Source organism: Sminthopsis crassicaudata, chromosome 6 (genome assembly GCF_048593235.1).
Source record: "Sminthopsis crassicaudata isolate SCR6 chromosome 6, ASM4859323v1, whole genome shotgun sequence".
NCBI classification, from domain to species: Eukaryota; Metazoa; Chordata; class Mammalia; order Dasyuromorphia; family Dasyuridae; genus Sminthopsis; species Sminthopsis crassicaudata.
In genome coordinates, this window is record NC_133622.1 from 75,325,570 (window position 1) to 75,435,569 (window position 110,000).

General features: G+C 35.4%; 1 protein-coding gene across 3 annotated transcripts; it reads left to right on the forward strand.

The window, feature by feature from the left end:
• Positions 1 to 23,424: 23,424 nt before the first annotated feature.
• On the forward strand, positions 23,425 to 105,677 carry EDNRA (endothelin receptor type A). Of its 3 annotated transcripts, none has more exons than XM_074276004.1 (8): positions 23,425 to 23,794; positions 27,497 to 27,980; positions 66,920 to 67,047; positions 83,568 to 83,766; positions 94,508 to 94,660; positions 99,597 to 99,730; positions 100,408 to 100,516; positions 102,610 to 105,677. In XM_074276004.1, exons 2-8 carry the CDS (start codon positions 27,561 to 27,563, stop codon positions 102,748 to 102,750), a joined length of 1,284 nt encoding a protein of 427 aa, XP_074132105.1. In that variant the 5' UTR covers positions 23,425 to 23,794; positions 27,497 to 27,560; the 3' UTR covers positions 102,751 to 105,677. The 3 variants fall into 3 exon arrangements, with proteins under 3 accessions (XP_074132105.1, XP_074132107.1, XP_074132106.1); XM_074276006.1 differs by lacking the exon at positions 23,425 to 23,794 and adding an exon at positions 23,963 to 24,091; XM_074276005.1 differs by lacking the exon at positions 23,425 to 23,794 and adding an exon at positions 24,373 to 24,505.
• The last annotated feature ends 4,323 nt before the right edge of the window (positions 105,678 to 110,000 follow it).

Sequence of the window (110,000 nt, forward strand, 5' to 3'; positions counted from 1 at the left end):
TGATCTTCACTGAATAGCCATTATTGGGCAAAACTACAAGCTTCAAACAGAAACAAGGATAAACATTTTATCCAAGTTTTAATGAGCATGGTTTATATGCTCTGGAAGGATAAATGTTGCTTCAAATATTAGCAGTTGTGAAGGGTGTATCCTCCTGCGATAGAGAAGATGTCACGGATATTTTCTGCATACAGATCAGATCATTTGAAAGTACCATACCAAAACAAAAACCAAGAATGCGTAAAATCCAAACTCCCCAGAAAGGATTTGGAGTTGTTTTGGTTTGGTTTGGTTTGGTTTTTTAAGTTGAATTCCCAGGAATAACCTCTCATTGTTTCATGTCTATCTGATAACATATATTGTCTATTCATTATCCCAGGAAAGAAGAAATGCATTTTCAGATCAACCAATGTTTTGAACTCTAGGATGTTACCCACTGAAAAATAGTGCAGAGTTCAGAAGATTTCCATTCTGCAACAGTACATCTACTCATTGTCCACTTCTATAAAACAACATATCCCCAATGTCTGCCACAAATCTCCTTCTATATTTTTATTGAGAGTGAAGGAGAAATGTTTCCATGACTTCAGATTAAAAAAAAAAAAAAAAAAAAAAAGTTGATTGATGGGAGAGATTTTATATTAAGGAACCCCTGTCTTCCTTGAAGGCTTAATCCTGACCCAGTCAAATGTTTAATTCTCTTCTGCCCTGTATCCTAGGGTTATTTTCCTGGCAAATTAGTTGGCCATAAAAGGAGGCTGTTTTCATGGCCTGACTTAAAAAAAAAAAATCCCTTTACAAATTCTCTTCCTGGCAAAATTTTCAGTTTGAAGACTTGAACTTTTGCAGGCTGCCAGACTGGACCTTCTTCTCTAACTTATATCTACACCGATGTTTCTTGGTTTAACATCTCCCCAGATGTCCTTATAAAAACATCACCAAATCAGATCCCTTTAGGTAAGACTTTTACTGCACATGTTTTTGTGGCTGATTGGCTATTAGGCATTACTTGGATTGGGAAGGTATTTATGCATATCACTTATAGATAATAAAGTAGAATAATAATTTTCTGGATTCAATTAATATTCATCTCCCAAGAACTCAAAACTTTGTTTATTTCTCACAACTTTCATTATGGTGGATGGTCCTGGAAAAGCTATAAGAACTCATCCAATCAAAAACATAAAAAAGTATTTACTAAGTCTTGTTACCTCCTGCTATTTTTCTATGCAACAGTTAAGGATAGGAAAAAAACCAACATGAGAAATCAATGCCTTAGGCTAAGGTTGAGTCTATTCTTTTGATCTTTCTCCCCCTCCCCCCCAGGTTCATTAAAGGGCCTGCCCAAAACCAACCATATGACTTGGGGCTAAAAAAAAAATGCCTCTTGCTAAATCTATGATTATGAGTGCATATCCTCAATACCATTTTGGGAAACTTCACCCAACAAAACCCCTCAGGAACCTGGAAAGAGATGGAATGATTGTGAGGTATACTAAGTCCCCCCATGGGTGTGCAAAATAAAGTTAGAAGCAAGAGCCAAGAGGTTCTGGGAAGCCAGCACAGTCATCAGCCTCCACTCATGTTCAAAATTCTTGCCCTTATTATTCATCTCTGTCAGCTTTAAAATCACTAACTTTAGTGATGATTCAGCATTCACCTCAGCAGACTCCCTACATGGGGATCATTTAAGTGAAAACTGTTACCAGTGACATAACGATTGAAATTTATTTGGCAGATGTCCCGCCAAAGTTCCAGGTGGCCTCCTGAGACATTTCCGCAAAAGAAACTCTTTTTTTGGCTGGGTCAAAATGAAGAGTAAAATATTGATTTAGATGAAGGTAGTGAGAAGGCAGGGGGCCAGTGCTGAAAGTCTCAAAGTCCGATCAAAAACAGAGACTGGATTAAACTTCATATGGAAAGCATTTGAGAGTCTCTGTAGTGTTCTGAGAACCCAGTAACAAGGCGGGAAATTACTTTTGTTAACAGAAATGGATTGTACAGTAGTTCAAATATTTAAAAGTTCTGAAGGGACAAAAGGACAAAAATAAGTTACCTATCTTGGGTTCTTTGCTTGATAAAAACTAAAGAACTAACACTGAAAGGAACCTCAGAGAAGTCAGTGAAATTGCAAGGGACTTTCTACTACCATCAGCTCTGACAAGCTACCAGGTTTAGAAGGTCACCAGACCTTTCTGGGTCTGCGCAGAGAAAAGAATTCAACAAATGGCCTCTAAAATCCCTTTCAACTTAGATGTGTGAACCCATAACTAGAAGACTTTGCTCCAAGAAAACTTTGCAGATGCCTACAATTGTAGGCAAAGGAAATGTGTCTGGTAGTGATCAGAGAAGGTAAGGATCTTCTTTGAAGTAGTGGAGGATATTACATAATGCTGGAGGAAACCAGATAAGTCTTAGTTTTTTGGAAGGGTGGAGTGGATTTTTTTTGGTCTTTTTTAGTATATTCATATTATAATAAAGAGAAATAAAAAGAAAAAGTACTATAGGATAATTCAAACAACAGTAGCATGAATAAGCAGATGGTAACCTTCTGTGACTAATATCAGTATATCACTAATATAATTGGTAAATGACATACAAAAACCACATCCTTAAAATTCCCGGAGAAAATGTGAACTCCTGTCTGCATTATTCTATAGACAAAAATAGAAATGAGTACTTTCTTCATGGAGGAAGATGATATTATTGATACACTATCAAAAAGACAAAACAAGACTGGTTTTCACCCTTGCACACATCCCCTGCTGCCACACCGCCCCCATTCCACAAGGATAGATCTACTCTGATTCACTCATTGTTTCTTACAACCAATGGTCCATTAGGATACATCAAGGCAGTACATAAGGAAGTGGACAGAATGCCGGACCTCAAATTCTTGTGGGTTGTATGACTATGCAGCTATGTCTCAGTATCATCATCGTTAAAGTGAGAGTTTTTGTGAGAAATGTGCTTTATAAACCTTAAAGCACAATAAATGTGAATTATCATTATTTCATGGAGTAAAACTGCCCTAGTCTAGAACATATTGAGAACGTGTGTTCACAAAATCTTTTCCTATCTCAAGCCCAGAGCTGGTTATCTGATCATCCTTCCCAATACAGGATCCAGGGCACTAATTACATAACCAAAAAAAACTGAAAGGTACCTTGAAAAGTTACCTGATCTGTCCTTCCTTCAGAGAGAGCCATAACTAGCTCATCTCAATATCATCCATGTTTCTACTTCATCTCTGTCCCTTTATGCTGGTATTTATCAAGCTTTAAAAAGGAATTCCCGCTCATTTATGGAGAAATCAATACTCTGATAAGGTGAGTCAGTTGCCTGGACTGGATCAGGTTTGAGCTTTCTCCTCCTATCACCCACCCACCATCTCTATTTGCTGAAATTCTTGGAGAAATGACTCAAATCTTCCTCCATAAAACTTCTCATGATCTCTCCCTCATCTGAATTCAGTATTTTGTGATCTTAGGCTCTTTATGTCTATCTCTTATCGGTCCTACCAGGCTAAAATTCAATTCAACCATGATTTTTCACCTTCTATGTGCAAGTCAAGATAAAAAAATGACACAGATCTGTTCTCAATAGACTATCATATATATGTTCCTCTGGGAATCTTGGAAACCCAGAGATTTAAAATGGTACATCAATTGTGGGAAACAGCTGATAGGCCAGTTTTACCGAGTGTGTAGAAAGGAGTGCTGTTTACATATATGTTTACATTTCCCTTTTCCACCTCTCTCAAGCTTCCCTGTATGTGGCCATCTGTCAAGCTCACTGGCACATGATATTACAGAGCTTTGTAACCATAAAAAGTAAGCACTGAGTAAATACTTCCAGAAATGGAAAAGGAATGGCATCTCTTCTAGGCTCAAGGAGCTTATGTGGAAAATTACAAAGGGGAAAACAAGGTTGTGGAGGAGGAGACAGGAAGATGAGCTCAATTATAGACATGATGAATTTAATTTGCACAGAAGCTAGATCCACAGCTGCCATCTGACCTTATACCATTTCCCATGTGAGATGAGTATATTTTACCTTCATCCCCCAGATGGCAAGAATTCTTGTCTTCCATTTGTCATTCATCGTTGTTGGTAGAGTTGTGAACTAATCCAACTATTCTGTAGAGCAATTTAGAACTATGTCCAAACTCTTCACACTCAGGAAGAGCAAATCAAAAAGATGTAAGTTATAAGTTAAAAGGCATTGATTCCATCTTCACATTTATAGCTCTCTTATAAATAGGTGCCAGGCACTGTACTAGTCAATGGGGATAAAAGAACAAAAATAACAGTCCTTCCCCTGGAGTTTATGCTCTACTAGGGAGTGGAGGGTTATGACACATATGCAAACAATGAAATGCAAAGTAATTGCAGGACCAAGAGAATTGGATAGATAAGATATAAGAAAGATATATTGAAAGATAAGAGATAAGGAAAGGGTTTTGCCTAGGGAATGCCATTTCTGGCTAGCCTCAAAGAAGTCTAAGGACAAGGGAAAGAAGGCACACCTTCTGGCCAAAGACCATGCTTTCACAAAAACCCAGAGATTTAATATGGCACATCAATTTTGGGAAACAGCTGATAGGATAGTTTTACTGGATGTGCAAAAAGGAGTAATTGAAAACAAATCTTATAAGGTAAGTGGAAATCAGATAGTGGAAGGTTTCAGATTTTGTCTTTTATCCTAAAGGCAACCCAGGGTGCCACTAATAATTTTTGAAAACAGGAGTGACATGACCATATCCACCCTTAAGGAACAATAGTTTGGCAACTGCATAGAGAATAGATTAGAAAAGACAAAACTGGATACAGGGAGCCCAGTGAGGAAGTTATTGGAAAATCTGATGAAGCTTGAACTATGGTTAGGTTCCACATGATTGGAGGGAGAATAAGCACCCAATACATTTCAATATCAAAGAATAATGTGGGATATAAATTTCCATTTTATGAATTTAACTTTTATTTTTATTATTTTAACATTTTATTTATTTTTATATATTTTATATAATTTTTATAAAATATATTTTATATATTAACATAATTTATTTTAACATAGTTAAAATATTTATGTCATAACTTGCTGAAATCATCTTGTATTTGGTATCTCAAAATCTCAAAATCTAAAATTCCTAGAATTTTCTCCTTCCTCATCATTGCCCACAGGCTTCCTCAACTTCCTTTAAGCCCCAGCTAAAATCCTACCTTCTACAAGAAGCATTTCTCCATCTCATTTAAAATTAGTATCTTTCCCTCTAATCTACCTCGACTTTATCTTGCATATATCTTGTTTATAGTTATTTGCAAGCTGTCATTCCTGTTAGACTAATCTTGAGAGTAAGGATATAGAATTTGGGGGGCTGAAGTTGAGGGAAATCTGTTGACTTACTTTAGCAGCCTTACTTAGAATAGTGCCTGGCATATACTAGGTACTTAATAAGATTTGAAATGCTCATTTTTATTATTACTATTATAGCTTTTTATTTACAAAACATATGGATGGATAATTTTTCAACATTGACCCTTGCAAAACTTTCTGTTCCAAATTGTCCCCTCCTTCCTCCCACCTCCCCAGATGGTAGGTAGTCCAATACATGTTAAATATGTTAAAATATATATTAAATCCAATATATGTAAACATATTTATATAGTTATCTTGCTGCCCAAGAAAAATTGAATCTAGAAAGAAAGAAAAAACATGAGAAGGAAAGCAAAAATGCAAGTTAAAAAATAACAGAAAGAGTGAAAATGCAATGTTGTAGTCTACACTTATTTCCCATAGTTCTCTCTTTGGGTGTAGATAGCTCTCTTTGTTATTGAACAAGTGGAACTGGTTTGAATCGTCTCATTGTTGAAGATAACCACATCCATAAGAATTGATCATCGTATAATCTTGTTGTTGCCATGTATAATGAACTCCTGGTTCTGCTCATTTCACTTAGCATCAGTTCATATAAGTCTCTCCAGGACTCTCTGAAATCATCCTGTTGGTCATTCCTATTCCATCGCATTCATATACCACAATTTATTCAGCTATTCTCCAATTGATGGGCATTCACTCAGTTTCCAGTTTCTTGCCACTACAAAAAGGGCTGCCACAAACATTTTTGCACATTTTCCTCCTTTAAGATTTCTTTGGGATAAATCCCAGTAGAAACACAACAGGATAAAAGAGTATGCACAGTTTGATAACTTTTTGAGCGTAGTTCCAAATTGCTCTCCAGAATGGTTGAATTTGTTCACAGTTCCAGCAACAATGCATCAGTGTCCCAGTTTTCCCACATTCCCTTCAACATTTGTTGTTATCTTTTCCTATCCTTTTAATCAATCTGAGAGGTGTATAGTGGTATCTCAGAGTTGTCTTAATTTGCATTTCTCTGATCAGTAATGATTTGGAGCACCTCTTCATATGAATAGAAATATTTTCAATTTCTTCATCTGAAAATTGTTCATATCCTTTGACCATTTATCAATTGGAGAACGGCTTGATTTCTTATAAATTTGAGTCAATTCTCTATTTTGGAAATGAGGCCTTTATTGGAATCTTTGAATGTAAAAGTATCTTCCCAGTTTATTGCTTCCCTTCTAATTTTATCTGCATTAGTTTTATTTGTACAAAAACTTTTTAATTTAATATAATCAAAATTATCTATTTTGTGAATAATAATGATCTCTAGTTCTTCTTTGGTCACAAATTCCTTCCTCCTCCACAGGTCTGAGAAGTAAATATCCTATGTTTTTCTAATTTATTTATATTCTCATTCTTTATGCCTAAGTCATGAACCCATTTTGACCTTATCTTGGTATATGGTGTTTAAGTGTGGGTCAATGCCTAGTTTCTCCCATACTAGTTTTCTATTTTCTCAGCAGTTTTCGTCAAATAGTGAATTCTTATCTCAAAAGCTGGGGTCTTGGGATTTGTCAAACACTAGATTGCTATAACTATTTTGTTATTGACTATTTTGTCCTGTGAATCTAACCTGTTCCACTGATCAACTAGTCTTTTTCTTAGCCAGTACCAAATAGTTTTGGTGACCACTGCTTTACAGTACAGTTTTAGATCTTATACAGTTAGACCACCTTCATTTGATTTTTTTTTCATTAGTTCCCTTGAAATTCTTGCTCTTTTGTTCTTCCATATGAATTTTGTCATTGTTTTTTTTTTTAGGTCAGTAAAATAGTTTCTTGGGAAGTTTAGTTAGTTTAGGTAGTGTTAGTTTGGGTAGTATTGTCATCTTTATTATATTCACTCCATCTATCCAAGAGCTCTTGATATTTTTCCATTTGTTTGGATCTGACTTTATTTATGTGGAAAGTGTTTTATAGTTTTACTCATATAGTTCCTGACTTTCCCTTGGCAGATAGATTCCCAAATATTTTATCCTATCAATAGTTATTTTAAATGGAATTTTTCTTTGTATCTCTCATTGTTGGATTTTGTTAGTGATGCATAAAAATGCTAATCGTTTATGTAGATTTATTTTGTATCCTGCAAATTTGCTAAAGTTGTGGATTATGAAATGCTCATTGTTGACTCAAAAATGTTTATTTGGAAAAATTAAGTCATAGAGGAAAGGCATATCACACAAGAAAACAAATAAGGAAAAATAATTCTTTCTGCAAGAATTATATATAAATATAAAAAGAATATTTTCAAACCAGACTCTTTATTTCAAGAGTAACTAAAAAGCATTTTGAAAAAGCTAATATAATATATATTAAGAGATAATAAACAGGGCCAATTTCTCTTCCATACATTAAAGAAAATTTTAGCAAAATATTTTACACTCACTATGTAATAGTGTTTCTGTATGTCCTTTCCCATGTATTGCTAATTATTAAATCATTTTGAACATATGTAAAACTAGTTAAACTAGAGGCCAAGGCTGCTATCTTTCAAACAATGTCCTCCTTGCCAATTCTACAGGATTTTTTCTTGGTCCTCATCCCTTGCAGCCTCTCTTCAGCATTTGAGGCTGTTGACCACCCACTTATTTTTGAAACTCTTTCTATTCAACAACATTAAGCTTTGTGAGTTCATTTTTCTGAACATTCTCTATTGATCTTTTTAAGCTCCCTTTAAACAGAACTCAACTCGGCTTCCTAATTGTGGTTTCCCTCCAAAATTCTGTTCCATACCCTCTTCTCTTTGCTCTTTAAATTCATTCCCTTGTGAATGCATTCATGTTCATAGCTTTTACTATTAAGTATACAAAGAAATTAGTGAACTTTAATCTTAATTTTAAAAAATAATTCAGTTATACAACGTATAATGATATTGGGATCAATCAATAAGCATTTATTGGGATAATGCTAAGTGTTGGAGATACAAAATGTTTATTTATAACATCCTTCTTTATGTCTTTATTTATCTTAAAATCAGATTTTAAAAATCCCTGCGCTCAAGGAATTTATAACTTAATGGGCGATAAGGGCAGAGCCAGGCAGGGAAGAAGCTAATAGAGTACATCTGCTAAGGGAAGGAAACAAATCATATGTTAATTTCCTATTTAAAGTAATATTCTTTTTTTTCACTTCCAACATTAATTTTTGAAAGATCATGAGTTCCAAATTTTTCTCTCACCTTTCCCACTCTCATCACCAAGTCAGCAAGCAATCTGATATAGGTTAAACATGTAGAATTCTTTTAAATATATTTCCATATTTGTCAAAAATCAGACCAAAAAAAAAAATTCCAGAAGAAAGAAAAGCAAACAAAAAAAGTGAAAAAACTACGCTTCAATCCAATTTAGTCTGGACGCAGATGGCATTTTCCATCCCAAGTGAATATATTGGAATTGTCTTGAATCAATGTATTGTTGAGAAAAGTCAAGTCCATCACAACTGATCATCACAAGATCTTGCTGTTACTGTGTACAATGTTCTTTTGGTTCTGCTCAATTAAGTAAATATTCTTAGAACTAGATATTAAACTCAATTGCTTCAACCAACTGAGAGTGCTGCCAGTGCCTTCTAATGTTGGCACCCTATAGTAAGATCTCAATTATCCTACCTACTTTCCTGCTTTTTTCTAAACATTTTCCTTTCTCAACCATATTTCTTATGCCCTCCCCAAAAATTTGTCATACATCTTTTATACATCACACTTTCTGCATAATAAGGAGAAGTCATCACCAATTTAAAATTTGTATAAAGATGATGTATACTACTAACCTATCTCAAATAAGGAAATATAATTCAAAATTCTTTTTCCCATTAGTTCTGTTGGAATCGAACTGATCTTCAAACAATCTTACTCATTTCTCTTATAAACAAGAGCTATGCAAAAATTTTAACTTAGATTAAAATTCAGGTTGAGGAGTGTTAGCCTAACTAGAATCATGGAACAATTAGGAAAAAGTTAATTAATCTTCTAATGGCAGGAAGGTCTTCATTAAAATGTTTAAAACCTGCTCATGATCAGACCTGCTGATGAATGTCTGAAGCCAAATTTGAACACTAGTCTTCCTGACTTCACATCTAATATATTATCTACTGTGCTACCTAATTGCCTCTCTCTTTCTTCTTGCCAACAGAATGAATATAAATACCTCAACCTGACATTTAAAACCTCTCTCTAATGTGGCTTCAACCTTCTCTTCCAGTCTTATTCCTATTGATCTACTTCACATAATCTCTGGACTAGTTGCTACTTCCATTCTACCTTTCAACCTGTCAACCCTGACTGTCTCCTCATCCCTAGGATGTACTCCTCATCCTCAGCTCTCAGCCTCTTTCAAGACTTAAAAGTACCTCCTGCCATATGAGGGAAGCCTGTTCTGATTCCCTTGTTGTAAATTTTTTTCTCCTTATATTTATTTATATCTATGCTATACCATCACATAAGCCTCTTAAGAACAGAAACACTTTTCCATTTTTTTGGTCTTTGAACCAAGCATAAGTGCCTCACACATAATAAACCCTCAACAAATACTTGTTGAATTGCATTGAAGATTTTTCTCTGCAAAATTCAGTCCAAAAGTCTCATTATTCACTGTATATCTTTTCCCCTTGTATTCATAAAACTTTGGGCTAATAAATAAATAAAAATGTAAAAAATCAGTATGTAGGACAGGAGCCATCTGGTTGACTTTTTGTTTAGGGACCATCATTATTGTTAAATGAATGAGTAAATCTTAAATAATGGGTAATATATTAAAAGAGTAAATAAAAATAACCAAACTATTTTTTGGGGAAGATAAAAATTATATTTGCAGGAATCCTGTCTTCTCTAAGTTCAGTCAAAACTTCTCATTTTACTAATTGACTTGAAGCAATTAATTCCCTAATAAAGTCTTTCTGACTACATCAGAGAGTCCATTATTATGATTTACTGGGAGGAGAAGAATGCAGACTGTCTGCATGGACTTTAAGGGATGAGCATAGCTCAAGGATTTATTGTTTTCACAACCATCAGATTTTCAAGAACATTCTAAAGGACTTTGAATTACTGTACTTTAATTCCTGCAGAATTAAGGAAAATATTATTTCCTCCCTTTCAATTAATTTCAAATCATAAACTAGAGGCTTTAAAGAATGAAGCTTCTGGGAGCATGATGAAAGAAGAGGAAAGATGCAATATTTGGCCCAGGAAGAGAGGTTTTGTTTCCAGAGCATGTTCTGTAGGTGGAGTCAAAATCATAAATATGTCAGTATTGGAAATTTATTCTAAATAGAGGCCCTAGGAAACAATAACTTTCCAGATTGTTTTGTTAACATGGTTTTCATGGAAAATACCCTTTTTGTGTGTGCCACTGGCCAAGAGATTTTCATCAATGGGATCACTTTTTTCTAAATCCAAAACATCTAATCTAAGACTCTCCCCATTTCAATCCATTCTATACTCTGCTGCCACTAATCTTTCTAAATCAACACTCTCATTCAAGACGGTCCATGCTCATATTGTCTGTGAGATAAAGTCCAAACTCCAAAGCACTAAAGTGTCTTCCTAACTGACTCAATCCTAACATAGTCAACTTCATCTTTCAGTACCATCAAATATTAACTCTTTGCCATTTATTTTTTTCTTCGTCTCCCAAATACCATCATGGTCCTTGCCAGCTGCAAATCTTTATTTCTATGCTGGTCTCCACACCTGGAATGTCTCTGTTCTTCCTTTCTTCGACCTATGCAAATATTCCAAGATATTCCGGTATTCTAACAAATATTCCAAAAGATTTTTGATCTCTTTTGTAATATGATCCCCTTTGCTAGTCTACTGAAACCAAAGGACCCCTTCTTGAAATAATGTTTTTAAATGTATTTTTCAAAATTCATATAATTACAAGAAAATCGGTTACATTAAAATATAGTTATCAAAATACTTTTTTAAAAAAAAAAGTCATTCACCCTGAATTAAGAGCCTCTGCTCTAGGAATATTTACCCAAGTCCTCTCCCCAACCAAACCAACCCATATTGACTTTTTTGAACTAGAGAATTTATAATTTCTATCATCTATTAGGAGTATTTCATTATGTTGCCTTATGTTTATAGCTTAATTCTTTTGTATGTGTATATCTTCTCTTCTCAACTAAATTATAAATTCCTGGGGATTTGTTTTATTTTCAAGCCCTAGCACAAGGAAAGGGCATAGATAGGCACTCCAAAAACATATGCTAAATGTCACTCCCCTCCTTAAAAATAGAGAAACACTTTCTAGTGTCTCTAGGTTGCAATACAGACTCGTCTAATTCTTGTTTAATAAAGCCCTTTACAATCTGGCCCCAGTTTACTTTTCTAGACTTAATTAAACATTATGTGCCTCAAGTCAAACTAGACTTTTCACGGCTCCCAGTGCCAACATTCCATTTTCTAAGTCTGTAGTTTTGCATAAGCTCTCTGTCCCCATGCTTGAATGCTCTCCACCTTCACTTCTTACTTTTAAAATCCTTAGCAATTTTCAAAGTACCACTTCCTACAAAAGACCTTGCCTGATCTGTACAACTGGGAGTGCTAGAACTCTGATTTATAGGAAATGCAAAGCATTCTATCTGTATAGATATAAGCCATTATTAAATGGCTTGTCCAAGATCAAAGCCAGGGCTCCTGACTCTAAGAGGCAGCTTTTTCCATGGCACCATTATCTGGTCAATAAAGTTAATGGTCATTTTTGCCCACCCCCAACACTGTCATCAAATTGAAGACTTGTTAATTATTAAATGATCACATGGTGTTCTAGAAGACCTAGAGCCCTGAGTTTTCCTCTTGGCACTAACATCACAAGCAAGTTACATTTGCCCTGTTTGGGCATTATTTTTTTTTCATTTGTAAACATAGAGGATTGAACTAGAAAATCTGTAAAGTCCTTAGTAGCAGTTTATTTTAGCTACTTGGTATTTATTTAACTGGAATATTCTTTACTTGAATATTTCAAGCATCTATAATTTCAAAGAGATGAATCTTTCCCCATAACATAAATCAAAACTCCTCAGTATTATACCCTGAAAACTTTGTGAGCATTTCTTCCATTGTGTAAATCACAACTAAATCATACTTCCTCATCCTGAGTTTTTTTGTCCATGACCTCCCATCAATCCTTTTAAGAAGATCCACTTGGGGCAGTTTGATGGCACAGTGGATAGAGCACTAGCCCTGAAGTCAGGAGGACCTGAGTTCAAAGTTGACCTCAGACAATTAACACTTCCTAGTTGTGTGACCCTGGGCAAGTCATTTAACCCCAATTGCCTCCGCAATAAAAGAAAAAAAAAAAAAAAAAAGATACACTTCATATTCTAGGGTCATCCTCTAGTTAGGTGTCCTTAATCTGGAATATTTGAACTTGCTTCATTAACATTTTGATAACTTGTATTTCAATATAATTGGTTTCCTTTGTAATCGTATAATTAAATTTAATGCATTTAAAAACATTGAGTTGGCTGTCGGTTTTACTATACTACCAAAGAAGAGGTTCGTGCCACAAAAGAAGTCATAGGATGTTTGGATGGGTGGAGGGGAAGGAGAAAAGAGATATTCCAGGTTTGGAAACAAAGTTTGGCGCCAGCAGAGAACATGATGGCTTTCAATTTTTAAAAAAATGAATTTGGTTGTGACAAAGAGTTAATGTTTGGTGATACTGACAGATTTTAAAAATTCTTTAAAATGGTTAAAAACCCCTACATTGAACCAATATTAAAATCCCCCAATTCTTCCACTAGCATGCTGACTCACTGGCCATTGCACTAGGACTTTATATTCAAAAGAATAACAATTAATATTGATAGTTTTAAAGTTGAATAGTTGCACCCTCTGCCCCCTTTATTGTTACTCTCATACAATCACTGACAAAGCAAGAGAGGCCTACCGACCATTTTTAATTTTCCTGCTTTTGCATATAATCAAGTTGTTTAGTTCATCAACAAATAGTCAGCCTATTTATGATGTGGCTCTCTGCAATTCTGCAGGCTTGTCCTCAGAAAGCAATCAGTGACAAGACTATTCAAAACCTTTCCAGATTGATACAAAAATAATAACAGCAACAGCATTTTAAGGTTTTGTAAAGCAATTTCATTTATTATTTCATTTGGTTTTCACAACAGCCTTATGAAATAGATGTTATTATGATGTCCATTTTACAGATGAACAAGCTGAGAGAGATTAAGTGACTTGCCCAGAGTCACATAGTTGGTATCAGAGGCAGGATTTAAACTCAGCTCTTTCTGACTCCAAGTCCAACATTCAAGTTCTCTAGAACCTATAGGAACTTATGGTCCATTGGCATTACATCCAAGAACTGACAGCCACCTCATGCCATGATGGAGCACAGAATGAGACTTTGATAAACATTGATAATCAATGTTTAGATGAATTTATATTAGTGCATATCACAATTCATCCATGCCTTCTTCTAGGGAACTTCTAACCACATGATCCCATAATTCTTCTATACCAGGTTGACTGGACTTTCTCTAGATCTCCTGACATCTTGTGAATTCCAATGGAGCTCATGAGAGCTGTCCATCAAGGTTTTCTCATTGTTGATATTTGATGAGCCCATATATTTGTCCAATCATTCATTTCTCTGATGATAACATATATCTTAACATGTATAGCATATATTGGATTGCTTGCCATCTAAGGGAAGAAGTAGGGGGAAGGAGAAAAAAAATCTGAAACACAAGGCTATGCAAAGTTCAATGTTGAAAAATTATCCATGCATATATTTTGAAAAATAAAAAGCTTTAAAAAGAAATATATATATATATATATCTTTATCAAAGAAATTTGCTGTACAATCTTTTCCCCCAGTTTTCTATTTTCCTTCTAATCATTCTTCTACATTGAGAATATTCTACATCTTCCAAATTGAGAAATTCATGCAGAAACTTAATTTAGTGTAATCAAAATTATCTATTTTGTATCTTGTAATACTCTCATTTGCTGATAAATTATTCTTTTATTCATATATCTGATCAAATTTTTCATTAATTTCCATTAATTTTCCTTTAATTTGCTCATATCATCCTTTATATCTAAATCATGTACCCATTTTGACTTTATCTTTATATACAGTGTAAGATATTGGTCTACACATAGAACAAACTAGCAAATGACTTCTAGCTTGTTAACTACTGGCAAACTACTTTCTAGTTTTCCCAAAATTTGCCAAGTAGTAAATGCTTGTCCCAAAAAAAGGTGCATTTTTAGATTTATCAAACACAGGATTGATATAGTCATTGAAAACTGTGTATTATGAACTGATGCTGAGTGAAATGAACAGAACCAGAAGATCGCTGTACACTTCAACAACAATGCTGTATGAAGATGTATTCTGATGGAAGTGGATATCTTCAACATAAAGAAGATCCAACTCACTTCCAGTTGATCAATGATGGACAGAAACAACTACACCCAGAGAAGGAACACTGGAAGTGAATGTAAATTGTTAGCACTACTGTCTATCTACCCAGGTTACTTATACCTTTGGAATCTAATACTTAACGTGCAACAAGAAAATTGGATTTACACACATATATTGTATCTAGGTTATACTGTAACACATGTAAAATGAATGGGATTGCCTGTCATCTAAGGGAGGGAGTAAAGGGGGGGAGGGGAAATTTTGGAAAAATGAATACAAGGGATAATGTTATTTTTAAAAAAATTACTCATGCATATATACTGTCAAAAAAAATTTATAATTATAAAATTTAAAAAAAGAAAAAAAAGAAAACTGTGTATTATAAAGCTAATCTATTCCACTGGTTCACCATTCTATTTCTTAGACATCACTAGAGTGTTTTGATGATTATCACTTTATAATACAGTTTGAAACTGGTACTGCTAAGCCACCTTCCTTCACATTTTTTCATTGACTCTCTTTATACTCTTGGGTTTTTTTCCAGATGAACTTTGTTATTATTTTTTCTAGTTCTATAAAATAATTTTGGTAGTTTGTTTTGCTCTGGATAAATTTAGGTAGAATGATCAATTTTTTATTATATTATCTCAACCTACCCATATTGAACTAATATTTTTTCAGTTGTTTAGGAATGACTTTATTGGAGTGAAAAGTGTTTTGTAATTGTGTTCATGTAGTTCCTGGGTTTGTTTTGGCACATATAATCTCAAATATTTTATGTTGTCTACAGTTATCTTAAATGGAATTTCTCTTTTTATCTCTTCTTGCTGAACTTTGTTGATAATATGTTGATCTTTTTTTTTTAATGACTTCATAAGGCAAACCAACCTACTTTCTTCTTTAATTCTAAGCCCAATTCATTTTTTATCTACTGTTTCAAATTATTATGCACACCCTTATTTGATTACATGTTATATTCCCTAATAGAATGTAAGCTCCTTATTTTTTTTGTTTCCTCTTTTTATAATGAGTACCTAGCACAGTGCTTTGCACATAGTAAGTACTTAATGAATGCTTGGGATTGTTGTCCAAGATATATAAATATATATTGATCGACAGGCTCTATCTACATATGTGACTGCTCCATCCATCCCCATTTATATATCAAAAAAATAGACATTCTTCATCCACTTGATTTTCTCCATATAGACAGTTAGGAAGAACTTGAGTAACTATGGATATGATTTAGCAGCCTTTTTAGTCAATTCTGTTGCCATCAGCATGTCATTTGCAAATAAAAATAAATAGAGGATCCTACTATTTATATCTACTTTAGAATAATAAAAACTGGCAAATCCCTTGAAGACCAGTGTTTTAAAGACATTTTAACAGGGTTCAAAAGGAATTCGGTCTTCAGAATTCTCTGCCACCAGACAGAGCATCACTATAACACTGACAAACAGCTTGAGTATATAATACCTTTTTTTTTTTATCTCCAGGACTCATTTCTTATAAATGAACCTTCAAATCCTGTCCTCTAAACCTTCAAAAGATAATTGTGGTTTTCTGTTTTTTCTCTAAGTGCTCCATTTAAATCATAGTATTCCTAATAAGTATTGTAATGCTTGAACACGTGAGTTTAGAGTTCAAGGAACTACTTGGTAGAAGTTAACCAGTTATAAGATGTACCTGTCATTTATTTTTTTAAAAACTTGCATTAAATTTCACTTTAATCCAAAGAAGCTAAGGTTTCTTTACCACAAGAAACTTGCCCAAAGTCACACAGCAACTAAATGGAAGAGCTTAGATTCAAGTGGGCATTTTCTGAATCTAGGTCTATTGCTCTTTTCAAAACCAAAAAGCTAAGTCTTAAGTGACATAGTCTTTACTGATTATTTTTTTAGTGTAGGTCAATAATAATAACACTATGTTTGTCGAAATACATACAATTGTTAATTCAGTAGCACTGTAGTTATCTGGCCACCAACCCTTGTCAAATAATCAGAAGTTAGTAAGAAAATTAAATGGAAGCCATATGGGAGCCAGCACAATTCAGGCCTGTAAATTTTGTATTCCTCTTCATGTTTTGTTTTGTTTTTATTTCCTTATCTGTGAATAGCTACTATCCCTCTACTTCTCAGTAGAATATAGGTTACTTGAGGGCTGATACTGTTCAGTATTTGTCTTTGTAATCCCAGGAGTCCAGTGTCTTCCTTGCACACAGGAGGCATTTAAATTGAATTGAATACAAAAAAAAAAAAAAATTCAAAGGTCTGACTCCCAGAAGAAGAAGAAGAAAAGCTTCAGAAGTCACTTAGAACAATTTCATAAAATGCATTTACATATGTTAATAACAGACATAAATCAGAGTAAGAAGGAATGAGGTAAGTATAAAAAGATCTTTGTTATCTTGGGGGAGGGACAGGTGTTGGTTTAATGAAGCTTTGTGCTGAGCTATCTACCTGTCATTTCAACTTCTACAGCAGAAGTGAGAAATAAGCCTTGATGGGATTCCCCCAACTCCTGGGCTTTTTGTCAAGTATAACCTTCAGGCACTTGGAATGAGGCAACTCTATTCTCTGAAGAATAAAAACAATGCTAGTATTTCTGTGTGCTGATTCAAGTTGGTTCAAGTATACTTCAGTGAGGGCAATAATAATAATAATAATGGCTCCCATTTATATCATACTCCTTGTATAAAATCTTTCCCCATGATGATTCCAATATAAGTCATGTAAATATTATCAAATCCATTTTGCAATAAGGAAAATGATGTTCAGTTGATTAAATGATTTACCTGTGATTAAACTGAGGGATTCAATCTGAGTTCTCTGGCTTCCTATCCATTATTCAATGTATGATTGCCTACTTCCTGATCTCTAACCCTAAAGGACAGTTTTCCATCACTGTGTCCCAAAAATTAACATCTTTGACCTTTCCTAGCAGTTACTACCTACTTTTCCACCTAAGTGGGTTGTCTCCTCCCACAGGGATCCCCTTGGTGGTGTCTTTTTTTCTTTCAAAGCTGCCCTTGATGTTAATTTTTATCCTGATTTCACCTCCATAAAAACGTTCCAGTGGTTCCAGACAGTGTGATTAATCTTGAACAAATGTACAAAGTCCATAAACTTTGCTTTAGCAACTTCCCTCCATACTTTACCAAATGTCTCCCTTACCTACCATTGCCCCTCTCTCTTTCCATCAATTTAAATTCATTTATCTGGAAATACCAAATTCCCATAGAATTTAAGTTTTTTAAAGGCTCATACCATTCAGCCTTTATACCCAAATAAAACCTCTTCATTGAACAAGGTGGGTACTTAAACTGAATCAAAAAAAAAAAAAAAAAAAAAAAAAAAAAAAAAGTCACATTCAAAGGCCTTGTTTAATTAAGGATCTTTTCATTTTTAACAATTTCTTCTCCAAAACTCTCCATTTTGACATTTCAGGCAGGCCTAATCTCCCACAAAGTTCCTGGTTTCTTAAAAATGCCTCTCCTATCTCCAATTCTGAGCCTTTCTTCCACTTCTTAGTGACCCTTTTCTATTTCACAAGTTTTAATAATGCTATTTATTACCTTTATTAACATATTTGTATTTAGATATAACTTTATTAACAAATTGGCGAAATTGATCAATTAATTGGTGGATAAAACAAGTCAGGCCATTGGAAAGGATTGGAATCAAATAACTACCAATACTGTGTGACTTGAGTAAGACCTAAAAATTTGGGCTATCCAAATGTGAAATGACTTACCTTGAGAGACGGTAGATTCCCCATCTTTGGAGTCTTTAAGTAGAGACTGGACAATCATTTGTCAAGATGTTATAGATGGGGAATCTTTTTGTATATGGGTTGGACTAGATGTTCACTGAGGTCCTTACCAATTCTCAAATTTTGTCAAGTCACTTCGTAGCTTTAAGCTTCAGTTTCCTCATCTGTAAAACTGAGTGGATTACACTAGAAAACTGTTAAATTGATTTCATTTTGCACTGCCTTTTTTCCTTCTTTCTTCTCTCTCCCCTGTTTCTAATTCTCTTATTCCCCCATCCCCACTTATTTTTCAGGGAAAATAAAAAAAACAGGAAAATCTGTAGGGTTTTTTCTATCCCATTCTGTCTCTTCCCCCTATATTCCTTTCTCTTCCTTTGCCTATCCTTGCTCTCCCTCCATCTCTTCTTTCTTTTCTGTCCTGTTCTTCTCTCATTTCTTTTCTCTTCCTTTTTAAAATCCCCTTCTCTTTTGAGTTTGCTATACCACTCAATAGAGTTTAAGTTTCTGTTCTTATTTAAAGCAGATGGCTTTTTATATTTCTTTTTTTTAAAGCTAACATCTGAAATGTTGTTTTACTTTAATGTGATCCTCATTTGCCTTTTTGCCTTTCCTCAAGTGCATGGCCATTAATCCAAAAAGTTACACCAGATCTGTTCTAAAGCTTTGTACCTTCTCTGATTGTATTTCCAACATGTTACAAAATATCAAAGTACCAAAGAAACAGGACTGAATTTGGAGCCAGAAGCAAGGATGTTACTACCTAAACTGCTTACTTTCTACATAATTTTTCTTCAGGGAGAAGGGATTTTTTTTTGGTGTAGGTTAAATAAACACCATAAAAAGTATCAGCGATAAATTTGACTTTGGTGGGGTAGTTTTGATTTAAGACACCAAGAAGGATCTGTGCCCAGAGAAACTCCCTCTCCACCAGCTGGCTGATACCTGAAATTATCAAATTCTATTCCTAGCACTCAAGGTACTTTTATTACAATCTTTTTCCCCCAAGAAAACCTCGTGAAAACTCCTAAATAACCCAATGCAAGAGACAGAAATAACTGAATGACTAAACAACCAATGATGTTAAAGGTTCAGTCTCCATCTCCTAGTCCCTTTTCTGAATCAGTACCGATTATTATTCTGAATACAAACTTTGATTGGGACTGAGAGTTATAACAAGTCAACAATCACTTATTAAGTGCCTACTATATAAGAGAAGCTGTGCTAAGCACTGGGGACACCAAGAAAGATAAAATACACTCCCTGCTGTCAAGGAATTCATAATCTAATGGTGGGGATAACATATAAACAACTATATGTAAAGAAAATACAGACAGGAAAAATTAGAGATTATCACAGGGGAAAGACTTTAGTATTAAGGAGGATTAGGAAATGATTCATGTAGAAAGTAGAATTTTAGTTGGGAGTTGAAGAGTAAAAAGAAAGAAGCATGTATGGGAGCAGGGAGAGAATCTCTTTAGAAAAGAACTCATAGCCCTGGGGTAGTTGGTGGATGTGGAGAACTGGAGAACTGGAGAGAGAAACACACACACAAAGAAAGACACAGACACAGAGAGACAGAGATATTCACAGACACAGAGACAGACCCAGAGATATTAGGAAAAGGAGGCTGAGACCACTAAAATAAAAGCTCACCTCCTTAAAACTTGGCTTAACGCCAAGCAGATTTTTATGAAATCTCTTTTGCTGAGAGTAATAGTTTGGTTACTAGACTAGAGATCTGTGGTTGGAAAAGGGCTGCATTTCTAAAGATAAATAATTGAGAGATTAACTGATACAATTGTACTATGGTGGAAGTGAGATTTTAAGTTTCAGGCTCCTGCTTATCTTATTTAAAGATGCCTTCTTATTTTACTATGTTGTTACATAAATGATCTGGTTAAATTCTAATAGCAAAAACAAAATCTTTCTCCATTGTCCCATTCCCAAATGTACTAGTTAATTGAGATGGTTCTGTGGACCAGATTCTGTGTATCATGCAAGTCTCAACTTTTTAATGGCTCACTACGGCCTTAGAAATCAAATTCAACTCCTTACTCTGCCTTTAGAGGCCTTCCACATTCCGTCATCAACTCAACCTTCTGGTCTCATTTCACACAATTCTTCACACTAGTCACACTCTGTGCTCCAATCCAACTGGACTACTCACCAACCACAAGCATCCCATATTGTCTTTGTTCTTATAAATGCTGACAATTGAATAAAGCAAGTACAAAATGTTATATGAGGTCTGAGGAAGAAGATGTAATTAGTAACTGCGGGAGGGGAGATTAAAGAGGGCTTAAATAAATCAAACAAGCATTTACTGAACTTCTGCTATATTCTAGACAATGTACTAAGTGCTGAGGATAAAAGTATAAAGAATGAAACCATCTCTGCTCCACAAGGAGCTTACCTTCTAATGAGGGAGATAACAAATACATATAAGAATATTTAGACTAAATACAAATTATACAAGGTAATTTGAAAGGGAGGATACTAGTACTTGAAGCTTGAGCTGAATCTTAAAGGAAGAGAAGGATTTTATTGGCAGAAGTATAAAAGGAGCATATTATAGACATAGGAAATTGCCATTACCAAGATTTGGTTATGGGAGATGGGCTGGGATGTGAGAGGAGCAGAGAAAAGGCCAGTTAGCCTGAATAGCAAAGTGCTAGAAGGAGCTCAATGTTCATTGAGGTTGGAAAGATAGATTGGAAGCAGGGAAGAGTTTATATTTTATCCAAGAGGCTATTGGAAAGAAGTGGCATTTGAACTAAGCCTTGAAGAAGGGTTGGATTTTAACTGGTAGGAATGAAGTGTGTTTTGGCTCCCATGGTTATGATTCCCAGGGTAAGAGCAGGAAGACTGAACCTTTTTCTACAGTTGCCATTGTGCTAGTAGCAGTAATAATAATAATAATAATAATAATAAATATCCTTAATACAGTGGTACTTAAAGTTTACAAAGCACTCTGCATATTTTAAATGATTTGATCCTCATGATCATGTGTGGTAGTTAGTAACACTCTCATTTTACAAATAGGAAAACTGAGGGAACGTTTTAAGTATTTCGCCCAGGGTCATACAGTAAGTGTCTGAAGATTCCCATTCAGTCCCTTCTAAGCTCTGTCCACTGTACAGCATAGCTACTCTCAGTAATACTAAGAGTGTCATTCTAGAACTCTCTCCAACACAAGGAAATCCAAAAGTCATAACAGATAACATAACCTTTCTCTTTCCTTAAAGTGGAGAGTGATGCAATAGAGAGATAAGGGAGGGGAGACATTCATATTGCTCACTCTGCAATTAAAAGGAGTGGACAGCAGAGGAACCTGGTACATGGGAGTTACTATCCTGGGTCACAGGATTTAGGAAAGATTTAGGAAATAACATTTAGGAAAAAAACCTCACACCTCATTTTGTCCAACTCCCTTGATGTAAAGATGAGGAAAGGAGACCTAGATCAGGTTGAATGATGTATCCAAAGTCCTGTAGGTGATTTAAAAAAAAAAAAAAAAAGTACAAAAAACCCAAGTGACAAAAATGCTTTGTCACTCTCTCTATTTTCATTCCTTTAAATACAAAGGATCAGCGGTAGAAACAATTTATCTAGCCATCTTCTCCTGCAATCAAAAGTAATCGCTCATTTTGTAGATAGGCCACTAAGTGACACCTGGAGTCAGAAAACTCCTCTTCCTGAGTACAGATCTGATCCCTAACTAACTTGCTTTGTGACTTTGAGCAAGTGACTTAACCCTGTTTGTCTTAATTCCACATATGTTAAATGAGATAGAGTAGGAAACCATTCTAGTATCTCTGCCAAGAAACCCGAAAGAGGGCCGCAAAGAGTTAGAAGCAAGTGAACAATTTTGTAGAATAACAGTCATATCCACTTTCAATCTGTCTGTAAAAGCAGACTTCCCCATTCCATAACCTCTCTCGGCTCTCCCTTCCCCTCACATCCTTCTGACCACTTTAGCTGCTAAAAGGAGCTTGAGATAAAGGCAGCTTAGCTATGGACTACAGGACGCCTTGAAGGTTTCTTCACAAAATGGTCGTGGATTCGCTCTCACAAAATATCCCTAGGAACAATTTTATGATGAGATTAGGGGAACATGGAGCCACAGAGTGAGTAACAAAGCGACCAGATGCTTTGGATTTGTGGCAGCCTTGACAATTCTAGTGAGCTAACTGGTTCGTGGTTGATAGGCTACGTCGAGGAAGGGCCAAACACCACTTGCTGTGGACATCGTTTCTCAGGTTCGTCCCTCTGTGGAATGAGGTTCCAAGGGTTGTGTCTTTGAAGGACATTGTTGAGCAATACCTCATCGAATGTTGGAACTTGAAGAAACTTTAGAGATCAACCAGGCCAGGCCTGTCGCTTTGTAATTGAGGAAAACAGGACCCAGAGAGGTCATTTGCTGGAGGTCATTCAGGCACTAACTGGCAGAACTGGGACTCGAAAGAAACCAGATCTCCGATGGCTAATCCAGCGATCTCTCCCTTGTCTAACCGCAGCTCCCATTCTAGGGCTCTTGGGGTCATGAGATTTAGATTTGGAAGGGCCGTCTAATCCAGCCCCCCCACTTTACAGATGAGGAAACTGAGGGCGGGAGGAAGAGAGAGGTTTGTCCGAGACCACCCGGGAAGTCCGTAGCTGAACCGAAAACTCCCACCCGGTCTTGACTCCACTTCATTCCGAGGCACCACTTCGGAGAGGAAATGGTTAAAAGAAGTCGGAGCTCTCCGGTGCCTGGGAGGCACATGCTGGTGTTTAATAGAGGCAGCCTCCTTGGGGCTGGTCTTGTTTTTATGGCGTGGAGGTGGAGGAGGGAAGTCTTTGGGGGGAGTGGGGGGGAGGGAGGAGGGAGTTACTTTGGAGTTTTCATTTTCTCCCAGGATTTCGCTCCCACACACACTTCTGCTTTCTCTCGGTGACCAGCCGAGGAGGAGAATCTCAATCCCGCTCGGCCAAATTGAGACGGGAGAATTGGGAAGACCTCCCCCCAAGAGCCAGCGGAGGAAGTTTGCAGAAGCGGCGGCTGGAAGGGCTCGAGCCCGCGGCCGCTGCTGCCAGCCCCGGAGCCCGCTCCTGGAAGGACCTCCCCGCTCGCCTTGCCGCCGTGCGCGGGGGAATCTCATGCCTGAAACGGGGACTCGGGCAGCTGCTAGTGCCGGGAGAATCAGCCCGGCGCCGACCTCCCGGGTATTTGAAACGCTTCCTTTTCGGGGACTCAGACCTAGGAGGGGAGGGGGAGGTAGAGAGACTCTGGGAGAGCCAGCCTGATGGAGGTGGAGGAGGACAGAGATAAGGGTGGGGGCGGGGTGGGGGTCCACCGAGCGTCCACTTTGAAGGCCACTTAGCGGGATAGAAGTCTCCAGTTGGAGGCTGCCCCAGATACCTGCAGAGTGCGAGCAGTCCTGTTGGAGAGCAGAGGGATGAACTCGGGGCAAACGTAGCCCGGCTGCTATTGATTCTGAGGGATATTGCTGTCAGCTGGAGGTGATATTGATCCAAAACTACTGCGGGGAGGGGGAGAAGGGGCTTCCACTCTTAGTGAGCGTTTGGAAAGCCGGGGCTCGCTCGCTTTGTCTTTTCCCGGGAACTTTTTCTCGCCCCCTTTACTTCGAGGTTCCCAGCAAGCAGCACGATTCCCTTTCCTGCTCGAACTCTGAACAGATCTCGTGGAATCTTCTTTCCCCCTCCCCCCATTTTCTCCCGTGGGGAAGATTGAGAGGAAAGGTAGGAGGTGCTTGGGCCAACCGAGGCAAAAGAGAGTGTTTTACAAACTCCAGGGCTGAGCATCTGGGAATATCCTCGCCTGGAAACTCACTGGTCTGGCTCTCGTCAGGCGCGTCTCTGGCTAAAGTCTCAGGCGTTTTGTTCTTACGTCCACTGCAGAATTGAATGTAAGAGGTACGTGGGCTTTACACAGAGATGCAGCCTTTTCCCCAAAGACCTAGCTTTTCTGGGCCCCAGATAACTTTCTCTCAGGGTGACTGAAGAAGTAAGCACATGCCCTGCTCATCCACTGGACTTGCTCAGACATTAACGCATGGCAATGACCAATTCACTTTTCTTCCTAATATTCCTTCCCAGTTTCCTTCCAGAGAAAACCCTGATATCCAATTAGTTTGTGTTCTCAAGTTGTTTGTTGTTTTTTATGAAATTGAGTAAATATTTCTTTTTTTAATTCTTTCCTCCTCAGCCATCCTCCTTCCACTTGGAGGTATCAAACAAAACCAATCAGCTTCATTTTAATTTCCCACGAGAAATCTTGCTTGGAGTTGTTGAGTTTTTTTATAATAAAGGGGAGAATTTTTTTTAATTTAAATTTAAAATTTAAAAAGAAAATTTTAATTTAATAAATAAATTTAATTAATTTAAGGAGGGATTTTCAAATTGCTAATTAGAGGAGGTCGTTATTTCTGAGAAACAAAGGTGTTGCTTTGATAATTGAAGTTTGATAGCATGAAGATTCTGTTTGACCCAGTGAAAAGAGCTCTGGATTTGGGTTCCAGTTTTAGTTCTATCACCTGACACTTATTTCTCTGAGTCTCAGATTTTTTTTTTAATATGGGAGTTGAATTAGATTATTTTTAAATTCCCTTTCACCCTTAAATCTCTGATCCTATGTTTGGGCACACAGCTAAACTTAGTGTCCCCAGTCTGGAAGAGAGAGAGGTAAGAGGTATTCTGTTTAGGCCCCCGAGTGTAAAACTTCAGCAATGCATAGAAGCTATAAAAATAGGCTTAGGCTTGATTGTAAGGAAGAAGTTACTGGGTTCACCTTCATCCTCAAGAACTTCAGTGGGAGATTGAATGACCATTTGTTCAGGGTGTTCATGATCAGATGGCCTCTGACCCCCTCCCCTTCCACTTTGAGATCCCATTATTTTGCGTGGAAAATTCTGTGCTTATTCTGTTAATGTTTCTGTCCTCGACTATCAATAGAAGCCTAAGGTTTTCCTAACAGAGGCAAGAAGAATTTTGGTAATTGCTTTAGTGCTACATTCCTGGAGAATGTAAATCCCTTAAGGGCAAACTTTTTTTTTTTTTTTTTGTCTTTGCAGTCCCAAGGGCCATTACATGGACATTTAACAAATCTTTGCTGAACTGATTTATAATCCTGTACCCTCTTCCATGTACAAAATAAGCCATAGACCCAAACTCAATGCATCAATCGATAAATACTTATTTAGCACCAACTATATACCAGGTGCTATGTAAAGAACATAACAGCTTACATTATAATAAGTAAGGCAAATATGTGTTTTATATATATATATAATATAGTGAATAAATATATGCATAATAGTTAAATTCAAGGTAGTTTGGGAGGGAAAGAGTTGAGGACATCAAGAAAAAGTTCATGAACATGATGGAGTTTGAAAGGCGAAGGTGAAGGCAAGGAAAGAGTCCATTAATAGTGGAAAGGCATGGAGATGGGATTCGTCAGGTATGAGAATAGAGAGAAGGCCAGTTTGGCTCCTTAAAAGAGCATAGGTTTTTAAAAGCTCTAAAAAGCTAATCAGAAGAGTTTACAGTTTATCCTAGAGACAACAGGAAGTCACTTGAATTGATTGAGTAGATTTTTTGAAGCAAGTATGGATTGATTTCATGAAAGCCAAACCACTCTATTACCTTGACTTAGCTACATGTGTTTATGGGTGAGTTGGCAGAGAAATAGTGATTAGAATGGACAGTATATGATTGTAAATTTGAAGAGGAGAGAAAGGGAGGGTGATATGGGAAGTTGGACTGATTCCAAGATGAGAACCTGTAAACCCTGGCCTCTTTAGCACCCCACCATAATCAGCCAAAGTTAATTGTTGCAAAATGATGATTTTCGAAACCTCTGGAGTAATTCTGATGAAAAAACATGATAGTGTCAGGCTCTCTTAGAAGGCAGTCATGGTCAATCAATCCACTTCTGGGAAACTGCATCTCTTTTTAGAAACTTAGAACAAAAGGTTCAATTGCAGTGGCCAAATCAAGCAAGAAGCTTTAGCTGAGCAAAGTCTGTCTTTCCTGTCCCCTTCTCTTTGAGATGAAGTGCTGGGTTACTTTATACTTGAATCTTACATTGCTTAGCATCTCAGAATCATTTGTTTCTCATAGACTCCACTAGGGGAAACTCTTACGTATTTTACATGGTAAGAGACAGAAACTATGATGGGCATCCACCTGGCACCCAACTCTTGGGTCTTATCACTTATTAAGGATACATGAATAAGAACTCATAAACACAATTGGGTAAAGGAATGAAATCATTCCCCAGGAGCTCTTTCAGATCAAAATCAGATTCAACTAATTATGAGAGACGGATATGAGAAAATCTATAGTCCCTTCCCCGTATTCTAGTAGGGAAAACACAATATAAACACAGATAGGCAATATGGGGTAATGGAAAGAGCATTTAATTCAAAATCAAAAGATCTGGATTCTAATCCATTTGCAACTTGTGTGACCTTGGGCAGATTGTTTAACTGTAAAGTAAACACTTCTATAGATTTTTATAGTGAGAATAACAATAATAACAACAACTATTTACAGAACATTTTAAGATTTGTAAAGTGCTTTACATCTTTTATTTGACCCTTGTAATAATTCCGTAAGACAGGTTTTAATATTATCTTCATTTTACCACTGAGAAAACTGATGCTGAAAAAAGGTTAAATAACTTGAAGTGAGTCCTGTAGCTAGTCTTTTTGACTCCAGAAGGCTGGCACTCTAGCTACTATACTAAGTAGGGGTCTTTCTAGAGCATTTTTCTTCAAGTATTTTGTCAAATGTTTAGGGTAATTTGATAGTAAAATGCCTTACTTAATTACAAAAGATTCTCTCAAGCTTTGTTATTGGGGGGTTTGACTTTACAGCCAAGTGTCTTTTTCTTTCTTCATCCAGGTGAAAGAAGTAACTGCACAAGACTAGGATTGTGAGAGATAGAACTGTTCTGTTTGATTTCAAGATGGAGATCTTTTATCTTAAGGCCTCTTTTTGGCTCCTGTTGGCTGGATGTGTGGTCAGTGACAATCCTGAAAGTTATCACACAAATCTGAGTGACCCTGTGGATGACTTGACCACATTTCGTGGGACAGAGCCCAGCCTCCCTTTCACTACCCACCGCCCAACATCCTTGGTCCTGCCAAGCAATGGCTCAATGCGTAACTATTGCCCTCAGCAGACTAAAATCACTTCAGCTTTCAAGTACATCAACACAGTGATATCTTGTGCTATTTTCATCGTTGGAATGGTGGGGAATGCGACTCTGCTCAGGATCATTTACCAGAACAAATGCATGAGAAATGGCCCTAATGCACTGATAGCCAGCTTGGCCCTGGGAGACTTAATCTATATTGTCATTGATATCCCTATCAATGTTTTTAAGGTAAGTAGCAGCATAGATTGAACTGTAATTTATTTATCTGTGATTCCAAAGTCATGATCTTCTAGGACCTCCATTATCTCTTGCCTATTCCTTTCTGCTTATATTAACGACTAGCCTCTAATGTTTTATGATGGGAAAAGTTTTATTTTGAAAGAGAAAAAAAAAAGTATCCTGTTTCTCTCCTAATTGGTGGTAACTGATGTTTTTGGAAAGTATTTTTGCAACCACAGTCTTTCATAAAATTAACTGAAATCTTAATTTGATTGTTGGGTATATATTTCACAAAAAGAAGTTTCAAAAGACTTAATCAATTTTCATGAAAGAGACACACATTTTTTTCTCTTCAGTTGTCTGAATAATTCAAGGGAAGAATCAGGTTTATTGCAATTATTGCACTGCTGTGGCTGAGTTGACCTGATTGCACAGTATTAGTAGACTAAGCAAAGGACTTGTTTTATTTATCTCCAAAAATATAAATCAATTTAATACCTTTAAAGCTGCAGTCATTTGAAAAAGGCAAAAGGTTGTACATTTAAATTTATTAAACTTCACAGAGGCAGCTTGGAATATGGAGGGAATGTTTAGGTTGAATTCAAAAATATTTGGATTCAGATTTTGCCTCTGACTCATTGACTACATGACCCTAAGAAAGTCATTGAACCTCAAACATAAGACAGATAAGTCATGGACAGTTTGTGATTTTGTTGGAATGAATTCCTACACTGAAAAATTCACAGATCCTTTTGTAGTTAACAGTATAAAGGATTAGAAACAGCTTATCCTCTTACCAGTGTAGACACTATTAGTACTGACACAAGCCAGAAAAGATGTGTTCCTTTATTCAGCCTAAACATGCTAGGAGAAGAAAAACTGTAATTTTAATTCATTTCAATCACAGATTGAAAATCTAAGATAATTTTTCTCTCAATGATCATATAAAAATTCAAATTAACTTTTAAATTCTTTTATAGATTAATTAGGACCATACATGTATAGGGCTTGAATTTTGTGAGTCATATGAGTTTTTACATCATTTTTTTTTCTTTTTACAAGCATTAATTATCACTCCTTTTCACTACCTCATCCCACCTCTATAGAATACTAAGAATTCCCACATTGACCTTCACCAAAAGTGCATGTCTCATTCTGGATCTTCAGTCCATTACCTCTCTGGTTGGCAATAGATGGAGTGGTTCATTTTTCCAACCTGGCTTTGTGGCTAATCATCACATTACTCAGACCAAAGTACCACTTCTCTGTCCTAAACAAAATTGAAAGCCCTACTATTGTCATAGGATCGTAGACTTAGATTTGGAAAGGGGTCTCAAAAGTTGTCTGGTTCAATGCCCTGTTCAGAGGTTTGCCTTGGATAACATAGTTACCAGTTGTCTATGGAGAGATTTGAACTCAGGTCTTTTCATCTAAAGTCTAATGCTCCATCCTCTACATCATTGCTACTTAAGGCCAAACAGATAATAAGAAACAGAACCAAGTTTTGAACCTATGTCTCTGGCTTTGTCCTTTGTATTTATATTTTTCTTCATTTCACTGTGGATAGGAACAAAATAATATGTAGGGTTGCATAATTTAGACCCTCCATAAAACTACTAAATGGCAAGTCTTATCTGTTAAATTTGTGGTCAATTTTATTTGGTTATCAGTGAATATGCTGCTATCGTAAAGAAATTCCTGCTGTAATTATGGGAGACAATGTAAAGAAGTAAATCACGAAATCAGAAAGATCTGGGCCTAGGTTTTACCTCTGGCACTAGCTGTGTGGCCAGACCTTTAAATATTTTGATCCAATTCCTAAAACTAGAAGTTAAAATGAATTGCTAATCTGTGTGAGTGAAACAAGTTTCTACACTGAGAATTCTTTAATCCAATGAAATCATCGGTCTGGGCCAAAAACATGATTGACATAATGAAAATAATGATCAACATCTACATTTGTTATTTTGCATTTTACAGATATTACAGGAAAAGTCTTCCAAATAACTGAAAAACAGTTCACATTAAACAAGGCAAAGTTAGACAATATCAAATACTTTACATGTTTGTTTGTTATTGGGTTTTTTCCCACCCTGGGGACAAACTCATGTGTTTCCTATTGGAACTTAAAATGGGAATTCCAACAAGAATTCTGATTTTTTTTAAATGGAAAATGTGGAATTAATTTAAAATGTTTGTATACATTACAAAAAATTTAAGTCTTACTTCTTTCTGAATTTTCTACCAAATAACTTAAATTTAATTCTTTTTCAGAGCAGTTGTAACCATAGTCCAGAGGGCATGTACAAACAGTATTAAAACAAATGATGCCCATGTCCATATTTTAGTGACACATTTTAAGAAATTAAAATCACATGGATGTAAAAAGTAATTGTACTTTGGAATCTAAACCAGCTATGTCAATTACTGGTATTTGTATGTGTGTATTTTCCAACACATTTTGGTTTAATCATAAATTTTACAAGGTATTAAGTAAATTATGTTAGGACTATTCTATACATCTGATTTGGCTTTGTTGTTTTATCAGTCGATAACAAGCATTTATTAATGTACTTTACGCCAGGCCTTATGTTCAGTACTAGAGAGAGTCCGGATTGAGAGTTAGGGGGAAGAGAAAGATATCAGAAAAAAATTTCATGGTCTTTTTTCTACAAAGGAACACTTAATCAAATGTTATTTTGCATATTTAGTGACCCATATAACCATCAGTCATTTTATATTGCTCTCCTTGTTGAATATGAAATTTCCTTGTAATAACTTCAGTCCTATCTAGAGATTCATGTTATGTCATTCTAATGAAAAGTGGGCTAATCAATGACTTAAAACCTTCATATTTGGGATCATCTTTCCTGACTCTTAGTAGGGCTTTTTTCTCGTATTGAATTTATCATCTGGAGAAAATCCCAGAGAAGAAAACACTTACAATACTTGGAAACTTTTCTAGCCTGTGCTTCTTCTTCAGAAACCAGGCTTTGCAGTATATTTGATGGTACTTTCAAGAGCAGAAAATCACAGAATTTAACATTGGAAAGGAGACCATTGAGTCTATCCCCATCATTTTTCAGATGAGGAATTTGGGGCACAGAGAGATTAAGTGACTTACTTGACCACTATAACCTAGTTTGTAATCTACTTTTACCTGCAAAATCACCTCTCCATTTTGGCCTCTTTTCTACATTGCCAAGTTAAAGAATATCCACCAAACCTCCCACCTTATCAGCATTCCATGATAACTGTAAAAATAATGGGTGTTTCATGGCCTTAGTGAACCCTGCTCAAGGCATTTAAGCTACTGTTATCTCACATAGATTTATAAATCAACTCATGGGTCACGGTCAGAAGGAGCATAGGAAAGATCAGTTTTCAAACACAGGCAGAAAGTCTCAAAGCTTTAAGCATACATGTGGTAAGTGTTTGTCTACTCAGCCTAATTTTTGTCCCCTTCAGATGTATTTTTTCATAAATAAACAGCATCCCAAAGCTCCATTAAATGGAGTTTGTCAGTGAATCAGCATGAGTGGCCAGGGTCAGGCTCTTGCTGCTTTTTTCTCTTTGTTCAAGAACCTTCAGTGGCTATTTCCTACTGCCTCAGATCTAAATGATTTGTGCTGACCTTCAGAGCCCTCGTGGTCAGGTTCTGCTTTGCCTGTCCAGAGCAATCTACCACTGACTTTTCACATGTGTCCTTAGATTCAGCAAGGCTAGGGGCAGCTAGGTGGCTCAGTGGATAGAGCACTAGCCTTGAATTCAGAAGGACCCGAGTTTGAATCTGGTCTCAGACACTTAACACTTCCTAGCTGTGTGACCCTGGGCAAGTCACTTAACCCCAGCCTCAAAAAAAAAAAAAAAAAAAAAAAAAAAGATTCAGCAAGGCTAGTCTCATTCTCATACACTGTGATCATTTTTGCCTTTATTCTCCCTCCCTGATGTGCCTTGCCCACTTACTCAAGTCTACTCATTCTTCTAGATTCAGTTCAAGTCCCAAAGTCTCTGTGAATTCATGACAATTATGCAGCTGCCATTAACCATTCCTTTCTTGGAACTCCTTCTATGCTTCTGACCTGCCACTTATTTATTAACATTTATTATCATTCTGCTTAACAATCTACCTTATTCTCTCACAACTTCTGAGGGTCAGACTATTCTCTAATGAGATTTTAAGTTCATTAAGGACAGGAATCATGTCTTCATTCCTCTTGAATTTGTTCTGCTTCCATTAAGAAGAGAAAAGAGGAAGAAGGACAGAGCAGATGGCAGGATATCCAGGGTGGATGGACACAAAGCATTCTGGGACCAGCCACATAATAGTAGGTTAGATAACTTGGCCTTCATTCATCAATCCAGAAAGCTCAGCCTTAAGGACAAGTCCTGTTCTGAGTAGTTTAACTCACCTATGAAATTTTGAGGTTGACAAAAAGATGGGAGTAGGAGGTAGATGAAATGAAAGCAGAGGTTAAGTGTCAAACAACTAGGAAGCCTTAACTTGGAGAATCCAATCCTAATCCTTTGTGTCTCAATCCTGTGTTCTGTACCCTATAGCAGGCTGCTTTCCAATTACTTCTGTTTTTCTTGTCCAGAGGCCAAATGTAGAATTTATTATCAGTGAGAATGCTGGATTTATGCTTCTCTATGTAATATGGTTTCTCTTTTCCAAATTCTTTTTAATGTAGAATGGAAGGAAAAGTATGATATAACAAGAGAATCTCAGGAAAGAACAAAGGGAAGCTGCACATTGCTTTATGTGAAGGATTTACAAGCCTTAAAGTAATAACTTAGATCTAAAACTAGAACCTCCTCATTGTTCAGATGAGAAAACTGAGACAAAGAAGGGTTAAGGGTTTTAGACAAGGTGTGTGAACAAGACAGGTTTTTTTTCTACTGTTTAATAATAACTGGCATTTATTTGATCCTCTACTGTTTTTCTTCCCAAAACCCTGTGGGTTTTTTTTTAATTATCCCTGTTTTATAGATGAGGAAACTGAGGCTCAGAATCCATGAGTTTTGAAGCCTGGTTTCTTTTTACTGCTGATCGAGAGTTCTTTCTACTATTCCATAAATTAATATTATGGGATAATAGATACAGAGCCATCCTGGAAGTCAAAAAGAGCTGGCTATGAGTACAATCCCTGACATATGTTGGTAGAGTGACTAGGCATAGGACACTTAAACCATCACTGATCTCAAGCAACTTTCTCCAGAGGTCTCTCCTATTTAACTTTTATAAAATTCTCTTTACTTTCTTAATTTCTTTTTTGTTTATTTTGTGTTTTGATTTATCTAATTCTGAGAGAGGGAGATTGAGAACCCCTAGTATTTTAGTTTTGTTGTCTATTTCTTCCTGCAATTCACTTAACTTCTCCTCTAAGAATATGGATGCTATTCTACTTGGTGCATATATGTTTAAACTTCATTTTCTATGGTGACCTTTAGCAAGGTGAAGTTTCCTTCTTTCTCTCTTTTAATTAGATCTATCTTTGCTTTTTCTTGGTCTGAAATCAGGATCACTACCCTGTCGAGCAGCTTTCTAAGATTTTAGTTACATGCCAGTTACCAATCTGCTTTGATGAATAGTTCTATATAGGGTATTCCCTTCATTGACAAGCATATAGAACCAGATTAAACATGGTATAAATCAGGCCAGCATAATGTAAGGAGAAATAAAACAAGTGAAAGATCAAAAGTCAGTCACTTAGTTTCTCAAACTTCTCTTCCTGCTTATTCATCTTGGCACCTGGTACTCTCGTGATGGCACCATGAGCAGGAGGTTTATAAAAACAGGAGCAAGAAGAATATATCAACTTCCAGGGATGACTAAAATGTCTAATTCATGCCATTCAGCCTAAATTGATTATAGATTCTCTTCATAAAGTAATTGTCCCATTTTATGTGGTAGAACTGGATAAATACAGAAATTAGTAAAAGAAATTGATCTGTTTATAAAATGTTTGTAGCCATAATGATCTATCAGAACATCTGCTTCATGGCAAAAAGAATTAAAACATTTCCATGTTTTCTCCCCCATTAGATTGTGAGGTTCTTGAGAGCAGGAACTATCTTTTTTTAGTAGAGCTCCTGGCACATAGGGGATAAGCACTTCACAAAAGCTTATTGATCAACCTACTGAATAATACCCAGAGAACCAACAAAGCCATCACTAAAATAAGGGGGTGAATTGATGACCTTTAAGGTCCTTTTTAGGTCTAAGTCAACTATCCAGAAAGAACAAATGGCTACACATCAAAGTAGAAGAAACAACCAACAAATTAATGAGATATCATTTTATTCACCCTGCAGACAAGCTCTGTGTTTCTGTATTTGTGCATTGTGACTCAAATGCAGATGATCAGAGGCCATTTATACATAAACTGTGGGTTATGTTTTACAAGTTCCATACTCAATCAAGACTTTTATATGCTAGCATTTGAGAGCAAGACACAAAAGATGAATTAAACACAGGACTGCTTCATGTTGTGAAGATTAATGAATATAAATCTGGCACAAACATGAACCAGCACACCTCTTTTGCCAAAACATATGTTTCCCATGATACTGTAAGAAAAGAACTTGTAGGCCTAATTTTTGAGGTAACTTTAAGGATTGATTAGACTCTTGGGTTGGATAATGGTCTGCAAGGTACTTTGAAGCTTTAGGCAACTTATTTATATTCTACTTGAACCATTTTGTGGCATGTAAATGGACAACCTAAAGTGGCCAGAGGAACTCAATAAACTTTCCTATACTTTGATATTCCTATTCTCCTTTCTCTCTATGACTGATTTAGAATCAGACCTGAGGTTCTATGGAGGTCGTTGTCCCTGCCCATGATCTCTATGCTTTCAATTCTGTCATTATAACATCACAAATTCAGATCAGTGGTAGGGAAGGAATCTTGAAGGCCATTGAATCTAAATCTGTCTTACTCTTACAGATGAGAAAACTGAGGCACAGACTGCATAGGGTCACACAGATAGTGTCTGAGATAAAATCTAAACTCTCTCTTGACTTCAAGCCCAAGACTCTTCTTTACTATATCATAGAAGACTTTTTTTTGTTTCTTACTCCAGAAATCCCCTTTTTACTCCTGTAACAAAGCTTATAAGACTAATTTATTTTGCATCAGTCTATAATTATTTCTTCAGTCCTTTGTTTCCTCAAAGATCCATACTACCATGTCCCAGTGTCTTTGCCATTGCCAACAGAGTTTAAGTGAGGGGATGGAAGCTATGAGTGTTTTTGTTTTTGTTTTGTTTTGTTTTTTACTGTTTTACTTTTATCTTAAATGCATCAAAAATATTTGTAAGTTGGTCAATAGGGAGGTGATGGTCCTGCTTAACCTCCTCTAATCAGAATCTGGAATATTGTGCTCAGCTGTAGGAGTAATAATTTAGGATGAGAATCAATTGAAGGAATTAAAGATGTTTAGCCCAGAGAAGAGAAGACTCAGATGGGACATGATAGCTATTTCTAAGCACTGAAGGACTGCATGTGGAACACGCCCTGGAGAGCAAAACTAGAAGAAGTAGATAAAAGCTGCAAAGAGACAAACCACAAATAGAGGTATCCAAAGAATGATGGTCTGCTTTGGGGAATAATAGATTCTTCAAGAAAACATTGGATGACCTCTTGTTGGATATTCTGCAGGAGAGTCTTGAGTGTGGATTGGATGAGATGACCTCTGAGATCCCTTTCAATTCTGAGATTATGTGATCTGTTCTCTAGGCTGATAGCTAGGGAAGGGAAGAAGCACTCTTGTCTAGAAGCAACAGGTGGTGACAAGCAAAAGGAAAACAGCAAAGTCCTTGGAGGAAAAGGAAATTAGTGACAAGGAGGTAGCCCAGCCTGGAAAGCATCTTTAAATGCTTACACTGGCAGAAAGCTATCTGAAATTATTCCCCAATAGCATTGTCTAAATTCCTAGTCAAGAAGAATTATTATTAATTAAATGTTTAAGTAATGTTTGTTGTAGTCAAGACATCGTTGTGTGGTGAAAGAGCCCAGTACTAAGAGTCAGGAGACCATGGTTTGAGAGTGACCCTGCCATTAACTAGTCATGAACTCTTGAGTGTGTTGTTTTAACTGCTTGGGGATTCATTTTCCTCCTTTATAAAATAAGAGGATCAAACTAGATAATTTCTTGTGAACCACTCTGCTCTCAGATGTCATGATTTTATTTTACAAATTTTAGGTGACTTTTATGTTAGATGAAGTGTTTTTAAGATTTGTATAGAAACTAGAAAGAGTAACAGCCTCAGAGTTAGAGGAGACCCCAGGAACCAAATGGTTTACCCCACAGGCAAATAAGAAATCTCCCCAACCACATACCTGGCAAGTAGTCATCTAGTCTTTGCTTGAAGACTTCTGGGAGCAGTATCCCCCGGTACTCAAGGTGACTTATTCAACTTTAAACAGATAAACTCAAGATAGCTTGAATTTATCAGGAAGAATCTCCTGACCTCAAGTTGACTTCTATTCAACTTCTATCCACACTCTTAATTCTACTCTCTGAGACCAGGCAGTATAAGCTTGAGAGGAAGAAAAGTATGGAAAAAAAGAGTGCTGTCTCTGCAGTCAAAGATCATGGATTCAAAACCTGCTGTGGCTCCTATCTGTGTCACCTTAGAGAAGTTCCTTGACTTCTAGACATTTGGACCAGATGACATTTAATCCCCTTGCCAGGTCTAAATGTATGATCCTAGTTTGATTTAAATATCTATTAGACTTGGAGAATAATGTTGCTCTTTTAAGTTCCAGTAGAATAGTTGTTGTCTTTGGTTCTGACCCATCGTTGGAAATATTTATGTGTTCTTCTTGTAATTGGTTAAGAACATAAAATCCAATTACAACATCCTTCCTATGGGAAAACGTGATCCATTTTACAAGGTTTTCAGGGAATTTTTAAGCAAAGAAAAGTACGAACGGCTTATGTATAGTTCTGTTGAAAAAATCCAAAGAAAATGTGGAAATTATAGGCCAGAGGGTGATGACAGATTTAGAGCTGGGAGTGGCTTTGAGATCATTTGCATCAACCCCTTCATTTTACAGTTGAGGAAACTGAGTCCCACAGGTCTCAAAGAGATAGAACAACAGAACTGGGATCTGAATGCAGGTTGTCTAATTCCACATTTAGTGGAATTCTTTCCAAAGAGCTCTTCTACCTATCCCACCAGAAAGCCAGTTATCACTTCAATAACTGGGGACTGATTCTCATATGCTGTTTGACATCTTGGGCAACTAATTATCCCTTCTCTCCTGTTAAAACTGGCCATGTCCTATATTTGTCATATTCTGAGAAGATTTTTCTTTCAGTGGTTATTGCTTGGTCATTTTGGTATCTTACACATAATACTTATTGATTTGATTTGATTGGGTACCACACAACTAATGAATTTCTTTAATAAATTCATTTAAACTTAAAAATAATAGTTAACATTTATATAGCACTTTAAGATTTGCCAGTTATTTTTAAAATTTTTGTCTTATTTGGCTCTCACAACAATTTTGAGCCTCTTTGAGGTATATATTCTATCTTCATTTTATAGAGAAGGAAATTTAAGTTTGAAGAAGGTAAGTGACCTGCCCATGGTCACAGAGCTTGTAAATAACAAAGGTGGGATTCAAATTTAATCTATTCTGACTTCAAGGGATTTTTTTCCAGTTTGCACATAGAGGCTCACTTGTGATTTGGACATACTACATATCTAAGTTTATAATACAGTGCAATAGTTTAATATGGTTCTCTCGTCCTACATCTTCAAGAAAGAGAAAGGGCTTAATGTTCTTACTTGCTCCAAAAGCGTAGCTGTAATCACAATCACAGACTAAATATTGGAAGAGTATTCTCTGAGATTAGAGGGATCAAATTGCTCCCACAGCTTAGGTTTCTGTCCATTTCGCAGTGAGATGCATTCCAGCTGGAACTTTTCCCAGTATGTATATAGGGTATTGTAAGAAGCCATCTTTCAGTTGTTTCAGGAGAAAGAGCCATTTTTTTCCCACACACTCATAATTCTAAGTTAAATTTTATAACATTTTCTTGATGCCTTTGGTTTTTATATTTTGTCATTTTCCTGATAAATTACCCTTTCCCACATAAACCTCCCTTGCAATAAGGAAAAGAGATTGTCACAGGGACTGTATCTGAGAGCACATGCCAGATCTCAGTCCTGTGATCCATGACCTCCTTATAGAGAGGAGGAAAGGGTTTCATCTTCTCTTCTTTGGAGCCAAGTTGGTCATTGCAGTTTATCTGAATTCTTATTTCTTTTTGTATTGTTTCATTGAAGTTATTGTGGGCATTGGATGTCATTTTCATGATCAGCTTTTTAAAGGTCATACAGTATCAGTTCCTGTGTTTCTCAGAGTTAAATCCTGAAAGCAAACTTTATTTGGAACTCCTCTTTGTTTTCTATTTCATCCTCCAAACTTGGAAAGTACCTTCATCTCCATAAATCTGAGGGAAGTTTATGCAAAGCAAAACCCTCTTTCCTTTGTAGTAAAATTCTGAAATGTCAAAAGTTCTTTTCCTATGGCTCAATCTGCATGGGGGCTGAATTCATTTCCTGTCTCCTCAGTTCTGCCCCTGCAAAAATGGCCCTTTCCATGATTTTACTATAATATACACATGAAAATATGGCTTAGATTTAGCTCTGAATGTAGCAGTGATTCATATGATCAGAACAAACATGCATATCACCAAAGGTTTGCCTTGTTTCCTCCACGAAGCACAGAGGAGTATGGCCTTCATTTGCAGTACTTGGACACGCGTACATTGCAAAATACATTTTCCAAACGCAACAACTGCAGACTCTTGAGTTGACAGAGTTGCAAAATGATTACCCTGCTTTTGTATATTTTTTTAAAAGTTCCTGTCTGGAAGCTTTCAGAACCCCTTCCATTCACCCATACCTCCCCATCTGACTTTTCATTTCCTGTGTCTGGGAATCTCATGCTCTTTCTCATAGTTATGTTAAGTAATTAGTCTCTTGTGAGGTTACTCTCTTAACCAGCAGCATTTGGCTAAAGGCAGAGCTGTTCCCACCTCACCACTGGCCACAGCAAATATTCATAACTAACAGTCTTTTTTTTTTTCCCCTGAACTACGAAGGCCAAGAGGTCAGGAGCCCAAGTTCCATCCGGTTCCTATTAGACAGGTGTTGAGATGAAAATTGTTTTATGTGCTTCCTTACCTTGCCACACAATTGGGCATATGAAGGAGTTTGCTTGACTCAAGAGTAGGTTCCTCCATTACTAAAAAATAATAAACATTATACATCCTTTTTATTATTATACATACATTATACATACATACATCACAGTATGCATTTTTAATGTGAAAAAAGCATGTAATTTTCAACTCACTTTTCAATCAAATAATTTTAAACTAATTTAGACTTAAACTAGTGGAGGCTTCAAAACTCTGTTTATGTCCTAATCGAAAGAGTACTAATCCATGGATCAGGGGGAACTCTCATTAAAGAATATGCTCAATTCAATTCAAAATATTTTTAAGTACTAGTTACTATTTACCAGGTTCTGTGCTACATACTGAAGAGATAATGACTTCAAAAATGATACAGTTCCAACCCTCAAGAAGTTTACATTCTTCTAGAAGAAAATAATATGCCCACAGATTAAAAATAAATCCAAAATAATTTTCAGTAAAGAACACTAACAACTAGGAATATCTTGTAGGAGGTAACATTTGACTGAGCAAGATGGATTAGACTATGTGGCTTTAGGATATTCTGTCACATGTGTGCTTTTATAACTCATTTTTATCTGAAACATTTCAGTGCTGTGTTATTCTGACTTCATGGTCTGGCACCATTGGTATTAAGCTAATATAATAAATTTGTAAATATTTAGATTCATTAGGACAATGGAAACTAAAACTGGAGAGAAAATTTAAGTGATTTCCCTCTAAAGTTTGTTAGTGGGAATAGGGTAGATCAGTAAAAAAACATTCTCAGAAACACTGTCAGAAATAAATCTGACACACTGCTGGAGATTGCAAAACTGCCTTCTGAGTATACAGCATACTCTTGGGAACAAGAATTACTGATTTATACACCACAATTTACTGGGAGTTTTTTATTGTTTTTTGTTTTGTTTGTTCTAACTTTTTTTGTTGGGAAAACTTTCCAAGTTATGCATGTATTAGTCAGAAATAATATCCAATAATAGATATGCATGTAAATATCATTGTGTCAGTTTTCAAAAAATTTCTTTAGGTTCCAATAAGCATATCCAAAGTTGCACAAAACTGACCACTTAGTCTGTGTGCTCCAATGTAAACACACAATTTGTTTTTCAGTTTAGTTCATTTTTAATAAATATAAAACTTAGTATTTTAAAAGATGGTACTGAGCCAGGCAGTGATCATCATACAGTGGCATATAACTCAGAGTTTCTTATTTCCAGGTGCTTACAATGTAATAAGTGAGATGAGCCAAGTATGCAAATACCAAATATATGACCAAATATAATATAGTTATGGTTTAGTGGAACAAACTTGCAACTCATCAGAAATTCTTGTTTTGATTCTAGAAAACAATTTGGAACGATGCCCAAAGTATTGTAAAATTATGCTACCTTCTGACCCCGCAATACCACTAGGTCTGTACCCCAAAGAGATCAAAGGAAAAGGGTGTAGAGCATGGGTGTATGTGTGTGAGTGTATCAGATCTTTTTGTGATGGCAAAGGATTAGAAACTGAGAGGATGCCCATCAATTGGAGAACTAGTTGTGGCTTATGATAGTGATGGAATACCATTGTGCTATAAGAAATGACAAGAGAGATGACTTCAAATACATATATGAACTCAAGCAAGTGAAGTAAGCAGAACCAAGAAGCAATATTATAATAATGATCAACTATGAATGACTTATCCACTTTAATCAATATAACAATGGTTGAAAATTCCAAAGACCTGATGTTGAAAAGTGCTAATCACCTTTAGAAAAAGAACTGATGTATTCTGAGTGTAAACAAATGTGGTTTTCTCATTTTCTTTATTTTTCTTGCTTTTTTGACATTAAATGGGTAAGATGGAAATATATTTTACATAAATTCACATATATAATTGATATGATATTGATAGGATAATTGATGTGATATCTCTGTAGATAGGGGACGGGCAAGAGGGAGATAGAAAATATGAAACTCAAAAAAAACTTTAAATGTTTAAAGTAAATAATAAATATTTTGTTAAAAAGGAAAAAAATCCTGAGTTTGAGTTGCAGGTCCAATACTTATTAGTTCTTTGAAAATCACTTTACCTCTCATCCCCATCTTCTGAAAAATGAGGATGAGAGTATTTGCACAGTCCACCTCAACAAATTGTTAGGAAAATGCTGTGAAAACTATAAATCTCTCTGTAAATATCAGCTATTGTTTGTACAATTAGGTTCCCTTGTTTAAGTACAATTTTTTAAAAGTTATTAGAAAATAGTTATTAGTAACCAGCTCATTTCAGGAATCTTGAAGGAGAACTATAAAACCTGAAAACCTTACTCTGCATCTCAGTGTATTATGTCTTCAGCCCTAAAAGTTAGAGCTTGGTAATTAAAGAACTGATTCAAATCCAAGTGTATATGCACACATACACATAAAATATTTTTTAAAACTTTGTTAAACAGTGAAATCACAGAATCAGCTTCATAATTATACATAGAATTTGAAGGGGCCTTAGAAATTATCTAATTCAGCTCATAACTTGCCCAGGATCACGTTAGTAATAAATGACAGGTCCAGGATTAAAATCTGGATCCTCTGGCTCCCAATCCAATACTCAAGCCTTTTTGTAGCTCATCGACGCCCCCTCCCAGGACAATGCATTGAGTATGTTATATATTTTAACTTTGGTTTGGTTTTGTGTTTTCTCAGAATTATTTTGATGAAACTTTATTTTTGTTTTCTTTTGGTGTTCAGGGTAGTATGGAAAAGTGTAAAATGTGTTAGCTTTACTAAAAGGAATTGAGTTTCCTAGCTCACATATGTCAATTCCAGCTACATGATATGATATGAGCTACTTCATATTTCTGACCCTTAGTGTCCTCAGCTGTAACATAAGGAGATTAAATATGAACTCTAAGGTCCCTTCCAAACCTAAGTCTACAACCCCATTACCTATGTTTTTCACAAATGTAAAAAACTCTCTTTACCAGGTCAGATGGGAACATCATCAGTAACTCGGAGAATTAGCTAGAGGATTAAAAAGCTAAAGGATTCACCCAAGGCCACATAGTCAGTATGTATCAGAGATTAAAATCCAAGTCTGCCCAGATCCATGGCTAGCCTAGCCTTCTTTATACTAGGCAATCCTGTTTCTCTGAAGAACTACTGGGATTATGAAATAATATTCTTTATTTTCCTTCTGTTTGCCTCTTCAAGTAATTTTAAATGATTATTTTTAATTTCAAAATTGCTGGCTTATTTTTTATTTCAAAATGGTACCAATTTTTTTTGGTAGAGGGACAATGGTAGCAGCATTTAGCTTAGTAATCCCTCCTCTGCATAGTGTAGAAAGATTAATAGTTTGTAGACTACCCTGGAACATCTGGTGAGCAGAATTTTTGTCTCCCATGTTCATTTTCATGGTAGTGAAGTCAAATGACAGAAGGATGGCCAGAAACTCTAAGAACAGCTGAAAAGAAGAGTGGGGCTCTTTGATGAACCAAATTTTTGTTCTTAGACAGCTGGTCACAAGCATCTGTATTGCCAAGGTGATGTCCCATCCATTTATTCACTTAAATGTTAACAAGTCTATGATTATAAGGCTAAAACAAAGGTCTACAAGTATTATTCTCATGTTGTCACTCAAAGATAATTTAATGATAATTTATAATAATATTATATGTAATGTGAATAACAAATATATAATATTCTCAAAACATTTTGCATATATTACTAAATCACCATACAATTTGTAGGAAACAGTCTTTGTTTAAATTTCTTTTTTTTATTATAAACTTAATAAATACTAATAAGCCTGAATGTTTTAATACAAAAAAAAAAAAGAAATTATATTTGAAACTGAAAATTTCTGCAAAGAGCAATTTTTTCTATCATACATATTGGTGATTTTTAAAAAATGCTTTTCTGCTCTCTTCTGTGTAGTTTTTGATTCACACCCTTCCCCTCCCTTTTTTCAGTATTTCTTCTTCTATTGCCCTTCCAATACCCAAAAAAGAATAAAACCTTCCCTTGAAATTTATCAGTACAGTCATACAAAATAAATTAATGCCTTAGCTGTGTCTGCATATGCATGTCTCATTTTGAACATCTATTGTCATTCACTGCCAAGAAGTAAAAAGCATGAATCAAATGCTTTCTACTGGTCTTCTGGACTGGTGTCTGGTTGGAATCATGCTTGGTTGTTGCCTTGACCATAATTGTAGTCACAATATAAATTGTTCTTCTGTTTCTGCTCACTTCATTCTGCTTCAGTTCATACAAGTTATCCAGGTGCTTCGATGGATCATAACCTAAACACAACTTGGAATCTCTCCTTTTCATCATTTCTGACAGGACAATAACATCCTATTATAATCAAACATCCCCCAATTTGTTGAGCATTCGCCTATTGAATGGTACTCCTCAGTTTCCAGTTCTTTGCTTCAACAATGTATGTTGTTATATTTTGTATCCATGAGTCTTCTCCCTCTTTCCTTGATCCCTTTTGCATATAAGCTTAATATTGGTATTGCAGTCAAAGTTTAATGATTTTTTTGGATTTAGTCCCAACTGTGTTTTTAAAAAGTTTGAACACACCACTCTCTATTAGTGAGCCTGTCCTTCCAGAGCCCTTCCAACTTACCATTGTTCAATTATGTCATCTATGTTAACTTAATGAGATGCAATTTTTTACAAGTAAAAAACAAAAGCAGAATTAAATAAAATAAAATAAATTTAAGTAGATAACTTTTTTAAAATAGTTTTTATTTACCAGATATATGCATGGGTAATTTTACAATTGATAATTGCCAAACCCTTTGTTCCAATTTTTCCCCTCCTTCCCCCCCCCCAAGATGGCAGGTTGACCAATACATGTTAAATATGTTAAAGTGTAAATTAAATACAATATATGTGAACATGTCCAAACAGTTGTTTTGCTGTACAAAAAGAATCGGACTTTGAAATAATGTACAATTAACCTGTGAAGGAAATCAAAAATGCAGGCGGACAAAAATAGAGGGATTGGGAATTCTATGTAGTGGTTCATAGTCATCTCCCAGAATTCTTTCATTGGGTGTAGCTGGTTCAGTTCATTACTGCTCTATTGGAACTGATTTGGTTCATCTCATTGTTGGAGAGGGCCACGTCCATCAGAATTGATCATCATATAGTCTTGTTGTTGAAGTATATAATGATCTCCTGGTCCTGCTCATTTCACTCAGCATCAGTTCATGTAAGTGTCTCCAGGCCTTTCTGAAATCATCTTGTTAGTCATTTCCTACAGAACAATAATGTTCCATAAGATTCATATACCACAATTTATTCAGCCATTCTCCTATTGATGGGCATCCACGTAGTTTCCCGTTTCCAGCCACTACAAAAAGAGCTGCCACAAACATTCTTGCACATATAGGTCCCTTTCCCTTCTTTAAGATCTCTTTGGGATATAAGCCCAGTGGTAACACTGTTGGATCAAAGGATATGCACAGTCTGATAACTTTTTGAGCATAATTCCAAATTGCTCTCCAGAATGGCTGGATGTATTTGCAGTTCCACCAACAATGTATCAGTGTCCCTGTTTTCCCACATCCCCTCCAATGTAGATCACTTTTTATAGATCATTTTTTAAAATCAGAAATCTTTCCCCAAACATCATCATCATGAAATTTTTTAAAAGTAAACTTCATTCTGTGTTCTAAAGTAAGAGGTCAGATAGTAGAAAGTATATTTAAACTGTTGCTCCATCAGAAGATTTGAGAGAAAGGAACAATTCTGTCCTTTGCTAAGGATCTGGTATTTCAATTCCCTCCTTAGTCATTTAATTTGAGACTATTAGATCCTGACCAAATAAAATCTTGTCATAAATTTTCTGGACAAAGAAGACATTTTATGAGTTAGGATTTTCAAATAAAAATGTTTATTTTAGAACATGTATTAGAAGAATACATAAGTTTTATCTTAGAAATGTTTTCATTCACTATTGCAACCTTGTACATTTCCCCTTAAACACAAGCACCTGAAACCTAAATCTATTTTCTAGATACTCTAGAGGGTCAGCATCTCTTCAAAAACTGCAGATGAGCCTATAAATTAAACTTCTTTTCCCTAGACCAACTAGAGAACGCATTAACTGAAAAAATGGAATAAGCATTTAAATTTTACCAAGGATGTGCCAGATACTGTGCTGAGTACTTTTTTACAAATATTACCTCATTTGAAAGCAAAAGCAATTAATTAAATAAAATAATAATGACATAGAAAAGTCCCCTCCCCTAGTCTATTTTTCCCAGGATTTTGCAGGATGCTGGTGAAGTCTCTTGTGGTTTTCTATATTAGGTGAGTGAGTTCAGAGGTGTTTCTATCTGTGATCCATTGTTTGCAAGGAACCTAGGATCTTCTAAATCCTAACATAAAGACACCTCACAATCCCCTCCCCTTCCACTTCTGCAATGATTAACAGCAGAGTAGCAGTCAAATAGCCTTCCTGGGTGCATCTGACCATTTTCTTCTCAGAGATTCCCTATTGCCTCCACATTTAAATACAAACTCTTGAATTCAGCGTATAAAACACTCCACAATGTGACTAATATGGAAAACCATAATATTATAATAATGATTCACCAAGGACTATTGGAATTGTACATTGCTATAAAGAATTCATCACTGATGCTAAAAGAATAAGTGGAACCAAGAGAACATTGCAACAAGATGCATCTGGAGGGAGGACTGTGGGGACTGGATGTGGATCGTAGTGTATTTTCATCTTTTTTGTTGTTGTTTGCTTGCTTTTTGTTTTCTTTCTCATTTTTTTCCTTTTTGATCTGATTTTTCTTGTGCAACATAGTAAATATGGGGATATGTGTAGAAGAGTCGCACATATTTTACATGCATTGGATTGCTTGCTATGTGGAAGAGGAAGTGAGGGGAGGGAAGGGAGAGAAATGTGGAACACAGAGTTTTGCAGGGGGTAAATGTTGAGAACTATCTCTGCATGTATTTTGAAGATGGAATGCTATTTTAAAAAAAAAAGAGTTCTTCATCTATTTAGCAAAACCTTCTCTAGAGCTAGTATTATAGTATGTGTGAGCCTCCTGGGTTTCTTCTTCTTCTGGGTTTCCCTGGATGCCTAAGTGAATTTCTGTTTACACCATCTCATCCGGAAGTTAACCAATCAAACAGTATTTGGTGCTATAATAGATACAAATAAGTGTAAGACAAGCTTTCTGCCCTGAGAGATTTTACAATCTAGTCAGGAATACTTAGGGTAACCAGTGCTACAAAGCAGCAAATGCCTAATGAGTTGTATGTACCATAGGGGAGGTGGTAAGAGAGTTTTCTGCCTAATCTTTCTGAGGTATTCTTGACTTAATTGGAAATACAAGATGTTTTTCTTATATATCACATTTATCAATATCTGGGGGCAACAGGATCATAAACATAGAGCTAGAAGACCCCTAGAGATCATCTAGTCCAGTTCAGGCCTTTCAATCATGTCTGACTCCCCATGACTCCATTTGCTCTGATACTTGAGTTATTATCCCATAGGAAAAAAAAAAAAAAAAAAAGATAAGAATGAAAAAAAATGGGATCGGCTGCCTTAAGGATGAGAAAATAGTGATAAAAACATGGCATCCACATGAAGACCCCAAATTTTATTCTTTGGAAAGAGATCAGCACAGTTGGAAATTAAGTTTTCCTGAAAAGGAAACTGCCATTTGTTGCAGCTGTTGCCCAAATACCAGGAGAACCATCTTATTACCATTTCACTTTACTCCCTCCCACCCCCGTATCTAACTTACAAGCACTTGAGTAACAGCTAAGTGGTTTCCCATGGCCCATACCACTCCTGCTTCTTCTGGACTTGTATCAGGCATCATGAACCATCAACAGGCTTTATGTCACCTTTCTTTATTCCTTATTTTGTTCCACCATTACTGACTTTTGCAATTCCACCGGCTTAATGTCTAATCCTACATTTAAAAACTAGCTTTGGTTTGCTATCTCTACTTTGATACATAACAATGATTCATAACCAGAAAAGAATTATGGGCACCACTGGATGGAATTCCTAAACCCAGGAAAGCAGCCTTGTTCTGTGATTCTTATTTGGGAATGGAGAAGAGTCACAAAAGACAATGTAACTAGAAGCATATATTACTTAGTGTCAATAATAATTTTCACTCTCATTTTGGTGTCAAAAAGAAGATTTTAGAGATTTTTTAAACACATTTTAGTTTATTTTCCTAAAAATAGACCAAAAAATGATGGCCTAGACCCCATTTTCTTAAAGATTTAATAGACTTCTGATGCCTAGAATGCATTTCAGATATAGATTATGTCAATCAACACAAATCACTGGAGGCTTTGCAAATGCGAACAATATAAAAATGTAGGAAAAGGCAAAGTGGATTTAAAAAGTGAGTATTCCAATTTGGCATAGAGTAAGTGGTGGGAATAACATGAATAATATTGGAAAGGTAGGCTGGAAAAAGATCCAATAAGGCTTTGAATGCCAGGCTAAAAAGAGTTTATACTTTAATCAGTAGGCTATAGAGAACCTTTAACTATTTTCTTTTTCAGCATGTACATGCAGCCAGAGCTGTGCATTAGGAAGACTACAAAACAGCAGTGATTGGAACAGTTTGGAAATGGGAGGTACTAAAGACAGGAAGGTCACTTTAAGAGTCAAAAAAAATAGTATATGTTTTTCTCTCCCTTCTCACTCCCTCTACTCCAAAGAAAAAAAAAATCAATTTGCAGATTTTTTTCTGCTAGTAGAATTCATTCTGCTGGGCTTGACTGGTATAATTGTTGGAGAACTAACTTTGGAATCATGAGTCCTTGAATTCAAGTCTTACCTTGACACGTGAAAGGTGATTGACTCTGAGCAAGTTTCACTTCTAGGAAAATATATACTAAGAAGCATTCTAAGATCTGGAAATGCAAATACAAAAACAAAGTAGTTCTTGTCCTCAAAAAATTTATATCCCAAATCTAGGAAGCAACATATATAAGGAAGTAAAAGGAAGCATTATTTTAGTTTGGAAGTTCTAGGGAAAGCAAACTTAGCAGAGTAAATTGATATTCCTTCTCTAGGAGAGGAGGAGGAGAGGAAAGAAAGGAGAAGGAAGGAATGAAGAAGGGGAAAAAGAGAGATAAAAAGAGAGTGACCGTCTTTTGACTGAGGTGATTTTCTTTGTCCTATTAAAGCCATAAGGAGTCCTTCTTCTGAACATCATTTGTAGAATGGCTTGATCTCCAGCACAGGCATTTTGAACATTAGCTTTCAAGCAGAAAATGAATTTGTATTTTGTAGGAGCCCCAGAAAACACACATTTATTATCGTTTCTTGACAGACATTAGGATCAGACATTGTGCTGTGCCCATGAAAGGTGAGAATTCAGCTGTAAAGGATCTGACTATTCCTCTGAGTTAGGCAAGCATTGAGGACTGAAAATAGAATCCAGATCTGTTTCTTTTCAAAAAAGCAGCTTTAGGTGGATGACAACTAAGTTCTTCTGTCACCTGATAGTCACTCAGAAACTGCTAGTTTCTCGGTGACCTCTCTAAAGCCACCTAGGGGATTGCCAGTGGCATTTTTTTCAAGTGTCAGAAGAGAAGCTTCTGACTTACTAATTGGTCCCTCCCTTCTCCAAGGAAAATCAAGTCCTTTTGAGCTGTATCAGTGATCCTAGAACATTTTGACTTCAGATTGCTCAGTCACATTATCATATAGAATCATAGTAAAGAAAATCGATTCATATTAACAACTTTTACTCATCTAGTACAATATTACAAATATTTACTGAGTGCCTACTTTTTTATATACTTCAGAGGTTTTTTTAATTTTTAATTTCATCATGGAACATTAGGACTGATGTTGAATGTTGATTCACTTCTTGTTACCTTTTTTGTTGTTGTAAAGACATATTCTTAAGTAGACTTTAGAAAAGACATTTTTTATCTTTTTCTTTGAGCAGACTTGTGACTTCATTGGCACAGGGAACTGCCAGTGAGTAAACTCTCTTTCTGTACAAATGGACTTCTGCTTTGTAACTTGGAGAGAGTCACTGTGTCCAATAGGAGATTTGAACTTAGATCTTCCTAACACAAAGACCAGCCCTCTCTCCATTTATTTCACATTGTGAATTTCACATTTATTTACTGTGCCTAAATTCATATGATTTAATAATCCTTTGATGGGAAACTCATTTTTCCACTGCCTTAAGGAAAATTATTACTTGACAATGCTTTTTATTTTTCAGATTAAAAAAATTATTACAAATCCCTTGTCAATGCCTTCCTTTTGTTAATGGCTTGGTTTGTATTTAAATTTCATACAATGCCCAAGATAGTTTGGAAAGTCAAATAAGAATAATAGTACTCTTCTATTGATTGGTTCCAGTAATGAAAATGTTCTTTGTAAATAATTTTCTTTGGATTAGTTTTTTGTGAGCTGACTCAGTCTGCTGCTAATACTTGACAAAGAACGGTATATGTTTAAGCTCAAGAGACTTGTTTGTTAAAATCATCCTCATTATATTCACTTTTAAAACCAACCTATGTTATTTATCAAACATTTGCAAATAACATACCTTATTTTATTTTAATGCTTTCACTTTTTTTCTTTTGGCATAGGCCTTTGATCTCTTCAACAGGGGTATCCATGTGAAACAACAGTTCTTTAGTAACTTGTCTTAGAAAATTGCCTTGGGTCACCTAGTATGTGTCTCAGGTGAAGTTGAACTTAAATCTTTCTGACAATAAGACATGTCTTCATCCACTATGCCATTCTGCTTCTCATTACTTTTTATGATTTGAAAAACATACAGTCAGTTCTCAATTATCCCCCTTAAGGCATGAGAGCATTGGTATAAATCACCAGTGATCCACTTGATTAGTTCAAGGCCTTGGCTTCATTCATTTCCTGACCATTCCAGATGACAAGAACTTCAGGCCACTGCAGAGAATGGGCTTAGGGGGAATTGTTCTGAATAAGACATTTTATACATTTCATATGCAATCCAAAAGGCGACTGAATTCACAGAAACCAAAGGACCTTCAAAGTGCCTACAATTAAACCATTAAACCTTGTGATGTCTTATGAATGTATTTTGACCAAATTGTGTTGCCTGCAAATATTTGCTCATCATCCACACTCTCCTTAGCTCCCAGAAATCTGTTTTCTATCCCCTTCATGTGATGGAAATTTCATTGAGAAGGTACCAGTGCTGTCTTACTCACTAAACCCCATGGATTTGGTTCAATCCTCATTCTCTTTATTCTAACTGGAGCATTTGGCATTATGGACCAGCCCATCCTTTCCCTTCCCTTGTCTTCCTCTCTGCTGGTTTTCTTTCTGTCTTTTAAAATTGTTTCTTATCTGTCTCAAAAAATCATTGATTAAAACTTTAAAGAACCTTAGGGCAACTAAGTGCTTGATGGATAGAGTACTGGACCTGGAGTCAAGAAGGCCGATCTTCATGAGTTCAAGTACTTACCAACTGTGTGATCCTGGACAAGTCATTTAACTCTATTTGTCTTAGTTTCCTCATCTGTAAAATGAGCAAGAGAAAGAAATAGCAAACCATTCCGGTGTATCTGCCAAGAAAACTCCAAATGGGGCACAGAGTCAAACACAACTTTAACAACTGAACAACAAAGAAACCTTAGAAATTACCCTGTCAAACCTGCTCATTTTATAGATGAGAAAATTGAGGTCTGGAGAGACTACTGAAAGCCTTTCCTCACATCCTTGTAGTTAATTTCTAATTCTCCTCAAATAATCATTTATCTAGTTGCATGTTATATTGCCCCAATAGACTATAAATTCTCTGAGGTCAGGAACTAATTTTTGTTTTGTGTTTGTATTATATTATAAATCTTTCAATTGAGTTCAACAAATAATGTATGAAGTACCTATTCATGTAAAGAAAGAAATCGCATTTAATGGCCTCCAAGGTCACCTCTAGCTGGAACATTTTTTGAATCTATCTATAGGAAGAGCAGATTTTAAAGAAAAGGTAATTATTTCAGTTTGGGGCCTGTTGGCTTTGCAGTTCCAGCAAGATATCCAATGAAAAGGTCTAGCAGATAATTAACAGTGAGTCTGGAGCTCAGGAGACCCTAAGGTTTGGGAGTCATTTGCACAGAGAGGTCATTGAAACTGAGAGAAGATAAGATAGCAGAGAGACAGAATGTAGAGAGAAAAGGCTAAATTTAGAATCTTAGGGGAATGCTTATATTTATGAAATGGATGAAGCAAAATTAGTAAGTAATGAGCAAGTTGGAGTTTGGAAAGGACACTGGATCAACAGACAGAGAAAGAATCTGGGTTCAAATTCTGGCTCTGCTACTTCTGACAAGTCTTTCGGACCTCTCCCAACCCAACAAACACTGACTGATTGACTTTAGGCTATGTGCCCAAAGAGGGATCTTTTCATGTGCTCCACTGCTATCCACCCGATGTATGAACTCATGGAAAGTCCCCAATACGTTGAATGGAGTCACTCTGGCAAATTCATGGTAGCAAATCGTTGAGAGATCCACAGGATGAGCAGACATGAATAGATTGTGCATTGCCTTATTGAAAGGAATACCCACATTGGTGAGATCATAAATACATTAGAATTTTGGAATTTAATCAGAGAGAAAGACACAGAGTTTTGATTGGATTGTTGAAGAGAACAAAATATTGAAAGGAATATAAAAAAGTCCCCTAGACCAGGACTTCTTAAACTTTTTCCACTCACAATCCCTTTTTTGCCCAAGAAATTTTTTACGTGATCATGGGTATCTAGGTATATAAATAAAATATTTAATGATAATAAATCATAATTTCGTGACCTCCCTATATTCAATAATGACATCCCAAACTATAATTTAAGAAACTAGGCCCTAGATAGATGCTGATTCCCCCTCAATCTGCAATTCTAGTCACCTTAAGTTGTTGCTAACTTCCATGTCAGTCCACATACACTGAATCCTTACTGTATATAGAGATATCTACTTAGGTATGTGCCTGAAATATAACACAAACTTCTGTTTACATCTCAATAAAGAGCTGGTATATTCATGATTTAAAATGTTATCCATCTCCAGAGAATGAACTGATGACATATGAATATGGATCAAAGCACACTATTTTCCACTTTATTTTTAATTGGGATTTTTGTCTTTGTTTTCTTTTACAACATGACTGATATGGAACTATATTTTGCATGATTTCACATGTATAACCTGTATCAAATTATTTTGAGCAGGAGAGAAATGGAGACACTCAAAATTTAAAAAAAATTAAAAGTTGTTTTTATATGCAATTGGGAAAAAATAAAATATTTTTCGAAAAATATAAAAAATAAGAAATAATTGCTGATAAAGGAGGAAAGATTGTAGAGAGGACAAGTCACACGAATTATAGTATATGGCTATAATGGAATTCGTTGTGCTGTAAAAAATGACAAATATGAAAAATTTGGAGAAGAATAGGAAAATTTGAATGAACTGACAGAAAGTGAATAATTTTCTAACACCTTCCTAACACTGTAATAGATACAAAGACAAAAAGATCCTGGCCTTCAAGAAAGTTACCCTCTAGCTAGAAAATTGAAACAGAACCCAAAGAGCTTGCCAACTAAACTAATGCCTAAAATAATGTAAATGAGTTTAAAAGGCAGCTGATTTCATATCAAATTCAATAAGCCATTTTAATCCTGGATGACATGACATAGTGGAAAGAATATGTAATGATAAATGGAATCAGAGGTAAGTTTAAATCTCTGCCAGTATAGCCTGAAGAGAGGCACAATGGGTAGGGACTGGTGTTAAGAAGACCCAAGTTCAAATTCAGCCTCAGACACTTACTAGTTGTGGACACATATATGTTTATGTGTTTTTTAATTTGGGAATTTTTCAAGATGAGAGTTTTATACTACTGAGGTTGGTATCAGAATAGAGGATATATTCCTCCAAGATATTAGAAATGGACTACAGTTTCATGGCACTAACCTGGGGTCACAATGAATTTTGTTCGTGTAGATAGACCTACTCGGGTCAGGAAAGTAGACACAAATTATAAAAATGATAAAGGAAATACTAAATGGGTAGGAAGACTATTCTTTCCAAAGCCAACAGATAACTAGCTTATCCTTATATATTTTATTTTTCGACTCTGGAGTGAAACAACATGACTGAGGACTAACATTGAGACAGGAAAATTTGGGTTCAAGTCTTATTTCTAACAGCTATTGACTGTGGGACCAGAGCAAGTCCCTTAATTTCTCAGTATCCCCTTACCCTCTGCAGCTTTCTAAAACTATGAGCTACAGACTACTGCAGCTCTGGACAGAATACCTTCCATGAGTCTGATGAAAAAGTTTTAAACTTTTGCATCACAATATTCTATCGCAAAAATAGTATTGCTGTTTATAATGGATCTTTGAACTCCTGAAACATAGGATAACTTTCACTTCCTATTTTTTCCTGTATTTATACAAATAAATAAATTTGCTTGTTATCCTCTGATTCACATAAAGTATTTGCAAAAATTGTGACTCCCGCTTCTTTAAAAATTGTAGATTTCTTATTTGTTTTTTACTCAAAACAAATGGCTGCCACTAAGGAATAAATTAAGAAAATCTCCATTTCCTAGAGTGCTGTAAGGCTCCTCACTAATCTCCCCATTTTATAGATGAGAAAATTGAGGTTCAGTAAGATTAAGCAATTTCTCATAAGGATCAGTAAATGGGATAGTAAAAAGGAGAGCCAGAATTTGAACTCATGTTCCTCTCCTGATTAAGGAATAGCCAAGGAGGGTGTTAAAGAATAAATGGTGGAGTATAAAGCTTAAGAAAACCAGAAGGATATGGAAGATCTTGAAGAGCTTTTAACAGCAAATAGGATATGGAATTTTTTTTTTACTTGGGGGAGAATGGTTTAAAAGCAATCAAGGTTAAATGATTTGCTCAAAGTCACACAGGTAGTAAGGGTCAGAGTTTGAATTTCAACCCAGATCCACTGTGCCACTTGGTTACCTGTTAAAGGGAAAGGATTATTATAATTGAATATAGAGATGATAAGAGAGCAAAATCCATTATATTCTCATTCTCCATCTCTTCTTTCCGGTTTCTCTGGCTTCCATCAACTTGCAGCTAAAATCCTTCCTTCTGCTGGAAGTCTTTTCCAACTCTTCATATTAGTACCTTCCTTCTTTTATTTATTTTCAACTCATCCTGTTTGTTATTTTGTTCATCTGTAGTTGTTTATATATTGCCTCCTCCTTAAGAATGAGCTTCTTGAGATCAGAGGCTGTCTTTTTGCCTTTTTTTTTAATCCCCAGAGCAATACTTGGCACAAAATAGGCAATTAATGAATGTTTGTCCACTGAGCATTCTCTGACTCCAAATTAAGTACTATTTCACTGTGAGCCACTGTATCCTAGGGAAAGATGAGGTGGGTCATTTCTCTAGGAGTCCACCATTCTGGTGTGTTGTCATGACTCATAGCGAATGTAATTTCTGCTACCTTGATTTTTTTTTTCATGCTTCAACTGTGGATAATTGTAGAGTTTTGTTTTCTGGTCCAATGTCTAGCCTCAAACAAATCAAGTCACCTCAGCCCTTCTTTACTACAAAATGTCCCCTTCAGCATCAATTATTTTGCTTTTCTTTCGAGGAGAAACATATGGTAGCATTTTGTTCATGCTGGAAACTATATCTCTGTGAACTGAATGGTTCACTGTTTCCATCAACATATGGAGCTAATTATGACCACATGACATACATCCAATACAGAATGGCCTCTTACAATGAAAAAAAAAAAAAAAAAGTATAAGTTAAGTCATTAAATAAGCCTTGGGCTAAATTAGAGAATTCACTGCATGCCTTTGAAAGCTGTCTCTATTGGCTTCCACTTTTCCCCTCTAAGTCAGTGCCTTCCTGATGAGACAAGTTTCTTTGGACTCAGGTATGAGTCTATTTTCATTGAGAGGACTTCTAGTTAAAATATATAAAATAAAAATCTTATCACCACAGTGATTTCTTTCTCACTGATGGAATTGGAAATTCTTCTACATTTGGGAGCTAAAGGTAGCTTTTAAATTTCGGTGAAAAGGGCCAATGGGGTTGGAATATATTTTATTATAATTGAGAGAAAAGAGCAAAAAGAAAAATAGGAGAGAAATTTGAAAATATAGAACAAAGCAAGTCAAGGTAACAACCTTCTGAAGTTAGCTGTGTTTATCCAAGTCAAAGGGGAAGGGAAATTCAGCTGTTTCTCATTTTCTGAGAGTGCTGTGAACATATCTTTCCAGAGTTCTCTACACATAATCTCTGAAGACTGAATTAATTCTGGAAATCTTGTAGGCAGTCTGGCATAGTGTTAGAGTACTGGACTGTGATTTAAGAATACCTAGGTTCCAACTGTCTCTAGACTCATTTTTATTTTTTTAACTTTTTAAATTTTATTTTTAATACATATTGCTTTATGAATCATGTTGGGAGAAAAAAATCAGAGCAAAAGAGAAAAACTATGGAAGAGAAAAAAACAGAAAAATAAAAGAAATGAACATAGCATATATTTATTTACATTCAGTCTCCTTGGTTTTTTTTTTTCTGGATGCAGATGATATTTTCTGTCCAAAGTCTATTAAGATTGCTTTGGATCACTGAACCACTGAGAAGAACCAAGTTTCTCATAGTTGATCATTACACATTCTTGCTGTTGTTGTGTACAATGTATTCCTGGTTCTGCTTGTTTTGTTCAGCATCAGTTCGTGTAAATCTTTCCAGGCTTTTCTATAATCAGCTTCATCATTTTATAGCATAATAATATTCCATTACCTTCATGTACCACAGCTCATTTATCCATTCCCCAATTAATAATGAATCCACTCTTTTTCCAATTCTTTGCCGCCACAAAAAGAGCTGCTACAAACATTTTTGCACTGTGCTTTTGTTACTACATTTATATTGCCAAACTCATGTACTTATTGCAAAGAAAGTGTCTTTTAAATTTTGAAATGCTAAAGAAATGAATTATTTTTGTATAATAATGTATTCTGTGCCTATTGAACAAGAATGCTATAAATATGGAGTCAGATCTTCTCTATTAAAATTCCATGTCATTTAAGGTACAATAATCAATATAAACAATGATTATTATTATTGCGATATTTTTCTCATAGTGTCCATGGGTTGCAAACTCATGGTCTAGTATAGTAATATTTCAAATGAATGAATTTGTTGATAATCAAAAGATCTTGAGGTCTTCCACTCTGGCCCTCTCATTTTACCATTGAGGAAACGGAGACTTTAACAGGTTAAATGAGTTTTTTTCAAGGTCACCCAGCTACCAAATGACCAAGCTGGGGTCTCAGTGAAGATCCTCTAGCTCCATATCCAGTGTACTTTTCTATCAGATGACCTCTGCCCAGCAGAGGCATATACTTTCAATTCTTGACTAGTGACAATGGGCCTCAATCTTGAAATAATTATAGAAAGATGGCAGAAGAACATTTGTTCCTAGTCACGCGATATGATTTATTTATTTCATAGTATTTGCCTTTTAGACTGGTAAGTGCCAGAGAACATATTCTCATTAAAGGCTGATCCCGGGCTATATAATCAACTCAGCCTGTGTTCTTGGAGTATTTTTTTAATTTAGTGCCAGTTGAACATTTGTGCCAATTTTATCCAGGCCTCCATCCTGGCCTGCCAAGGGAAAGAGGAAACAAAAAAATAAATAAATAAAGGGGGGGAACAATACCTTAAAAATTCTACTTTCTGATACTTGGAAACTGTTTGATCATTTTCAGCTCCAAGTACTTCTCTAATCAGAGATGTTTAGAATGTTTTAATGGCTGTTCCAAATTATGCCCATAAATTCTTCATCCTTGTCCAGTGGGTGGAGTTAAAAAGGAAGGAAGTGGGAATCCTTTGGAAAGAGTGAAAAGATAATTAGTAAAGGGGAAAAAATGTGTCGCTTTTTTTTTGTAATGTTTTGTGATGCCATGGCTATTCCAAAAACAAGGTTCAAACAAAGGGTTCAAGTTATATGGTATCTGCCATGTCACTAAGGAAGCACAAAAATACTTCTTTCTTTTAAAAAAATGGTTTTTTGATGCTTTTTTGGTTTTTACATTTCATAGAACCCTTTGGAGAGGTTATATGACAGAGAGAATAAGGCACTGGACTTGGGGTCAGGAAGAGATGGATTCAAATTCTGCCTCAGACATTTAATAGGAATATGACCCTTGTAAGGGGCTTGACTTGTTTCTGTACCTCCGGAGAGATTTGGATTTAATGGACACTGAGGTCATTCCCAGTTTTAAACTAAGAGAAAGTTAAATAAAAGAAAAGAATAACTATACGAATGTAATAGAAAGTCTCTGTGGTATAATAGAAAGAATGTTGCACTTGGAACTGAGTTCAGATCCTGTCTCAGATGCTTATTATGCCATGATCCTCTGAACCCCAATTTCTTCATAAATCAAAAGGTTTCCATGAGAGTTAGATGAGATAATTATGGAAAGCATTTTTCAAACCTTAGAGCATTATATAAATGTCAGCCATTATGAGTGTGTATGTCAAAGGTAATCAGACTTCTCTATACAAGGTAATGCTTGAATAACTCATTTGTTTACAATTCACTTGGGCAGCCAGATAGTGCAGTGGGTTCAAATCTGGTCTCAGACACTTAATGCTTTCTAGCTGTATGACTCTGGGTAAATCACTTAACTCTAATTATCTTGCCAAAAAAAAAAAGTTATTTTTTTAAAAAGTTACATTTCACCCCTAGTTTCTATCACCTTCCTTCAGTGAGGGATTAGCATATTTCATTCATCAGTTCTTCAAAACCCCGGTTAATAAGGCATTGTATGTTATGGAAATTTTGATATCCTTTTGTGATACATTTTAGATGGTGATTTCAAATTATTCATTTAATTTGTGATTGATGTTATGAATAAAAATTGTATGTCCAGAATTGACACAAATCTATATTGGCCAAAAAAAAAAAAAACAGTCAAAGTGTTTGACAGAAACTATTACAAAAGAAATTAAAATGTAAACAATTGTTTGGGAAAATGTTCAACCTGACTAATAAATTTTAAAATTCTAATCAAAGTAAACTTCCCACTCCTGAAAAATTAGCAAAAATAAATAGAAATATTCGTGGGACACTAGAGAAATTTGGATAATTCTTTTTTTTAATTTTTATTTATAAAATTTTTGACATTATATATGCATGAGTAATTTTTTTATATTATTATCCCTTGTATTCATTTTTCCAAATTATCCCCTCCCTCTCTCTACTCCCTCCCCTTGATGACAGGCAATCCCATATATTTTACATGTGTTACAGAAATTTGGATAATTCTACATTGCTAGTAGCCTGAAAATAGACAGTCTTCTAGAAAATCAGAAATCCCAATTCTGTAGTCATGAATCCTGGGTTCAAGTGCTGTTTGTTATGCCTGTTTACTTATCGATAGAAGGAGGAAGGTTTGACTAAATGGCCTCTGAGGTCCCATTCTGTGCTAAATGTATAATCCCATGCATAGCTAAAGCTTCAAAACAAGTCATACCCTTAGCCTCAGTCATTCCACTATTAGAATAATTCAGAAGAAAAGTCTATTTGTACAAAGATGTTTATAGTTGTTCTATATATAATAGTAAAAGAAACTGGAATTCATCCAGATGCTCAGTGGCTGAGGAGAGAATAAGCACATGAATGCTACAGAGACATCATTGCTGGAAAGGATGGCAAACACAAGGACTTTGCAGAAAAGCCAACTGGCCTGGGCAAAGTTATACAAATCCAAAGCAGGAGAAATTTGGAGCCATGCCTACCCAATGATCACAGCTAGGGGCAAAGTCTGTTTGTGTAATTACAAGAAACAAAGGAAGGGTATTCAGAATAGGGATTGCTTTTAGTTAGTTTTGATATAGGTTTGTTTATTATTGTAATATTTACTTAATGTGGATGGGTTTCCAAAACTTTATCTTTGCAAAACTTTATTCCAAAACTTTTCTGTGTAACTGAAGCTTCTCTTTTTAAAATGCAGATAATATTATTTAAAAATCAGCCATTTCTGATTCATTCATTCAATAATAAGGATTAGTTATGCACTTACTGTGTTCAATGTCCTGAGGAAGCTAGAAAGACCTCATGCTTTCTTAAACACAGATCACTGTATCATAAACCATCCAGCCCATTCCCCTCCTTTTACAGAGAAGAAAACATAGCTCCAGGGAATTTAAATGACTTGCTTAAGGATGTAACTTTCAGAGGCACAATTTAAACCAGGTTCTTTAAATCCAAAGCCAGTGTTCTTTCCATTGTTTTGGGGCACAGTGAACATAATGATGAAGTTCACCATTATTAACCACTTGTTATTCTGAGCTATAAAACATTAGTGATCTTATTATTGTTTTTCCGTACACTAAAATATTGGAGTAGCTAAGTGGTACAGTAGATAAGGTACCATTCCTGGAGTCAGGGAATTCAAATGGGGCCATAGCTGTATAACTATGTATAAAATCACTTTACCCTGTTTGCCTCAATTTCTTCATCTGTAAAATGAGTTGGAGAAGGAAATGGCAAACCACTCCAATATCTTTGCCAAGAAAACCCAAACAGGGCCACTAAAAGCTTTATAACTAATAGACAAAAAATAAACAAACAAAAAAACCCACTATTCCCAGACTGCTCTGATTTTTTAATACTTGTGACTATTTTTATTAGTTTTCTCCTCTCATTCCTTGTTGTCAAATGTTAGCTGCCATCTTTGTGGTACTAAATATATGAAATATCATTAAATAGTTACTATTGCTGCTCATGAGTTTGCACCTACTTCTTCTTACTCCAAATGTAGCATACTTTTCGTTGTTCTGGATACATTTTGATACCATTTTGGAGGCCATTATAAAAGTACACCATCAATTTCTAAAGCATAAAATATCCCCATAATCATGCCCAAAGTAGAATTTCTAATCAAATTTCATTTTTGGTGCTACTTTTTCAAAGAGAGTGAGAGAAAAAGAAGGAATCATCTGCCATGTGAAACAGAAGTAGACAATTCCTTCGTGATTATAGCAGATGAGGAAACTTTCATTGTTTTTTAATTTTGTGAAGATGGGAGCTAAAAATAAAGTTTTTTTATTATATTTACCAGACTTGGGGACACCAGTACAGCCACTACAGGTCATTTCCTCCTCAAGTGTCGGACAATAAGTCACAAAAATTCTTGTTTACACATTGAGTTTTATATGTTCCTCATTGCATACACATACACACACACACACACACACACGTGCTTTGGGCAATTGCTAATCCTGTTCATTTCAGTTTCCAACTGTGGCCTCCACATCATCCTTTTCCCCTTGTTCTATCCATTCTACCCCTCTAACCCCCCAAAAATTATATTCCAGCCCTCCCTTTGGAGCCAGAAATTAAAGACTGAGAGGTTAGCATTGTCAAGAGAAGCATCAAATAGAAAGAAGGCTTGTTTATTTTTGGTAATGTAATCAATTATTCCAACCAATGAGTGAGTTGGCTAATCATTCAACCAACTTAACAAACATTAGTTGGGCCATGAGAGAGAGAGAGAGAGAGAGAGAGAGAGAGAGAGAGAGAGAGAGAGAGAGAGAGAGAAGAGAAGAGAAGAGAAGAGAAGAGAAGAGAAGAGAAGAGAAGAGAAGAGAAGAGAAGAGAAGAGAAGAGAAGAGAAGAGAAGAGAAGAGAAGAGAAGAGAAGAGAAGAGAAGAGAAGAGAAGAGAAGAGAAGAGAAGAGAGAAAGAAGAGAGAGAGGAGAGGAGAGAGAGAGAGAGAGAGAGAGAGAGAGAGAGAGAGAGAGAGAGAGAGAGAGAGAGAGAGAGGAGAGAGAGACACACACAGAGAGAGACAGAGAGAGAGAGAGAGAGAGAGAGAGAGAGAGAGAGAGAGAGAAAGAAATCCCTATAACACAGTATTCATGGGAACACTGCCTCTTATTTCCATGATTAGCTTTTACTCCTCCCCAGTCCATCTGAATGAAGATCTCAGTTCACAGATATAGGACATTAGAATAAGTTTTAATAATTAGATGGACAAATGGTATGCTCATTTAGTATTAGTATATGGTGATGTGCAGATAGCAAAGAAAAACTACAGGTCAGATTTTACAGTCATAGAGTATGAAGAAACCCCAAAGATCACCTAATCAAACCCTCTTTGTGACAATTATGAAGCTATACCATTTATTGGGCCCTTTGTATGAATAGAGTTACCCTAAGTTACTTATAGGGCTTCTCTCATTTTTGTCTTTGTACCCCTAACATCTAGCATATTGCCTGGTATCTGATACCCAATAATTGTGTATTGAGTGGATAGACTAAAACCTAGGTCTCTTAATTCCTATTCAGTATTCTTTTTGCTCCAGACTCACCATTTTCCCTCATATAATACTAGGTCCTGTAATAGTATCCTTTACCTTCTGGATATCTTTCTCAGGATATTGAAAGGCTTTTTCATAAGTATCCCCATCAACCATTAGGCTGCCTACGGTGATAAATTCTTTGGATATGACAATTCTTGAAAAACACTATATAATTCCACCTAATATTTCAAAGGGAAGTCATCTTGTTGAGAAAAGAGTAATCTAAAACAAAATTTGGAGCCATATAATATCTGGAATATTTTTTTTAGTAGTTGGCACTTTGTTACAAAGCATCAATGTCTTTTTACTAGATACCACATTTCTCCATCCAAGAAAATATCTATTTCCTTTATGGCAGAGAAAATGAAAAAGAAAACTGGATTTCAAAGCTTTCCCAGTCCTAACAGAGTAAATATTAACATAAATATATGTAGATTAGTCAACAGCAATATCACAGATTTCCAGAATTCAGAAAGACCATAAAGACTATTCAATCTAGCATGTACTTCAATATGAATCTCCCCCTCATACATACACATACCCCTAACAAGTACATATTCAAACTTTGCATGGAAATACCTAATGAGGGAGAACCCTTAATTCTCAAGGCAGCCCATTCTACTTAGAAATAACTCTAATCGCAACAAACATACATTGCTCCTAGTTCTGCTGATTCTAGGCAAGCAGAAAATATCTAATCCTTTTCCATTTGATAGACCTTCAAATACTGACTTCTACTCTCCAGAATTAACAACAATAATAATAACAAAGTACTTTAAGATTTGCAAAGTACTTTGTAAATATTATTTTATCCTCACAAAAACCTTGAGATATAGATGCTATCATTACTCCCATTTTGCAAGAAAAGAAAGCTTACAGAGATTCTCACTTGCCCTGGATCACAGAATTTATAATATCTTAGGTTCAATTTAAACTCCAGGTTTTCTTGATTCCAGGTCCAGTGTTCTGTGCACTCTGGCACTCCCTACCTGCTTCATCATCCTCATTTCCTTCAATCAGTCTTGATATGGCAAAATCTCAAGATCCTTAATCATTTTGGTCTTCCTCAGGATTACCACCTGCAATTTGGCCATTAAGTAAAAGATTCTTTGGTCATGTCAACCTATAAAACAAAGAAAATAATTTAAATGGTTCTCAGGCAGATTGGTCCCTTTCAATTTTTCTAATGCTATTGACATACTAGTGATTAAACAGGCAGTTTTTGCACCATTTATAAAAAATAATTTAACTGTTGGTACCCAAAAGTATGAGGTCCTTGTCCAAAAAGAGGCAAGTTTACAATATTATGGGAAAAGTGAAATATATCGTTATTGTTATTATCAGTTCAAATGAATAGGAGGTCACAGCTTCTCCAGACTTCACTTTCCTGACTGTAAATTGAGGCAGTTAGACTAAATGACCTACAAGAACCCTTTGCAGTTCTAAATCTATGATCTGAGGAGCATTATTTTTAAAAATCATATAGTGTGATTATTATATAATGAATCATATAGTGAAATTATTAACAACTACTGATCATGTCAATTTTCTCATCTTTATAAATTATGAGAATAATCTGTACATTCTCATATTCTCATAAATTCCCATAGTCTATACATGAACTTTTTCCAACAAAGCAGAATACATCTTTGTAATAACACCACTTAATTGAAAGATGCAAAAAAGTATCATTGTTTTTTAATTATCAAAAGCATTTGATTCAATATAGAAATACAACTTCAAAAGGCATCCTTTTTGTACATATTAAGATTATACAAGATTCCTCCATTGACATAAATACAAAGATAACTTTGTTCAGTGATCTTCTGTTATTAATACCTAATCGACAAGGAGACATATGATGGCCAAAGGGGACTAACGCTGTCAAGGAGAATGCCTTGTCTAAGTTTCAAATGGAAAAGGGATCCCCTATGAAAGGCAGGATTTTTCTAGATCCCTAGTAAAATGGACATCTCACTGACTGCATGAAGAAATGCATATTTTGAGTCTCTTCAGTGAAATCTACAACTGTGCAAAACAGTTCAACATAAACTACACAGGAAAAACCAAGTGGAGGAATAATGGCTTCTTTCCAGACTAACATCTTTAGGAAAGGCCTGCAATAATGTTCACAAGCATCACATAGAATGAGAAACAATGTGTGGATAATTTAGAAATATCCACAGAGAAAGTTTGTTTCTTTATTTGTTTGATCCTTTTTTAACTGGATCTGCAATATCATTGATTGTGAGAAAGGCTTTCTTCCAATGGAGATCAGTACATGTTCTGTAACTTAAAATTAAAAACTTACCTGAGCAACTGTGAGGTAAGATGACTTGTCCAGGTTCATCCCAGCTAGGGCAGTACTTCAATACAGTGTTTTCTGACTCTAAGGACAACAAACCAACCTATTTTGCTTCTGAGTGAATGTTTTATAGAAGAAATGATTTTATTTATAATCCCAAGATATTCTTTAATATTTTTAATTATCATGTATTTTTTCTCTCCTACTTCACCCCCTACTCTGAAAAAAAGAGAGAAAAAGAAAACCTTTGTAACAAATGTACATAGTCAAATATAACAAATTCCCATATTAGATAATTTTTAAACATGTATCTCACTCTGCACATCAGTCACCTCTCGATCATCACTGTTCTTCTAGATTCAAGATAGATTATTGCATTGCCATTTAAGCCTTCCAAAAATTGTTAATTTTTATAACGTTGGTGTCATAATATACATTTTTTTTATTCTTCTGCCTCCCCAACACATTTTTAAGACATTCAAGGAAGTCTTTGAATAGAAACAAGTTTTTGTTGGGGTTTTTTTCCAAAGAAAACAGAATGTCATGCTGCAAAAATAATTTTAGAGTTTCCTTGTCTTTGAGAAGATGTGAATCACTCCTGAGTAGTGTAGTGTTTTGTAGGTGTCTCTACTTGCCCAAATCTTTGACAACCAGCCATTAGAAAGGGATTCTCCTTAGTGCACTAATTATCTGCTGTCTTTTTGGAAAGCAGGGCATTACCAGTACCCTATTTTCTAAAAAGCCCTGTGGTCATGAAGTTTTATGTGGAGTTCTTAAGTCACAAAACATACACCAGAGTTGAAGAACTAGAAATTGAATTAGATGTATACTTGTAGAAATAAAGATGAGGTCAGAGATGGACCCGAATCTATTTGGATGCCCTCTGAAGAAAAATAGGGGTCGCTCCTGTCTGCCAAGGGTCACTGGGGGATCTACAAAAAGGCTTTCTAAGGGACAGGAAATAGAAGTCCACTTTCCCTTAAGGCATGGGGGAAGTGAGAAGCAGAATACAAAAATGCCTGGATGAATCAAATCTTACTGGAGGGAATTGGGGGTGGGGAGTGTAAAATGGATGAGAAATAGCTGAATGTCATTTGTAGAGGAATAGAGACCGAGTGTCTAGGGTATTGTGGCTATAATAATAGCAAGAACTGATATGTATATAACACTTTGCAAATTTCTTTATATGTTTTCTCATCTGAAGTAGAAAAATGTATAGTATTTCCAAGAGAGGATAAGGAAAGAGAAAGGAAAGGAAAAATTAAAGAAGTTATGTAACTGCTGAAACAGAGTTTTGGGTAGAAAAAAAAGATTTTTAAAATGACTAATAAATTAGATGGTTCCCAAATACTGAAGCTCAATTTCAGCAATTTATTAAGAACCTGCTGTGTACATGGTAATATGATAAGCTTGTAAATCCAGAGACAAAAGCAGAACTGATGGTGCCCACCCCCTACCTCCAAACTTCCAGTTTTTTCAGACCCATTTTGCCCGTTTCCTTTAGATTTGATGGTTTCCCAGGCAATGGGTCTCTTAAGATCAAAGGTTCTCTATTTCACCACGCCTGCACCAGAATGACTGAAGCCTCTCCCAAGATCTCCAAGCCCCCTCTTTGTAAGTGAACTTGCCTGCTCCAAAACCAGAATTGCTAGTTATGACTGGTTCCTTTTTTCTGTATTATCTGGGGTAAAGGAAGCTTGGAGAGTCTATACTTTTTTTACTGCTAGGAAAACACTTGCACCTCAACCAGCTAGTTTTGCTGGCTATGCTCTTCCTTCTCACCCCAATCACAGGATGGGGCCAGCCCTTTCATTTGAAACAAAGGTGTTATATTAGTGGAAGAGGGATCCAGGTTTGTTGTAAGTGTCCATAACCAATGGTGATAGATAATACAGCTCAGCCTATGAAGAGACAAGAAAAATGGGTGCTGAAACAGATCCCCTGATGGCTTAGGATTGGTCCCTTCATACCCCATCCTTTAGCCACTGAAGTACCAGAAGAAAGACTGGTCCTTATTTAACTGATAGGGGATCAATACAACTCAAGTACTTCCTTTCTCCAGTAGCTGCTGAAGCCTCCTTCTGCCCATATCAGCTGTATATAAGCAGATAATCACTTCTCCAGGTTTCACTGATGGCTTTGGCAGGAACAGTGCTCCCATCCTAGAGAATTTGTTTTTCTTGACTATGCTTATATAACAAAAGTCTCTAGATGCAGATAATGCCTTTTTTCATATGTCCTTTTTACCTAATTTGGATATTTATTATAGTCAAAATAACTTATACATTTAAAATTATTCTTAAAACAGTATTGCTATTACTGTATATAGTGTTCTCTTGGTTCTGTCCATTTCATTCCTGATTATTTCATGAAAGTCTTTCCCATGTTTCTCAAAAATCACTCATTATTTCTTATATTATAGTAATATTCCATTACAATCATCCCACAACTGTTCAGTCATAAAAAATATATAATAACTTTGTTATATATTAGGAAGGAATAAGAAGTTGTACATAATAGAGTTGCATTTTTATGTGAAAAATCATCTTTTTAGTCTGTGAAAATCATCTTTTTTATTATGCTGTTACAGGAATGCTTATTTCATTCTATAAATTAATAAATAAATGTTTTAAGTGTCATATGATAAAACAGTTCCCTATTGTTTGCTTCCTTTGTTCTTTCCTTTCTTTTTTTTTCCCCTGAGGCTGGGGTTAAGTGACGTGCCCAGGGTCACACAGCTAGGAAGTGTTAAGTGTCTGAGACCAGATTTGAACTCAGGTCCTCCTGAATTCAAGGCTGGTGCTCTCTCCACTGTGCCACCTCCCTGCCCCCTTTTCCTTTCTTTTCAATGGGTGGAGGGTCATAAGAAGAAATTTTTGTTTTAAAGATTGGTCAGTGAGCACTAATTGCTTGTTAGTATTAGTCATGCTCACATACAATCCCTCTACCTCTTTGCAAAGCCCTAAAACACACATTCATGCCTCTTGGTGATCATGAAGGTTTGACTTAATCACTGTTCCTCCTTTGTTTAGCTCCTCGCTCAGCGATGGCCTTTCGAGCAGAATGAGTTTGGAGTCTTTCTCTGCAAGCTGTTCCCCTTCTTACAGAAGGCCTCAGTTGGGATCACGGTCCTCAATCTCTGCGCTCTCAGTGTGGACAGGTACTGTGTTTCCTTCCTTCATTTTGAACTTTAAGAAAAAAAATTTATTTTTTTCTCAAAGATTATTGTTTATTCTGTTGTTTCAATCGTGTTCAATAGTTTATGACCTTACTTGGAGTTTTCTTGTCAAAGATACTGGAGTAGCTTGTCATTTCCTTCCCCAGTTCATTTTGCAGATGAGGAAACTGAGACAGAGTTAAGTGACTTCTCAGGGTCACACAGGTAAGCTAGTAAGTATCTGAGGATGGATTTGAATTTAGGCCTTACTAACTCCAGGCCTAACACTCTATCCACTATGCCACTGACCTATCAGTGCTGATCAAGTGGAATAAATGATAGTTTTCGTTTTGAGAAATGGATTTCTTAAACAAGACTAAGAGAGAGAGAGACAGACAGACAGACAGACAGAGAGAAATGGACTCCTAGAATAGCCCAGACAGTAATCCAGAAGCAATTTAGTTGTTCTGGAGTGAGAGGAAATATTAATTAATTAAATATTAACATTAATTAAATATTAATTGATGAGTCATTACCTTTTATGACTGATTTCTATCCCTTCCAGATTCCAGCAGCCTCTGAATTCATTTATTTTAATCAATTATGACGATGCCTAAAGGCTTGCTAGAGCCAGCTTAAACCAGCTTAGGAAAGCTGATTATTTAATTTTCAGTGTCAGCATTTACAACTTATAAATCAGCAAATGCTATAAATCAAGACCTGATTTATTGTCTAAGTCTTTTAAAATAATGGAGAAAATTTTAAAATTAAACTTGAAAGTAGATAGTGAGTACTTTTTTTTTTCGAGATAGAGAGCCAGTTGTTAAATATTTAGCAGTACCGTGCTCTTCAGCAATCACACAATGTCCGAATAGGCATATTCCTCCCAACCTCAAAAGAAACAGAAAAATATGTCTCTAATACCTATATGTGATTTTAGTGAGAAAACATAGGAGCCAAATGAACATCCCTGGATCAGTTTCTCAGAAATATAGTAGCTGATTATTCTCAGACTTCCCAAAGTGATTCCTCAAAGATGTCTGGCAAAATCTCCTCAAATACTCCCTTCTGAATTTGATAACTTTGATGATAGTATTTTGCCTTTTGATCATACACAGTAAAAAGAGAGAACTATAATATGCAGGACAAGTATAACAAGTCCCACTTCCATCAGATTCACACAGTATTATTACAACCACTTAATCATGCTTCTCTCTAAGACTAAAATTTGCAGAAAAGTTGCTAATCTGCATTGATATGAAGTCCCTTTACTAAAGTTATATACACTAATGAAGTCATATGTTCAATTATAATAAATAAATAAATGAAACTCCTGGATGACTGCTTTGTTGCAGCAGAGGGGCTTGCATTGCTCAATGGACCTATGAGCTGTGTCATACAGTATTATCCCAGATGGACAGGTCATCGTGGAGAGTTCTGACAAAAGGTGATCCACTCGAGAAGGAAATGGCCAGGGACAGTACTAAAATGATGAAAAGATATGATACTGGAAGATGAATATGTGAGGTCAGAAGATGTTCCATAAGCTACTGACAAGGAAACAATGGACATGAATCAGGACAGAATTCAAGAGATAGTAGAGGGGCACCTAAGTGGCACAATGGATAGAGCACCAGCCCTGAAGCCAGGAGGACCTGAGTTCAAATCTGGTCTCAGACACTTAACACATCCTAGCTGTGTGACCCTGGGCAAGTCACTTAACCCCAATTGCCTCAGCAAAAAGAGAGAGAGAGAGAGAAGGAGAGAGAGAAAGAGAGAGAGACAGAGAGACAGAGAGACAGAGAGACAGAGGAGAACAGAAGGACCCAATGTGCTATGTCTTTGGGTTCCTAAAGAATGAGACACAATTGAATCACAATCACAACTGAAGGTAAAAAATAAAGAAGGCAAAGGATTATGAGACCAGAAGGAGCTGGGTATGGTACATTCTAATACTGGGTCATGTTCAGCGAAATGCCACGTCACTGCTTTTGACTTTGCTTGACTAGTGACTAGCTTGAACTTTCACATTCTAAAACTTCAGATTTCTAAATTTTTCTAATTTCTAAATTACTTTCTAGAACTGGTTTCTAAAACTTCAAAAATCTTTAAATTATACATCATACATATATTTTATTTATTGAGGTTTTATTAGAGACTGGTGTAAAACTATGGAAAGAATGCCAAATTTGGAGTGAGACCCTGCATTCAGCTCCTAGCTGATTCCTGCTGCTTATTACTATAAAACCATGGATGAGCCCACTCACCAGTATGGACCTCAGCTTCCTTATTTTAAAATCATGGATTGGACTAGGTGACCTCTGAGGCTTGTCAACACTAGATCCATGTGACAATTTATTAAACATGTGACAGGCATTATATTAGACACAAAGAATTTAATAATAATAACAAAGTTATATTTATTTATATTTTATATATTACATATTAAACATAAATATGCTTATATATTATGTTATATATTAATAAAAGCATGTATTTACTATATGCTAGGCACTTTAAAAATAGCATCTCATTTAATCCTCACAATAACTCTCAGAAGTAGGTGCTGTTATTTTTTCCCATTTTATAGATGAGGAAATTGAAGCAAAGAGAGGTTAAGTGACTTGTCTAGCTAGCAAGTATTTGAGGCTTAATTAGAACTCAGACTTTCATGACTTCAGTTTTAGCACTCTAGTAAATGATCCTCTTCAAGAACCTCAGGAAATTCTTATTATCTAAGGAGAGAAAACAAGTACCTCCTCAACAACACCTCCCCAAAAAAAACAGTAAATATAAAGAATATCTGAAATATCCAAAACACAATTTTTTGGAAGGGGAAGCACTATCAACTAGAAGAAATCAGGCTTTATACTTGAGTTGGAATTTGAATTTTAGTTTTGAAGGAAATTATGGATTCTGAGAGTTGGAAATAAAGAGAAGACATGCTCAGGAAGGCAGACCAGCCTCTGCAGTGGTCTAGAGATCAGAAATAGAAAAATCATTTTGCAAGGATCAATAAGAATCTTATTTCAAGGGTAAAATCAGATTTGGTTTGTTTCACTATAAGTTGTAAGAGCACAGATCATGACATAAATGTTTGTATTTCTCCCAGATCCTCCAATCCTCAGTGCCTAGAACAGTGCTCTGCATATAGTTGACAATTACAACTATAAATAAAATTTTAATAAATAAATTGAATAAGTAGTTGAATTCCCCTGATAGTGGACTTTTCAATATCAATGTATTTCAGATTTTTTTTGTACCAATTCCACGGTTCTCACCCTCTCCTCACACAAGTCTGCTCTATATTACCTAGAAAAGACCTAAAACTTTCTGTTTACCACACTAATAGAAATGAAAATTTTTCTGTCAGCCAGACCTCTATCAAACTATTTTTCTGCATTATAAACTTTCATTTCAAGTAACCACACATGTAACCTCATGCTTATAATAGCAGACTTTATTTTTTTAATGATTACTTGTTCTGTAGTTGCCAGACATCCAGGCAAAGTTGTTTATAATAATAATAACAATAACAGTAGACTCAAGGTCACAGAGTTAGTGTAAGAATAAATTTTTTAAACCTAGGTTTCCTGACCTTGTTTCCTGATCCAATTACGACACTGTCCTCTGTCTAATGTCTTTCTGTCTACACAACACCAAAGACAGACTCTTCTCCAAAAAAGGTCAAGCTCTCTTAAAATCTTCCCAAAGGAGATTAAAATATAATTGGGAAATGTTTAATAAAATAAAATACAATACAACATATATATGTATATATGCTAATTTGTGATTTTCTAAGTGATCTCTAGAGATCCTTCATTTCTATTTGAGTCACTGCACTTATCTAATCTTAGTGGATCTCACAAATAAGAAGTCAAAGACTCCTCTAAATTTTACTATATGCATGCCTGATAGAACAACTGAAGTAGCAAAGATGCTTATTTTGACACGTCTATTCCTAAAATGAACCAAGAAGTGCCTTAATCACAAATCCATATAAGGAGTAAATAAGTAGTGAACTGTCCATTTCAGGTGGTGAAGTGGTAGACTACCAAGCTCAGAATCAGGCCAAAATTTAAAAATCTAATCTAACTTCAAACACTTATTAGCTGTATGACCCTGATCAAATCACTTCCTCAACTGTAAAGAAGCAAATGGCAAACTGCTCCAGTATCTTTGCCAAACAACCCCCAAATGGGATCACAGAGAGTCATACACAACTGAAAAATGACTCAACAACAATAACAATGAGTTGTCAAATGAGTAATTGTATTAAATTATGTCTAAAGTCCCTACCAAGGAAGCAATGGTAGCTGAATTCCTGAAGCTGGAGTCAAAAAGACCATAATCCAAATCCTACTAGCCCATCTGACAATGGGAAAATCAACTCACCTCCATGTGCCTCAGTTTCTTCCACAATGAAATAGGGATAATAATATCTTTACTTCCTACCTCACTGTATTTTTCTAAGGCTCCAACATGGTAACACAGATGGGCTCAAATGTCTTAGTATAGCTAACTTTCAGCTAAAACTGCACTAAGACTTTTGTGATACCCTGTATGTGCAAAGTGTTTTTCAAACCTTAAAACTTCTTAGGAAATGTCAGTTATTATCATTCCAGCACAAGACATTTTCATAACTATTCACTAAAACTTCCGTCTCTTCAGGTTAAGTAGAATACATACTCACATGTTACTCATTAGAAGATGATTTCCAACTCGTAGTATACAAAGGAAAAGCAACAGAAATAATTCTGCAACAATTATCCAGAATCCATTCTATTGGGAAGCATTTTAATTTTAAACAATAAGTCAAATCATTTTCATATACTTTTTCTGGAAAACTTCCTCAATTTAGAAGATTTTTCTGAAATAATAAAGCTGTCTCCATTTTCTTCTCTGCTTTTCTAGGTTTTATTTTAACCAGTAATATAATTGCTCAGAGCAACTGGGTGGCATAGTGGATAGAATGCCACACCTGAAATCAGGAAGTCTTGAGTTTAAATCTACCCTCAGACACTTATTAGCTATGTGACCCTCGGCCCTGTTAGTTTTCTAATCTGTAAAATGAGCTGGATAAGGAAATGGCAAACCGCTTCAGTGTCTTTGTCAAGAAAATCCCAAAAATGGGGTCACAAAAAATCAGATACAATTGAAAAACAAATGACAACAATTATAATAGCTCATATTTATATAAAATTTTGAGGTTTACAAATCATTTCTCTCAAAACAACCCCAATAAAACCAGCAATGTAAGTCTTATTTATTGTCCATTTTACAGATGAAGATAATAATGCCAGTGATTTTCCCAATGACCTAGGTAAGAATCAGAGAGTCTTAAACATTAGCCTTCTGGCTTCAGGTCCATTGAGTGCTCCAATAACCTATGAATTCAGCTCTAGGACTTAAAACCTTAAGACATTGTGCTGATATTTTTACTTTAAAAGCTTTCATACTACAACAAGAATTATTATCAGTTAATTCCTAGAGATAAGATATTCCCTGCTCTGAGTCTTTATTTGGAAGAATCTGATCTAAAAATTCTACCATTTTCCTGCAGTAAATAAGACCTGGGATAAATGAGATACTTTTGAGAATCTCCTGTAAATCCTTCTGTAGTTTGTGAAACATAAAAAGCTCAAAACTTTTAGCTTTAGGAGCTAAAGCCAATTATACCCTATGAAAAAACCCTCAAGAAAGAATTTTACAGTCTAGGATATTGGTGGCTTTTGATATTTGTTTTTGCCCCAACCAGAGTTGAAGTTTATCTGTAGTGTTGAGGTGGGGGTGAGGAGAATGGGAGGAAGTGAAAATTTGCATACAAGTTCCAAAAGTGAAATTTATTATTATTCTTCTCAACATTTGAAATTCTGAGCTTTATACCTGGAAAAGAACTTGGAAGTTATATAATCAAAAGTCCTCATTTTATATATGAAAACAAAATACCCATATTTTGAATATGTAAATATACCAAAATTTTGTGCTGGATAGAATGCTGAAAAAGGAATGAAACCCAAATTTCAACAAGATTTTCAAGCTCTCTGGTTTCCCTCAAACCTCAACTCTGAGGCCATCTTTTCTGGAGGGAACCTCTCCTTTGGTAATGGAAGATGTTCTGGAGTCCTATATGTTAATATATCTGTTAAGTTTCCAAATCCCTCCTCAAATTCCTTTCTATTTACCTATGAAAATGCCATTTCCCTATAGTAGAATTTAAGCTCTTGAATTCAGAAGCTCTTTCATCTTGTCTCTGGTCTTTTAATCCTATATATTGCTTACAAATAGGAGCTTGTTGAAGGATTGATGAGAATAACTAGCAATTTTATAGCAGTTTAAAGTTTGCAAAGCACTTTATGGATATGATCTGATTTTATCCTCACATCAACCCTGGGAGATAGATGCTGTTATCTCCTCTTTACAGATGAGGAAACTGAGGGTTGGAAAATTCTAGTGACTTGCCCAGGATCACATAGCTAGTAGATCTAAGGCAGGATTTTGAATTCAGAGCTTCCTTATTTATCGGAGATGAAAGTAGCAGAATTTACATATAACAAAAAATCCTCAGCAAGAATTATTTCTTTATGTTTTGCATTATTGCATCTGCATAACCTATATTAAATTACTTTCCATCTTAAATTAGGGAGTGGGCAGGGAGGCAAATAATTTAAATTCAAACTCAAATTTTAACTCAAAATTTAAAAAAAAAAAAAGAATGTTGAAAATTATTTTTACATACAATTGGGATAAACCTTATTAATCCATCATCCATGAGTTTATTATGTACTTCATGGATTAATTATTGGTCAAACAAAATTACATACTTGATTTTAAGAAAACAATTAAAGAAAAAAACTTTGAAAAATTCAGTGTAATCTTAGGAAAATGCCTTGTCATTATCTGTCATTCCTTTCTGGCTTTATTAGTCAAAGGAATTGGTTAAATGCTAAAGAAGAATTCCTGGGAGGTAAACAGTAGACCTAACAGCTCATTGCTAACAATTCAAACACAACTTAAAACCCCAAAAGGCAGCATCACTTAATAAAGAGAATCAGGCAGATTTCACTTAATACTGCTTCTGACACATATAAACAGGTCACTTAACTTTTCAGCACCTCAAGTAACTTTCTAAGACTAAATTGCAAAGCACGTGCTAATCTACATTGGTAATGAGAATCTTCTCACTGGAAGTTCCCCAGACCAATCATAGACCTAGTCCAAAATAAAGTCTTGAAACATAAATGATGACTATGCTTCCTTTTAAACAAGGGTTAATCCAACTCTGTTCTTGACCAGAGAGTAACAGCTTCATCTAAGAAAGTTTTAAATGACTGAGATCATCCCAGAAAAGCTGACTGCTGATCCAGATTCCCATAAAATGTTGTCTAGCGAGGGAAGCTGAGACAAGATGCCGTTGCCTTAACTACTACTATTATATAATTAAGTAGCTACAAACATCACCAGTGTTCAAAGAAATGGCTTCGTTTTATGTGCCTCAAATGAAAAGGCTGATGTCAGTTGTCCTCCTAACTCATCCTTTCACACACTGCTGACCACTTCCTATGGGATTCCCAGAGATTCAGCCACATTCTAAAATCAACAGGGTTCCCTCCTGTAATTCCTGTGACTCAGTGAAGTTGTAAGAAAGATAGATTTGGTGGAGTCCAAAAAGCTGGACTGAATTCAGTTTCTTATATATAAATCGCCAGCTTTATCATCCCCCATTCTTCTAGCCTTCAACTCTATAAAAACACATCAGGTTAATTAAAAAAAAAAAAAAAAAGAACCTAGTCTTCTATTTCCCCCCTCCCCAAAACGTAAAGTCCTCAAATGATGACAAAATACTCATCTTCTATCAAATCGCTGCTCTTCCATGACTGAGAGAAGCTATTTTTCTCCTCTGACACTGGTTTCCTCACCAATAAAAGGAGTGGATTAAACCCAATCATCTCTGAAAACCCTCATGGACTCCAAATGTTATTATTTCTTCCAGAATTGAGTGAGACTAACAACCAGATTCAGGATTTTGCTCCCTACTTTGATTTTCCCAAACTCTTGTAGAGAAAATGCTTTACTGAGTTAATTTCTTAAAGATTCACTGAACATGCACCCAGGGAACCATGCCATATAAAATATGGAAAATATCTATCTTTAGAAACTTGATGATATGAGTTTTTGGACATAAAAGGAATGTAGAATATACTACATATACACATGTACATATAGTTTTGTTTTACTATACTTGTCACAAAAAAAAAAAAAAGAATGGGGCACCAGGTAGCACAGTGGATAGAGCACCCACCTCAGAATCAGGAGGACCTGAGTTCAACTTCAGCCTCAGACACTTACTAGCTGTGTCACCTTGGGTAAGTCACTTAACCCTAAATGCCTCAAAATATTTTATTAAAAGCTAAATCATGAGGCTGCATAGAACAGTGCAGAGTATTAGTTTAGAGTCAAAGGACCAAGATTAAAATCTCAGCTCCAGTGTTTATTATGTGACCCTTGTTCAGCCACTTAATCTTTATGTGTCTCGTTTTCCTCACTTCTAAAATGAGAGGGTTAGAACAAGTCCCTTCTAGCTCTAAATCTATGATTCTTTATTCTGTATTCTAAAAACATGAATTCATAGCCCTGCTTTGTTATCTACTACTACTGCTTATGTAGTGCTTTAAGGTGTACAAAGAATTTTACATGTATGTCATTTTATCCTCACTACAGGAGGTGAGTACTGATGTTATTCCCATTTTACAGATGAGAAAACTGAGGCAAAAGTTAAATCACTTGCCCAAGGTCACATAGCTAATAAGTACATGAGGTTGGGTTTGAACTTGAAGTCAAGTTTTTTCTGATTCCTGGTTCAGTGCTTTATCTACTGAGCCACTTAGTTGCCTTGGTGAAGAATGATGGTATTCTTGGCTATAAAAGGAAAGTCTGAAAGAGAGGAGATAATAAGTGACAGCATGGTTATTTTGAGTCTGAGACATCTACAAGATCATCACTCTATCCATTGCACCACCCACCTGCCTCATATTATCCTTGTGGCTTAGGACAAGTTATTCCTCGGACGCCAGTTTCCCAAGAAGTTCTGCCAAGTCCTTTCCAGCCATAAATCCTAAGAATCCTTAAGTAGCTAAAAAGCATATGTATTGTCTAATTCAGAACTCATTTGAAAAACTAGAACATTTCTGTCCTATAAAATGTGAATTAATGATTAATTAGTCATTAAGAGGTAGACAGGATTGCTATATAGACAGTTTTCACTTTATATAAATTCCACCCCTACCTCTATGTGACTTTTATGTAATGTGAATTTGTTAGCCCATATAACAAAGGCATTACACAAAATGGTACCTTTATGCAAATCATAAAATGTACTAAAATGGGGACAAATTAAATACTATATCATGATAATAAACCGAATTATGAAATGAAAAGCAAAGTTAATGATAAGATACATAATACTATACAATAAAGTTAACATAGATGTGCAAAATGTTGCCCTTTCCCTACACTCTGCATCTACTCTTTATAACTAGTGGCTGACTGTAACTTTTTTATTAAACCATCAAGAGATGTTTGGACAGGAGCTCTCTATTTTTCCTCTTATAGCAATAGCAATCAACATTTCCTCATCTTGTCTTTGAACTAGAACTTTCAATCCTTTCCAAATGAAATGTTTTGCAAATCTACATAAAAACAGAACTATCTTGTATGTGATAACAAAAATACCCAAAAAGACCCTTATTCCTAGATCTCAGTAGCCCAAGAGCATAATAAAATATTTGATGCATTATCTACTAACCAATTAATAGCCCCTGGCAGTCATACCTCCTTGAGTAGTCCAAATACATTTCTCACACCATCTCTGAGTAAGGAGATACAAGGTATCCTAGTACTTGACCTAGGGATAGAATAAAAGCTGCTACTCCAAGAGAGACTCAGACATCCTCTCTGCCTTGTCCTTGTTTAAAAGCTGGAAGATGCAGCTACAGAATTCATAAAAAGAAAGTCAACAGAGAAAGCTCAGTAACAGTGGCCCTGGTGCTCACTACTAGAGACTATCTGGAAAATAGGAAATAGAGATTTGATTTGTATATTAAAGATTTTCCTGATCTGCTATTTATTGAAGTCATAAATAGTAAATTTAAGTTAAAAAAAAGTAGTAAATGTAATTTATAAGCAGAATGATAATGTTGAAAAAACATTCAACTTGGACTAGGGAGACAGATTCAAATCTTAGCTCCAAAATATATGTCCACCTCTCTCAGCTTGAATGTCATTTGTAAAATAGGAGTGCTTTCCAAAACACCCCTCCCCTGTATTATGGTAATGATAGCTAGGGAGAGTTCCGGACCTGAAGTAAAAAAAAAAAAAAAAAACAAACCTGAGTTCACATCCTTTTCTTATTAAGGTGCGCCTCAGCTTTCTCATCTTTAAAATGGCTTGATAATAGCACCTACAAATGAGGAACAAATGAGATAAATTTGTAATACTATTAGCACAGTGCCCAGCCTATAATGAGTGTTATTATTGAGCAGCTAAGTGGTACAGATCTGGAGTTAGGAAGACCTGATTTCAAATTTGGCCTCAGGTACTTCCTGGCTTGTGACTTACTAGCTAAGTCCTTTACTCCTATTTGCCTCAGTTTCCTCATTTGTAAAATGGTTGCAGAAAGAAGTAGCAAACCACGTCATTGTCTTTGCCAAGAAAACTCCACATGGGGTCAAATATAACTTACCAACAAATTATAATTATTATATCACAAAGTTATTGTGAAGATCACACAATATACCATTTTGTAAACTTGAAACAACCTTTATAATTGCTAGCAATTGTTAATTATTGTCTTTCCTTTTTAGAATATAAGCTCCTTCCAAACAGACTATCCCACTTGCTTATAGTTTTCTCCTCAGTGCTTACCACAGCGCCCAGCAAATGTAAATACTCAATAAATCTTTTTTCATTTACTCATCCAAACTTGCATTTTCCACCTTCCAGAATTTTTCTGAGGAAAACACTTTGTAAAGCTATTATTTATCTTACAGCTGAAATAGTCTGGATTTTTTTCAGCAGCATGCTACTCCAACATACACAGATCTCATTCTCCTTTGGAAACATATATTTCTGATCTTTTTCAACAAACAGTGCAGAACTATACATGCTCTGCATGCAAGATATATCTACAATTAAAGTGATAGTGCTCTAGACCAGCACACTTATCCAGGGTTTGCACTCTCCCCTAGTTTTCCTGAGAAAGTATATCTAGAGAAGAAAATACAGCCTTCCTTGGTAAAGTAGGAGAACTCCATCTGATGGGATCCAAATAAATCAATCTGTAATATTATAGATTTTAATGTATAGCAAGTCTTACATCCCTACTGATTATACATATTGAGAGACCAGGGAATTTCATCTGTGCTTGTACCCCTCTCGGAGCCCAACAGATGTCTCTCCATTACACTCCATAAAATAGAAATTCACCCATTTGTCACTAGCAACCTTTTACAATTTGATTCCAACCAGCACCTAGCATAGTCTGACATTAGCATGAGCTTGTTTGATTTACAGTTTGATTTTCTCCTTTCATGCTTCATTTCTGCCAAATTGATCCCATCCCTATTCCCCAAACTTGCCATCCCATCTCTTGTTTGTCCCCGGTGCTTGGAAAGTTGTTTCTCTTCATCCCTGTTTGTTAAAATCCTTTAAGGTTCAACTCAACCATCAGTCCTATAGAAGGACTTTTCTGATCCCACAAGTTATTGATGCTCTTCCTATAGGACCCTTTGAAATGACTTTGTACATATTTCCATTAAACATAATCATAGGTTCAAACAAAAAAATCATTTTACATTATTTTGTAAAGTATCTCTTCTTTTTTAAAGAAGGGGATGGAAGGAGAGAAGGAGATGGGTGAACTTTTCATTACAAAAGCAATAAAAATTTCAAACCATATCAAGCATTATATGTTCTATTCTATGGAATCTTTCCTAAAAATAACTATAAAAGCAGTTTTTATTTAACCTCCATACTGGACCAAAGGATATGACATGCCAGAGATTAGATCCAGATTTTTATTCTTGGAGCTGAACCTTGAAATTTGAATATTGTAATGGAAAGATCATTAAAGCAAAAAAAAAAAAAAAGTAGTCCAATCATCATAAAGTTTATATAGTTTATGATCTTGGAAAACATGTATTCAAATTGTCCTTCTTTGTGTCTAAGTCTGTCCAGAATGATGAATTCTGAGTTCCTAGAAATCAAAGAATAGATCTATTTTAACCTCTTTACCAAGCAGAAGGAATTGAAAGAGGAAATGGCTTTTCTCAATTTATTCTCAAATAGTTGATTAAGCTGATATATAATTTACTGTGAGTATTTTATTTGGTTAGAAATGAAGGGAAAATACATTGATTCAAGAAGATCTGGATTCAAATCCTACCAAAAAATACTTTTTGTACTTAGTAGTTGTGTGACACTAAGTAAATCATTTAACCTCATTTTATTTTATTTGCAATAACAATAGTATCTAAATCAAAAGGTTATTGTGAGGTTGAAATAAGATATGTCAAGTGCTTTGCCAGTCCTAAAGCTCCATATAAATGTCAGCTATTGTTTCTATTACCATTACAAGAGTATCCACACATGTTTTTTATTTTTATTCATTTATTTATTTATTTTTGGTGAGGCAGTTGGGGTTAAGTGTCTTGCCCAGGGTCACATAGCTAATATGACCATATTTGATTCAGATTCTACCACCAGGGCCAGTGCTCTGTCCACCTACATATATTCTAAAACTCCAAATCTCACTTTTTGCAGAACAGAAAAGGGAGCAAAATGCTTCTAAACTACCACCAACTGCTACATGCTCTAATTTGCTTAAAAATCTAAAAATTTTAGACATAGATTTTTTACTCCCCTGAATTTCCTTGAAATTTTGCTATATAGGAGAAAACTTTTAACTTGGCTTTGTCTGCAGTGTCCAAAGGGCTCTCCCTTCTCACTCTATTAGAAAAGAAAAGTCAGCCTTTATATAGGAAAGGAGATCTGGAGTAGCAGACTGGAGTGCATGTCCTCATAATCTGTGTGACATTGGACAAGTGACTTCACTCTTCTTGACCTCAGTTTCCTCCTCTGTAATCAAATCAAAAGTGCCTACTAATGCCGGGCACTATGGGAAATGTTGGGGATAACAGGATAGACACAAAACCATTCCAGCCTTTGAGAAGCTTCCTTTCTATCCTAAGGAAGAACATGTAGACACATCTGTCCAGACAAAGGAATTTAGGGGATGAAGGTGGGAAATGCAGTGATCTAGATTGGAAAATGATTGAGATGGCCTTAAAGGCCCCGAGTCCCCTTAACTCTGGCTCTTAAACTATGGCGTCTGAACAGTTTATTCCATATTTAAAAAAGCTGCCTTAAATTTGTACAGAAAATCCATGCCAAAGCTTACAGTCAGAACCTTTGCCTCCTGCTTCCTGCTCACCTAGTGCTTCCTTCAGTATCTGGGATACTCTCTTCAGTATCCTCAGAATTACAAAAACAGACCAGTCCTCTGAAATCTCTACATTCTAATTTGAATTTCAGGGGACTTCCCAGCCAGAGCAGACAGCATGATCAGGAAGTCTTTTCCTGGTTCTTCTCTTTCCACCTACCTTTCCAGGTGTTCATCAGATGAAAGAACAGAACAGATTATTGACTCCTGGCCAATGGGAGGGAACACCTGCACAGTCTCAGGCAGTACTGAATATAGAACAATCAGACTGTTTTGTTTTGTTTTGTTTTTTTCATTCATTCTGACTCTCCTCTGATTAATCACAAAGACTTTACCTAAGTGAAAAGTGGGGAAGCCAATGGCCAGAAAATCAAAGAACGTCACAGGAAAGAGCCCTCAGCCTTTTGATCAGTTAATTACTCATTTCCCCCTTATACATCTATATCACTTTTATGCATTCTACCTGGTCCTGCCTCCTACTCCAACTATCTTTCTATGAACCACCTCCAGCTGCCTGCACAGTTAGTTCAAGAGAACTAGGTGACTAAGAGATAACATATAGGGCTTGGATTAAGGAAGACTAGTTCACATCCTGCCTCAGATACTTAATAGCCTGACTTTGGACAAATTACTTAATCTGTTTGTCTCAGTTTCCTCATTTGTAAAGATGTGGATAATAATAGCACTTACCTCACAAGGTTGTTGTGAGGATAAAATGAGATATGTGTAAAGCACTTTGCAAATTTTAAAGCATTATAAAATGCTAGTAGATATTATCATCCTTGTGACACACTTTAACTTGTTTCTTCCACATTTCTGCAGGAATATTTTGCACCCAAAATCTGGTTAAATTAAGAAATTCATCCACTAGATGACCTTATAATTTAGAAGCATTTTTAAGGAATGGAAATCCTTGTTGCATTTAAGATAGAGTTTAAAGAACAATCATTTGATTGGCTGTTTAGAACCCTGATTTGGAAAGGTAGCCATACCTTGATGGATTTGGGATCTGAGTTCCAGGCACTTGATTTTGCCAATCTAACCTAATATGATGTGTGGCCCTTTTTGACTGATTATTTAAAAGATCCCCAGATCTGCTCAGACAAATGAGATTCATGCATATTAACTATTTAAGGAAACCCTGATTCTGGACTTCTGCTTCTCTTACTCATTTATCCTATTTTATTTTGTAGGGTTCTTTTATTTTTCTAAATTTGATCTATAATTGTTCATAAAAATTAATATTTTAATTTGCATAATATCAGTCAGTAAGCTTAATGGGGGAGACAGACAACATGCAAACAATTATGTACAAATAAAATATAGACAGGAATATACAAAGATATACGATAGGAAGGAGGCATTAGCATTATACAGAATCAGGAAAAGTAAAGAACAAAAAAAATTAGGGTATGAAACTGTAACCTTCTATTATACTTTGGTTTTGGGGGGAAGGAAGAAATATATATTAAATTTAACTTTTCAAGTTCATTATTTAGAGTTGATAAATGGAGAAAACATTAGACCTGCAGGCAGAAGAGACTTGAGTTTGAATATGGCCTCTGATACAGTGCTTGCTAAACTTTTTTCAACTTGCTACCCCTTTTTTGCTCAAGAAATTTATATGTGACCCTGGATATATAGGTATATAAAACAGAAAAACATTTTCTGATAATATATCTTAATTTCATAACTCCCATATTCAGTTCCAAGCCCCCATATAGGGTCTCAAACCACAGTTTAAGAAGCTGGGATCTATACATTTTGGTGATTTGGTGATAGTAATACTCATAATATATAATAAGGTTATAGAAGGAACAAATATGTTTATAAAGCTCTTTGAAATCCTTAAAACACTACTGTATGTAGTTGACAGTTTTTGTACAAATGTCTTATCTCATCTACTAGTTAGTAAGCTCCTGAAGGGAAGCTTTATTTATATTTTTATCTTCTTCAGCACCTGACAGGTGGTTTGCACATAAGAAGTGTTTAATTATATTTATTGAATAAATTAATCCACCCATATAGGATCTGGTACTGAAGAACTAATTCAGACTAACCCAATTTACAAACTGATTAGTGAATCTGAATGCCAATTTATTCATTTCCAATGGGAGAGTTAGCTGATTGGGTAACCAGTATTCTATCAGTCATTTGCATTGGCCACATGCCCATGTTGGATAGGTCCACCAATTATAATACCAAATCATAGCTTGCTTGGTAAGCAAAGAAATAGATCCAAGTCTCTAAAAAAATTCTTAGATGTTTTTATTATGTTTACTTCAATTTTAGGGATGTTATTGTCATTATAAATAATACTGTCATTAGAATAAAATATCCTAAAAGTTTCTTCCCAAGTATCTTTTTATCAATTTTACCCCTTGTACAGATTCATCTTTATCTTTCCAGACTAATTTTTTTATATCATTCTCCCTCACATACTCTGTTCTTGCTATTTCCTATATGTAATATTCCACCTCCAACCTCCTTAATTTTCTACAGACTGTCCCCTATTTCTGAAAGGTTCTCCTACCTCCCTCAGTGCTCAACTGTCCTCTTCTATAGGATACCTTTCCTGACTACCCAGCTGTTAACACCCTACCAAATTATTTTTATTTACTTATCAGTATACATGTTGAATCCTACCCCAAAGAATGTAACTTCCAAAAATTTAGTTTTTGTTTTTGTCTTTGTAACCCTAATACCTATCACGTGGACATATAAGGACACACAATAAGAAACAAATTCTTGTTGAATTAAATTAAATTCAGCTTTATAGTTATTCCACCAAAAATTATGAACCACTTCCAAGAGTGGGCTGCTTTTGTAAATGTCTAATTTTAATCCTAATTTTAATCACTTTAGACTGATTTCATATATATATATATATATATATATATGTGTGTGTGTGTGTGTGTGTGTGTGTGTGTGTATACATATATACACACACATATATATGTATATATATTATTTTGAAGATTATATTATTTTAGCTAATAGTTGTTCTTTCACTTGTTTGTTTCAGGTACAGAGCAGTTGCCTCCTGGAGTAGAGTTCAGGGAATTGGGATTCCCTTGATCACTGCAATTGAAATTGTGTCCATCTGGATTCTGTCCTTCGTCTTGGCTATTCCTGAAGCCATTGGTTTCGTCATGGTGCCCTTTGAGTATAGGGGCAAAGAACACAAAACCTGCATGCTCAACCCCACAAACAGGTTCATGGAGGTACTTAATAATTTTGCATAGTCTAATTGGGAACTGTTCTGTTCTAATTAAACATTAATTGTAGAGATACTTGGGTCTGATTGCTGAAAAGTGTCTAGAGGAAGACAACCAAAATGGTGAAAGATCTCGAAGAGTCACTTAATAACTTTACACAATCTAATTGAAAACTGTTGTTTTCTAATTTATCACTGATTATGAAAGCACTTGGGTTATAGTGACAACTGAAAATTTTCTAGAGGGGGACAACCCAAATGTTGAAAGACCTTGAAGTTAAGAACATAAGAATCAGTTTGGATAAGGAAAAAAAAATAAGACCTTGAACTAGGGAAGAGAAATCTTAAAAGGGATGTGATAATCTTATAAAGGGATGTGACAACTATCTTCAAAGGACTGTTATATGGAAGGTATATTAGGCTTTTTCTGCTTGGCCCCAGAGGACAGAGCTATGAGCAATGGGTTCAAGTTGCAAAAGAATAAATCTAAAATTGATGTAAGATACAATTGGAGCTACACAAAGTTGAAGAGGCTATGTTGGGAGATGCATCATTTTCTCTTCCTTGAAAGTCTCTAAGAAAAGGCTAGATTACCACTTGTTAAATATATTGTATAGAGGGACTCTTGTTAGGTAGGCAGACTGAATGGCTAATGATATCCCTTACAACACTAAAATTCTAATATTCTAGGATGGTTGTGTGATTATAGGGTCTCTGGGTAATTCAGCTAGTACAAATCAGGAGTTATCAACTTAGTGAGAAAATGAATGAAATCGATCTTTTGGTATTTTTGTAAATAAGCAGGTTTATTTTGTGTCAGTGAATAGAGAGGAGAAAAGGCTTGGGCACAAGTCTCTCCTCTGACACATACTGTCTGAGTGACTCTATACAAGTTATTTAACTTCTTGCTCAGGGCAACTCTCTTAGTAAGTTATGGAGAAATTCCATACCTGCTTTGCTAAAGGGCATTTTTTCCACCTAGGAGTTCTATCACAAATCTAATACTTTGCCACCTTTGTAGACAAAACTCTATTAATTTTTTCACTCAGTTATAGTGATACCAAATAGTTCTATACTGTACAATTTAGGATCACCAGGCCAATTTTCTAGGTGAAGAGATTTATTGCTCATTATTTTGTAAGAGAAAGTCTAGAATATTGGTTAGAGAGTTGATTCAAATCTAGCTTCTGAAACATACTGGCTATATGATGCTGGTCAAATCATTTAACCCTTGATGCCTATGGCAGCTTTTTAAGACTATATACACTGATAAGAATTTCTTTATCCTCTATACCAATAAAGTCATGAGCCTAGAATCTACTCTCACCTCCAGCTAGGTAATGCAGTGAACACAGTACAGAACCTAAAGTCAGAAAAGATATGTAAAGTAAAATACAATTAAAATTAAAAAAAAAAAAAAGAAAATGCAGTTCCCAGGGATTACTAAACTACATTTCCTAAAAATTAAAATTTTCTCTTTCTCAACTAATTTTCATGCCAAATCTTCTTCTATCTTTAAAGGACATATGATTTCATTAGTCTGAACACTTTTTTCACCATTACAGATTATACTCTCTCCATACAAGGATTTAACAATCAGTTCCCTGGGGAGAAAATATATCACAACATGTTTTTAAGTTTAATCTGCATTACTAGCATTTTCTCCATCACTTTTTAAAGTCAAATGAATAACCAAGAAAATTAAACTCAGATTTATGGCACAAGTTGATTTTCAAGGTGTACATATTCACAATAAAAATTTAGCACTTTCTTGGCTTTCTTGAGCCAGCTCTATACCTTAAGTAGATGGCTTTCAAGAGTTTCAATGGCCAAAACAATTCATCACCTAATACCCAACATTCTGGTGACAAATAAATGAGGTACACATGGTCCCAAAAGATAAAAAGTTGGAAATTACTTCTGGTCAATGTGAGCAAATAACCTGAAAATTTTAGTTCAAAAATTCTATACGTTCAATTCAATTATTCATATAAATTATCTTCATAGTTAAATCTGTGTAGTCAACCAATCAATGATGTAAAGCTGATTTTTCCCCCCCTGAGGCTGGGGTTAAGTGACTTGCCCAGGATCATACAGCTAGGAAGTGTTAAGTGTCTGAGATCAATTTGAACTCGGGTCCTCCTGACTTCAGGGCTGGTGCTCTAACCACTGCGCCACCTAGCTGCCTCTGTAAAGTTGATCTTAAAAGAGTGGCCATGGTAATGCAAACTTTCTCTTAATTCCCTGTAGAAATCAATGAGAACTAACAAGGGAATGTGAGCATGATTTTGTGTCTAATGAATTATCTATTTATAGATTACTAGGCAGGGAAATTTGTATTCCTGATTTATTACTTTTGGGACACTTTCTATTTGAGTAATTAGAAAGCCCATCCAATTATTTGACAGTTACTTAGGTTATGACCTCTTTGTGCCTACATAAATAATTAGATGAGAACATAATAAATTCCTTGTATATATTGTATTCATAAAAGTGGTAGAGAATATTAAATTCATAGAAAACTTAGGAACAACTAATTCAATGCTTTAAAAAATAATAAATGAGTATTTGAGACCTATAGAGGTTAACTGAATTGATCAGAATCACCTAGCTAGAGAGAGGACTCTTTAGAACTCAGGATTCTAGTCCCACCTAAGTCTGATTCCAAATCCAGCAAGAAGACATTCATAGATGACATGGCAAAGTTGAGCTTATACAAATGATATTCAGTAAGTGTCATTAATGAGTTAAAAGAATTAATATCTGCAAATATTTCTCAGCATTAATCTCTGTTTAAAAATGAGTCTTTTACTCTGCTCAATGTTTTTTCTGTTATACTTGGAAGAAAACTTAAAAGCAAACTTAATAACTGTACCCTAGAGGCTTCTATACAGTAATTCTATGAAGCTATTCAGAGGAAAACTGTTCTCCAAGAAATTTGTACTTAGAGGGAAAAAATGTCTTTTTCTATCTGTCTTTCATGAAAACCAAGAAGAGGAACCTGTAACCAGTGGAGGAAAACAGATTCAACTCATGAGCAGTATTTTCAGTCTGAATTTATACTTGAAAGATTCTCTGCCTTTGTTTTGCATAATACCAATATGTCATTTTAGTTCCAAAATAGCATGGCAGAGCTCTCTCAGTAAGCTGAATGTTTCCCCAAGAAATGCTTTTGAAGGAAACAAAAAAAAAGGAATCAGTACTAATGGTCTTTTTGCCAAAAAGTTATTAAACTGGAATTGAGCTTCAGGATTGTCATAGTAACAAGAAATCAACATATAGTAATTACCTAATATGGACAGAATCACAGAATGTCAGTTGGAAAGAACCAACAGGCCATTGAGTCCAACTCAAACTTTAGTAAGGGATCCTCTCTATAGTATATGCCCAGTAGTCAACCATCCAACCTTATTTGGGAGCCTCAACAAAATCTGCTTTTTGAGGTAGCTTATCTCATTTCTTAATAGCTCTAATTGTAAGGGAAATTTTCTTTATATCAAGTTTAAATTTCCTTCTGTTGTTTCTAAGTCTGTCCCCTATGACTAGACAAAGCAAGTTGAATCTGTCTTCCATATAGCAGCCCTTTAATACTGGAAGATTTAAGTTTTGACTTCTATAGGCTAACCATCCCCATTTCCTTCAACTGATTCTCATGTGTCATGAAATTGAGAGCATTCACCAGCCTCACTTCCCTCCTCTGAGCTCTTGCCAACTTACCAATGGTCTTCCAAAAATGCCCAAAATTGAGTACTTTGATCTAGATGTGGTCTGACGAGGATTGAACATAACAAGACTAACATTTTTGAATTCTATGACTCTTAAGAGAGTCATAGATGGCATTAAGATGCCATCAAAGTTGGCATTAGTCCTCTTGGCTACCATATCACAAAGTTCAGAAAAGTCAAGGTAATTGCTCTCATGAAACTTAGAGATTAATAGGAAAAAAAAAAGAAATAAACACAGGTGCCTGGCTATCCCACTTTGGTACTTCTCTGATTGATTTCTCCACCCTGTCCAAGAAAACACATTTTTAATATAACCTCATCATCCTGCAAGATGTCATCAGCCTTGATGTTGCTTTGGTTATTGTGCAGTCATTTATGACTCTTCATGACCTCATTTAGAGTTTTCTTGGCAAAGATCCTAGAAGGGGCCTGTCATTTCCTTCTCGCCAGATCAACTTACCAATGAGAAAACTAAGGCAAATAGAGATAAGTGACTTGCCCAGGATCATACAGTGTTTGAAGCTAGATTTGAATTCATGAAGATTAGTGCTTGTGACTCCAAGAAAAGCACTCTATCGAATGCAGCAGCCTCTATTGATACTATAGCTCTATATTATCTTCTGCCTTTCCAATTAGAGCATGGGACAATAAACTCAGAATCTCCATTTTCTTTGACACTAGCTTCAAATATCTCATTTCTCACCTAGGTATACTATTTTGGAACTTCTCTGACTTCTCCATCATGCATCCCCAGTTGGGTACCTCCCCTTACTTTTCAGCTTTTTTTCATGAACTGACTTCCCCCCATTAGAATGTAAGCTCCTTGGGCAGGAAATATCTTTCTTTTTTTCATATTTGAAAAATATGAATTTTTCAAGAATTATCACAGAACCTGGCATATAATAGGTGTTCAATAAATGCTTATTAATAGATTATGATAACCATAATTTGCAGCATACATTTAAATTAACATAAGTACCTTAAAGAGAAATTCTCAGGAATGAAGTCCTACCTCTCTCAGAGGGAAGGGAAAATGTCATTGAGCAGTCACATGTTAAATGGGCTAAAAGGATGTACAAAAATGACTGTGATATTATAAAAACAAAAAGCACCAAAGAAACTTTTATTTTTAAAAATTGAGACTTCTAAGTGAATGAAAATCAACTATCAATAGATTTAGAAGAAAAAGAATGGCATCTCAGACACAGGGAAAGTATAAATAAAGGGACAGCAGCAAGATAATGTAATGTGTCTTCAGTGAAGAAGAATAGAGCCCAATTTAGCTGAAGCATAAAATGGATCATGGTGAGTAATAACAAATGTCTCAAACTCTTTGAACTCATTGTCATGTTGACACAGGAGTTTGAAATTTATTCAGGAGGTGATAGGGAGCTACTAAGGATTATAGAGCATGAAAGTATCATGATAGAATTCAACATCTTCAGCTATTATAATCAGGATTCAAATACCAAGATCCAAGATGCCATAGAAATGGGAGAACAAGTCTGTGATATGGTGGGAGAAATTACTGTCTAAGGATTGGCCATCAACCTGTGACCCTACCACAATCAAGTGGAGTCTCAAGACTGATGAAATCTTGTAGAATGATGAGGTTATCCTAAACAGTCATGAGAGTCAGATTACAATTCTCTATAATATATACATCTCTCTTTTTTCATTCTCTTTTCCCCCTTCTTCTTTCTCTAAGTTCTCCCCCCCTCTTTATACTGTATCTGGTATTATATGTTAAGTGCTGGGTGCCCTATTTTAGAAAGGACATGAATAATAAGTTGGAATGTGATCAGAGAATTTTAACCATTATGGTGAGATCATGCCATATGAGCATTAGTTGAAGGAACTGGGGATTTTTAGACTTCAGAAGATCAATGAAAAGAGCATTTTTGCTGTTTTCAAGTAAAGGCCTGGCATATTGAAGAATAAAGAGACTTTTCTCCTTTTGGCTCCAGTGGGCAAAAGTGATGAAAGTTGCTAGGTGGCAAATTTAAGTTTGATATAAGGGATATTTCCCAAATAGAACCAATGCTATTACAGAATAGGATCCCTCAAGGAATAATGGGGTCTCTGTTTTCAAAAATATAGATATTAAAATGTTTAAATAAGTTTTCATTGATGCTTTTTGCTTTTACATCATAGGCATTTCTGGATAATACTATCCTCCTCCCCACCCCAGTTCTCTCCTGTAATTGAGAAAAACAGTTCTGTAAAACCAACTGACACACCAACTGTGTCATTTAGTCCAGGAGCATTTATTAATCACCTACTGTATACCAAAAATTGTGCTAATTTCTGGGGATAAAAAGAAAAGAAAAAACATCATTCTTGTCTTCAAGGAGTTCAAATTCAATCAATAAATTAGATCCCAGCTTGCTAAACTTTGGTTTGCAACCCCATATGGAATCTTGTAATAATATAAGGATCACAACATTGTGATTTACTATTACTACACTTATATGGCCAGAGTCATATAAAAATGTCAGTCAAAAAAACAAGTTGTGAGGGGAAAAAATTTAAGAAGCCCTAGAATAGATTGTAAATTCTTGAGGGTAGAATCTATCTTTGGCCTCTTTTGTGTCTATCATACTTAGCACAATGCCTAGCATATTATAGGAACTTAAATCTTTATTGATTGATTAGTTTATTGATTGAAAAGTCTGGGTGACCATTTGAGTATGTTTTAAAAAGGATTCTTGTTTAGGGGTAGTTTGACTAGCTGGCTTCTGAGGTTCCTTCCAATTCTGAAATTCTGTGAATTTTCTTTTTTAATCTTTTTTCTCATTTCTTTCTCATACTCTTTATTTAACGTCTTCCCTACCAACAAGTTAGGCTTGATATTCCCTACCCTTAACCCACTCCCCTACTCTATTTTTTTTTACTTAACGGCGGTTTATTTTTTCTAATTACATTTAAAGATAGTTTTCGACATTCATTTTTGTAAGATTTTGAATTCCAATTTTTTTTCTTTCTCCTTCTCTTACTTCCATCCTTCCCAAGACAGCAAACAATCTAATATAGATTATACATATATAATAACTTTAAATATATTTTCACTTTAGTCTTGTTGTCAAAGAATAATTGAAAGGGGAAAATAACGAGAAAGGAAAAAAAAAAGTAAAAATACTATGTTTCTATTGCATTCAGTCTCCACAATTCATTTCCTGGATGCGGATGGCAATTTTTATCCCAAGTCAACTTAAATTGTCTTGGATCATTGTAATGCTGAGAAAAGCTAAGTCTATCATAGTTTTTTTTATCACTTTTTAATCTTGCTGTTACTATGTACAGTATTCTCCTGGTTTTGCTCACTTCACTCAGCATCCATTCATGTGAATTATTAAGGCTTTTCTGAAATTAGCCAGCTCATCATTTATAAAAACAATAATATTCCAGGGCAGCTAGGTGGCACAGTAGATAGAGCACCATCCCTGAAGTCTAGAGGACCTGAGTTCAAATTTGATCTCAGACACATAACATTTCCTAGCTGGGTGACTCTGGACAAGTCACTTAACCCCAATTGCCTCAGGAAAAAAAAATTCCATTACATTAAAATACTACAATTTATTTAATTAGTAATAATTGGCCCTCGGCTAAATCTCATTGAATACAATACTGCCACTGCACAAAACTAGTACAATTTATTCAGCCACTTCCACTCAATTTCCAATTCCTTGCTATCAAAAAAAAAAAAAAAAGTTGCTATAAGCATTTTTGCACATGTGAGTCCCTTTCCCTCTTTTATGATCTCTTTGGGATACCTAGTCAAACTCTTTTTTTTAACCATCCTGGCAATACTCCTATAAGAAAAGGTTTCTGACCCTTACTCTGGGGACATGAAGTAATCTTTTCGATCCTGGACCTAGAACCTGCTCCCCCAAAACATGGGTCAACACCTACTTTTTCACATTTGACAACAGGACAATAGATACTAGGGAAAGTATTGCGCACAGAAACTTCACATTTCTGGGAGTAAAGATAATAAAATATGAAGATGTCTCTCTGATGTAGTTGATTTTACATTTACATATATGTGTGTGTGTGTGTGTGTGTGTGTGTGTGTGTGTGTGTGTGTGTGTGTGTGTATGGCTACAAAGATAAAAACAGAGAGAGAAATAAAAGATATCATTAAAGAAATCCATGAATGAAAAAGATGAGCTAGTTGCACAAGAAGGAGGAGGCTTAGCTGATGGTTCCATTGGTTGCTCATTCACTCACTACTCTGGTGTCCTCATGTTGTTGAGAGAACAAAAGAAGCGCCCTCAGCACATTGGGCAGATTTCCTTATAGTGAATTTACAGGGGCTGAATGAATACACATGGGTGGATTATGATCTGCAAAATCTGAGAAAATGCCAACATCAATGAAATCACAGATTTATTGGATTCCAAAGAAAAGGAGACCCTTTCTGCAATCCATGTTTTAGAAAACAAAACTTAAATTTGACAGAAATCCTTTGTGGCTAAAATACTTTAACACTGCTTTTCTTTAATTGACTTGACTGTTGTGATAGAGAATGTCCTAGCATTCTCTCCTTCCACAAGTGATCTTGTGTTTATTCATCTCTTGACTTGTTTTTTTATTGCTTAAGAGAATAAAAGAGGGGAAAAAAACAAATGGTTTTTGAATGGACATCATTGACTTAGTTCAATGTCTTATCCAAAGAAGGAATTCAGTCAGTTTTTGCTCATAGAATCATAGGATCACAAAGTTGAAAAGAATCTTAAGAATCATAGTCTAATTCCATTTTACAGATAAAGAAACTGAGAGGTTCAAATGGCCTGCCAATGGTCACCTCAGAACTAATTGGTAAAAAGAGATTTAGACTCCAAGTTCTCTTGCTCTTTCCATTATATCCCACTGTTGAATTGATGTAGAATAAAATACTTCCAAGAAAACATTTAAATAAATAGCTCAAAATAAGTCAATTTCTTTGTAATTTTGTATCACATTTTTATTATTCTGTAGCCATTAATAGAAATACTGTAAGTACTGCCCACTGGAGCTCTCATTGTTTGTATTATAATCAGAAATTACCTAAGTCTTCATAGACTAGTCCCATCATTTTTTACTGTGGGAACTGAGGTTACAGTGTGGGGTATGTCCTTGCTAAGTAAACAATCTGAAAGGAAATGATGGGAAAGAAGGGGTTTCTTCCCTTCTCAGATTAATCATTTGGAAGCAGAAAGTGTTTGAGTGTAGTGTTTCAATCTCCATCTTTGTGGAAAATCAAAATTTTCATTTTTAAAAAGAAATAATTCAGAACAATCTTTTGGTTAACTAATATGAGCTTTTCCCAAACCCAGTAGGAAAGTTAAGCTCAGTGCCTCTTTAGAGATGGTATTCTCTTCAAATGACTTCCAGGTGGTAAGCATTTAAAAAAAAAAAAGGAAAAAAAGAGTGGAAAAGAAGTTATTGATGGCTCTAATTTTCCAACAGTGAGGTTACATAGCATGCATACCAGGCAAGGGGTTAACTGCCTATGAAACCAAAGTACTCTCATCCTCCATTCATCAGCTCCACATAGTCCATTAAGAATTCTTCCACCCAGGGGACAAAGGCAAACCAGCATCAATAAAATTTACTAAGAATTAAGTAAGTGCCTGCTATTAGTAAGTACTTGTTAAGACCAGGAAATACAAAAACCAAAACAAAATAGTCCTGACTTCAAAGAGGTTGTGCTCCATTGTAGTTGTAAATGAGTGAAGAAATAACAATTGACATTTATTTATTGCTTTAATGTTTGTAAAACACTTTACTTTGAACTTCATAATAACTTTCTGAGGTAACTTTCTCTGTAACTTTCTCCATTTTAGAGATAAGAAACCTGAAACTTAGGCAAGTAAAGTCATTTGCTAGTGGTCACATGGGTAATAAAAGCCAGACTTAGGATCTGAACCCCTAAGCACTTTATCTACTGTATCATACTGCCACTTACCATGATAGCTGGTATTTAGAGAGCACTTTAAGTGCTTGCAATATGCTACATAACATAGCTATGACTGCATGTTTCAAAATACAGATTAATTTTTACCAAAGAGAGGTCTTTATACAGTAGTATTCAATTGAAACTAACTTTTTTTTAAAATTTAAAGCACTTTCTTATAAATCTATGATTTCATCCATGGGGTACTACCACAATTGGGGTAAATTACAGTCCTTTCACATTTCTTGAATTACTGTGGCGAAAGAAAGAAAGAAAGAAAGAAAGAAAGAAAGAAAGAAAGAAAGAAAGAAAGAAAGAAAGAAAGAAAGAAAGAAAGAAAGAAAGAAAGAAAGGAAGGAAGGAAGGAAGGAAGGAAGGAAGGAAGGAAGGAAGGAAGGAAGGAAGGAAGGAAGGAAGGAAGGAAGGAAGGAAGAGAAAGAGAGAAAGAAAGAAAGAAAGAAAGAAAGAAAGAAAGAAAGAAAGAGAGAGAGAGAGAGAGAAAGAAAGAAAGAAAGAAAGAAAGAAAGAAAGAAAGAAAGAAAGAAAGAAAGAAAGAAAGAAAGAAAGAAAGAAAGAAAGAAAGAAAGAAAGAAAGAAAGAAAGAAAGAAAGAAAGAAAAGAAAAAATTTTGATTACTTGTGGTGGCTAATCCTCGAGTTTCTGTGGAGTTGGCAAGGCTGATCCTAGAACAACTCCCATCGTGTCTATCACTAGGACCCATATTCACAGCCCTTCCAATTTGGGAGCATCTGCCAAAGTGCACATTCCATTTAGAGAGCTTTCAAGAATTCAGGGTCACCTCTGTAGCACACTGGAACACTGGTATATGTTTGGTTTAAAATTCTACATTTTTTGTGAGCTGGTTAAAAAAAAAGAGTAAGATAATTTTCTGAATTTTTGACTTTAGAATTGACTTTCTGCTCCTTTGTCATCGCTGAATTATTATAACCAGAGCAGACATACAAACTTTTCTCTATGTATATAAGGATCTTGCTGCTGCAGCCTTGTTATTAGCATACTTCAGGGATACTTTGCACTTAATTTGCATGATTATCTCCTCTTTTTTTCCCCTCTTCTATTTACAGTTTTACCGAGATGCAAAAGATTGGTGGCTCTTCGGTTTCTATTTCTGTGTGCCGTTAGCGTGTACTGCCATCTTTTATACCTTAATGACTTGTGAGATGCTCAACAGAAGAAATGGCAGTTTAAGAATTGCACTCAGCGAGCACCTTAAGCAGGTAATAATCATGGTAATGATTTGCATTTATACAGTATAGTACAGTACAAATGTCATCCTATTTGAGGTAAACAGAAAAGAAAAACAAAAGCTCAGCAGTGGAGTTTCTTTTTGAGCAGAATGCTTTGAAATACTTTGGTCCAAATAAAATTGTGGATGTAGTAAGCAGGTAATCCTATGATCTCAAAACCCAAATCACAAGTACCATTTGTACAGATGTAGAATGGCATCTAATACAGTATGATCTAAGAAAAGAACAATTTAATCATGTGGTAAGAAAGAGAAAACCAATGGACAGCCCACAAGGATATCCTCACAGTGTAAGGAAGATGTTAGAGGGCTTCCATCCATGTTGGTGATCCCCTTTAGTGAATTTGTGATAAGATATGGTAGCAGATCCTTGCATAATGCTTTATTGTTTTAAAAAGCATTTTCACATATGGTACATTATCAGCTTTGAACTTGGAGTTAAGAGACTCCTAGGTCAGGATCCCAGTTCCAACAGATCCCAGAGTAAAGAAAAAGGCATCATAATGACAGCACTGGATTCTGAATCATAGACCAGGAGTTTATGGATCTGCCACTTGATACACATGAGAATTTTGTCAGAGTACTTAACTCATTGGTGGACGTCATTTCCCTCATTTATAAAATGAGGCATTTGGACTATTAGTGACACTGGCCTCTTTGCTATCTCATCAACAAGAAACTTCATTTCCCAACTCTGGGCATTTTTACTGGCTGTCCCCCAAGTATGGAATGTACTTCCTCTTCATCTCCTCATGAGTACCCTAGATTCCTTCAAGTCCCAGTTAAAAATCCATCTTCTAAAGGCAGCCTTTCCCTTAAAAAAAATTCTAATTTCTTTCTTCAATTAATTATTTCCTACTTATCACATCTATACATATGTATATAGCTGTTCGTAGTGTCTACCCCATTAGATTGTAAGCTCCTAAAAGGAAGAAGTGTCTTCTGCTTTTCTTTGTATTTCTAATACTTAGTACAGTGCCTGGCATATAGTAGACTTATGTTTAATGCTGAGTGGCTCTAAATTTCTTATCCTAAATTACAAATTATTTAATCTCTTAGAGCTTTCATTATAAAATGAAGAAGATAATGTTTCTACCACCATTGCCACCTCCCTCATAGGTTGCTATAAGAAAACTTTGTCAAATTTTTGCTTTGCTTTGTAAACTTTTAAAGCACTATTATTTTTTAGTTTTTGCTCTTGATGGAAATTCCCACTCCCAGTTAAGAAATTCCTTATACCATTGTTGTTTAGCAACTCTTTTGCATCTTAGAGACTAAAGAGAATTGCCTGGTATACTTCAATATGAGAATCAAGTAAATTGACATGCATCATCCAGTCAGTATGTGTCCCATATCTAAAAGCCTGTAAATGTGATTATTTCCTTAACATTGTATAGAAAATATGAGAAATTTTCTTTTTTACAATTAACACATATTTTATTTTCTTCCCCAGTGAGGAAAGAGATAGAAGAGAAACAAAACCATTTTAAATCCTGCATTTACCATTCTCCATTTGGGCTAAGTGGCTTAGTGGATAGAGCGCCCAGTCTGAAGTCAGGAAAACTCATCTTTCTTAGATCAAGTCTGGCTTCAGACACACTTACAAGCTGTGTGACTCTAGGCAAGTCATTTAATCCTTTTTGCTTCAGTTCTCTTATCTGTAAAATGAACTGAAGAAAGAAATGGTAAATCAATCCAATCTCTTTACTAAGAAAACCCCAAATGGCATCACAGCTGAACAATATTTTGCAGGTGGGAAAACTGAAACCTAATGTCACACAGTGAGTTTTTGGTAGGTCAGGGAATAATACCATTTTGCAAATAAGAAAATTGATATCCAGAGAGGATCAATGAATAATGCTTCTCACATGGTAGGCACTCTATAAATAAGCCATTGAATTGAATTGAAATGAACTGAATTGAATTGAGTGATTGGTCACATAGCTAGTAAGTGATCTATTGCATACTAATACTAGAACCCAACTCTTCATCTCTATTACACCTAGCAAATATTCTGTTAATACCAATCTGCCCACCCTTAGATAAAATGGCTCTTTTAAAAAGCGGCACCAATAAGAGCAAATAGGCCACACATAGGATCTTCTGTCTAGATACCTCTGTCCTATTGTGTTCTACTTGAGACTACTGATTTTTTTCATATTTTAGCTTAACTGGCAACTCAAGAAGATCAAATAAATACTGACTGGGTGGAGGGATGCCAGCCCTGTCTTTACTAACTCTTGGAAACCTTTTGTGTGGTTATACTAGTCATATGGTCTTATTATAGGTTTCACACATCTAATACTAGGTGGTTAGGGGCAAGGCAGTGTTACGCCTCCAGTCCCCATTTCAATCAGTTTCCTCTTGATGTTGGCTAATCCTAGTTGCAGACAGACTGTATTTTACATGACTAGCTCAATTTCTAAATGTGCACACTCTTAGAAAATAAACACAATGTGCCCCAATTAATAGCCAAAGAAAAATCACAACCTATGATTTTCCTAATCCAGTATAGACTTTGAAGTGCCAAGACCTTCAAAGCCAGTTCAATCTAACTGGCTCCTCTGCTTCATAAAGTAGTAGCCCTTCTCTTCAACAATGAGAGGATCCAAATCAATTCCAATTGATCTGTAATGAACAGAATCAGCTACACCCAGAAAAAAAAACACTGGGAAATGAGTATGAACCACAACATAGCATTTCTACTCTTTCTGTTGCATTTTTGTTTTTTTCTTAAGTCATTTTTATCTTCTTTCAAAATCCGATCTTTGTTATGCAACAAGATATCTGTATAAATATATATACATATATTGTATTTAACATATACTTTAACATATGTAATATGTATGGGACTACCTGCTATTTAGGGGAGGGGTTGGAAAGAAGGAGGGGAAAAGTTGGAACAGAAGTTTTTGCAAGGGTCAAGGTAGAAAAATTACCCATGCATATGTTTTGTATATAAAAAACTATAATTAAAAAAAAATGTTAAGTGGAAAGGCAATCATATCCTTTAAAAGAAGAAAAAGGGAGAATAATTTTCAATATCTATTTTGACTTATATGATAAAAAATAATCATCTCTACTTACTTAATGAAGTGATTAAAGTCTTTTTTAGTGAAGTAAAAAAATAAATAAATAATTAAATAAAGTAATAGCCCTTTACCTAATATTTCAAATAGTTGCTGATTCTGGGTTTCAGTTTCCTCATCCATTAAAATGAACTGTTATACTAGATGATCTGTGTGTGCATGGTACTGTCCTTTCAAGCACATGATAATTATACTTATCCTGCAGCCCCAACTTCCTTTCAGACAGCTCAAACTGGATTCTACTCCAAATGTCCAAAACTAAACTCATTATCTTTCCTCTACAAGATCCCTACATTTTACCTTTCCTATTATAGAGAGAAACCCTCTCCTCCCTGTGCCTCAGGCTCCCACAGACTGATTTTCAATTCCTTACTTTCTCATTTCTCCCATATATTGCCAAAGCTTATCAATTTCACCTTCACAGTAATTCTCAAATAACTCCCTTCTCTCCTCTGACATTGCCACCATATGGAAATCCCCTATTACCTGCCCCACCAGGTATATCTTTTGCCTCTTTCCTTTTCCCCAATCCTTAGCACAGTGCTTGATCTTTATAAATGTTTACTACCTGACATTAAAAAAAACAACAATAATAATTAGCATTGATATAGCACAGTAAGCTTTGCATGACATTTTACATCCATTATATCATTTGAGGTTCACAATAATCTACCTATGAGGTACTACTATCCCCCATTTTAGGGATGATTGTCTTGCCACAGTCACAGAAAAGACCTAAGTCTTTTCTGACTCCAAGTCCAGTGTTCTATCTATTACACTCCTCAGATTAGAGAGAATCATTTGATATTAGATTTAGAACCAAAACAAACCTTGAGAGATTCTGCTCCAATTCTTTATTTTACAAATATGAAAGCTGAGGGCCAGAGAAGTTAAGTGACTTTCTTGGTCCAGGTCATCAAAAATAGAATTCAAAACAAAGCCCATTGACTCAACACCCCAGAATTCTGTTTATTGCCTCATGTTGCCTAAAATCAAGCATAGCCAAGAGTTCTGAATATGGGTTCTCGGACTGTGGGATCAGAAGAGAAGGTCACCCTTACTTCTTACCCCATGCATTTTACCCTCCCCTCGGTGGTTAACATTCATTTATATCTGGCTGAAATCTTGCTTCACTTAGAGCTGCTGCAGATAAAGCAATCTTTTTACCTGGCATGCTACCCCCAGCCAGAACTTTTACACATTGTACAACTTTGATTCAACTGCTCTTATTTTCCCTGAACCCCCCATCTCGTGTCCTTTTTCACCACATTGCTGAAAGGCCACCATACATACACACACACACACACACACACACACACACACACATTACACTACTACTAATGAAAAGTTCCTTAAAATGAAGCTAGTTGCTAAGTAATGCAAAAGTAATCATTATAAAATTAGTTACAGAGAACAGATAATGAAATATATACCTTCCTCCTTCCTATTGGTTGAGAGGTAGAGGACTACTAAAGCATAATATTAAACATATTGTCACACAAAGTCTGCTTCAGACATTTTTGCTAATTATATTTCTTTGTCACAAGAGGAGGAGAGCAGAGGATGCCCTTGGCATTCTGGCCATTGGCAAGACAATGTAGGAATGATTGACATAAAAACAAGTCATCAATTTTTTTTTCTTAAATTAACAAAAAGTTCAACTTGAATATTAACTGATAGATCCTTTAAGAAGTTTCTGGAAGACAATTTATCTGACTCTTTCAAGGGATAGATCTTTCTCTCATGGCTATAATCACTTTTTTACCACAATTCATCTACAGCTAAATAACTTTCATTTGTATTTTTTTTTCTCTTTAGCGCCGTGAAGTAGCAAAAACAGTCTTCTGTTTAGTTGTGATATTTGCTCTTTGTTGGTTTCCTCTTCATCTGAGCCGAATCTTGAAGAAGACCGTGTACAATGAGAGGGATATGAACCGGTGTGAATTGCTTAGGTATTGTATTTGTCATTTACTTATTTCCTCTTTCAAAATAAGCAAATTGAAGTTTAAACAGACTAATTTCCCTAGAAGGAAATTAGGGATTCCTCAACAGAATAAGGCTCTTGTGACTATTCTGCACATGTTTTTGTTTTTGTTTTTGTTTTTTTAATCCTGCATATCTTAATGGTGATCTCTTTGAATGTCCCTAATGTTTAGCTGCCATTGCTTTCAGGGGGAAACTCCCTAAAGGAATTGTGCATTTAAAGGCACAATGGACCTATCCTCTCACTTTGTAAATGAGGAAACTGAATTATAGAGTTAAGTATTTTTTTCCTCATGGTCAGAAAGCTAACTAATAAGAGTTGGGAATGTAACTAAGACCTCCGACTCTAAATCTAGTTACTTTCCACTATAGCATAGAAAGAGATAAAAAAGGTAGTTTCTTCTCTCCATGTCCTTAGACTTTCTGCTGCTATGTTTATGGTTATATGTTAAGCCAAAAACAAAAAACTAAAACTACTTTATGAAACTGAGACTACCATCCTTTAAAAAAAAAATAGTATATAGAAAAGATTTGTTGGAAATGGCTTCTAGGCAGGAAGAATGCTTACTTCAGGAATATATTCTAGTTAGCATATGAAAGAATAATGTATGTTCTAATTATTCCATGTTATTTTCTTTTGCTCTAGTTTCTTATTGCTTATGGATTACATCAGCATTAACTTGGCAACTATGAATTCATGTATAAATCCGATAGCACTGTATTTTGTCAGCAAAAAGTTTAAAAACTGTTTCCAGGTAAGAGCTCTTTAGAAGATGATTTTAAGAAAAATAAAAATTAGATAATAATAGCTATCATGTATTATATTGTTATTATTGATTTTGTTATTAGTATCAAATAATACTTTCTGATTTGAAAAGCACTTCACAAATATTCTCATTTTTTCCTCACAACAATCCTGACAGGTAGGCATTAATATAATCCCCATTTTAAAATTGAGGAAACTAAGGAAGACAGAGATTAGGTGATTTTTCCAGGATCATACTCCTAGTAAGTCTCTAAACTCAAGACTTCCTGCCTTCAGATACAGTGTTCTATGTGTGATATTTAATGATCCAGAGTATAGCAGATATTACCAATATTAATAAGTCTCTAAACTCAGGACTTCCTGCCTTCAGATACAGTGTTCTATGTGTGATATTTAATGATCCAGAGTATAGCAGATATTACCAAATTAATAAGTCTCTAAACTCAGGTCTTCCTGCCTTCAGATACAATGTTCTATGTGTGATATTTAGTGATCCAGAGTATAGCAGATATTACCAATATTAGCTTCAAAAGTAACTATCATTTTCACCAGCTGGAAGAATTATAAAAAAAAAATTAGAGGAGATGATATTGAATGCAGCAAACATCTATGGGCTAGGCACTGAGCTAAGCCCTTAACAAACAAATAGTCCCTGCTTTTTGTGAGCTTATATTCTACTAGAAATGGAAGGAAGGATAGAGGAAGAATATATTGGATACACAAATAAGTAAAGACAAACCATATATGACATAATATAAAGTAATCTCAAGAAGGAAAGTACTAATAACTGCTTGGATCAAGAGAAAGGCTTCTTTTAAGAAGTGATAAATGAACTTTGAAGACTGAATGTTTCTTCAAAGCAAAAATGAGGAATGAATATATTCCAGAAAGGGATGCATGCTTTATTAAAAGTTATAGAGACAGGAAAGTTTCAAATAAATAATACAGCACTTATACAACCAGAAAGTAGAAAGTAACTTCTCTAAAAATGATATCACAAATAACCACAATATGCTGGGCTAACATTAAAATGAAAGGTAATTTTTGTTATCTGCCTGGTAATTACTCCATTAAAAGAAATCCTAAAATACAAATATCAGGAAATATAAAAGTCTTAAGTTAGTATGCAAGCTACCATCTTAACCTTCCAGAATTCTAAATAGCATATTACACCAGCTTTTATGATAACACAGTACATGTTGCTAATATAATTTATTCAGGGAAGCCAGATGTGAATATTTATTGGTTCCTTAAACTGAAGAAATGTCATTAGAAGAGAAAGTTTCCTTTAGTTCTCAAAACCATTCTTTTGAGCAAACCCAGTTTATTACTTAACAGTAAATTCATTGAAGTGAATCACTGCAAATAGGTACACATATACATAAACACATACATGCATGCATAAATATTCATGCACATACACCATTGGATGATTTGCAGTTAATCTTAATTAAATTATTATGGTTTTTAGTCTAAAAGTATGGTAATTAACATAGCAACCTAAAATATGGAATTTTACTTGTTGCTCCATCAGTTGACTCTTTGCAGTTGATGCCTAAATTTTTAAATATTTATAACAATCATAAAACTGTCCATTAAACCAGGAGCATTAATGGCTAGACAAATGCTAATTAATTAATCTTTGGGAGACAGGGAGGCGGAAGACAGCTCACTTTGTTGATCTCAAGCTAAGGGCCTTTTTATTCTTTTAAAATACTGTAAATGTTTTATTCATGTACATTTTCCCCTGAACTTTATTTCCCAATGACTCTGCCCAGTGTCCCCAGTAGATCCTTCCTTGTTACAGAGTAGTCATTTCAGTCAAGTTTGAAGCCTTCTCTTATTAAATACACGGTCTTCCTTTGTTCTTTGCAGAATGGAAAGGATTAATCAGGAATGAGACAGGGTAACCGTTGACACTGGAAAGGACAGCTTTTTATTTTATTGCTATTAAACACATATTGAATGTTTAAGAGTTAAATGCCTATTATTCTCTACTTGGTGGCAAAGGCCCTAGCTTTTTGATTCTTTTGATAAACTAAGTAAGAGAATTACATTTTTAAACTCTTTCCTTTTTTCCAGTCATGTCTGTGCTGTTGCTGCTACCAGTCGAAAAGTCTCATGACCTCAGTACCAATGAATGGAACAAGCTTCCAGTGGAAAACCCATGAACAAAACCACCATAACACAGATAGGAGCAGCCACAAGGACAGCATAAACTGATGCCCAGAATACCGGCAAAGCCTCAAGCTTTATGAAAAAAGAAAGACTGATTTCCACACATGTTTAGCCAGGAATTTTCTCATTCTTCCCTGCTCCTTCCCCTGAAAAATGCACTAGAGAATTGCCATCAAGTAACCTGGTTATGTCTTTTACATCCTGTGAAGCTGACTGCTTTCAGCTGACTTGACATTTTTCAGAGATGACATTCAGTGGTGTTGGGGGGAACCTGGAAAGAACTCTCTTAGAGTTCTTAGCCCCTGGGGACACATCTGCTCCTTTTGCAGGAAGTGAAACTTCCCCAAATGTGACTGGCATACAGTGCACCTTCTGGCTGAGGTCTGCTGAGAAATGGCACCATGAAATGTTGGTGAGGGCCACAGGAAGAAGGACTGTGGGCAATATAGTGCATCTCCAGCCTCTTGAATGTTGAAATTTGTTTTTCTTAGAAAACACGGTATGGGTTTAAGCCACCTTTGTTTTAAATGTCAGTCCACACCAGTATTCTTTTTTTTAATTACATATTTTAGTAGCATAGTCACAATCTTTTGCTCTTGTTCTACACGTTTTGCAAAGAAAGAAGTAGATTTCATGAGCAGTCAGAAGGTAAGGTTTCTCTAAGCAATGATGAATCTATAAAAATATATGTCTTAAAAGCAGCTTTAATTTTGGCACTTAAAACTCAAACTGAAAGCACCAGAAGGTACGATGATGTGCTATTAATAATAATTAACATTTACTTAGTGCTTTGAATTTGCAAAGTATCTTATGACTATTACTACAAGTGAATAGCCCTGGAAAGTAGCTACTACAGATAAAATTGTCCTCATTTTATAGATGAAGAAACCAAGGTTTAGAGAAAAGTGACTTGCTCAGGATTACAGAGCTAAGAAATATCAGAGACGGGCTTTGAATCCATATTCCTGCCTCTCAATCCAGTGTTCTATCAGGCTGTAAGTATTAGTCTAAAGACTTTAAAGAAACCTCTTGTGGGGAATTTTTAATGTTGTAAGCTAAAGGGCATATTGAAATTCCCAAATCACATTTCAATTCCATAGGCATTTATTAAATGCTGGAGTTACTTTTGGATTCAACAGATGTTTTCCATGAGCTTATTCTTATTTTTAGGAGTATCTATTTCTCCTACAAAGTGAAGAGAATGTACTAAGAAGTAAAAGGCAAAGCACTTAAATGATTTCTGAAATTTTCAGCAACTTATCTAAGAGGAAATGCAAGAAAATACAGAATTCAAAGTTTAAACAAAGTATTCCATTTTCAGTAGAGTTGTTTTGTTTTTTGTTTTTTTTTAATACTAAAGCCTAGTAGTCCAAGCTCTAGCAGTTCTTCTTTTGATATGTACTTAAAATTTCAGTGATTCTCAAAAGTGGCACTAGTTCTTAGCCACTGAGTGTTTCACGTCTATCATTAGACATGGAACATTAAATATTCTGAGTTACAATGCCTCATCTCTGCCACAGAAAACTGCTAGGAGATTATGGGGTTTACCATGCCAGGTTGAAATGAAATCCTAAATGCCAATCTGGACTTCTTCATGTCCCAGGTCCAAAGCACAAGCCTTCTTCACATTAACCTACTCACAAGGTCACCATTTCAAAGTGCCTCCAGTGGCTTATCCTGGGCAACTTCCCAGATGTTTACAGTCTGTGCACAGCAGAAAGCCTTCAAGTGTACATAGAAACACCATTTGTAAATTTCTTTGCAGATTTTTTTTTATATTATATTTCCATGATGTGTCTGTGTGTATATATATATATATATATATATATACTTAAGTGTGCATATAATATATGCAGTTGTGTACCAAACCATAACCTGATAGTATTGTTCAAAAGCAGTGCCTGCTAGTGGACCCTGAACAAAACCTTTGGGGACATTTAACCTGGATGATTCATTTTACTTCAGAAGCCTCTATGTTCCCAAGGCTAGTGACCACAGTTGTCATTCCAAAGAGAAGGCCAATACACTGAATAAATGACTGGCAGGAGTTACGAGATCAATGCAATAAGATGATATCTTTTTTTTAACTAATTTTTTGATGAAGTAACATATTGGATTGTGTCATCTCCTGTGCTATAGTGATAGGAATGTATTACTTTATAATATCTGCTATATATCCAGTGCCGAGAGGCAGCCCAATGTACTGGATAGAAGGAAAGCCTTGGTTCATGTACTGCTTCTAGTACATCATGGTTGTGTGACCAAGTCACTTATCCTTTTAGTGCCCAGGAAGTTCTCTATAACTATATGTTACAGACTAATTCACATAATTTACAACTCTAGGGGGAGTTTCCATACAAAGATTTTCCTGTCCTGATGTCATCAAGAGCAGAAAAAAAATGGACAATAAATTCATGAGAATGCTAAGTAGTGCTAGAAGACAATGCCAGGAATCCTGTTTTGCTAACACAGAGCTAAGCTTATTTACGGTGCTGCATTTAGACACAATCCCAGACACAACCCCACCTAAAAACGTATCCTAGGTTTTGTCATTGAAACTGAGAGGCTAGAAAACTCTGCTTTTTCAAGTATTATCCTGCCACATCCCCTTCATTTATTGGTACAGCACATGAAATGACATATGCCTATAACATAAGCTAAAGTATTACAAGAATTTTGTTTAGACAATCATAATTGTAAAAAAAAAATGGTTTCTTGCATATGGATGAAATGTATTTTATAAATCCAGAACGTCGTACATTTCTGGCATCAAATAGTAACTGCATGAGCTTTAATATGTGGGTTGTCGATAAGCTTTGTAGAAAATAATCATGCTTTTGAGGAAGCTAATTTCCACAGTATTTATCATATCTGTACAGCAAGATGACTCCCTATAGAAATGAGCCAGATGCCAAGGTCCCCTAATGGAAGTGGCCCAGAAATGTAAAATAAAGCAAATATTCCTACAAGTATTACTGGTATTTTGGTGGTTATTCCTACTTTTTCTCCATAGGAAAAAAATCCTGACTTCCGTTTCTCTCCCCTCACAAATCATTTTTATACACACAAATAATCTTCCTGAAACACAAGTCTGCTATATGTTTCAGTGGATCCCTATTGCTTCTTGGCAAGAAATGGCCTTAAAGCCTTTCATAGTCTAGCTATGGATCCACTGTTGGAGATTTCTTTCCCACATCATTTCCCTTCACTTTGCATGCTCCAGCCAAACTGGCTTACTTGGTGTTTCCCAAATCAGAATTCCAGCTCCTACTTCTAACTTTGCCATTCCAACAAGAGAGATGGTATTCAGCAAGCAGAATCAGCAAAAGGAAATTCGACCCAAGAGGAATGAATAGGTCAAGGATGAGGTTCCTAATGAGGAAGAACCAGAAAACAAGACTGGGAACTGAAACCAAGAAGTCAAGGCACAGAGTCAGTAACATCAGAAATTAGAACAAGATTCTATCATTGTTACCTTTGTATGCCCAGAGCTCTGTCTTCTGCAGATAGTTCTCTGGTGAAATCTTATCCATCTAACAGTATTTCTGTTGATTCATTGTCTTTGTCTCTCCAGTATCTGGCAGATAGTAAGATCTTAACAAATTTTACGGTCGGCACTTTTTAGAAAATTATTCCACTGTTGTCTTGAATGCAACAGATTTCAATACTAAATTATATTTCCTGCCTTCAACTCAACAAACATTGAGAAGGATAAATACAAATTCTTTAAACTGACATTTAAGGACCTTCCATGTGTACAGAACTGTCCTAAGTAGCATTAATATACAAAGATTAAAAAAATAATAATACCATACCTGCTCTTAAGGAGCTTATATTCTACTGTATGAAAATAGGTATGGGACAAGAATAGAACTTGCCTTTTGATTTCATTTACATAGGGAAATCTCATATTAGAAGACTGTCTCTACCAATGTGGGCAGCAGCTTCTCCAAAACTTCTAGTCTTATAGTTACAGGAACACGGAGAGATTGTGACGTGCTAGTCACAATGATCACAGTGCCAGTATGGGTCACAAGCAGAACTTGAACCTAGAGCTTCCTGGCTCCAAGGTCAGTTCTTTGGCCACTATGCCCATATTTGACAAAAATACAATTGATATCCTTTCAACGTCATCTAATTGATATGGATACAGATTGCAAGCCATCCTTTCATTTCATTTCAATTCGATATATTTTTTTAACTTTAAGAAAGACATTGTGGTAAGTGCTAAGAATGTAAAGGCAAGAATGTAAACTAGATCCTGACTTCAAGGAGTTTATAATTCAAGAGAGGAAACAGCATATAACTGATTAACTAAACATGAGATAATTTGAAAAACCATAGAATATTTGAAATAAGAGGGGATCAAGAAAAACTTCTCACAGAAAGGGCACCCCAGCTGAGCCTCAAAGAAAGCTCAAGATTTTAAGAAATGGAAGTGAGGAAAAAGTATATTTCATGCATCAAGGAAAGCAAATTCATGTGATTCTAAAGAATTTCTTCCTCTAATCTTCCTTTCAGAGAAGATCCAACAAATTCTTTTGGAGACTTTCATCAGGTATTTTTCATATTTAATGGATATTAGTACCACATGAAGGCTATCTTTCTTGATATATGACCAGCCCACATCATGTCATACATGTGTCTTTAATGATATCTTTTACTGAAGATCCAACTCACTTCCAGTTGATAAATGATGGACAGAAACAACTACACCCAGAGAAGGAACACTGGGAAGTGAATGTAAATTGTTAGCACTACTGTCTATCTACCCAGGTTACTTATACCTTCGGAATCCAATACTTAATGTGCAACAAGAAAATGGTATTTACACACATATATTGTATCTAGGTTATATTGTAACACATGTAAAATGTATGAGATTGCCTGTCATCGGGGGGAGGGAGTAGAGGGAGGGGGGGGATAATTTGGAAAAATGAATACAAGGGATAATATTATAAAAAAATTACTCATGCATATATACTGTGGGAAAAAAATTCTAAATAAAAAAATGATATCTTTTACTCCACTTCTCAAATGAATGCTATAGACATCTTATACCTGCCATGGGTCTTTTCATTTCCCATTGGAATAGGTATAACTACACATTCATTTAAGACAGTCCTACACACAAGAGAAATTTAAGCAAATGGAAAATACATGTTCCCCAGACCACAAAGTATGGTAGTATGGTTAGCCTACTGAATTAATCAGTATATATCCATGTTGGACAGGTGTCAGAGATGGACAATGACCTAAGCCTAGTCTTGGGAGGAAAAGATCAGGTTGAATCTCATTTGGGAAAATGTGACATGCTGAATAATCCCAAGATTTTTAACACTAAAATACAATGGGCACAGATAAAGGAACACAAGGATCCTCAAAGAATCAAAATCTGGGATAACCCAAAGGGGAATGGAAAGATGCTTAATAGATATAAGACTGAAGCATAACTAATCATGCAAGTCAATGAGTGGGATACGTTGTAAACTAACAGAATTTAAACTAACCTTATTGGACCTCATACATAGTTCTCCATCTTCTGACCCTGGGCCTTGATACAGGCTATACCCTCCACTGGGTTCACCTTTTCTACTGAGTTTTCCTTTCCTTTTGTGCTGAGATGGACAGGAAAAGTTTCCAAAAGGAGGCAGAATCAGATCCCAGTTCTAATTATCCTGGCATCCCCTCTTTCTGGACAATAAGAGATAACTCAAAAAAAGTTTTAAAGCAAAACTCCTACAGAACATTATATTTATTTTAAGAGTGACATCTAAGCTGAAGAAAGAAAATAAATTATCTCCAAAACAAACTCAGAATTCCCAGTAACATCCAGGCTTTCATAGGCCAAATGCTTACATGAGTCAATTATATATCAAACTCAGGTATCCAAAACCAAATTCATCATCTTCTCATCAAAATCTGCAGTTCTTCTTAACTTCCCTCTATCTTTTAAGGACACTACCATTCCTCCATAATTTGCAGTCTTGGAGTTATCTCTAATCCCTCTTCTTTCATACTCATTCATGACCAATCAAATGTCATCTCTTCTCAACTCTGTCTCTACGACATACCCCAAATCTGCCACCGTCACCTTGCTTTGCTTCACTTGCTCAAGATCATTACCTTAGTTCAGGACCTTATTGCCTTTTGCCTAAAAATATAATTTCCGAACTAGACTCCCAGCTTCTAATCTCCCCTCTCTAATTTATCTCCCATGCCATTGTCCCTTCTCTCATACCACTGTCCCATACCACCTTTTTAAAATTCAAGTAATAAATTATTACTATTAATCTGTTTCTCCTATCCTGACACCCAAATTTTTTAATTCCTCATATAGCCACACAACCTGGCAAAATCAATCCCTACATTAACTATCCATGGAAAATAAATGTCTCTTTGTACATTTTAAGTATCAGGAGATCAGTAGGATATTTCATTTTCATTCTTTTGTACTTAAGATTTACCACTCTGTTACTCAGAGCTCTAAAGTCTTTCAAAGTTGTTTTTCTCAATGAAGTTGGTATCATTCTATAAAGTGTTTTCCTAGTTTTGTTCACTTTGTTCTATATCATTTCATAAAACCCTTCTCACTTTCCTCTAAAATTATCTATTTCATCATTTCTCAAAGCTCAGTATTATTTCATTACATTCAACTATCTCAATTTGTTTAGCCATTCTCAAATAGGAGGACAACCTTTGGCTTCTACTTTGGAATTAGGAGAAAATTGCTGCTATAAATATTTTAGTATGTATAGATCTCTTTCCTCTTTCTTTGATTTCTTCAGGGTATTGGCCTAATTGTAGTATAACTGGATCAAAGGGTAAAAACAATTTGGCAACTTTTTGGCTAAAGTTACAAATTATTTTTCAGAATGACTTCATAGCTCCACCAACAGTGTGCTAGTCTGTTTTCCTACTGATATTTTTTTCCTATTTTGCTATCTTAATATAACAGGTATGAGGTGAGACCTTAAATTTGATTTATTTTGCATTTCTCTGATTATTAGTGAGTCAGAACATATGATTGTTGATAGATTGAATTTGTTTTTTTTTTTTTTTTGAAAACTCCCTCACACATTCTCTGACTATATATTGGAGAATAGTTCATCATGTTTTAAACTTGAATCAGTTCAGCTAAATCTTGGAAATCATAGATGTATAAGAAAAACTTGTTAAAAAGATTATTTTTCAATTGTCTTTCCATGCTTATTTTTACTATGTTGTATGTGTTTGAACATACTTTTATATAATCACAAATTTCTATTTTATCTTGTTTATCCTCTCTATTACTT

Bases quoted from the DNA above. Each gene is read 5' to 3' on its own strand.
- EDNRA (XM_074276004.1), top strand. From the start codon at position 27,561: ATGGAGATCTTTTATCTTAAGGCCTCTTTTTGGCTCCTGTTGGCTGGA. The intron at 67,048-83,567 runs GTACTGTGTTTC...TGTTTGTTTCAG, and splicing joins TGCGCTCTCAGTGTGGACAG to GTACAGAGCAGTTGCCTCCT. The intron at 83,767-94,507 runs GTACTTAATAAT...TTCTATTTACAG, and splicing joins CCACAAACAGGTTCATGGAG to TTTTACCGAGATGCAAAAGA.